This window comes from Chelonia mydas, chromosome 2 (assembly GCF_015237465.2).
Source record: "Chelonia mydas isolate rCheMyd1 chromosome 2, rCheMyd1.pri.v2, whole genome shotgun sequence".
NCBI lineage: Eukaryota > Metazoa > Chordata > Testudines > Cheloniidae > Chelonia > Chelonia mydas.
The window spans coordinates 221382269-221526447 of NC_057850.1; the positions used below are offsets into that span (position 1 = coordinate 221382269).

Here is a 144179-nt window from a genome sequence, read left to right on the forward strand (position 1 = left end):
CAGTTCCATGGATAGAGAGGGTATGCACTACAGCTATTCCCATTTATGTGATCAGGTTCACATGTGAAAAATATTCATGTTCCAATTTGAATCAGATAAATGGACATTTTAAACTTGGGTCCAGATACACGAAAGGCTATTTTTTAAAAAGTTCTCAAATTGTTACTGACCATGAGAAGATAATTTTTCAGGAAAATATAATTCTGCATTATTTTATTGGTTTTTGAAACTGAGATATTCTCAGTGCTGTCAATTTTGCACTCAGGAGCAGTGTTAATTACGGAGTTAAGTATTTGGAATGAATGTGGATGTAGCCAGGAGTAGCACTTCACTGCTGACATTTTCCAGATGTAAATCTAGTAGCTGGTTCTATGCTTATACAGAGGATATAACTGAAAATGCCATGCAGGTAACCTTGTTATTTCTCTCTGCCATTACTAGATAACTTACACTGAAAATATTCCAATATACAGGTGTTTTGTTAGACTCTTTGTTTTGACAATTCAAACAGCACAAGTCTGCTTAATGGGGAAACAAGCTAACTCATGCTGTTATTTATACATAAAAAGAAAGTATCCCCACCTAAACATTGTGGAGAAAATAAATTTCTAAACATGAATTCTCAGCCCTCTTGATATTAATATATGCTATGCATTTATGGTCTGTGAACAGAAAGTTTAAGTGGGTCAACTGCACTAAAGTCATCCTTTAGTTATCTTTAACTTGTGTTTATATCCACAAGAGATCACTCTACTTCAAAAGTTGTCCATTTTTAGCTCCTCTACTCTCCAGTTATTTTTTCAATACAAAGAAATTGAAGAGGAAGTAAACAGGTCAGATTGAAAAAATAAACTTGAAAGTGCTAGGTCATAGTTCAGGGAAAAGTTTTTATTTAGGGCTAACAACTAGATAATAAATAAAGACATATACTCATGTAATAACAGATGTTCTCATGCACTTAACACATACAATAAAGCTGGCTTACATTGTTGTTTGGACAAATTGAGAAGAGGTATTTGGCAATACTATAAATCTGAACAATTTAAAGATTATAGAACAAATTCTTCCTGCTGTTGATTTTTTACATTTCCTTTATACAACTTTGAATAAATATTAACACACTTATTTTTCCTCATACTGTCTTCACTTTTAACATGCCAGATAGCTAAGCCATAGCAATATACAACCGCCTAGAAACGGCTTTTATGGTTTATATTAAGTAGTAGGAGTCTAGAAATTATTCCCAATTTTACCATTTTTGTAAAAGTTTAGTTAGAGCCAAATTTTAAAAAAAACTGCAGAGAGTTTAAGCTCATTTAAACATTCAGTGCAAGGCCAGTCCAGACCACAAATTATGATACTGTAACGTAAGCCAGTATAATTTAAATAATAAAACGTGCCCAAAAGATTCAAGAGGAAGCAAACAGAGAATGACTTTACTGTTGAAAGATTAATTTGATACCTAACATGCAGATACTGCAGTATTAGACATTTTTCAAATCTTTATGAGATGGCAAATTCAGATGGTATAAGTAGGCCTTTTTAAAAGAACAGAACTCACAATACTACCACAATGGCCAAAAAATGACAAACTATTATAAAGAGAAATCAATCTGATTAAAAAAAGTAAATATTTCAATTAACACCGAAAAGTGTTTGTAATCATTATTTACAATTTATCAATGATACCAGTGTACAGTTTCATACAGTCAAGTATACTGCTTTCAGCAAATGCCAATTCTTAATCCCCCAGTAAAGCATTAGACAGTAGTATAGTATTTCTTCTAAACACATCAATTTAATGAAGGAGATCGATCCGTGGTCCAGAGTAATTCTATATATGGCCATTTGGTTTGCAAACAGCGCTTTATTGGAGTATCATCAGTCTGTAGCATTGGATCTTCAAAGCCCATAATAACTGCTGTGCCTTCTACATACATGACCTGTCAAAATAAAACCATCTACTTCAGTGTATTTCCTGAGATACCTTTAAAGATAGACACAGAATGTTGTTTTCACAGTGTAGGAAGCCACTTGTCACAAAGCATGCTTTTCATAACAAAAGGAAAAACTCAAATCAAATTAAAGTTTTACACAAGTGGTTCACATTTATTGAAATATGAGATCCAGAGTATCTAACTGGTAGGTGTTGATGCCTGAAACTTCTATTCAGGTCACAGATTAGTTATGCTGTTCATATACTGACAGTAAAGGCCAAAGCAGAAAAAAAATAAAATTGAAAACTTAAATGATGCAAAAAGTCTGAGGCAATAGGCCATTCATTGAACAAACTCAATTTGCTTTAGATAAGATGAAAAAGCACAACAGGCAAAACATGTACAAATCTTTCCTTATAGTAGAGCACAAGTCTTACAAGAAAGTCAGAAATCATGTTTTGACCAAATTTTCAGATGAGTAATAGCATAGTTTTGAAGCAGAATAGTTTCAGTGCACCAAAGTCTGCGTCTCTATATATGGAAACACTATGAAGTTATGCAGAAAGAAAAGGAGTACTAGTGGTACCTTAGAGACTAACCAATTTATTTGAGCATAAGCTTTCGTGAGCTACAGCTCACTTCATCGGAAATCTCCTCACTGTATTTTCCACTGAATGCATCCGATGAAGTGAGCTGTAGCTCACGAAAGCTTATGCTCAAATAAATTGGTTAGTCTCTAAGGTGCCACTAGTACTCCTTTTCTTTCTGCGAATACAGACTAACACGGCTGCTACTCTGAAACTATGAAGTTAGAGCACTGAAATTTGCTCATATTGGTACATGTTACCATAAACAATCTGATATTTTTCATTCAAATGCAACAGAAAAGAGGGAGGAGTGAATTAACATAACACAGGTGTCAGTAGACAGAACAAATGAAAAGAAATTGACAACCAATACAATTGTACACATGAAAATAAGGGTTAACAATGAGGATGAACAAAATCTTATATTCCGTATTTCATGCTTTCATGAATAAGCGCACACAGAATAAAATTTAAACATCCAACTAAGTGGCCTGATTTTCAGAGGTGACCAGCACCCACAGCTTGCACTGAATTTGAGCTGCAGGTGCTCAGCACCTCTGAAAGACAGGTCACTTCTTTAGGTGCCCAACTTTAGCAAAACATGTTTGAATATTTTGGTCTTAAAGTAAAGTAGACAAAAGTTACAGGAAAATAACTTCTACTGCTACAGCTTACCTGTCCCAAAGTTAAATGTACTCTTATTTTCAAAATATCAGCTAGTCCCCTATTCCCTGGATTCAAGGCAACTAGAGTTAATTAGATTCATACTATGAAGCCCTTGTTGTAGTCAGTTTAATTCATAAAATGGAATAAAGCAGCGATATTGTTTAAAGATAATAGCCAGAATTCTCTAGAAGATCATTGTTACAAATATATGGTGGGTAAGGTTAAACTTTAAAAAACATGTATATGTATACAAAATAACCAGGCAACAGAGTGGATAAAAATAGATTAAAAAAATCAAATACTTTTCATTTCAATAAATATCAGTTTGTTAAAAAAAATTTACAATTAAATTTGAAATTGTCATCCTATGTTAAGGCTCAAACTTATTATAATCCATTAAAATTAAATACTATAATACTAAGCAGTACATGATTGCTGACAATTTTTAAAGAAAGTCAAACCATTAGCCAGTGATTGCCACCAGTTCAAACACCTGACACCAGAGTCTGCTGGAAATGCGAAACCAGCTTTTGACAGCACTAGTCTCTTTTGCAAGGTGCAGAGAGAATGTTTTCTTCACTTCAGTTTATTCAATAATTCAGTTCATTCAGTAAATTCAGTTCAATGACCTAATTCAAACTTAAGAAGCCAATTATGTATTGAAAAAGCAGGAAAGATAGTTATTATTCATAGATTGGAAAAGGAAAACAAAATGTGAAAGAATGAGATCTACTAGTTCTAAAATTTTGAAGGACATGGTAACCAGAAATAATCAGTCAATTCACTAACTACAGAAAATGCTTCCTTTGTTTAATAAATTAGTTTTAAATGGAAAATGAGTTTTAATAAAGGTTGGTAACTTCTCTTGTATGTAATCAGCACATTTAAAATAATTAAAAAAAAATTAAAATGCTATATTTGTGCATTTTAAATTGAATTTCCATTTGAAATTGAAACTTGAAAAAAAGCAAGCAAAAGCTTGTCAATTAGTAAATTAGAACTGCCTCATTCACCATTTTGAAGCATAATAAAAATGTTACAATTAACAATCTGAAGAAATGTAACAACCTATAATTATCAACCTATGATTAAAATCAGATTTAAATCAATCCAACCTGCTAGGCAATCATAATAATCTGAGTACCTTTGCCTACATTTTGGAATATGAGACTGTTGGAAGTTCCATAGCAATTAATTCTAAAGACTTTATAATCCCAAATTACTCTGATTTCAACCAGCATTAAATGGTGATTGAATCAAAATGCATTTTCTGGAAGGACCTCCTCACTGGTAGTTGTCTCTGTCTATTCATTCCTTGTGATCTCTACTCAGACTGGTAGCAAAAGGTGCTAATTAGAACTGGTTGAAAAATGTTTTTTCCTTTGAAGAATAATCTTTGATTTGACAGAAATTTGAATATCAATTTTTTTGGGCCAAGACCAGAAATTTTGATTTTGAAATGCTGCTGTGGTGCTTTATGGGAGTTTAAGTTCATCTGTCTCAAAACCCCATTCTCCCCTCTGGGTCCAACTACATCTCCCATGATGCATTGTCTCCTCTCTGCAAAAGAGTGACTGGTGTATCACAGTAAATATGGTTTGACCAGAGAGCATGGTATATAGAAGAGAACTGGTGTATGAGGTAGATTTCCCAAATTGAAATACTTCTGGTTTTGGGAAACCGGGGGGGAAGGGGAGGGGGAGGGAATCAATTTTCTGTGGAAAGCAGAAAATTTGTGCAAAACAAGTTTCTACTGAAAATTTTTTACTTGGCCAGCTGTTCAGTGTCAAATGTGGTGGCAGTTCTGCAATATGGACACAAGGAATGGCACTGACATCAACTCATTTCACATAAGACAGTGAACTGCTATCACATGGTCATGATTACTGGTTTTTCCTAAGCAGCTCCCAATTCATTTTCTCTCAGATCATCATACCTTTTCATTATAATTGGACTGCTTCAATCCATTGTAGTGATATACAGTGAATGACTCTGGAACCCTGGAGTCCTAGTATAAACAAGACAGTTCATTTTATATCATAAAATCAGTTTAACGTGCACCCTTTTTCTCTTTACAATTACTTTGCTTGATGAAAAAGGGGTAAGTAGGTTGGGGGGAGGGGGGTGGGAGGAGGGGAGGAAGTGAGTTAAGATACAAGATACTGAAGATTTTCCAGGCCCCTCATAGGAGAAAAATACAACACCCAGTCAATCAGTTCCACTACCTGTTAATAGATTAGGCAACCCAAAATGTTCAAGAGACTAATGATTCAGTGCCCAACTGGATATCTGGAAGTGGAATTATTTATTTATTATTATTTTTTTTTTTTAAAGAGTTGAGCATATACACTCTGAGAATTGGGCCTCCGAAGTGTCTCATGTTCAACACCCAAACATACTAGCCACTTAAAACTGTTAAGTCTGATACAGTTAGAATGCTTAAGTACTCAGTAAAAGATTTAATAAATTCTTTCCAAGAAAGAATTCCTTCTTCACTTACCAAAAAGTGCAGAAGAATCATGTCTGTAGTTAAAAAGAGTGGTATTTAAATTTAATAAAATAACTAATTCCACTTTGTCAGTGGTGTATTGCTTCCAGACTTGTCAATAATTGCAACATATCAGTTTTCGTATGAAATAAAATTTAATTCAGAAGACTTTCTAGTGGTTCCACAGCTCTGGAAACTTTCAATCTTAAGAAAATGAACGCTGCAGCCTACATTTTAGAATCACTGTAGTGTTAGCCCTGGTCTACACTACAAGTTTAGGTCGAATTTAGCAGCATTAGATTGATTTAACCCTGCACCCGTCCACACGAAGAAGCCATTTTTGTCGATTTAAAGGGCTCTTAAAATTGATTTCTGTACTCCTCACCAACGAGGGGATCAGTGCTGAAATGGACATCGCTGGGTCGAATTTGGGGTAGTGTGGACGTAATCCGACAGTATTGGCTTCTGGGAGCTATCCCGGAGTGCTCCATTGTGACTGCTCCAGACAGCACTCTGAACTCAGATGCACTAGCCTGGTACACAGGAAAAGCCCCGCGCACTTTTGCATTTCATTTCCTGTTTGGCCAGTGTGGCGAACTCAGCAGCACAGGTGACCATGCAGTCCCCCCAGAATGTTTCTACGCTCCCCCATCATCTCCATCCCTGAGGTCATCACAGATTAGAAGGCAAAAAACCCACACTCGCGATTACATGTTTTCCGAGCTCATGCAGTCCTCCCACACTGATAGGGCACAGCTTAATGCATGGAGGCATTCAGTGGCAGAGTCCAGGAAAGAATTGCTGTGTTTGCTTAACAGCAAAAGTATCATGCCTTGCTAGAGTTCCTGCTCGAGCCAGGTCGCTGTGTCACATGCACATGTGTCAGCCTTGGGCGGGGGCATGACTGCTTTGTGAGCAGGAAGGCCATAGATATAGACATTGCATCAGGTAGCTTCTGTAACTAGAGAAAACATTCCTGTGCATTTGGCAAAGTTTGTGGCAAAAAAAGAGAAGCCCCCTGAGATACCAAACTAATAATACACAACCACACGTTACATAAAGTATAATAGGGCCTACGCGAGGGATACGTTCACGTTGGGTTTCCGTAATGTAGTGGTTATCATATTTACCTAACGTACGAAAGGTCCCCAGTTCCAACCTGGGCGGAAACAGGTCCCTGTTCCTTTTTCTGACTCCCCTCCTGCATTTTTAGTCTTAGAACAGACCGCGCTGTGAAATGTTACTTTGAATTATATCAATTATAAGTTAAATAATATGGAAGCTCTCTCTAAGTTATAGTCCCGGATTTCTTACCCTTTCAGCTGCTCTGATAAATTAACATTTTTGTTAAGGGCAGGGGAAAATTTTCATGAAGCCTTTTATAGGGACTAAGTGCTATCTAGGACTCTGAAATAATCGTAACGTGGCCCATAGAGTACAATCCTCGTTCTGGATTTGTCATTCCACAAGTTGAACTGCTCCTTACTACTGTCCAGGCTCCATGAGCCATGGGAGCAAGGGGCAGGCTGGGGTAGGTGCGACCACGCAGTCCTGCCCACTGGGAGAGCAGTCTGAGGCAGAAGCCTCCAACTCACATGATATTCCAGGCAGGACTGAATCTCCATGAGAAAACTTAAAGAAGAGAATGACCTGGAGTCACTCCCATTCGTGCTCTAACAGGAGGATAGCCACGTCTGTCCAGGCGCCCCTGATCGACCTCACCGAGGACTACCAGGAGCACCCAGGAGACGTATGACGGCTATCAGTCCTACTGTACCATCTGCTGCGAAGGCAAGGGCTGCTGCTGTGTAGCAATGCAGTACCGCGTCTGCCAGCAGCACCCAGGAGATGTACGGTAATGGTGAGCTGAGCGGGCTCCATGCTTGCCGTGGTATGGAAAGCATGGCAGCAGGCTGAGCAGGGCCAGCGGCCAGGACCCCGGCTGGCAGGAGCCAGCGGCTGGAGCCCCAGACTGGCAGCACTGCCGGTCTGGGGCTCCGTCCCCCAGCCCCGTTCAGCCCATGGCCTGCCTGGGGTTCCGATCACCCAGACAGGCAGCGGGCTGAGTGGGGCCGGTGGACAGGACCCTGGAAAAAAGGTGCAAAACGATTGTCTGCCGTTGCTTTCATGGAGGGAGGGGGGCCCGACGATATGTACCCAAAACCACCGCGACAAAGTTTCTGCCCCATCAGGCATTGGGAGCTTAACTCAGTATTCCAATGGGTAGCGGAGACTGCGGGAACTGTGGGATAGCAACCCACAGTGCACTGCTCTGTAAGTCGATGCTAGCCACAGTAGTGAGGACGCAGTCCACCAACTGAATGCGCTTAGTGTGGACATACGCAATCGACTGTATAAAACCGAATTCTATAAAATCAACCTAATTTCGTAGTGTAGACATACCTTAGTGTTACACTTTGCAGTATTGTTTTACTACAGTACATTTTTCTCATCAATATTACATCTTTAAAAGGTGCATTGCCAAGTATACTTTTAAAATAGTTGTGGCTGTTTCACTTTTCCTTAGTAACACTTAGAATCTTTAAAATAAAGTTTCCATAACTTTGACAAATGCTGATTTTCCTGTATTTCAAACATGGCTGAAATTAATAAGGCTATTTTGTTTACTAACTATAGCTTCAAGTTATATAGTGAGAGAGAATATGCCTTGGAGTCTCAGCCTGGTCCCCAGTGTAGAGCCCTGCAAATCCACGGATAACTGCGGATATCCACAGATAATTTTTGTGGATACGGATCGGATGCATCCGTACAGGGCTCTACTTATCTGACACTTGGCAGCTTCAGCGGAGATTGCTTTTTGGTGCGAAGGTTACAAATTAGAACAGTTTTTCATTTAAACATTTTGGAATGCTAAATCACATAGGACAGTTATACTGAACTGAACAGTGCAAAGAGTTACCAGCTGACCCGAAGTAATCAAAGAAATGTAACATTTATTAGACTAAATAATTTTGCAAAAATCCACATTCGAGGTATGAATGTTTAATGCATCACTGAAGAATCCTATTTAGTGAAATACAAAATGTTCTATGGCATAAGAAGGAGAAAAAAAACCCAAACATCTACGTTACCTGCTCAGGGAAGAATTCTTGCAGAAAGGGACCCAGTAATATGATTCCTAGTCCTTCTGGGTCTAATTTGGTCTTCATGAGATTTACACTAAAACAAGAACATTGGATACAAAAATATGAGTTGCACATTTTTATTCTTGCATGACTATGTTATGGGGTACTACAACACTTCTGACTGCCAAATATATTGAGGTTTTTTTTATTTAGACTCTTAAAATGACAAATGCACCAGAACGGCACCAGATTTGAGAAAATGCAGTTATTTTTAAACCAAAGTAATCTGTTATTTAAAATGGAAGTAGTTATAATTTTGAAAGATTGCCTTATTAGGTAAAGTCAGTGGAAAGTCATGCAAACTAAAACCTACACTTTAACTCAGAAGACATTTTGCTGTATGCTGCAAGCATTCCTCATCTTAAACACACAAGCCAGTCATCCTTTGAAGAGTTCTGACCAAACAACCTGCTTTTAAGTGGAGATTTGAAAAGCCACCAATGAATACATTTCAGAGGTTTTTAAAATTAAGTTTGATAAGAATAAATTTCATTGAAATAAGGTCCCATGTTTATCATTGTATATTTACAAAATGCCTTTCATATTAAAGTAGCCCAAACAGCTTAACATTTATTTTGATAGTATACATACAAAAACAGAAAGAATGAGAATATACACTGAGTAGTATAAAAGCTTTATTGGCAGTAGTGCGGGATTTTTGCCAGCCGTTGTAAATGAGTGTCAATAAAACATTTATATTTCTATTTATGCAATATATTTTACAGACTGTTTAGTAGAGCTTTAAAAAGTATTCGTATTTTTCCTAGCTCTCAGTCTAGTTCTAAAAGTTTATCAGGATAGGCTTCTGAATGAGAAATTTTAGAATTCACACAGTATCTAAACTAGCTCTCCTGTAAATCAAGCAGAATTTTAACATTAACTTTAAACCTGTCACTGGTCCATGACAGAATATTTACCATTCTGCTAGTAAGCCACATCTTTGGTGTGTTAGACATTTTAATTTTTTTAAAGCAGTCTGAAAACTGCTCAGTTTTGGAACATTAGAACAGGTTCTAGGCTTGATGGATTAGTGGACAGAATGCACATAAGGCATATTTAGGGCTTGTTTACAGGGAGCAGCAATGTGCAGTGTGAGGGTGTGATTTCTAAAGCGCACTAACATATTGTGCATTAAATTGGCCCATGTAGAGCCTGCTGGTGCACACTACAGTTTCCACAGCTCACTTTAACATAGTACTGTTTCAGACAGAGCTGTGTTAAAGTGCAGCAGGTTACATGGACTTGTCAGCACGCAACACATTAGTGCGCATTAGAAATCACACCCCTGTAAGATGCATTATTCCACTTTGTAGATAAGCCCACAAGTGTATACCACTTTTCAAATGCTCTGCAATTAACTTAATGAATATAGAGAAACCCCTTTACTCAATGAAATACATCTCTAGAAAATAATACAGCAACTGTTTAAAAACCTCTCAGCCACACTAAGTTTGAAGCCTAGTTTTAAGCAGTCATGAGATAAAAGATAGTCCTTTAATGGATCATTAACTGGTTAAAAGATAGGAAACAAAGTATAGGAATAAATGGTCAGTTTTCAGAACAGAGAGAGGTAAATAGCAGTATCTCCCAAATATCAGTACTGGGATCTGTGCTGTTCAACATATTCATAAATGATCTGCAAAAAGAGGTAAACAGTGAGGTGGCAGTTTGCAAATAATACAGAATTACTCAAGATAATTAAGTCCAAAGCTGACTGTGAAGAGTAAGAGGGATCCCACAAAACTGGGTGACTGGGCAAGAAAAAAAATGGCAGATGAAATTCAGTGTTGATAAATGCAAAATAATGCACATTGGAAAACATAATCCCAACTGTACAAACAAAATATTGAGATCTAAATTAGCTGTTATCACTCAAGAAAGATCTTGGAGTCACTGTGGATAGTTCTCTGAAAACATCCGCTCAATATGCGGAAAAAGTCAAATAAGCTATTAGAATGTTAGGAAGAGGATATATAGTAAAATGTAAGTATCATAATGCCACTATATAAATCCATGGTGTGCCCACACGTCAAATACTGAGGGCAGGTCTGGTCACCCCATTTCAAAAGAGATTTTAGAAATGAAAAAAGGTATAGAGAAGGGCAACAAAAATATTTAGGGGTATGGAACAGCTTCCATATGAGGAGAGATTAAAAAGACTGGGACTATTCAGCTTGGAAAAGAGACTACTAAAGGGGGATATTATCGAGGTCTATAAAATCATGAATGATATGGACAACGTGAATGTATTATTTACCCCTTCACCTAACAAGATCTAGGAGTCACCCAATGAAATTAATAGGCAGCAGGTTTGCAACAAACAAAAGAAAAGTACTTCTTCACATAATGCAGTCAACCCGCGGAACTCATTACCAGGGGACGTTGTGAAGAACAAAACTAACTGGATTAAAAAAAGAATTAGCTAAAATGGTAAGGGATGTGACCCCATGCGCTGGGTGTCCCTAAGCCTCTGACTGCTAGATGCTAGGACTCGATGATAGGGAATGGATCACTTGATAATTGCCCTGTTCTGTTAATTCCTTTTGAAGCATCTGGCATTGGCCACTGTCAGAAGACAGGATACTGGGCTACATGGACCACTGGTCTGACTCCAGTATGGCTGTTCTTATGTAGAAAGTAAACGTTAACTAACTGAAAATATAGATGGAAGTTAGGTAAAATGTAACCATCAAATTCTAACCAGGGCTAAACAACACTAATCTTCTAAAGAGTATCATAGGATCTTTAGTAATCACAAATTAGCAAATTAGGGGAATTAGTTAAATTTGAAAAGATGGGGATCAATATGAAAATTGAAAGGTGGATAAGGAATTGGTTAAAAGGGAGACTACAGCGGGTCATACTGAAAGGTGAACTGTCAGACTGGAGAGAGGTTACCAGTGGAGTTCCTCAGGGATCGGTTTTGGGACCAATCTTATTTAATCTTTTTATTACTGACCTCAGCACAAAAAGTGGGTGTGCGCCAATAAAGTTTACGGATGATACAAAGCTGGGAGGTACTGCCAATTTAGAGAAGGACTGGGATATCATACAGGAGGATCTGGATGACCTTGTAAACTGGAGTAATAGTAATAGGATGGAATTTAATAGTGAGAAGTGTAACGTCATGCATTTAGGGATTAATAACAAGAATTTTAGTTATAAGCTGGGGATGCATCAATTAGAAGTAACGGAGGAGGAGAAGGACCTTGGAGTATTAGTTGACCACAGGATGACTATGAGCCGCTAATGTGATATGGCTGTGAAAAAAGCTAATGCGGTCTTGGGATGCATCAGGCGAGGTATTTCCAGTAGAGATAAGGAAGTGTTATTACCGTTATACAAGGCACTGGTGAGACCTCATCTGGAATACTGTGTGCAGTTCTGGTCTCCCATGTTTAAGAAGGATGAATTCAAACTGGAACAGGTACGGAGAAGGGCTACTAGGATGATCCGAGGAATGGAAAATCAGTCTTATGAAAGGAGCTTGGCTTGTTTAGCCTAACCAAAAGAAGGTTGAGGAGAGACATGATTGTTCTCGATAAATACCGGAGAGGGAGAGGAATTATTTAAGATCAGTACCAATGTGGACACAAGAACAAATGGATATAAACTGGCCATTGGGAAGTTTAGACTTGAAATTAGACGAAGGTTTCTAACCATCAGAGGAGTGAAGTTCTGGAACAGCCTTCCAAGGGAAGCAGTGGGGGTAAAAGACCTATCTGGCTTCAAGATTAAACTCGATAAGTTTATGGAGGAGATGGTTTGATGGGATAACATGATTTTGGCAATTAACTGATCTTTAACTATTCATGGTAAATAGGCCCAATGGCCTGTGATGGGATGTTAGATGGGGTGGGATCTGAGTTACTACAGAAAATTCTTTCCTGGGTATCTGGCTGGTGAATCTTGCCCACATGCTCAGGGTTCAGCTGATCGCCATATTTGGGGTCAGGAAGGAATATTCCTCCAGGGCTGATTGCAAGAGGCCCTGGGGGTTTTTCGCCTTCCTCTGCAGCGTGGGGCACGGGTCACTTGCTGGAGGATTCTCTGCATCTTGAGGTCTTTAAACCATGATTTGAGGACTTCAATAGCTCAGACATAGGTTAGTGGTTTATTGCAAGAGTGGGTGGGCGAGATTCTGCGGCCTGCATTGTGCAGGAGGTCAGACTAGATGATCATAATGGTCCCTTCTGACCTTAATATCTATGAGTTTATGAGAATCTCATTTCATCTCTGATTAAAAATGACACCTTCAGCAATAGTGCCCTCAATGCCATGTTGCAGGAATTAGTTCAGAATTGAAATACAATAATTCCATCTACCGAATCACCAGCATAACTATCTGACCACAAATGGTTTTCCTTGCACACCTCCCAAATATTGAGCAGGTCTGAGGGTGGTTAGGTTTTGAGATCTGAAGAGATCACAGCCTGAGGTAGCAGCTTATAGGAAACTACATGTATACTATACATAATTTAGATGTTATTTGCTTCGAAGAACACCACATTTGCAACCGACATATAAGGAATTAAGAATCCAAATACTCTTTACGTTATTTAAGTTTGTTCCATATTTCATGGACTGGAGACCCTAAATACAGAGACTTAGATGTCAGCTGAAAAATGTGGTGAACCTACATAAGTCAGAACCTACTCTATTATACTACTGCTTTAACAGAGAGAAAATACTGCAGACTATGGATATGGAGAAATTCCACAGCATTATCCACAGAAAAGAGTCTTTTTAATATGGTATGCCTTTCTTGTGAATGATTCTTGACCATACAACACCTGATGTTCCATATGCAATAAGAGGTCATGATTATGCCACAAATATCCTAAAACCCAAGCAGCCAATTCTGAAAGAAAGCTGGATTTGGAAGGAAGATTTTCCCCTTTTCTTTGGGAAAGCAAATTTGTTAGAGGCAGTAGAACAAAAGAAGCCTTTCCAAGCTTCCCAAATCAGGCTCTTTCCCTAGAACTTGCAAAATTCTGTTCCCCTCTGGAGGGAGAAAATATGTTTCACACAGAGCTAACATCCCTAATTTGTTTTGGAAGAGTTCACAACTCTTTTGATTAGGATAAAATGGAATTTGGCCTTATAAATGAGCAAAGTTAAAGCCTGGGAGGTGGAAAAACAAGTTCAGACACTGAGATTTGCTCTCTGGATTGGGTATTCAGGAAGCAAAATATGACTACATAAGCAGACCTTGGTGCAGAAGTTATTTGCTACCACCAAGCATTTGGGAAACACTACCGGCAATGCCAGTTCAAATGAGAATTAAATTACCAAGTGAAGAGAGTTTTATCTGAATAGCTACTATTAAAACCTGTACAGTAACTCCTCACTTAACGTTGTAGTTATGTTCCTGGAAAATGCGACTTCAAGCGAAACAATGTTAAGAGAATCCAATTTCCCCATAAGAATTAATGTAAATGGGGGGGGGGTTAGGTTCCAGGGAATTTTTTTTTTGCCGACAAAAAAGATGTGTATATTTTTTTATATAATATACACACACAAAGTATAAGTTTTAAACAAACAATTTAATACCGTACATAGCAATGATGATTGTGAAGCTTGGTTGAGATGGTGAAGTCAGAGGGTGGGATATTTCCCAAGGAATGCCTTACCGCTAAATGATGAACTAGCAATTGGCTGAGGCCTCAAGGGATTAACTCGTTGTTAATCTAGCCTCACACTCTACAAAGCAGCAGGAATGGAGGGAGGGGAGACAGCATGGCAGAGTGTGTGTGTGGGGGGGAGGGGGGTGGGGGAAGAGATGTGCATTTCCCCTTTAAGTATGCTGACCCACTCTTCAGTATACTGCCTTGTTAAGTTAATCAGCAAGCTGAGACCACAGCTGCTGCCAGGAAGCTTCCTCCATCCTAAGCCCTGTCATGTCCCCCACCTTCTCTATGGAGATGGGGTAAGCGGGGTGCAGTAGCTAGGGGGAGGGGGACACCCTGACATTAGCCCCCCACAAGGGAGGAGGCTCGGGGAGCAACTCCAAGGCAGACGGCAGGAGCAGCACATGCCATTGAAGGGAGGGACAGCTGAACTGCAGGCAACTGATAGCCTGCTGGGTGGCTGCTTCACAGGGAACTGATAGGGAGGCTGCCGGTCCACCCTGGTTCCAAGCCCCCACCAGCTAGCTGCAACGGGCTGCTCTTCCTGAAAGCAGAGGACAAAGCAGGCAGCTGCCAAACGACATTATAAGGGAACATTGCACAACTTTAAACGAGCATGTTCCCTAATTGATCAGCAACGAAACAATGTTAACCGGGATGACTTTAAGTGAGGAGTTACTGTACATATCTGGTATTGATGGAAACAAAGTACAACTATATAAAATGCAACCATACAGAAACACAAAATCTGAAAAGCAGTTTGAACTTTGAGCTCTAGGATGGTATTAAATCTTCTTGTAACATGGTGGTCAGCTGTTGAGAGACCCTGTTTTTTCCAGCACACAGATTCGCCTTGCAGTATTGGGCTGTCGTAGGCAAATACATGCACTTACAGAAACGCGAGTCACAAATAGCTAGTAATTGGGAGCTAGGAAAGACGCTCTTCTTTCTAAATCAAAAACGATTTTGAATCTTATCTTTAGGCCTTTTTTCTTTCATTTACAACTGACTCAATATTTTGAGACACGATCCTCAGGACACTACACAGAATTAGATATACTAACAATTCAAGATAAAACCAACCCATAACTAATCTGTTAAATGAAAATTTAGCTACACAAATTATACTTACTATTCAGGATCTGATACAAGGTCCAACGCCTTCATTACATCTTCTAGAAGGGTATCAGGTATAAATCCATTATCTGCAAAAGGGACAAATTTTCTCAGTAGGGGAAAATAAACTGAAAACATTTCAAGATTATGGACTGTACCCAAAATACTGGTAATCAAACCCACATCTTAGAATTTGAGAGTGCACTGTAAAGTTACAAGATGAGGTCTTAGAACACATGATTTCCATACATATTTCCCCCAATTAAAAAACTGCAGGTTTACACATCTTAAAAATGCCATTTTTCTAAAACATTTGAAAATGCGAACCTTATTAAACTTAAAACGATTTTTTACTAATAGACATATAAATGCCACCTTAAAATGGTGAGAGAATGTTTCTAAACTTGTTTCTAATTAAAATAAAATGTGAATATCAGCCAGCTTTGAGTTCTAAAATGAAACTAAGGAATTTTTCAGTACTTGTCAGACCTCTCAGATCACGATGGATCAGGTATGAAAGTTTTACATTTCTGAAAATGTAAGATTAGGGAAAGTGGTGGGTCACATACAAAGAAAGTCCCCAGCATTGAAAAGCTTACAATGAGAACTCTACTTCCTACTATCGCTATATTTGACTTCCTCATGCTCTGTAGTTTTCAAGAGGCGTGTCCATTTTATTATTAGGTTGATTAACCAACAAATCATGAAGTGTTGCTGTTTTATCAGTAGGTAGCACATTTCCCTATGGATATGTCTGTCTACACAAGAGCTGGAAGATGTGAATTCCAGCCTGAGGAGACATACCTGTAACTAGCTCTGATTGTGCTAGCTCATTAAAAACAGCAGTGTAGCCATGGCAGTGCAAGCAATGGGAGGGGCTAGCTGTGCCAAATACATACCTATGGTCTTGAATGAGATCATACACAGGGCAGCCATGTATGATTTATAGCACACTACCTCACTAAATCAGAGCTGGTGCGGGGGTATGTCTCCCCAAGCTGGAATTTACACCCTCCAGCAGTAGTGTACACATACCCTTTGATCAGTATTAAGCCTCATCATGAGCAATGTGCCTTATAATGCAGGGGACTGTACTATTGGAGGTGCAGTGTTTTGCATATATTGTAAAACTGTTGACCTATTTTTCGAGAGAGATTTTTCACACTCAAAACCAGTCAATATAAAGATTTCAGCCCAAAGCTAAACAATGCAGCCTTACCTTCTGGGTCATAGGTTTGAAAAACTCTTCTGGCTTGTTCTGAAGGAGCTTCAGGAGCAACAAGGGCCAAATCCTAAACAAGAAAGTTCCACAAGATTCATTATTTCAGATCAATACATATTGTTTCACGATGGAAATACATGACCATACTGAAACATTTCAAACCTTAAATTAATGAAGAAACAAAGTATAATGGCAGAGGTGAGCATTAGCTTCAAGTTAATTCCACACATTGGTGGTGTTCTTCAAGGTTGTGTTAACAACGTGTTACGGTTTATTTACATGGCTTTCCACACAGCTATCCTGGTATGGATATAGCTTGTCATGCAGATGTCCTAGCATAGAAATAGCAGATTCCAAGAGCAAAGAGTGTTATAATTGGGATGCTTATATTGGCAACTAAATCTTTTTGAATCTAAAAAGGTATACACCTTTAAATCAAAGTTAAATACTCTTCAAAATAAATTTTAAAAGACACGAATAACTAAAGACATGGAAAAAAACCAGAAAAGTTGGTAAAATGCAGATGGGTATATCAGAGATAGATCATGCCAGACTAGCCCAATAACTTTCTTTGAAAAAATAACTGAGTTTTTTAGACAAGGGAAATGCAATGGGTCTAATCTGGACTTTAGTAAAGAATTTGATACAGAGATTAGTTAAAATGGAAAAAAAAGGAATAATTCCTAGAGCAGATCTTTTAGAAAAACATCCAATTTTGATTTAAAAGTTGCCAGTGATGGAGAATCATCATGACCCTTGGTAAATTATTCCAATGATTAATTACCTTCATTTAAAAATGTATACCTTATTTCCTGTCTGAATTTGTCTAGCTTCACCTTCCAGCCATTAGATTATGTTATACGTTTCTCTGCTAGACTGAAGAGCCCATTATCAAACACTCGTTCCCCATGCAGGTACTTAGACTAATCAAGTCTTTGTTAAACTAAACTGAGTATCATGTTTTATAATCCTTCCATCGTTTTCATAGCTGTCCTCTGAACTTTCTCCAGTTAAAGGACTTCTTGAACTGTGGAAACAAGTACTGGACACAGTATTCCAGTAGCAGTCACATCAGTGCCAAACACAGATAAAAATATCTCTACTCTTACTCAAGATTCCTGTTTATGCATCCAAGGATCATATCAGCCCTTTTGGCCAAAGCATGCTGGAAGCTCATGTTCAGGGGATCATCCACCCCCAAATCTTTTTCAGAATCACCGATTACCAGAATAGAGTCCTCCACCTTGAAAGTATGGCCTACATTCCTTGTTCCTAGACATAAGAATTTCTGCCACGAAAGCTTATGCTCAAATAAATCTGTTAGTCTTTAAGGTGCCACCGGACTCCTAGTTGTTTTTGTGGATAGAGACTAACACAGCTACCCCCTGATACCTGCGATAAGCTGGAGTTTATCAGTTGGAAATGACAGAGGAGAAAGACAGACCTAGGTGCATTTGTTGATTACAGGATGACTGAGCCACCAATGTGATGTGGCTGTAAAAAAGGCAAATATAATCCTAGGATGTATCTGGTGAGGTATTTCCAGTAGAGCTAGAGAAGTATTAATATCATCGCACAAGGCACTGGTAAGACCTCATCTGGAATACTGTGTATAATTCTCGTTACCCATGTAACCAGAAAGATGAATTCAAACTGAAACAGATGCAGAGAAGGGATATTAGGACAACCAGAGGACTGAAGAGCCTATCCTACTAGGGAAAAGATCTTGGCTTATTTAGCCTAGCAAAATGAAGGATGCGCGGGGATAAGATTGCTCTCTATAAATGCACTGGGGAGCAAGGGGTAAAACATCAGGGAGGGAGAAGAGCTATTTAAAATAAAGGACAATGTTGGCACAAGAACAAATGGGCATAAACTGGCCATGAATACATTTAGGTTGAAAATTAGAAGATTTCTAATCATAAGAAGAGAGGTTCTGGAACAGCCTTCCAGCAGGTGTAGTGGGGGCAAACAAACTAACTATAGTTTTAAGATCGATCTGGATAAATTTATCAATTGGATTATATGACAGGGTTGACGGCAACAGCAAGAGACTGGACTCAATGACCCAGGAGGTCCCTTCCAGTCTAATGTTTACACTGCACTAAACCTAAATAATTTGTTACAAGTAACAAAAAACAAAAACGTTACCCTACCCAGTTAAAATGACCCACAGAGTACAAAACATTTTTTTTCTTTTTCTTAAAGCATAAACTCAAAGACAACACTTTCAGTCAGCAGATTTCAGTATGTGACAAATGGTTTTAGTCTGGATTGTGCAGGCCTGTATTACTGTTCAATTTAACTGAGTAGACATAAATGGAAGCCATGCATCTACATAAAGATAATAAAGTATGTTGTTTCAGTACAGTGACCCACATCTTAGACTAAGGAAAGAAAAAGCTAGCTCAGGGAAAAACAGAAGTGAAATGCATTCAACCAGAATTTCATTCTTATATTATGTCTCAATTGCAAATGCTCCAAAAGCACAAGATATTTAAAAATATGCTTAACTTTAAGGTTGGCATGTGCTTAAATACCTCCCTGAATGAAAAGGATTTACTTCTTTATTAGCATACAATGACATTTTAGGAATCCCCATATGTGAAACAATTTGTACAATTTCAAATAAATGGCATTCCTATTTAAGGAAAACTAATAAAAAGGCACTGTAATAAGTCTGATAACTAGAACAATGTTATAGAACCTCAATACTTTTAGCAGTACATTCTCATGTTTATTTACTTTATCTGAGTCCCTTTCCCAACTGTACATTTTGCAAAAAAACAAAAAAACTGTTACACTACCAAACGATAGGATTAAAAAAAAGAATTCCTCCAATCAAAGACTGTAACAGAAATTTGATGGAGGGAACAAGATTAGCTCTTTATATTGCACCACCATTACTGCAACGTCCTTAACATAAGAAAAGCCATACTGGGTCAGACCAAAGGTCATTCTAACCCAGTATCCCGTCTTCCAACAGTGGCCCATACCAGGTGCTTCGGAGGGAATAAACAGAACAGATATTCCTCGAGTGATCCATCCCGTCATCCATTCCCAGCTTCTGGAAAACAGAGGCTAGGGACACCATCTCTCCCCATCCTGGCTAATAGTCATTGATCAACCTATCCTCCATGAATTTATCTAGTTCTTTTTTGAACCCTGTTATAGTCTTGACCTTCACAACATCCTTTGACAGAGTTCCACAGACTGACTGAGCATTGCATGAAGAAATACTTCCTTCTGTTTGTTTTAAACCTGTTGCCTATTAATTTCATTTGGTGACCCCTAGTTCTTGTGTTATGAGAAGGAGGAGTAAATAACATTTCCTTATTTACTTTATCCACACCTTCTCTCTAGCCTTGACAAATGCAATCTTGCCCCACTCATATCCAGTCAAAATACTATTGCAAATATCATTTTCCTAGGGCATCGCTTTGATCGCATTATCCCTCTTTGAATCCCTCTACTTGATCCCGATTTATACATCAAACAAGCTGCTCATATTCACTTCCAAGGCCCTTCAGCCAATCCCCACCCTATCATTTCTCATTCACTATTTTGCTGTTGACACTCATCTCCTATTGACCTGTGATGCCAGCCTCCACTGCCCACTTGTTCAATTTTCTAACACACCTTCATTACTTTCTCCCATGCTGACCCATAGGCTTGGAAGGCACTCCCCATAAATGTATACAGAGCTATGTACTTGATTACCCACCTTCAAATCCCTCCTTTGCCACGATGCCTACAAAAAACTTTACAATAGTTAGGCTGCTCATGTGCCTATCATGACCAATATTATTTCATTGTTTACTTGTACGCCCTTGTTTGTCTATATCCATCTGTCGTTTCGTGTCAGGTTATAAGTCCCTTGAGGCAGGGGCTGTCTTTTTGTTCTGTATTTGTAAAGTACCTAGTACAATGGGGTCCTGGTCTATGACTATGGTCGCTAGGCTCTACAGTATAGAAATAAATAAAAATTGACAAAGTTGAAAAAACCCAGTCTTAAGAACTTCAAGTATGAAGATGATGAAACATTGCAGCAATAATGAATATCCAGAATGCTCTGATTAAGTTTAACAGAACTGTATTTGGGGGTGGAGGACACAACACAAAGACACTCAGGCTGGAACCTTTCAAACACAACTGCTTCCTAACTTTATACAGGGCTTGAAAGACTCTTCACTCGGTTAAACAGAAACTTTTGTCAAGGCAAGTGGGCTGAGGAGCTGCTGGCTTCTTTCCTGGCGAATGATAGACTCAAGATTGGAGAGGCTATTTTTAGGTCGCTTAAACCTTGTTTCATATCAGGGCATGTCCAAACATAAGACCATCTTAATGTCTTCATTTCTTTAGTGAAGAGCACACAGATTCCCTTTCCTTGTGACTGGCCAAGTCTCCATTCCGTACAATAAGAGGAGTCAAATTTCAGTTTTATACATGCTACCTTTTAACTTTATCATTATCTTTTTATCACAGAGAACTTCAATCCGCTCTGGCCATTTGCTTCATACAGCTCTGGTATGATGCCAGGCATCAGTCAGGAAGGCACTATTGTCAGCAACCACTGGCCTTTAAAATTTAAATTCTTTCACTCTTGGCTCTCTCCCTGCTATATCCTTTTATGGGGAGTTCTCCTTCCTCAGTTATCAGAGTCTTGGTCTTACCAACAGTCACCCTAAGCCCAGCCTGCTCAAAACTATGTTGCCACTGTTTAAAGTTGGCTTGCAGGATCTCACAATCTTTCACACATCACTAAATCATCAGCAAATAGCATGTTCCAAGGCAGCTCCCTTTGTACATTCTCACTTGTATCCAGGACAATTGCAAACAAAATGAGGCTTGACATTGAGCCCTGATGTAGGCTAGCTTTTACTAAAAGTTCTCTACTGTAGCTCCATTTAGTTTTGGCTGCGGTAGTCACTGCAGCATGCATGTCCTGGAAAAGACTGACACATCATTCTCGCTCACCTCTCCACTGAAAACTCCACCAACTAGTTCTCGTTGTACACAATTGTACACCTTCTCCAGGTCCACAAAGACAATACCCAGTTGTGGTTTCTTTTCTATGAATTACCCCATGAGGATTCACAGTGCAAGTATGGTATCAATTGTGCTCCTTCCTAGCATGAACCCATACTGACTCTTCCAAATCTTAAACATTCCATACAGAAGCTTTTCCAATAATCTTCTCCCCTACTTTTATAACATGTGATGTCAGCTTAATTGGGAACTAATAAAGGAGATGTTAACCCTATGTTAAAGTTTAAAAACGGGCCACAGAGCTTTTATGCCATTCATTTGGCATTTTCCTTTTTAAGAATATCACTGAACAAACTTGTAAGATACTTGATGCCTTTCCTTCCTGATGATTTCACTGCATCCACTTGTACTTCTCCTTTTTTCATATTCCTAAATGCCTCTGCAACCACTTTGTCCTGGAGGTAATCTATTGCATTCCAGTTTGGCTCACATATTCTTAATTCCCCCCTTAGGTTCTCATTCATCACTCTCTCAAAATAATCACTCCAAATTTTGATTGACCCTTTGTTTGCAATATACTATATTCATTTCTAACATAAGCAAACTTGTTCAAATCTCTCATCATTTTCTCTCTTGCCTTGAGTCCATAAATAGTCTTCTCTCCCTCCTGTAATCCTAGTTAGTTATATATGCATCACAGTCCATACTTCTTGCTGTCACATTTCTTTTGGCCTCCTTTTTTGCCCCCATGTATGCCATCTTATCACTCCTCAAACCCCTGGCCTGCTATTTTTTGAAGGTTACTTTTCCCCCCTAATGGATTCTTTAACATGAATATTCCACCCCCAAGTCTCCCTTCTTATCCCTTTCAACAGCGGATTCAATTGTTTCCAGCAAAGGTGACTTAAATTTGAACCAATTGTCCTCCATGCATCAGCCGCGACCAAATCTCACCACGTACATCCCCCAGGTCTTGAACAGGGGAACTCCCTGCAGATATGCAGGGCAGCTGGGAATATTCAATAAGAAGTTTTAAGACCAATTGACGACATCTCTCAGTGGGGCACTCTGGGGTAAGCTGGTGGTACAGCTACCACTATAAATGCTGGTCAGATGAGGATGTCAAGACAAATAAAGACTGCCTTGGTAGGGATCATAAGCCTTGGTAGGGAGTTCCCCTAGTAGAAGAAAAGCTATTTCAAACCAAAGGTATTAGACTTAGTCACCTCTAAATCTCATCCAGTTTATATATATATATATATATACACATACATATATATATATATATATATATATATATATATATACACACACACACACACAAGATAGATGACTACCCAATATAACCAACCCTAAAGCAACTGTTTGAAACCCATGCATGAATGAAAGTTTTTTGTTTCTTGTTTTTTTTAAATTGCAGTATTGAAGAGGTATAACTAGTTCTCTTGGTACATGATTGTATGCCTTCTCCAAGTCCACAAAGACAATACCCTGTTGCTATCTCTTTTCTCTGAACTACTCCATGAGGATTAATAGTGCAAATATGGCATCAACTATGCTCCTTCCTGGTATGAATCCATATAGATGCTTCCAAATTTCAACCATTCCACACAAATGCTTTTAATCAATCTTCTCTCATACTTTCACAGCATGTGACATCAACTTAATTATGGAATTAATTTGTGGAATTAGTTATGGGAGATTGTAGCTAGTGTCACTTTAAGGTAGAACTCATGGCACACCCCCTTTTAAGATTATTTAAAGACCTTTTCTATTTATACATTATAAACATTCATTTTACTTTAAAACTTGATGTAAACTGTGGCTGTGGATAAAGCCATGCCCCCCCTCTCCCCGCCCCCCCAAAGTTACATTGTGTGTGTGACTTTGTACTCCATATGCTTTATGAAAATATGCTTGGAATGTGAATATAAGGTAACTGGAATATGCTTTATGCAAAAGGCCTCATCAGGTATCATTACAAAGCTTATAATCTACTGAATTTCAGAGTAGAAGCCGTGTTAGTCTGTATTAGCAAAAAGAAAAGGAGTACTTGTGGCTAACCAATTTATTTGAGCATAAGCTTTCGTGAGCTACATGCATCCGATGAAGTGAGCTGTAGCTCACGAAAGCTTATGCTCAAATAAATTGGTTAGTCTCTAAGGTGCCACAACTACTCCTTTTCTTTTTGCAATCTACTGAGTGTTCATCCTATTTGTATGTATCATTCTTATATCTAAAACTAGAAATATGAAGTTAACTCTGAGGTCCTATTGTAATTATGCAAAGCATGGGCCATTAATGGTGGTTTAGAATCTTGATGGCTCCCATTGACCAGGTAAATTGGTTGTAAATGGCTCTGTTTACTTGTAAGCCTTCCTGTATTGCTGTGAATCAGGCTGGAAAGAATGAAGGCTTGGGGTCTCACAGGACATGTCACCAGGTAATGGAATCCATCTTAAACCTGGTGCTTTTCCATTTAGAAGGAGGGATGGGGACCCAGAGAGACAAAAGATTCCTGCCTTGTGCCAAAGCCATAAAAGGGAGTGGAAGAGAACAATGGGGGCTGCAGTCACAAGAAATCCCCTAGTTACCACCTGAGCTGGAACTAATAAGAACGGTACCGGGGAAAAGGATTGGGCCCAGACTAGGAAGGAGTCTAATCTGTGAAAGAAGCTTATTGGAACATCTCTGAGGGTGAGATTTACCTGTATTCAGTTTCCTATATGTATTAGGCTTAGACTTGCATGTTGGTTTTATTTTGCTTGGTAAATTACTTTGTTCTGTCTGTGATTACTTAACACTACTTAAATCCTACTTTTTATACTTAATAAAATCACTTTAGTTTATTAATTAACCCAGAGTAAGTGATTAATACCTGGGGGAGCAAACAGCTGCGCATAGCTCTCTATCAATGTTATAGCGGGTGGACAATTTATGAGTTTACCCTGTATAAGCTTTATACAGAGTAAAACAGATTTATGTGGAGTTTGCATCCCACTGGGAGCTGGGTGTCTGGGTGCTGGAGATAGGTGACTTGCTGAGCAGTTTTTGGTTAAAGTCTGCAGCTTTGGGGGCATGGTGCAGACCTGGGTCTGTGTTGCAGCAGACGTAGCATGTCTGGCTCAACAAGGAAGGGTTCTGGAGTCCCAAGCTGGCAGGGAAAACGGGCTCAGAGGTTGTCAAGGTTTCCTCCCCACTCTGAACTTTAGGGTACAGATGTGGGAACCTGCATGAAAGACCCCCTAAGCTTATTTTTACCACCTTAGGTTAAAAACTTTCCCAAGGCACAAATCCTTTTTTGTTCTTGGATGGGTACTGCTGCCACCCCCAAGTGAGTTAGACAAAGATTTAGGAAAAGGACCACTTGGAGTTCCTGTTTCCCTAAAATATCCCCCCAAACCCCTACACCCCCTTTCCTGGGAGGCTTGAAAATAATATACCAACCAAATAGCTTAGGTTAACAAGGTGAGCACAGACCAGCCCCTTGGATTTTTAGGACACTAAAACCCAATCAGGTTCTTAAAAACAGATCTTTATTATAAAAACAAAATAAAAGAAGCACCTTTATAAAATCAGGATGGAAGGTAATTTTACAGGGTAATCAGATTCAAAACAGAGGATTTTCCTCTAGGAAAACTTTAAAGATACAAAAAAAAAAAAAAGAAAAAAAAAAAGGAATAAATCTCCCTCTTAGCACAGGGAAAATTCACAAGCTAAAACAAAAGATAATCTAATGCATTTCCTTCCTATTACTTACAATTTGTAATCTTAGATGCTTAGTTCAGATATGGCTTTAGGAGATGTATTTTCCCTGCCCTAATTCCTCGCTGACCCGGAGAGAACACAAAGAAAAAACAAAACAAAAACCTTCCCCCACAGATCTGAAAGTATCTTCTCCCCTTATTGGTCCTTTTGGTCAGGTGCCAACCAGGTTATTTGAGCTTCTTAACCCTTTTCAGGTAAAGGAGGGAATTTATGCTACCCTTAGCTGTATGTTTATGACCGAGGTAATTTCAGCACATCAGGTGACAGTCCCAAGGGGGTCTCTGTGACTGAACCCATCACAATATGATCTTGTACTTGTTTAACGTTTTCCAATTGCACGGGGTACGGAAGAAGAGTCCCCATTCCCAAAATATCTCCCTGCAAATTCCCATATATATGACTTGATTACTTGTTTAATGGTCTTCCTTTGGTAACAAAACTGAAATAATGTAAATATTCATAATTTGTGTTGGGCAGTGTACATGTCTGTCTTCTCGTTTCAATATGTGTGACCATGGAAGAACACAAGGAATGAGTCTTTCCATTCATTAATTGGCATCTGAAATAAATTGCATGCTTGTACAGTAAATGGCTACAATTTTAAGCCAAATGCTAAACTGGAATAAAGACAGCTATTTGTTGTTATGCATTACATTTTTAAAAGTATGGAATTTGATGTTCTATGTAAGTCATTCAAAAAGAAATTACATAATTTGCTTTACACGAAGCTTTAATTCTACACTACAGTTTTCACTGTTTAAAATAGCAAGATCAGAAAAGCAACAATAGCTACCACAGAGAAGTGTCAAGAAAATAAACTTGTACTTTTTTTTAGAAGTGCAAAAAAACCCTAAACTTCATAGTAACTTTGGACTTCAGATGGAATATTGTGCTATGATAGCAGGTAAAAACAAATTAAAACAACTTCGTACGTATATGACATGCATTCCCTATGGCAGGGATAGTCAATAGGTGGAATGTGGGCCAAGTCCGGACCGCCAAACACTTTTGAACGGACCCCATAATCTTTTTATTTACTTATTATTGTTTGTTTATTATTATTTTCTCTGGAGGCTGGCCCTTGACTATACATTTGACCAAGAAATTTGGACCTTGACAAAAAAATAAACTGACTACCCCTCTCCTATGTTTTTGTAATGAAAATAAATGGAAAATATGAACTTCAGTCAATAAAGCTTAAAAATGTGACAAACAAAAATGTACTTCAACTGCCCAAATTGAAATTCCATCATTTCTGCCAAAATATGAAAAACAAAGCTCCAACCTTGTGAACTGCATTTGATACATTCCACACATTGAAATTTCCATACAAGGAAATCTCATCAACAGTCTATCATAACAATTATTCAACACTTTTAAAGTATCCCATGTCCCAAGAGGCAAGAAAATCATGTTTCACCCTGTGGCTCTGGTGATATACAAATAGCCATTTTTACAACTTTCAAAAAGTTCTCTTCAATAATACCAGTTATTTTAAGATCTCATGTTTATTCTTAAAGGCAAAATATATTCTTAGTAAGTTCTAATGAAAACATTCCAGAAGTTTGTCCTGCAAATCCAAAACAGCTCATAAGAATTGCTATAAATGACTAAGCTGCGCTGACATGCCTGTTTTTACAACACACTTCATTGAAGGACCTATTACCCTTTCAATTCAAACCCACTTGGATATGAAATATTTAGAAGTTCTAAACATACTACAGTAAGTATGGTGTCAAGTATCAGGGGGTAGCCGTGTTAGTCTGTATCCACAAAAACAACAAGAAGTGAAGTGAGGTTTTTACCCACGAAAGCTTATGCTCAAATAAATCTGTTAGTCTTTAAGGTGCCACCGGACTCCTTGTTACAATAAGTATATGACTTACATTAATATTTTATTCCTATTAAAATATCTTGTAAAATATTTTATACATTGTTTGCCTAATTTCAAATTAAAATATCAATACATGTAAGAAGTGCCTAAATTTGATAAAGATTTTTTTATAACTATTCCAAGCTAATATGTAGATTTACATCATTCCTAAAGTATTACAAAGGCCATCTTTTGTGTAGCTCACACCAACTTTCATCTCACTACACTCAAATAAATAGATAGTTGTTAGTTCTAAAATACAATACAGCAAGTCTTCCCACTCGAAGGACACAGATGCGAAGGTTGTTTTAAAAAAATGGATTCCAAAAAGTTAGGCTCCTAAGCAGCCTAATTTTCAAGAGTGCTAAATACCCAGCAAACCACGATGACATCAAGAACAATACGCAAAGCACATTCAGTACAAGCTTACACACAAAATTCTGTCAATTCAGCACAATACTGACCAGTGACACCATGCTACTCCAGTTCGGGGCAACACCATAGTATATATAGAATACCAAGTGTGATAAAAGCATGCAGTGCTTTTGCAATACAGACAAACTAGACAGACTAAAAGTGATCATCATGTGTAACCAAAGGATGATTTTAATTAGATGCACTTGACTTTTCACCTCTAAAGATATAACTCATTGCATCACAAAAACACAAGATCTAGATTTTCTAAGTTTTTGTTTAGTGTCCTTTTATACATCAAGGTATAAATACAAAGTAAATGACATGAAATATTGGTATGCTATACAAAGTATATTTTAGTAGAAACAGTGTTTTAACACCAAACAGAAATACCTGGTAGATCTGCAAGCCCACAAAGCTTGCAGAGATAAGTCTAAACTTAAAGATCGTATTAAAAATTGGCAGTTGAAACTACAACAAGTTAAAGGTCGAAGGTGGCTTTGAGGGAGGATTTCCCACCATGCGTGCATTTTCCTTAAAGGACGTTAGCCAGGCAGACTTGCTTTACAACTATTCAGGAAAGAGTGATTTGTTTTTCAGTATAGTATAGAAGGAAATAGAGTATGTCTTTTCTAGATTGTTCTCATTTCAAGAATTTCTTTCCTTCTCCCAAATCCTTACGGTCTTTCAGCAACTTGCTATAAATCTATATTAAAATGATTGGCTGGGAAATAAGACAATACCCAGTGAAGCCTATCAAGCCGCTACCGAATGGGCTGGATGGATTGCTGTTAATCCCTGCTAGTGCTTCACTGTCTGAGTGCAGTATGAAGCTCAAAAAGAACAGAAGTACTCGTGGCACCTCAGAGAGACTAACAAATTTATTAGAGCATAAGCTTTTGTGGGCTACAGCCCACTTCATCCGATGCATAGAATGGAACATATAGTAAGAAGACACACACACACACACACGCAGATAAGTTGAAAGTTACCATACAAACTGTGAGAGGCTAATTAGTTAAGATGAGCTATTATCAGCAGGAGAAAAAAACTTTAGTAGTGATAATCAAGATGGCCCATTTAGACAGTTGACAAGAAGGTGTGAGGATACTTAAGGAAATAGATTCAATATGTGTAATGACCCAGCCACTCCCAGTCTCTATTCAAACCCAAGTTAATGGTATCTAGTTTGCATATTAATTCAAGCTCAGCAGTTTCTCCTTGGAGTCTGTTTTTGAAGCTTTTCTGTTGCAAAATTGCCACCCTTAAATCTTTTACTGAGTGGCCACAGAGGTTGAAGTGTTCTCCTACCGGTTTTTGAATGTTATGATTCCTGATGTCAGATTTGTGTCCATTTATTCTTTTGCGTAGAGACTGTCGGGTTTGGCCAATGTACACAGCAGAGGGACATTGCTGGCACATATCACATTGGTAGATGTGCAGGTGAACGAGCCCCATAACTGCACGGGCTGAAATTGTGGAAAAGCAACATCACTTGCCCCATAACCTCAGCTGTGTTGAACACAACACCATCAACAGCCTCAGGAACAACTTTGACATCATAATCAAAAAGGCTGACAAAGGAGGTGCTGTCATCGTCATGAATAAGTTGGAATATGAACAAGAGGCTGCTAGGCAGCTCTCTAACTCCACATTCTACAGGCCATTATCCTCTGATTCCACTGAGGATTACCAAAAGAAACTACACCATCTGCTTAAGAAACTCCGTGAAAAAGCACAGGAACAGATCTGTGCAGATACATGCCTAGAACCCCGACCAGGGGTATTCTATCTGCTACCCAAGATCCATAAACCTGGGAATCCTAGATGCCTCATCATCTCAGGCATTGGCACCCTGACAGCAGGACTGTCTGGCTATGTGGACTCTCTCCTCAGGCCCTACGCTACCAGCACTCCCAGCTATCTTCCAGACACGACTGACTTCCTGAGGAAATTACAATCCAACGGTGATCTTCCAGAAAACACCCTCCTGGCCTCTACACCAACATTCCACACAAAGATGGACTACAAGCTATCAGGAACAGTATCGCCAATAATGTCATGGCAAATCTGGTGGCTGACCTTTGTGACTTTGTCCTCACCCACAACTATTTCACATTTGGGGACAATGTATACCTTCAAGTCAGCGCCCCTGCTATGGGTACCCGCATGGCCTCACAGGATGCCAACATTTTTATGGCTGACTTAGAACAACGCTTCCTTAGCTCTCGTCCCCTAACACCTCCACTCTACTTGCGCTACATTGATGACATCTTCATCTTCTGGACCCATGGAAAAGAAGCCCTTGAGGAATTCCACCATGATTTCAACAATTTCCATCTTACCATCAACCTCAGCCCAGATCAATCTACACAAGTGGTCCATTTCCTGGACACTACGGTGCTAATAAGCAATGGTCACATAAACACCGCCCTATACCGGAAACCTTACCTATGCTATACTTACCTACATGCCTCCAGCTTCCATCCAGGACACACCACACAATCCATTGTCTACAGCCAAGCTCTAAGATACAGATTGACAGAGGCAGAAGAGTACCCAGAAGTCACCTACTACAGGACAGGCCCAACAAAAGAAACAACAGAACACCACTAGCTGCAACCTTCAGCCCCCAACTAAAACCTCTCCAGCGCATCATCAAAGATTTACAGCCTATCCTGAAAAATGATCACTCACTCTCACAGATCTTGGGAGACAGACCAGTCCTTGCTTACAGACAGCCCCCCAACCAGAAGCAAGTACTCACCAGCAACCACACACCACACAACAAAAAACACTAACCCAGGAACCTATCCTTGCAACAAAGTGTGATGCCAACTCTGTCCACATATTTAAGTGACACCACCATAGGACCTAATCACATTAGCCACGCCATCAGGGGCTCGTTCACCTGCACATCTACCCATGTGATATGTGCCATCATGTGCCAGCAATGTCCCTCTGCCATGTACATTGGCCAAACCCGACAGTTTCTACGCAAAAGAATAAATGGACACAAATCTGATATCAGGAATCATAACATTCCAAAACCGGTAGGAGAACACTTCAACCTCTGTGGCCACTCAGTAAAAGATTTAAGGGTGGCAATTTTGCAACAGAAAAGCTTCAAAAACAGACTCCAAGGAGAAACTGCTGAGCTTGAATTAATATGCAAACTAGATACCATTAACTTGGGTTTGAATAGAGACTGGGAGTGGCTGGGTCATTACACATATTGAATCTATTTCCTTAAGTTAAAGTATCCTCACACCTTCTTGTCAACTGTCTAAATGGGCCATCTTGATTATCACTACTAAAGTTTTTTTCTCCTGCTGATAATAGCTCATCTTAACTAATTAGCCTCTCACAGTTTATATGGTAACTTCCAACTTATCTTACTTTTTGTTCCATTCTATGCATCCGATGAAGTGGGCTGCAGCCCACTAAAGCTTATGCTCTAATAAATTTGTTAGTCTCGAAGGTGCCGCAAGTACTCCTGTTCTTTTTGCGGATACAGACTAACACGGCTTCTACTCTGAAACCCTCGAAGCTCAAATTGATCACCTTACCTGGTAGCAAGTTACCCTACCATTAAAAGACTGGGTCAGCCAGAAAAGCTTACATGTAATCAGTTCAGTTATGGCACCAATTGCCAATACACAGGAAGTTAAGGCCAATTCCTGTCTACTAGCTGTAGTTCACAGTTGTACCTATAAGAGTTAACGTTATTTTTATGTGGTTAATTTGCATTACATATAGAAGTGTGTTCATCAGTAACAAATCAGTAGCATTCCAACATACACCTTATTTGACGCAGAGAAGCATGTAGTTCAAACATACTTTATATGTTTTTCACTTTCAAAAAAAGTTTATAGCCAATATTATTGTTTCTGTTTAACTAAAGCTCTGAGCCTATTTCTATTTGACCTTATAGTCAATGCTGAATCAATGTCAGCACAACTGTTTCCATAGCAACAGACCAGTGTTAAGAACAGGACTGATTTCACAGAAGGATAAAACAGGAGAAGCTGGACTATGAGAGGAAAAATGTTTATTAAAACACAAAAGTTTAGTAGCATAAAATGCAACACAAACAAGGAGGATTTTTGGTTAAATAATCCTGTTTTCAATTTTGCTTTGGTGTGAAATTCTTCCATTAAAAATAAAGAAAGTAATCTCCATGCAGTGCTATGGCAGCTTTCTAGAGGTTTATTTTTCCAATACCATATTGGTGGTTTGTTTGCAACTCACTGTAAATGCCAACAGGAGCTACAGAAACTCCTTATATTAGTGAAAAAAAGGCGATACTAGCTTGTGAAAGTGTGTACACGGTAAATCTATGTTTTATTTCCGGTAATGAGATCTTGAAACTCAAATGCAACACTCAGTTCCATAATGACAGGTTTCAGAGTAGCAGCCGTGTTAGTCTGTATCCACAAAAAGAAAAGGAGTACTTGTGGAACCTAGAGACTAACAAATTTATTTGAGCATAAGCTTTCATGAGCTACAGCTCATTTCATCGGATGCATTCTGTGGGAAATACAGTGGGGAGATTTATAAGTTCTATAAGATGCTGTTTTACCTTGTTGGCAGAATACTTTAGCAACTGCTCAAGATTTTAAAAAGTAATGTAATGATTAAATATGCTTAATTATACGATTTTTATTTAAAAGCCTGCCTTTTTAAATCTTTAGTGTAAGGCCACCAGGAAGTGATTGATTGTCTCCTAGTCTTAAACCTTTTTGATAAAACATTTTAAGTAGAGAAGTTTCTTACTGACTCGGGAACTTTTTAGACTAACCATGTCATTTCAAATTTGCTTTGGTAAAATTCAAATAAAGACTAATTCACACATTTAAACTAAAATCAGATAGAATTAATTTCCTGTAATCATAAAACTTCTGAAATAAAAACCTCTGCATATGCCCAAGACTTGTAGCTCGATCATCAGTATAAAAGTTTAAAAGCTACCTACACTACACCTTTTTATAAAGTAGCAACATTAGCTGCTCTTAAATAACTACTGATAATACTAGCCTTCAATTCACTGGCTAGATAGATAAGCAATTCACTACCCACGATCTTTCTGCTATACCTTTTATTGCAGATATTCTGCTGTTTATGTGCATCAATACACAATAAAAAACAAAGCAGCTTTTATACACCAGCACAATAGCCAGTATTTTATGATACTACTGTCACACAAAAAAGCAGGCAGAAAAAATATGGATTCTAGACATTTTAAAAACAGGTAAGCTGAAACAGTGTTCTCTATTCTTCAGAAATGTCTGGTAATTTTACTCAATATCTTGGGCCATGTCACAGCTGATCCCAGTTTCAACTACATCTCCATGTCCAATAAAGTTAAATGATCACATTTGATCAATCTTAATACTGAATTCAAAGTTGCTCCATATTGTTGCCCATGAACATGAGTTTTGCTTAAAGGTGGAAGTTGAGTAACTTGATCAAGGTCTGACACAAGGGTATGCTGCTGAAAGAGCTCTAAAGGGGGATCACAGACAGCAGGGAGCCTGCATTTTACTCACTACTTTCTACTAGGTTAACAATCTGTAAAGCAACAAAATCTCTTGCTCTACAATACACAATTGCACTTTCCCGGATATGCCACAGCACAGTTTGAGTGCACAGGCCTGTGATACCGGTTTCAAAATGTTGCTGATGTCACTGGAAAACATACCATGTAGGAGCAGAGGCACTATTACAGAGATGTTGCATTTTCCAGTGAGAAAGTTGCACTCTGGAGGGGACAGAAGAGAGATTCAGAAACAATCTAGAGATCAGTCTTTGGAAAAAAGCTGTACCATACTGTAAAATATTCGCCTATTTTGGGGGTCCTTATTTGAAAAAGATAAGGAAGGGGGGAGACCATCTGCCACAAAGGAAATATAGTAGAACCTCAGAGTTACGAACACAAGAGTTACGATCTGACCAGTCAATACACCTCATTTGGAACAGGAAGTACACAATCAGGCAGCAGCAGAGACCCTCCCCACAAAAAGGCAAATATAGTACAGTACTGTGTTAAATGTAAACTACTACTAAAAACAAAAGGAAAGCATCATTATTCTTCTTCGTAGAAAAGTTTCAAAGCTGTATTAAGTCAATGTTCAGCTGTAAACTTTTGAAAGAACCATAACATTTTGTTCAAAGTTACCAACATTCCAGAGATACAAACAACCTCCATGCCTGAGGTGTTTAACTTTGAGGTTCTACTGTAAAGCACAGTACACACAGGAGAACCAATTCATAAGCAAAACGTAATACGACAGGGTCGGGCCAGAGGGCTACAGGAGAGTGATAGAAGGCAGATATATTAGCCCCAGGTTGAGTAGGTCCCTTTTCCCTGGGTAAGGTAACAGGGAAGGTTCCAGAACAATCAGGAACCTTCTGGAAAAAATTAAGACAGACAGGCTGATTAGAACACCTGCAGCCAATCAAGAAGCTGCTATTAATTAAGAATCAATTAAGGCAGGTTAATCAGGGCACCTGGGTTTAAATAGGAGCTCACTTCAGTTTGTGGTGCACATGTGAGGAGCTGAGAGTGAGAACGTGTACTGTTGGAGGACTGAGGAGTACACGCATACAAGCATCAGACACCAGGAGGAAGGTCCAATGGTGAGGATAAAGAAGGTGTTGGGAGGAGGCCATGGGGAAGTAGCCCAGGGAGTTGTAGGAGGCGCTCTAGACAGCTGCATTCCACAGGGCCCTGGGCTGGAACCCGGAGTAGAGGGCAGGCCCAAGTTCCCACCAAACCTCCCAACTCCTGGTCAGACACAGGAGGAGCTGACCTGGACTGTGGGTTCATGAAAACAGCCAAACAGAGGGCTGCTGTGAATTTCTGAGGTGAGCAAATCCACCAATAAGCGCAAGACCCACCAAGGTAGAGGAGGAGCTTTGTCACATTAAGAAATAAGAAAACATAAGAACCTACCAGGGAAACTAAAGAGAGTGTTAAGAGCAATTGACTGCATTCATATAATTCATTTAATTTGTGTGGGTTCCCCTTTTACGTGCAGTTCTACTCAGAAGTTGCTAAGGTGGCATCCTGGGGTTCTACATCTGTTCAGACTTCCACAAGTCTACTTCAATATGGCAAAACATGCTAATATCCATATCCGATAGTCATATCAAGATGTAAGTGTTCATGCTTTGTACAAACTGATCAGAAACATACACAGGGTTGGCTTTAGTATTTCCTCCTAGCAAAGTCAAAGGCTTCCTAGCCAATTCATTAGTTTTCATCTTTCTTACCTTCACTGAACACGAACATAAGTTACATTTGTAACGATAAAATAATCTGTTCTATAACCAATAAGTGAAACAATGCAAACACCAAACAAGTAAACCAATCCAGTATCACTGTATTTGACAGATTAGCATTGTTGCTTATTGAAAGCACTTTCTGAAAAGCTATGCTTCAACAGTGCCTCTTTATAACTTAACACTAATAATGACATTCAATTTCAGCACTTTTGAATAAAAGGACCACCAAGTAATAGAGATCTACAAAATACATGCATTACTATTATTCCTAATAAAGTCACAAGAACTAGTCACCTTAAGAGGATAAAACAAATCTTAATGCAATTAACTATACTAGTGCTTAAGAAAGGTCAAAACTCTCCACTACAATTATGATTGAGGAGTCATTTATTCAGCTTGGAAGTGAATTTCTGATTCACAAAATTCTTTTCCTTATAGAGCATAAGGAAATTACACTAATTAATATTAGTGCTGTCCTGACTGCAAAGTGCTCTCCCAGAAATGGACCCAGCAGTGCATAATCCTAGGGCTTGTCTATAGAGAAAGTTAGCGCACAGCATGCGAGGATGTGAATTTAGCACACTAGCTACTCCACAGCAACTTCTATATGTAGACAAGCCCTAGACTACTAGTTTTGACTCAGTCCCATAACAGACTACCAGTGTTGAGGGACTCAGGGTGGAACATCAGATGTCAGAGTTAGTTATAGAAGCAGAGGGCCTCTATATGGATCACCAACTTTGGAAGAGTGGATACATAGTCTAATAAAATGGGGGGTGTGTGTGGGGGGGGGGAATTTCCAAATCTCCCCTGCTCCATGTATGAAATGGATCTCTTGAAGCCTCATGAAGGCTCTCCTGCTAAGTTCTGTTGTAATAATTGGGCCTAAAATGAGCTCAACTGTGAAGAGTGAGTGAAAGTTAACAAAATTTCACAATAACCTATAACAAATATTGGTGAGAAAGGTGAAAAAAAAAAAAAAAAAAAAAGGAAGACTGGATTAGCCCAAACAAGGAGGCCTACTGATATAATTCAAGGACTGTATTAAGATCATGCCTAGTAAACAGAACAGTGGGAGACTAGAAATCAATTAACCAAAATTGGTGCATTCGAAATTAAGCCTAATTGAGTGAACAAGCTATTCCATATATCACTTCCCTTTTGGGGTCTTCACAGATTTTGGGAGGAAAAGGTAGCTACCATGAAGCTGGCTGACTGAAAAACAAGAGATGGGGAAAGTGGCCGTTTCACTATCATGGCTGCCACCGCCACCATCTCCTCGGACACTGGACATTCATCATCTTAATCCAGAGAAATGTACTGACCAGACCAGGCCATAGAGAGGGACCCAGTGACATCGCCACCTCTAATGGCTCTGGCTGAATCCCAAACACTGAGATGTGAGACTGTCACTCCCACTCCTTTTTCTTCCTCACATTATTTCTTCTCTTCGCTATCTTTCTCCCCTATTACCTTCCATTTAGTAAGGGTCTGGAATAGACAGTCAAGAATCTATATTTTGCAACACTGCTGTATGGCTGTGATCAAAAGAGGCAGCTAAAAGCAATGTCCTAAACAGCCCAATACTAGTACAAGTTCGCCAGGTCTCAGACTGGCTAAGATTGCGTGCTGTGCCAGCCATAAAGCTGCAAATGGAAGTCAACATCAGAGACAGAAGCTGCATTTTCTAATCTTTGCTGTTCTTTTCTCTTCCTTCTTGTGCACGCCTTGTTTTGTCTTCTAGGAAATGGAATCTGACTTTAGCAACAGCAACAACAGCTCCATCTCATTTCAACTACCTTCTTCTCTTCCCCCCAAATCAGATAGTTATTACACCATCTAAGAGACAGTTACAATATCTAAGAGACTGTCAAATGGCATTTCTTCCTAAAAAATCCCTTCAACTAAAGGGAAAGGAAATGGGAACAAGCTATGTTGCTAAAATGAAAGCTTTACTTAATACTTTACATTACAAATGCTTTAATTGTTTTCCTTCTTTTTTGTATCTTTAATAAAAGGTTAAAAGGATTTTGAATGATGTGTTTGCTATGGTACTAAGCTGAAGTCTCTGTATACCAAACCACAAACCTTGTTTAAACTGTTTAATGTTGGACAGTGACCAGGTTATGTTAATAATTGACTTCAGGTCCATATATGCCATCTAAATACTACTGTCCACTCCTATGGGTTCTTTAGAGGAGAGGCTAACGTGGGTCTTTAGTGACTAAAGCAAGCAAGCAGGACTCAATGGAAACATGGAACAGATCCATTAAGTAAAATACTGTTTGTTTTACATACATAATTTTCAGAATAAAGTACCATTTAAAATGCGAGCACGTTTAAAACTGCTCCCACCAGGGTGCTATACCCTCCTCCCCTTCATACTGGGATTTATTGTACAAAAAGACATTCCTACAGTTCTTTAGTCCTAATAAAGGAAGGACAGAAGTAGTAGCCAGAATCCATTACAACCTACATCCCCGGCCCAAGGAGGAGATGCATGATCCAAAAGGGTGGGTGGGGGGAGGAAAAAAAAAAAAAAAGAGCAAGACTTCGTAACAAAGTAATCTGCAGTGAATAATATGCCTGAGTATCCATCTGGGAAGTAATGTTCTTAACAGACACTCTACACAATTACAGAAACCACAATACATCTGCTATTCCGGAGGGATGGTTTAACTAGAGAGCCAACAAAACATCCACTGGATTGCACAACTTTTGAAGAGACCTAAACTACAATGAATACATCATCAACATTTAACATCTGTGGCCATGTTAAAGTAGTCTAATATTTTATATCCAATCAATACCAAAGGCAACAATTCATTCCCTGGACTGTCAAAAGGATGGCTTTTCATTTCCATATTTCTTTCTTTGGAGGACAGATTACAAAGAGACTTTTAGAAAGTGGGGTAGGGGACGGGTATTGTATTGTTTTAGATTTTGTTTGCCAGCTAAGTAGATGATCTTTATCCACATAGGGAAAGCCTTTGACTTTGAAAGCAAATTTTTGCAAACAAAGAGCTGGAATTGCAGAAGAGGGGCAAGCCTGGTAGTCTCGTTTACTTGATAAATTCAGCATCCCCCTCTGCCTAAAATTTGACCTGAGAGGACACTGTTTTTCCATGTGTTTGTAATCTGCCACACATACAGAATCACTTTTATTTCATGGTATCATAACTCTTAGTCCTAAGAGCCAAACTGAAAGAGTGTTGGGCAGATTTTTTGGTCCCCAGGTTGCAGATACTTGAGGGATACTTCACTCAGAATAAACAGTAGCTTTGATGCCGTGGAAGCGCCTTCACGTGGTTTGAAGATGTAAAGAGTAACAGGATATTAATACCATTTCAACCTATAAAATTGATTACACGACCACACACTATCAAATACACAGTACATGCTGGGTATGATATGTTCATTATTTTGTGAGCTTGCATTAAGCAGGAGGGGATGGAACAAATGTGACAGGAACACGTCATGTGTGAGCAGAGTTCAAAGTAAATGAAAATATATGGCAGAAATCAAAGCCATTTTGAATCCAGCTGTGCCTATGTTACATTATATTTAAGGTTGCAACTCAACTTCCAGCATAACCCAATTTTCCACTTGCTCGTAATTTACAATTAATCTTTTTGAATTAAAAACTCTGCTTTGGTTTCAATCCAGAAAGATGAAAATTTTTTTTGGAAAAAGGACCAAATCTTTTTTGACAGGGTTACTGGCCTATTGCATGGGGGGAAGCAGTAGGTGTGATATAACTATCAAAAACCTCACTAAATAAAAAGTTCCACATGACAGCCTCATAAGCAAAGTAGGGAAATGTGATCTAGATGAAATTATTATAAGGCGCTTGCACAACTGGTTAAGAGACCATACTCAGAGTAGTTATCAATTGTTCGTGTCAAACTGGGAGGGCCTATCTAGTGGGGTCTCATAGGGGTCAGTCCTGTGTCTGGTACTATTCAATATTTTCATTAATGACTTGGATAATGGAGTGCAGAGTATAAAATACGCAGATGACTCCAAGCAGAGAGGGGTTGCAAGTACTTTGGAAGGCAGGATTAGAATTCAACACGACCTTGACAAATTGGTCTGAATTCAACAAGATGAAGTGCAATAAGGACAAGTGCAAAATACTTGATTTAGGAAGGAAAAATCAAATGCACAACTAAAAAATGGGAAATAACTTTGCGAGGTGGTACTACTGCTGAAAAAGATCTGGGGGGTTATAGTGGATCATAAATTGAATGAGAGTCAACAATGGGATGCAGTTGCAAAAAAGGCTAATATCCTTCTGGGATATATTAACAGGAGTATGTTAACTGTCTCACTTGGCAGTCCTGGACCATGAAGTGTATTTAGCTCATCCATATCTTACATTCATGATCTTAACTACACAAAGTATTCAGAGTACGTGTTTTGTAAATTAGCCAATACATATGCTTGCAGAGTTTAGGGACTCTTTCTACTAACAATTTTTTCTGTATTGATAGAATGCATGGTATCAAAATGTCATTGATAAAACTTTTTAACTGAACAGTTTGCAGACTTCATGTATAACATGCAAAATAAATCCATATTTACCATTTAAAATTTTTAAAAAGCTATTTTAATTCAGGAATATAATCTTAGATATGCAGGCACACAAAAATGTTATCCAGGTGTTTGATTAAATGTGACTTCTAATGTTACTCGGAAGGAAGAAATAAAGACATCTGCCATGTAAGGCATCAATACCAATCTGGTCTCAGTAACAGACACCACTGCGTACACTGCCAATTTACCCAGGGAGGGCTAAGAGCTTCCTGCAGCACTAAAGACTGTTTTCTTTACAATTTTTAAAAAAAGCTCAGGCTTTCAATGTGTTCCCTCATGTGCCCTCACCTGAAAGTGAAACTGCTTAATCAGAAGAGGTCAAAGGTGTTATTCTATACACATGAACGTCCCTATCACCATGAAAGGGGACAACGAAGGGAATGTAAAACTCATTTCCCACCACTTCAAAAGAGTCTGAAATGGATTTCCAAGGGTATTAGTCACTGCACTTGTAAAGGATGAAATTGGATGCTGTATACGGGTTTTTGCTAATGTTTCTGTGGATTTAACAGCTGTCACATGCATTACGGTTTTCATGATCAAACAACAGCCAAAAGACGAATTGATTTCTGTCAGGTTCTTGCCATGCATATAATTGCATTAATGTCCATAGTGTTTCTGCATTTCCATTGGATACATGTTTAGGAGTTTATAACTAGGAGAGGATTTGGGACAGAGCATGGCATAAAGTTTCAGCCCAAGCCTACCTCTGTTATGATTTTTAAAAAAGATTGACCCCCAACATGGCAGTATACAATTCGGTGGAAAAAGTTAGTTTTCTGAGCTTATTCCCTTGCTTCTAGTCCAGAAATGTTTGAGTAATGCAGATATAGCAGGCTTAGCCTCAGAGAGGGCAGTCTCGGAACAAAGAATGTCACCTCACACTATGTCCTCCAGCTAACCAAGGAGAAACACTGACCTGCTCAGGAAAAAGTCTACTGCCCTCCTTTGCCAGACGGAAAGATCAAGAAGAGAAAGGACAAAGTAAGGCAATAGGCTAGATATAAAGTATATCAGAACTGTACACAGACATTTGAAAAAGTTCACAGGCACAGTAAGTGGTCATAAGGGCATGTTTACACTGCAAAAAAAAAAAGACCTGCAGCATGGCCACAGCTGGCCTGAGTCAGCTTACTTCGGCTTGCAGGGCTTGGTCTGTGGTGCTAAAAATTGCAGTGTAGATATTCAGGCTCAGACTGGAGTTTGGACTCAGACACTTGCAACAGGTGGGAGGGTTACTGAGCCTGGGTTCCAGCCCAAGCCCAAATGTTTGCACTGCAATTTTTAGCCCTGCAGCCTGAACTCCATAAGCCCAAGTCAGCTGACCTAGGCTCTGAAACTTGGTGCAACCGCGTTTTTTATTGCAGTGTAGACAGACCCTAAAGTTAACTCTTTATATTCTGAAAACCAATAAATTCTCACTTCAAATTACTACTCATGGACATTCAGTAATTATATTCCAAAGGCTTTTATTTTTGGAACTATACACTACACTTATGACTTGCAGCTAAGTGGAGTGAAGACACCTTTGATGGAGGTGTCCCATTTCATTTTGTAATCAAAAAAAGAAAAATAATCTAGGACAATCTTCTACTGATAGTCAGCACTTCCCAACTGAGACTCATTAGCCAACACTCATTTTCTAAATGAAAAGGCAATAAAGAGAGGTTGTGCCATCAGTTCTCAAAGTAGTCCAGGCAGAGTTAGCTGGCCACACTGTGTCGGTTCTCTTCATTTCCAACTGTTAAATAACTTTAAGAGACTGGTAAAAAGCCTCCTAATAGCACTATCACGTAAACAACTGCTGTGGCCATAGGGATCGCAAACAAGAGGGGAGGTGGTGTATGCGATTGGGAACGGAAGGGGTGTCCCCCACACTAGGACAGTTTGAGAACCCATAGTGTATGCATTTTACTTTATATTAAATATGGGAAATGAAAAGAAGTGACATTGTAGTCTATCACACCGTAAGCATCTCATTCTCTCCTGTTAGCAGCAGCAAATATTAAACACACTATTTTGGAGTACAGTGACTTATACTTCTAAGATCTATTGAAAAGAGGGGGAATGTTTGAATAATTCTTACTCTTCTAAAATGTATTTTTGCTAATTTGAAATAATCTAACGAACACAACCAATCACTATACATATAGCAGCATGAGTACTCTCAGTCTAGATGAAGTTTACAGACTACTCATAGTTCAAAAGCTTGTTGAAAGACCATGCATGATAAATAGAGAAAAGGTTAGCAATGGTTGCTGAGATAGCCTCTTCATTGAAACAGACTAACACAGCTTCTCTTTTCTCCCTCTTATCTTTTCACAAGTACGAGGACATTCATTTAGACCTGCCTATCTCTGAAAGATGGAATGTTCCATTGCTCAGATTTAGTAGGTAAAGATGTGATTGTTACATTGTCTTCCTAAAACTTCCTTGCCTTCCACTCACTTAAAACTAGATTAATATTTACAAGAACTAAGGCCTTATCTATGCTTGGTATACAGTGATCTGCAATCAGTGTTGCTGCATTTGTGCACTGAAATTAGGTAAACTCAACTGGTGCAAGTCATGGCTTTTGTACCTTTGCTTGTGGAGGGGGTTGCAGCGATGCTAGCTGCTGCCCACAGATGGAGGCTAATCTCAAGTATAGAAAAAAAATACTGAAGATTAACCGGATTACAGTGATATCATGTTGGCATAATCTATTGATTGTATATGAATTATATTGATTATCTCATCAATCGTCATCTTCCACATCACCAGTGATTGACACCCTGGTTTCTCCCAAGGTACACAGACTGGGATACAGCTTTTATAATGTCTTACATTAACATCATTATGCCTAATGAATATTCCGTAGGTGTTTCACCCCCTTTTCTCTATTTGTATTTGCTCACCCTAAGAATGTTGGAGTGCCCTTCTCCCATCCCATAGGAAACTAATCTGTTTACTTAAAGTTTATTAGCCTATATGTCAATTAGTTACCATGTTATTCTTGTGGTTAGTCTTGTGATACGTTATGATCTATGGTTACTCCTGGTTAGCTGCTTACACTAAGGCTTTGGCCTTATGCCTTGATTAGCTTAGCTAAGCTATGTACAGTAGATCTTGAGGCTTGTAAGCTCATTGTATTACTCCTTTAATTTATATGTATGCCTTGCCTAGCTAATACCGATACCTATAGGCTACAATGAAACTGAAGCAGGCAACAGTTGAGCTAAAGGATTTTGTAGTCTCCCATGAGATCTTAGCTGCCGTTTTAGATTTGCATCTCTGAAGGACAGTCATCAAAGCAGCTTTCAAAGACTGAGTTTCCATTTTGCCTTTAAAAAAAATCATTTTATCCCTATGCACAAGAAAGCTTTTAGGAGTGGAGAAAGCCGTTAACAGAGCTAAGGAGAACCACCAAAAAAAAAAAAAGTATTAAAAACAGAATGCTAGATGAACCCTCTAAGTCATATTTAAAAAAATCAGATTTTTCTTTAAAATACCATACCCTTAGTCATGCACAGAGAAAAACTGAAATGGTAGCTAGAGTAACAACATGGAGTTTTGTAAAATATTCAGAAAGACCCACAAGTCCATAGCACTTAAACTGAAAGTACCACACTGATAATCAAGACTCAGACATACCATTGGGGAAAGGAGCCTTGCAGAAGAGTGGCTTTGCTTTTTCACTTGTGGAGCACAAATGTGCAGAAACAATTGATTTACATTTGTGTGCTGGGTTTCTATAAATATCAATTTTAAGCTAGAACCATCAATTTTCAGTCAACTGGGATGTCTATTCTTTCAACTTTGAAAAGCAAAATATCTACCCGTCATGTGATGAGTCAGGCCCAATGTCTTCTATTGTACCAAACATGGCTGGAACCAACATTGGTTTGACACCTAAAAAAGGATACAGAATGATACAATGATGTTCACGGCCTTCTCTTCTATGTGGTAGGCTAATATACTGTACACAGTGACTTACAAGTAAGAAAGGTATATTTAGCAGTGCATTTGATGTGTTCAGTACTTGCAAGCCATTCTGTGTATTCTACAAAAAAAAAGTGAGAAAGCTGAAATGTTTGTTTTTATAACTCAACATCTCAGATGTCAGGTATATAGAGGAATTGTATGCTGTTCACCCACTAAAAGAGGGCCATGCCAAATACTTCAAATTACATTGGACTCATTCATAAATCATCTTACCTCATTCTCTGCCAAAAAAACCTCAGTTGTCTTATTAAATTTACATTAAAATTAATTTACTAAGACAACTGACTACTTCTGATGTCTTTTGCACAGAATGAGATATGACTTATGAATGAGTCCAATGTAGTAAATCCAAAGATTAATATAAATATTCAATACTGCTTTGCTTACAAATGTGCAGAAACTTCCATTAAAAATTTGGCATCAATAATTTTTAGTCAAATATTCCATTTTATATGGTGGCTAAATTTTTCATGACAAAGTAGTTTTACATATTTCTTATTACTACAACCTATTGAACTTAAAAATTATACCAAACCATAAAATGAGAACAGAATGTGCCAATTAATCTTTTAGTTCTAGTCAGAGAAGACCATAAATTACATTGTGGCGTTCCATTATTTATTCTCAATGTACTTCAATATCAGATTTGCCCATTTCACAAGTCAGAAGATGTATTTTTAACTGGCTACACTGCTAACTGATCTGAAATTAAAGTATGCTCTCCTTCATATATCACCACTAAAAACTCAAATTGAAAATGACTATTTTGTTGCTTTAGAAAATTCAGAATATATTTTTGATTCACTCTTGTATAGACCTTGTAATGACAACAGTTAAGTAGAGAATATGATTTGAAGACAGCACCCATACTGAAAAAAAAAAATTGTAATCACTTTTCCAGCCATATTTTAAATAGACTAAAATGTTCAAGAAACCTCTCAAGCAAATGATTAAATAGTAGGTTACATTTCAGCAAACACTTAATTACATTTTCCCTATAACTTTGGCAAATTTCTGAAGTGCCTCTTAATTATATTTACTTGACTGTTTAGTGGCTCATGGGAAATTATCTTGTTTCATCTATAAAAGGTGTTTATTTGTTTATTTTGGAAAGGGCCTTGTGCAATACAAACTGGAGCAAGAGTTTTAATTAGAATTTTTAAATGAACGTTGTTCCTGTGAAGATCAAATGGGAACAGCTGCGGAAAAAAAATCTGGGATATTTTGACTCTTGATTTACAAGCCTTTCATCTGGGCTTGGAAAGGCTGTGGGAAGATACAGTAAAAGGGATATTCCATCTCTATTCTAGTTAAGTGTGACTGTACTAAGATGTACAGCTTTGAGAGGGAATCAAAGTTGAAAACCAAAAATCTTATTCTTTAAAGGCATCTTGAACTTGCACACATGCATGACAAGTGATTTAATCAAAGTAATACTCTCCCATCCCCCAAAGTAAATGAATGTAATTCATTTCATTTGTAATTAACCACTTCAAGTCATCACATCAACACAGTCTACTGAGGACTTTTGTGCCAACCAGAGTGACCATAGTTGATGGTATCATAGCAGGGTAGTGAAATCCCCAGATCTGGCTCAATCCGTCAAATCAACAAATCTGAGGCAGCCCCACAGGTGGCACCAGGTAGGGACAGTGCATGCACCTCTTCAAGCATCAGTGGAGAGTTTGAGAAGTATGTATTGGGGTGTGTTTTGTCCATCCTGGCAACAAGGCTGAAACGCATGCAACACCACTTTTGACCATAATGAGTGACAGGAGGACAGTCAGATCTCTGAGATGACGACATTCTGCACAAAATCAACCCATTTTATGCACCGGATTTGGTGCTGACAGCAGACATGGAATGTTTCTAGCTGCCAAGTCTGCCTGTAAGAGTGTGTCCAGGTTTCTGATGCCTATTAGCAATACAGGAAGCACACAGGTTTGATAGGTCCTAAATTTTGTCTCAATGTAAAGACATGAACTTAGTGCAGGAGGCGGTGAGAATTATTTCTCAAAGAATGTCTAATTTGCTGAGGCTGTTTGAACTCTGCAAGCAGAGTTGATAGATGAATTTGTCAATAGTCCATGGTACCTGAACCCATACCTGAGCCAATCTGCACCGGGGTTCTGGTGGCCCAGCAACAAGGTTCTGGACATTGGCCTTCTGCCATGAGATGTTCAACCCGATAGCGTGGGCAGACTCTGGAGACCCTGGTTGGCAGGGCTGAAATTCTATAACCTCTCCATAAGCAGGTTAGTGTCGTTGGCATAATCTTGGTCAGTGAACACTTCTTGGGCAACCTGGATTCGGACATGTGGAGTCGCAAACCCTAATATCTAGCTGATACCTTGACAAAATAATGCTGAGGTGAGAATGCATCCCTGCCGCACACCTGAAGTTGTGTAGGAACACAATGTACCAATGCAAACTCTTGCGTCGGTACTGGTGTGAAGATGGCATTCCAGATGTGCACAAAGTCGGCTCTGCATGAGACAAAGTGCTAACCTGTAGACTGATTCAAATACCACTTTGATGTTGCTATATGCCACAGGAAGTGTGTGGTTAAATTCTCAGTGCAGCTCAGCAAGAAGCCAAAGGGTAAGGACAGCTTCACTGTCGACTGCTTAACAATGAAATCAGATTGCTGTGGATAATATTTGTTAAGGAGCAGCTGCATCCTACCAACCAGAACATGAGCAAAAACCTTTCCAGGAACTGATAACAATGAGATCAGCCTGCAGTTGCTACATTCTGTGCAAGATTTTTCCTTCGTACACGGACACCGTAATGCCGTCTTTCCATTCTGCTGGTATTTTGGCTCATGCCCACAATTTTAAAAGCAGCCGATGCAGGCAGATGCGCACTGATTCCAAGGCATCTTTGAACAGCTTGTATGGAATATCATCAGGTCCAGTAGCACATCTATTCCATAACTTTTGGATAGCCTACTTCAGGTTACGGAGTATTAGTGTTTGTCCCAAGTCTGCAGCCACACTGTTTGCTAGATCACATAGCTCTGGACAGTTGTGAGCAGGTGTGTGGGTCAGCACACTTTCATAATGTGTTTTCCCTCTGTCCAGGGCCTTGTCCATTAATGAGCAGGGAGAGCCATCTGGTTTTGGGATGGGTATGTCAGAAGGCTATTTGTGGCTGCCAGCTATGTGCAACGGCTCTGCAAGCAGGAGGCAGATTGTTGTACTTTAAGCTGTCCTCTGCTTCATCAGCCAGGTAGTTGATGTAGATCTCATGGTCATATGTGGCTGTGGCCCAGAAAATGCCTTTCGGTCTTTTACTTTCTTGGACATCATCTTGCTTGCATGCTCCCATCTTCTTTGCTAATATATCAGAGGCCTCTTCAGAAATTCAAGGTTTCTTGCGCAAGTGTCTGCCAATTTTTCCAGCCATGACATGTAATATAGCATTATGTAAACCAATTCCAGGTGATCTCCACATCATCTGATAGGGTACTGAGGTTACATCCTCGATGGCCTTGTGTATTTCGCTGCTTCAACAGGATCCTTGGATAGATGTTGGATATTGTACTGTTGGTGGACACCTGGCTTGTGAGGAGTTGGAAAATGCAGTGAGCTGCACAACTAGTCTATGGTCTGAGTTTGCTGGTGCTTCTGTGCCACCAAAAATCTAGGGAGATTTCCCTATGGAGTGGTTTCTGATGAGGATGTGATTAATTTCCTTCATTGTACATCCATTGTTTGAAAACCAAGGCCAATGATGGTTAAGGTACCTAAACCAGAAACTCGTGATTGTGTGCCCATGAGGGCCTGTCTATGTCAAAAGGTGGATGGTATTGTTATTTGGGGAACCTGAACTGAAGGGAGCTGGCACAGTTTCATACCCATTTAATTTGCAGCCAGTCACAGCACTGAAATCTCCTAGCACTAGCAGAGTTGACTGGCTTTGCTGCCAGCTGGTGGTAAAATGCATCCTTTTCCGCAGGTAATTGATCTTCTGATGGTATGAAGGCCATAATGATTGATAAGTGTCTATGACGATGTTGGAGACAAGCATAGAGTAAGTGTGGAGAGATGGGGTTGTGTGTGCTTAGAGTGGTCAGACAACCTCTAACAAAACGCCACACCCTGAATTCAGTGTTGACCGCTGGAGTGGAGAAAGGTTGATCCTTCCACAGTAACTTAATCACTTTGTGACAGATGGTCCTGTGATGTCAGCAATTTTGATCTCGAAATGGGCGAGTTCTTTGACAAGTGCTGCGTTGTATCCAGCGCCATTCAGTGTTAATGTGTTCCATGTGGCAATATGTAACACACCTCTACGGTCAGGTTTGGACTTCCAGGAAGGTGGATCTTTAAATGTAACAGCTAAAATTCATCTTCAAAAGAAAACAGATGGATAAGAAATCTTTTTGCAAAAATAAATAATTTGCTTATTCTCCTGAGGGTATATACAGTTGCATTTTCATGGTCTACATCAACAGTTTCCAACCAGGGTTCTACGGCTCCCCCCACAGGGCTGAAACCCCGAGCCCTGGCAGGGCTGAAGCCTCAGCATCCTGAGCTCCCCGGCCCTGTGGAGCCCCAAGGCCCACCTCCCTGGTGGGCCCTGGAGTTTCTACAGCATGTTAGGGGGGGCCTCAAAGAAAATGGTTGAGAATCCCGGTCTACATCACCCAACCATGAACAATGACCTTAGAGGTTTATACTTAGAGTGTGCACATTGTGATAAGGTTAGTTAGCAACCTTAGAAAACATACATATATTCACAACAGCTTTGTTTTTGATTTCTGAAACCAGTTAGAAATGTTTTCACCATGCTGACTTGATTCTTTAACTGCAAATGCCACAAAGATTGTTAAATAAAATATGCAGTACCTGTTCAGTTTAATGACCTCTGTGTTGAAGTTTGTAAATCTTGATTCTTAAGAATGCTAGAGACTGTATTTCCTCTTCATATACCTAGACAGTGATCCCTCATGAAGCCATGTCTACTTCTGATCCAAACAGGGGACCTGTAAAGTTTGCAAGAGGCAGCAAGTGCCTCAGCAGTCTGATCCAATTCAAACTTGGTAGTAGTCAGAACTTCTGCTAACAGCTAAACCTCCTCATGATCTTTCTCCAAAACTCCCATGATTCTCTGCCAGTGCTCAACATACCTGTTTGTCACTCAGGCCTAGGATTTCAAGGATCAGCCAATTTTTATCTCTTCTCTCACATCCACTCAGCATCTTAATCCTAACACTTTCACCAGATCTTTTCCTTCTGTCCCTCTCATCTAGATCCTAGATCCTCCTCTCCAGCCTCCTAGACATCCATATATCACCCACTTCAGCCCATACAAAATGAAACTGTGATAGTCGTTTTTGCCTATGGTTCTGTTCCCATCTTCCTGGTCTATAAATCCTTCCAATGACTCTCCTTTTTCTACTGCTTCAGGTTCAAGATTCTTTTTCTTACTTTCAAGGCCTTTCATAAATGTGCATAGGGACTTGGATCACACTACTCTTCTGCTTGTGGTTTCAAGAGTCAAAAAACCTTAAGAGCTACTCAAGTTTTCCCAGTCTCATACCAAGGAGTCAAGACCCCAGTACTGCTAAACCCCAGAGTTCAAAAGTCATCCATCAGACCTTCCAAAAAATCATGGGGTTTTTTTTGGTTTGTTTTTTAAGAGATGTTTGGGTTTGGTCTATCTTGATTTAACTCCCGTGTCAACCCCCAGTGTGCATGCAGCAGTAAGCGGTGCCAGCTCCCCCAAATTTATAGAATAATGTGATTTTGGTCCCCACTGCAGATGCTCTCACTGGCTGCCTGATGGAGTAAAGCTTACAGCTTCTCCCCAAACTCCAAAATAGTTATGTCTCCTTCTGTGCTCACATCTGCCTATCTTAAAGCTCATCAATTAATCATGCGCCCTCCCCCCCCACATCAAGTCTGCCCTATGCCACATAGTGAAACTCTGCTCCTCCTGCAGCTCCAGGGGATTGTCACCTTCACCCCCTTAGGCCTAGGGAGCAGCTACAGCAGGGTTCTCATCTCCTTCTCCAAGGAGTATGACAACAGGAATGAATCCTTGAAGCTGAGAACACCCTTATCCTTCATTACCCCACCTGCCCCCAATCCAGGGGGTCTTCACCACCTTTTCCACACCAAGTGTTACAGGGATGAAGGGGCGGGAGGGGAAGGAGCGCAGAGAAGCAGACTCATTTGTCACAGGAGTGGTGAGGGCAGGAAGGTATAGAGCCAGCCTGGTCCCGCTCCCCAGCACCATAAACTCATCTCAGTCATGGGCAGGGGAAAGAGAGGGACTGCCTGCTTCTTGATTGGCTGCTTTCCCCCCAGGAAACAGAGAAGTGGGGGAAGGCAATCAGCTGTTTTACCACTGGCAGGGCTGAAATTCACATGAAGGCTGAAGTGTCTAGTCTCAACACAGGAATGGCTCCAGCAGGGGCCAAAATTACATTATGATGAAATCACAAGGGCTAGCAACAGACCTCATGAGTGAGAATCCTACACATATATTTTTAGAATAAGTATAACACCTACATTTGCTATGGAAGGTCAACAGGGAAAAAAGGGAGGAGGAGTTGCCTCATATAGCAAAGATTTATAAACTTGCACTGAGGTTGAGACAGAAGTGGGAGGCAGATGTGTTGAAAGGGGTAAAAAAACAGGAATGATGCCATGGTAGGAGGTCTACTATAGACAACTAGGAAGAAGAGATGAATGAGACTTTTTTTAAACAACTAACAAAATCATTCAAAACACAGGACTTGGTGGTGACCGGGGACTTCAATTACCCAGACATCTGTTGGGAAAATAATACAGCAGGGCAACAGATTATCCAACCAGTTCTTGGAATGCACTGGAGACAGCTTTTAATTACAGAAGGTGGAGAAAGCAACTAGAGAAAAGGCTATTCTGGATTTGATCCTGACAAACATGTGGAAACTAGTTAGAATCTGAAGGTGCAAAGCAGTTTCAGTGAAACTGATCATGAAATGATGAGTTCATGATTCTAAGGAACAGTAGGAGTGAAAACAGCAGAATTAAGCCAAAGGACTTTAAGAAGGCAGACTTAAGCAAACTGAATGAATTGGTAAGTAACATCCTGTGGGAAACAAGTCAAAGGAAAAAAGTTTCAGGAGACCTAGCAGTTTTTTAGACAGCTATTATTAGGGAACCAGAGAAAACTATACCAATGTATAGGAAAGATAGAAGAGAAGTTACTCACCTTGTGCAGTAACTGAGGTTCTTTGAGATGGTTGTCCCGGTGGGTGCTCCACTTTAGGTGTCATGATGCCCTGCGCTTGTAATCGGAGATTTGTGGTAGAAGTGCCTGATTGGGCCGCGCATGTGTCGTAGCCATCTCGCACTGCACTGAGTGGTTACATAGCAGTGCGCAGCCAACCAACCCCGTTTCTTCTCAACCTCAGAGAATTGACCTGAAACTCCAAAGTAGAGGGGAGGAGGTAGGGTGGTGGAGCACCCACAAGGGCAACCATCTCGAAGAACCTCAGTTACTGCACAAGGTGAGTAACCTTTTTCAAGTGTCACCTTGGATGCTCCACTTGAGGTGACTGTTGAGCAGTGCCCCTTAGTGGAGGGGAGGGGCTTCAGAGTTGGTCTATTGACTGTGGATAACACCGTAAGTCCAAAGTGATCATTTGATGCGGATTGTTTTTCTAACGCACAACGTTTAGTGAAAGTATGGACTGATGCTCAGGTAGCTGCTCTGCAAATGTCAGTGATAGGTCACAGATGCTGCCAGTGTTCTTGTGGAGCGCATGTGAATTCCTGGTGGAGGTTATAGATTGGTGTTTTGCTAGCACAAATGGATAAATCCAGATATCCATTTGGATAGTCTGTTTTGAGATGGTTTGACCCATTGAGCGTTCTGTTATGGAAACAAATAGTCTAGATGATTTTCTAAATGATTTTGTTCTTTCAAAGTAGAAAACTAATGCTCTATGAACAACGAACATGCGGAGTGAGGCCTCCCTCCCGTCCACATGTGGCTTCGGAAAACATACAGGTAAATAAATAGGTTGATTTAAATGGAAGGGGGAGGCAACCTTGGGTATGAATTTAGGAAGCAATTGCAGGATTACTTTATCTTTAAAGAATGTTGCATAAGGTGAGTGTGCCATTAGGGCACCTAATCTCCCGCTCATCTTGAGGACATGATGTCAATGAGGAAGGCCACCTTCATCAATAAATGCAAGAATGAACAAGTTGTAAGGGGTTCAAATGGTTTTCCCATGAGTCCGCGTAGAACAAGGTTGAGGTCCCCCAGGGGTGTAGGGTTTCTTAGTGTGGGATAAGTGTTTTCAATGCCTTTAAGGAAGCGTTTAATTGTCGGGTGAGCAAATATAGTGACCCCATCCACCTTGTCGTGGAAGGAGGTAATAGCAGCCAAGTGTACTCTGATTGAGCTTGTGGATTGCCCCGATATTTTAAGTCCTAATAAACAGTCGAGGTTCCTCGGTAGGAGGGACAACTGTGCTAAGATGTGTTTATCTTGGCACCAGGTACAGAATCGCTTCCACTTATGGATAGATGTCTTTCTTGTGCTTAGTCTCTGACTATTCAATAATATATCTTTTACTTCTTCAGAACAGGCCCTCTTGACCCCAGTCAGCCATGGAGTAACGAGGTCTTGAAGTGGAGTACTGCAAGGCTGGAGTGACAGACAGGTCCCGCATCTTGTGATAAGGTGAGGTACTAAGGGAAGGGTTCAAGGCAGTTTTGGTAGGTATGGGAACCATGTTTGTCTGGGCCATGTGGGCGCAATAAGAATGACCCTGGACTTGTCCTGCCTCATCTTGTGAATGACTCTGCTTAGGAGCGGAGTTGGAGGAAATGGATACATCAGTGGTGCCTCCCATTTTATGAGGAGAGCGTCGCCTAGGTGTCCCAAGCCTGCTCTGGAGCAATATTGCGGGCATTTGACATTCTGAGCTGTTGCAAATAGACCTATGATGGGGGAACTCCCATAGTATGAATATGGATTTGAAAATTCCAGGATCCATCTTCCATTTTTGGGTTTGTGAAAAATCCCTGCTTAGTAGATCCACTGTTGAATTCTGACATCCTGGCAGATAGGATGCTGATATCTCTATGTTGTTGGTGATGCACCAATTCCAAAGGGGAATTGCCTCCATACATATGGAGTATGATCGTGCTCCCCCTTGGCAGTTTATATAAAATTTGCCTGCTACATTGTCTGTGAGGATCTTGATGGCACTGTTCTTGATTAGAGGGAGAAAGTGGTTGCATGCATTTCGGACTGCCCTTAGCTCCAGTAAGTTTATGTGCAGGTTGGACTACGCTGGGGACCAGCGGCTTTGGATCGTATTGTTGAGCCCAAAAGAAAGCTATCCCCTACTGAAAAATCTGCCCCAGTACAACTTTTTTGTAGCCTTTCTATGAGTAGGCTCCTTGACAGTTGTTGTTGGAGCAGAGCCCATGTCAGAGGCTGCTACTGCTGGCAACCGTTGACCAGGGGGTGGCCTGGACTTGGGATTGGAAGCTGGCCTGAGAGATTTCTCCATCTCTGGTTGAAGATCCCTGGCTTTTCTTGTCCTGGCTGTCAGCTTTCTGCAGTGTGGGCACTTTTGAGTAAAGTGTGTCTCGCTGAGGGAGCAGACACACTGAGCATGGCTGTCAGAAACTGGTATGGAGAGTCTGCAAGTCAGGCATGCCTGAGAGTGTTGGTTTCTTAGAGGAAAAAACAGGGGTAAACCCTGTTTGAGGCTAAGGCTGTATGCCTGCCAGAGAAACAGGGGAGGTAGAAGGAAAAAAAAAATATATTTTTTGATTAAATTAAACAAATTAGAGTAGGGCAAGTGGATAGGGAAGCTAACTACAACTAAGCTAACACTATCACTATGAATTATCTACTATAAATATTATCTGACTCAAGCCAAAAGGTGGTAGAGAAGGAACTGGGGGACGGTTAGCTGTGCACTGCTATGTAACCATTCGGTGCAGCACAAGACAGCTACAGCGTGTGCGCGGCCCAACTGGGCACTGCTACCACAAATCTCCGATTACAAGCACAGGGTGTCAAGACACCTAAAGTGGAACACCCACAGGTACACTCCTTGAAGGAGAAAGTATGGTAACAGGCCACCCTGGCTTAACCAAGAGATTTTCAATCACCTGAAACTCGAAAAAAGTGTCATACAAGAAGTGAAAATTAGGCCTAAATGACAAAGGATGAATATAAAAAACACCATAAGCATATAGGGACAAAATCAGAAAGGCCAAGGCACAAAATGAGATTAAAATAGCTAGGGACATAATGGCTAACAAGAAAGCATTTTACAAATACAAGGGGAGGAAGACAAGGGACATGGTAAGCCCATTACTCAATGAGGAAGAAAAAACAGAAAACGCAGCAATGCCCAAAGTGTTAAATGCCTTTGGTTGCAGTTTTCACCAGAAAAGTTAGCAGTGATCAGACAACTAACAGAACAACAGTGTAAAATGGGTAGGATCTGAAGCTCAAATAGGAAAAGAACATGTTAAGAATTACTCAGACAAGTTAGATGTCTTCAAGTCAGCAGGGCCTGAAGGAACTGACTGAAGAGATCTCTGAGCCATTAGCAATCATCTTTGAGAACTTGTTCAGGATGGGAGAGATACCTGAGGACTGGAAAGGGGCAAATATAGTATCTATAAGAAGGGAAATAAGGACAACCGAGGAAATTATAGACCAGCTAGCTTAACTTCAGTACCCAGGAAGATAATGGAGCAAATAATCAAAAGATCAATTTGCAAGCACCTAGAAGACAATAAGGTGATAGGTAACAGTCAACATGGATTTGTCAAGACGAATCATGTGAAACCAACAGACTTCTTTGACAAGGAAACTAGCCTTGTAGATGGGGGAAGGAGCAGAGGTCATATATCTTGACTTTAGTAAGGCTTTGGATACTTTTTCACATAGCCTTCTCATAAACTAGAGAAATATAGCACAGACAAACCAACTATAAGTTGGGTGTACAACTGGCTGGAAAGCCACACTCAAAGTAGTTATCAATGGCTCACAATTGAGCTGGAAGGGTATAGTGAGTGAGATCCAACAGGCATCTATCCTGAGTTTGGTTCTATTCAGTATCTTCATAAATTATTTGGATAATGGCCTGGAGAGTACACTTAAAGTCAGTGTGAGATACCAAACTGGGAGAAGATGCAAGCACTCTGGAGGCCAGGATTAAAATTCAAAATGATCTTGACAAACTGGAGAAATGGTCTGAATTAAACAAGATAAAATTCAGTAAGGAGAAATGCAAAGTACTACACTTAGGAAAGAATAATCAATGCACCAATACAAAATGGGAAAGGACTACTTTGGAGGGAGTACTGCAGAAGAGGCTCTGAGTGTTACAGCAGATCACAAACTAAATATGGGTCAACAATGTAATACTGTTACAAAAAAGAAAACATCATTCTGGAATGTATTAGCAGGAGTGTTTGAGCAAGACACCAGAAGTAATTCTTCCATTCTACTCAACTCTGATAACGCCCTCAGCTGGAGTACTGTGTCCGGTTCTGGGCACCACACTTCAGGAAAGATGCGAAAATTGGAGAAAATCCAGAGAAGAGCAACAAAAACGATTAAAGGTCTAGAAACTATGAGGGAAGATTGAAAAATTGGGTTTGGAGACGAGAAAACGGGGGCAGGAAAGTAGTCATGGGCTTAAATTGCTGCAAGGGAGATTTAGATTAGACATTAGGAAAAACTTCCTAACTACAAGGGTAGTTAAGCACTGAAACACATTACCTAGAGAGGTTGTAGAATCTCTGTCATTGGAGGTTTTTAAGAACAGGTTAGACCAGTGGTTCCCAAACTTGTTCCGCCGCTTGTGCAGGGAAAGCCTCCGGCGGGCTGGGCCAGACCAGTTTGCATCCGCAGGTTCGGCCAATCATGGCTCCCAGTGGCCACGGTTTGCTGCTCCAGGCCAATGGGAGCTGCTGGAAGCGGCGCGGGCCGAGGGACCTACTGGCCGCCGCTTCCAGCGGCTCCCATTGGCCTGGGGCAGCGAACCACGGCCCCTAGGATCCGCGATCGGCAGAACCTGAGGACACGGCAGGTAAATAAATCGGCCCGGCCCGCCAGGGGCTTTCCCAGCACAAGCGGCGGAACAAGTTTGGGAACCACCGGGTTAGACAAACACCTGTCGGGGATGGTCTAGATCAGTGGTTCTCAAACTGTGGGTTGGAACCCCAAAGTGGGTTGCGACCCCATTTTAATGGGGTTGCCAGGGCTGGTTTAGACTTCCAGGGGCTCGGGGCCAAAGCCGGAGCCCCACTGCCCAGGGCCATGGGGCTCAGGTTACAGGGCCCCTGGCTGAAGATTTTGGGCTTTGGCTTTGACACCTTCTCCACCTGGGGCAGTGGGTCTCAGGCTTTGGCTTTGTCTCGCCCCCCCCGGGCAGTGGGACTCAGGGTGGGCTCAGGCTTCAGTCCTCCCTCCTGGGGTCATGTAATAATTTTTTGTTGTCAGAAGGGGGTCTCAGTGAAATGAAGTTTGAGAACCCCTGGTCAAGATAATACTTAGTTCTGCCTCAGTGCAGGGGACTGGATTAGATGACCTATTGAGGTCCCTTCCAGTCCTGTTTTTATTATTCTAATTTAGGAAAATTTATGGCATTTTAACAGAAGTAGTACTTTTCTGAATGCCCAACAACATGAGACTCCTCATACAAGCAGAGTCCCTGTTTCTACGCTCACAAAAATCACTTGTGTAATGACAAGTGAGGATCAAATAGGGAGCAGATAAAGAGGGAGACCAAAGGCAAGATGGCAAAAAGATCATTTAACTGGTTAGAATGGCATTTCTACATACCTTGATAAACCAGCTTCTTATTTATTGACAAGTTAGCTATTCTGCCCTTCACTTCATGCAGGCTTCATATCACAATTGAGTTTTTAGGAGGATTTGAACACAAAGATTGAACAGAGAGCAGGCAGAAGTCTCCCGGAAACTATAATACAGAGACCATTTTTAATAGCTAAAGAATTCCGTACTTAAACTTTGCCCCTTGTTTCAGGATTACGATCTAAAAGAAGACTTCATTGTAAGATGTTGAATTAGGAATGGGCAAAACTGCAAAAAAGCTTTCCACAAATTAAAAGCCATCATTTCCTAAAATCAAAGATTCACTTATGCAGAAAGCATTTTTTCAGAGAAGGAGGTAAAATGTTAAACTTAAAAGGGACAATGTCTCAACCACAACTATGGAAACACAACATGTCAAGAGAAAATTCAACATACGATTTACGAGTTCATTAGGAACGGTTAACTCAAATGTTTTATACTTTAAGTGTAATGGTTTGTAGTTAAAACTTAAATCCTAAAAGTTAAAGTGTTTCGTGATGTACTAATTCTAAACATTTAGTATGTATACTTGAGCTTACAGTATAGAATTCGGTAGCTCATATGGTTTAAAAATGGGTAAAAGCATTCTCAAACAGGTGGAGTTGCAAAAAGACCCCATACATTTTATTTAAACACTCCTCCCCACAACTATAGCAATTTAAGATCTCAGACGTAACATCTATAGTACTGTAAAGCCTAAAATATATTAGTAGCTAAAACAACCTCTTTTTTTAAAATGCAAGCTTAAGCTTAAAGACACTTTAATACAAAAACTGAATCATTGAACATTTAAAATAAGTTTAACAGTTTCAGTGACATCTTTAAAGGCAGCTGAAAATCACACTGTAGCAAGATCTGAACTTGTATGGTATTTATCTGCCTGGAGTTGTACAACAAAAAACAAAGCGATCATACCTTGGCAAAAAAGACCGTGAGATGTGTTTCACTGCCAAGTATCCAAATAGGGAACTTTGGAGATTTCAGGTAGGAGCCAACCTAGAAGAGATGCAGTAAAAACAAATAAACTAGCTTACAGCTATAGTGAAGCCCCAATACCCTCCCCACCCCCAAAATTTGTAATATTAAAAAATTAATATTCAGTCACAATTTGAAGGTAGTATTTAAAAACTTTACTAAATCTGTTTTTGATTACCATATCCCCTATTTAATAATTGGTGATCTGCGATTTAGCCATGTAAATCCAACCATCAGCGGAAACTAAATGGCACTAAGCCCAATACTGTGAAGTGCCAAGTGCCTTCAATCACCACCAAAGTCAAGAGTGGTGGTATACTGTAACTCTGAGGCCTAAGTCACTGTTTATGCTTGTAATAAAAAGGGGGAGGAGGGATTTGGGGGTTAAAGCAACTGAATAGAGAGCCTTACAACATGAATGCTGTTTATTTATATTGAAAAGATCCTATTTAGCAGGACTATTTTTATTTATTTATTTATTTTTTAAAAAAGCTACAATTACCAACTTGTTTTGAAAAAGGTGGATTAAATGACAAGAAAGGGTTAGGTGTTTAATTTGATTAATGCAAAAGTAATTTGTTTGTAGACATCATAATTCTACATTTTAGGTGGCATATTTAATAAGTTTTTAAACCTTGTCCCCTGAAAGAATGTGTCACATATCACATAATTTGGCCCAATTTAATAGATGTGGCAGTTTCACCTCCAGAGATTGTACTGCTCAAACACCCTACTCCAAACTGTCCAGGAAAAAGTAGTATCGGATACTCAGGATGTTAAAACTCCGCTGTGTAATTTGGAAAACAATATAGCTGCTACTGGCACATCGGGAGGTTTCAATAAGGGAAAGTGTCAGTCGGAGAAGGCAGCAATATCTCATCTTACAATCTTCGAGCCTAATCCTTCACATGTTCATGCAAGTAACTGTACTCTTGTGTTTGTTTGTATATTGAGGCCCTTAAGGTAGAAGTCCATTTGGTTTATGCACTGGGCTATGGATCCTGTGATTATAAACTCATTTATGTTACCTGACAAAAATAAAACAGACCAATCAGGTGCATTTCTTCATCCTCATTAAGCCAACCTAACATTACGGTCCCTCACTTCAGAAGTGAAAGCTCTCCGTACAAAGGCCAAGGGGCTATTGATGAGTTTAAGGCATCATACCACCACATGCAATATGTGGGGTGCACTTACGCTTACCTTAGTCTACCACTGCATCTTTTTAATCTATTTTTATTTGAGTGATTAAACTTTGAAGAGACGTTCATGGTTTGTAGTCAATATTCTTTTAAATATATGCAAATTCTACACAATCCTCTATACAGCATTAATCAAAACAAAAGGATTCAGTGTAGTATGAAAACGAGCCAGCCTTTGACAAATGTTACCATAATAAGAGTGCATGCCAAATAGACAGAACACATTAACAAAGCATCCAAAATATTACAAGTGTAGTGAAAAGCATACTAATGCCCCTTAAATAAAATCTTAGTGTTGAAGACTTATATTCTGCATCACCACATATCAAAACAGCCAGAGTTTGCATTTAAGTAAATTTTGATATACGCAGTGACGCAAACATGAAGTTAGCATCCAGCCCTTTGATATCAATATTTTGGCATAGAGACATAGTAAGTAAATATCCCAGTAATTAAAAAAAAAACAACAACAACTAGAAGTCACAGCACAGACTGGAACAAGAAAGTTACCATACACAAAATCATAAGTCACCTTGGATTTAACTCTAAGTATAAAACAGTGCCAGCTTCTACTTAAATTAAATTTGCTGCAAAGCAAATTTGTAAAAAAGCAAATCTAAGAGTTTCCTACCAATGCACGAATAATGAACAACTCCAATGTAGCTTTAAAATAAATCACTACTAAAAATGCTACACCTGCCAAAATTACACATTTTAGCTATTACATTTTTGTCTTTACTTTCCATATGACTGAAGGTATGGATTTTTTTTAATTTAACAAATGGGGTAGCTAGTATCTACTTTTTTTTTTTTAAATTCTGGTACAAATTAAAGCATTCAAGACTTCATAAAACTCATGCTATTTTTGAGCAAGGTTCGAATCTCACATTTAAACATTCTTTTGGCTGAGAAAAGGGCAAAACATACCTAAATTAGTTATTCTATTAATGGAGAATAAACTATTCATTCTTAATGTTTACTCATCACAAGACATGTATTTAACACTCTCTATCGTTAGACATGTATTTTATTACAGACTTTTAGCCTTGGTTTCATTTGGAGGCTAGAAATACTACAAACCTAATAACTCTTAGACTGTACTCTTCAACAGTTTAGGATGAAGTGCCTACATGCAATATTTTCAGAAGAGGATGATGCCTTAGTGGAATACTGCTAAGGAGCAACTCGCACAAGAAATATCATTTTAAAAATTATGGGGAAAAAAGGCAGCTTACCTTACAGTATCGTAGAGATTCCATTAATGTCAAAAAACCTACAGTTGCCTGCTTACGTATACCAAGTAGTTCTGTTTAAAAACAAAACAGAAACATTTTATTGGATAAATTTTCTATTTTTTCAAAAATGATGTGGCATAAGATACCTTATTTTACAAAGACATACAACTTAAACAAGCGTTGAAAAAGCAATGAAGTCAGGTCAACTGGAAGCTTTAAAAAAAAATTCCAGGATGACTTTAGCCAAATTCCAAATTGTTTATTCCATAAATGAATACAAGTGAAATGAATTATTCATTTTACTAGAAGTCTGCTGTTGACAGTCCTTTTAAAAAAAATGTTTAGATTTACAACGCTAAAGCAAATTCTTGTGAAGTATTCTAGTATGCTCTAGAAAAAGAAAAAAAGAAAAAAACGCCTACATCTGAATGACACTGCCATTTTAGAAAATGAAACGAGCAAAACTTTCCATACTTTTCTTTAATCATATTGACACTGTGGACAATGCAAAAATCAACTGGTTTTGAAATGTTTTATTAATAAATGTCTTTCTCACCATTTCATTTTTCTCTGGAGAACTTCACTGCGAGCAACCACCAGTACCAGCACTCAAGTATCAGCACTACTTCAGCTGATTAGTACTATTTTTAAAGAAAGCCCCACAATAAGAATGAAAAATACTTTGAAGCCGATGAATCTTTGAAAAGTATAATCTATGTAGAACTAAAACTTGGACTTCAACATCTTTAGAAATGTAGTTCAACTCTGAAAAGGACTAAAAATGGCTCTGGACTCCCATGTTTATTGTCTCAATGAACCACACTACATGTGCAAAATTTACAAATAGGAAACTATTTGCCTGAGTTGGACATTCTCTTGGATCTGAAAGTCAAGCGGAGTTCTTTTCTACTCAAGAATAACTACCAGTTATAAACATTCTGCAGCCAAAAATACAGCATCCTTAGGTTTACACAGGTCTATCTGATTAAAATTTAGTAGACAAATCTATCGATCAAAAGGAGTAGAATCCAGCTTTCACTCTAAAATGAACAAAAGCAATAAACATTTGTGACACTAAAGCAAGCATACGTCTGAACATACAGTGAGCAGATCTCTTTGGTAAAGTCTTTAAGGTAACATCTACACAGAAAACAAACATTCGCAGCTGAACTGATTCAGCTGGCTTGGGCTCGGGAGGCTTAGGCTGCAAGGCTGTAAAATTGTGGTGTATGCATTTGGGGTCAGGTTGGAGCCCAAACTCTGGAACCCTGCAAGGGGAGAGGGTCTCAAAGCCCAGGCTCCCATCTAGCACATACATCTGCACTACAATTTTACAGCCCCACAAGCCTGAGTCAGCGGCCAGTTTTTAACTGCTGTGTAGACATTTATCCAAAGTCACTTTTCAGAGAATTACACTGAAGCTACTTTGATTTTGGGAAACTGTAGCTCTTAAATATATATTTGTTAGTAATAGTAACTCATGTTATGATTACAAACTGTGATGCATTTACCTACGGGCCAAGTTCTGGGATAACACTGGGAAATATTCTGAATGAAAAAAAAGTTCATTCTGATGTTTCAATTAGACTCAATCCTGCATTTTGTGACAGCACTGCATGCTCTCTCATTTACTTGGGACAGCATGTGCAATGCATTTTCAAGAACTTGAATTCAACACCTGTGCAGTAAATTTACTACAGGAATTGCATGAAAGAAGTGTTAGTTTTTCCATGCATTTTCTTTATGTATCCATTCTAATAAGTCAAAAAGAAGATATTGAGTAAGTTTGGCATGATGTGTGTTTCATTTATATAATCTGGTTATTGTGCATGATCTCCCTTTCCCAATGTTGCCCATAAACAGACTTCTTTGCTCCGAGTTGCCCAAGAAATGTATTCTGAAGATTCTACACCTTGTAGAATCAAAAGCTTATCACTAAAGGATCTTCCTGATTAACCTCTATTTTGGAGGTACCTTTGGACCACAGGCTGTTAAAATTCTTTCCAGGCTGTCATTCAGCCAGACAGGAAAGAAGTTGCTCATGCATTGGTACATTTTGGAGTTCAGACAACATACTTCTTCACTTACAGCCTCATTGCTATATATGGCAATATACTGAGCAGAATCACACTTTCCTTGGGAAGAAGGTAAAGTGGCAAGTCCAATTCAAAATCTAATAGAAGGTATGTAGCCTCTGTTTAGAGCTAGAGCGCTTCCATCAAGTAATTTTAGCTTAATTAGACCTTAAAACAAACAGAGATGAATATCTAGCCTATCAAAAGGTCATATCAATACAGTAATCCCAGTTAATACCATATATCAAATTCCCTTTGTGAAAAAAAGTCTAATTTACACCGAGGTCAGTCTTAAAACAGTCCATCAGATGAGGGCTTTTTGAAATGCAATATAGTATAGTATCTTGCTTCTCTACTAGTGAGTGATTAAGGGTAACTACATTTTTCAGGCAGAGATTCTTTCCCTTCCAGCTTCAATATAGTATCTAAAGAAGCTGATTTTATAAAGTGAATGTCTGAAACCAGCATTGAGTGAAAGGTCCAGTGCAGAACAGAGAACTGCCTACTATTTTGAGACATTATGTCAGAAAGGAAACAGAAGAGATCCTCTGATAGTTGAGGGCTTTCTCATAACCTGCTATGCTGTCTGGGGCTTCTTGTCAGAAAATTAGTCCTTTTCTAAAAGAATTTTTGCAATTACTTTATTGGGTAACTAGTTTTTAGTGCCTTTATATAAGAGCACTTTTTTCTGGCCTTTATTGTATTATACCTAGTGATACTACTTCAAGCTTAATGTAACTTAAATGCCACCTTGTGTTGATATGAAATAATGCAGAAGTTCTGACATTACACAGATTGTTTTTGAAAAGGCACAGCATTGTATATACGAATAAAATGTATTCTCTGTTTAGAGCTGCTTCATTCAGATGAAAGAGAAGGTTACTCACCTTGTGAACTAACTGAGGTTCTTCAAGATGTGTCCCCCTATGGGTGCTCCACTTTAGGTGTTGGTGCGTCCTGGCACTGCTGATTGGAGACTTTTGGTAGCAGTGCCTGGTCGGGACGTGCATGCGCAGTAGCCGCCTTGTGGAACCATTGGCACTCATGCATCCCGACCCCCTCAATTCCTTCTCTATCATGAAGCTCATATAGCGAACTCCATAGAGGGGAGGAGGGTGGATAGTGGAGCACCCACAGGAACACACATCTTGAAAAATCTCAGTTACCGCACAAGGTGAGTAACCTTCTCTTCTTAGAGTGCTGTCCCTGTGGGTGCTCCACTTTAGGTGACTGTAGAACAGTACCCAGTTATGGAAAGTTGGGTTCCGGAGTACGTTGCACAGTTGATGATAATACCATAAGGCTGAGTATTGCATCATTCTCAGATCTTTTTGTTATTGCATAGTTGTTTGTGAACATGTGTACTGAAGCCCAAGTGGCAGCCTGGCATATTTCTTTGATTGGGACATTATGTAGAAAAGCAGTCGAGGTAGAAACTGCTCTCGTTGAATGGGCTCTGATCCCCTGTTGGGTGTTCTATCTTTTGTTGCTGATAACTCAGGTGGATGTAAGTCAAAATCCATTTTGATAGTCTATTTCGAAATGGCAATGCCTTTCGTTCGTCCAGTTGTGGTGGAGATGAAGAGTCTCAGTGACTTACGGAAAGGTTTTGTTCTTTCTAGGTAGAATGCTAGTGTCTTCTAACATCTAGTGTGTGGAGAACAGATTCCTGGGTAGACCCATGTGGTTTAGGCAGAACGCAGAGAGATATGTAAGTTGATTGATATGGAATGATGAGGGTACCTTTGGTACGAATTTAGGGTGTGGTCGCATAGTCACTTTAAAGACAAAGAATATAGTGTAAGGCAGATGGGCCATGAGGGTCCCGATCTCACCCACTCTATGTGCTGAGGTGATCGTAACTAGGAATGCTACCTTCATTGATAGGTGTAGTAGTGAACAGGTAGCAAGGGGTCAGAAGGTGGCTCTGGTTAGTCCTCTGAGGACTGAGTATAGATCCCATGCTGTTGCAGGAATTCAGAACATGTACCCTGAAGTCTGCAACCCTACAAGAAAGCGTTTTGTAATTGGATGCATGAAGGCTGTGGAAACAGTCACTCTTATGGCAGGTGGTGGTTATGGCCGCGAGGTGTACCTTGAGTGAACTAATGGACAGCCCTGAGTGTTTCAAGTATAGCAAGTACTCCAGGATCTCATGGATTGGTGTTGTAAGTGCAGGTATGTGTTTGTCACGACACCAACAAGTGAACCTCTTCCATTTATGCAGGTAAGTAGTGCGTGTGGTGATTTTCCTGCTGTTTAGGAAAACATTTTTAACCTCTTCTGAACAGGCTAGTTTGTTGCATTGGAGCCATCAAAGAGCTAGGCCTTCAGGTGGAGTTTTGGTAGATTCAGATGAAAGATTAGACCCTCGTCCTGAGACAGGAGATCCCGTTGAATGGGAAAATTGTACGGTGGGCACCATGTTAGGTGGTTCAGGTGTGGGAACCATGTTGGGGCAATCAGTATGATCCTGGCTCCATTGGTCTGTATCTTGTGTATTACTTTCGATAATAGCTGCATTGGTGGGAATGCATACAGAAGGGGAGCATTCCATTGGATGAGGAAGGCATCTTCTAGGGTGTGTGGTCCTAGTCCTATTCGCGAGCAAAAGCTTCGGCATTTGCAGTTTGTGTTGTTGCAAACAGATCTATGACTGGTAGTCCCCACTGTGGGACACGTGGAATATGTGTTGTACTACTTTGTCGTTCAGCTCCCATTCGTGTTCCTGGGAAAACAGTCTGCTCAATGTGTCTGTCATCGTGTTCTGTTGTTCTGGGAGGCAAGACACAGCAATAGTAATATTGTGGGTAAGGCACTAGTTCCATAGTTTCATGGCTTCTGTGCATAGGGAATGAGAACGCGCTCCTCCCAGTCTGCTTATGTAGAACATACAGGCTATGTTGTCTGTTATTATTCTTACCAATTTGTTTCTCATCATCGGTAGGAAATGTTTGCATACATTTTGAACTGCTCGTAGTTCAAGTAGACTGATGTGTAATAATGACTCGGGAGACCACTTCCCTTGGATTTTGTGGGGGTTGAAGTGTGCACCCCATCCTATCAGTGAGGCCTCTGTGGTGATTAGGATGGATGCAGGGACTTGTTGGACAATTACTCGGGATTGTCTACCATTGTAGGGACTGTGTGACTTTCAGGGGTAGCGATAGGATTTTGTTTAGGTTATATCTGCCTGGTATGTATACCATGCTTAGCCACGCCTAGAGAGATACATGACCACACATGCGCTGTCTGACTACAAAAGTAGAGGCAACCATGTGTCATAATAGTTGCAGGCAGGTGTGTGCAGAGATCGTCTGACTGCTTGTGATCATAGATATGAGACGGGTCATTGTGTAAAATCTGGACGTTGGTAGGGAAGCTTTTTCTTGTATTGAGTATGTAAGCTCCGATGAATTCTAGATGTTGCACCGGAAGTAGCGTCAATTTCTTCTCATTTATCGGTAGGCCAAGAGTATAGAAGAGCATTATAGTTCTCTGTGTAAAGTTGGTTGCTTCTGTTCGAGTGAGACCCTTTAACAGGCAGTCATCCAAGCATGGGAATATCACAATTCCCTGTCTGCATAAGTAAACTGCTACTACTGCCAGGGTCAAATGGGAGATCCTTTACTTTGGTTTGCAGTTCCCATGGGATTCCTGAGGTTTGTAGCCAGGAGGCTCTCCTCATGACTATGGCAGTAGCTGTTGTATGGGTTGCTGTGTGTGCTATATCAAGGGAAGCTTGTAGTGCTGTTTGAGCTGCTAGTTGTCCCTCTGTCAAGAGGGCTTGGAACTGCTTCTTTCTTTTCCTCCGGAATATTTGGTAGGAACTCGTTGAGTTTCTGGCAGCTGATGCGGTTGTACTTCACCAGTAGAGTGGTACAGTTTGCCGTGCGGAGTCTTACAGACGAGTATACTTTTTGGCCAAAAAGATCTAATCTCTTGGCGTCTTTGTCTTGAGGTGTGTTCTTAAATTTATCCCCCTGATTTATGGTGTCCACCACCAATTAATTTGGTCATGGGTAGGAGAATAAAAAGTCCATGCCTTTGTTGAGGACATAATATTTTCTGTCAGTTATTTTGCTCGTAGGTGGTATGGTGGCTGGTGTTTGCCATATCGTTTCCGCGGGTTCCATCGATGCATCATTCACCAGTACTGCTATTTTTGTTGTGAATGCTGGGTGTAGAATCTTTAATAGTTGGTGCTGATTCTCAGTTACCTCTTCGTGTGTGATGTTTTGGCTCTGTGCTACCCTTCTAAACAATTCTTGGAATTGTTTTGAGTCATCTGCTACTGTGGGTGGGGGAAGGGAGGGAGCAGGGGAAAGAGACTCATCTGGTGATGAAGAAGAGTTATGTTCTGATGAGAGGTCCTGTGTGGTGTCTTCCAACTCCTCTATTGTGTCCTCAGGTGCCTCCGAGGGTTCTGTGGCCATCTCCGTAGGGGGCTGTATCTGCTTTCTTTTAGATGTGTGAATTCTTTGTAACTGTGATCTGTATGCCGACCATGGGTCCCAGTGTGCCCATCGCATCGGGAATGGAAAGGGTGGGCACATCCATTGGTTAGCCAGTCATGGAGGTATGTCTCTGTGAGGATGGTCCCTGGTACCTGTGTGGGATGGTTGGGGTTCAGTACCAGAAGGGGAAGAGTGTCCGGAGTAGAATACTCCCTCCTCCATGTTGTCCTCATTGCTTGAGAAGTGCAGCACGGACATAGAGTCCTGGTTTCTCGATGTCAGCAGCACCGGGGAGCCATTGGTGCAGAGAATCAGAGACCCTGGTGTGGAGGTTATCGGCATGTGTGGAGCCGAGGTCGTCGGTGCCGAGTAGATACGTTCAGGCACCTGCATCGGTGCCGCTCTCGTGAGTGGCTTTGGTCAGTGCCGATGTTGGCGGTTTACGTCTTGTGGGTGGCATTGTCATTTTCAGTTCTGTGGGCACCATGTCCTTCCTGGGAGTGGCAGGTGCCGTGGAGGAGGAGGCTGTCTTATGCCTGCCACTCGACTCTTTGCCTTTACCATTCATACTCCCGGTGCGGGCGGTGCCAGAGGTGCCCGGAGCATTGAACATGATCACCCTGCTGGCCATCGGCACTGAGGGTAGTGATCTCGCTGGAGACCATTTTCTGTTTAACAGTTCTCCCTGCATTGGTGATGTTTCCCTTTTCCTCTATTTTTTTTGGAGGAAAGGGTACTTGCTCTATCCAGGGAGGAGGTGCCTGGAGAGTACCTTCCTGGGGGCTTTCTAGCATCCAATGGAGAAGTAAGGGATTTTTCCGTCAGGATAATTTTTAGTCTAAGATCCCTGTCTCTCCTCGCTCTGGCTTTGAGGTTGTTGCAGTGGGCGCATTTCTGGGGAATGTGTGCTTCCCCTAACAACGGATGCACTGCAAGTGGCTGTCTGAGACAGGCATCACATCCTTGCAAAAAGTGCATCTTTTGAATCCAGGCGAGCCTGGCACTATCTTTATCTAATTTTCTAATTAAACAGAAATAAAGAAGGAGAGGGATCTCTCAGAGCTTGTTTTTTGGAACTCGAAATAGTTTTAAACTGAAGTTTAAGACTATTTCTACACTATCTACTAACTATAACCAACTAAACTCTAATTGCTATCTAAATTGTTCTATTTCAGTCGTTTTAAGACACCGCTGTTGGAGCTCCGTCTGCAGCCCAGGATGGCTCAGAAGGAACTGAGGGGGTTGGGACGCACAAGCGCCAATGGTACAAGGGGGCTACTGCGCACATGCATCCCAAGCAGGCACTGCTACCAGAAGTCTCCAATCAGTGGTGCCGGGACACACCAACACCTGAAGTGGAGCACCCACAGGAACAGCACTCGAAGAATTACTTCTTTCTATATCACAGCATTTGAGCCAACAAAAAGGAACCGGTATTAAAACTGGTAAAGTCTACCACTAAAATGCTTCATAAAGAAATCAAGCAAGTTCAGATAGTTTATTTTGTAACTACTCTGTGAATCTGAAACTTAGTACTCACAACTGAAAGGCATCTTCCAACCGTGCTGGAATATAGGATGGAAGAGAGAATACTAGAGGAACAGAGCAAGCGTGGGAAGTAAGCGGATAGGAAGTCAAAGAGGTAAAGCGGAACTGGTTCAAACAATTTTAAAACAAAGGGCAATCTGAACTGGCGAGAGATGGGCAGGAAAACAATTACTTAATATTCCCATATGGCACGTGGATGCTTATGGAATTTCACAAGTCAGTACTGTATACCATCTGCAGAACAGTTTTGAATATTGTTATTTGATCTTTTTCAATAACTAAGCAAAAGCATGAATTTGATTAAAATAACGAATCTCTAGTGTTAAGATTTAGGACCTCTGCCTGTTCCCACTGAAACTAATCAAGATACTAGGGGTCAAAAACAGGTTAACAGAAACCAAATCACAATTATATCAGCTGTTAAGATATTTATTTTGTCTGATTTTATACACACTAAATGTCTACAATAAACTAATATTAAACAACACCAGAACACAACCACCTTAGGTTTTTGAATCTTTAAAAGAAGCACACTTTGACAGTATTGCATACAAAAAAAAAATTATTCTAGGATCAGTGGATAGCTTTTATTATCCAGGCTCAACGATATGTTAGAACATAAATACAGGAGGCAGAATCAATGGAAGAGTTCAGAAGAGCTGAGCATTAGAAATGCTATGAAGTTTAAGTTTCTCTGACATTTAATAGGCTGAAGAGACAGATAATCAGTCGACTGGAATAAATTCAACATGCATTGTTTGCATCTGCTTCATCTTACATACTTAAGACCTGTGAGTAGATAATTCTGGTACAAGAGACATTATTTCTAGAGATAAAAAAAATGTACTTTGGTCTTGCCTTTAACGTGTACTCTGGTTACAAATTTTAAAATATAGTAGTAGCAGTCTGTGGCCAGGCAGCTCCTTTTAAAAATTATACCAAACAACTGAACTGGAGATCATTAAAATATCTGCAAAACGTAAATGTGCACTTTTATTCAGAAGCTAATGCAAGTGTCTAATTTAAACAGTATGTGCTTTCAATATTTAATTTATCGTATCTTAGGTAGTCCTTCCACTGATTAATCTCACCACTTGTTGCCCACAGGGCTGGCTTGCCTTTATTATATAAAGATTCCTGTAAGGAATCTATGGGTCTGTATCCTGTAAGACATTAGCTTAAACAAGTTAACATAAGCGTGGTTAAGGAGGCCTGTAACCTTTGGCATAGATAAATGGCCTAATGGTTACCTTCAGATTTTGGGAACTGAGGAAAGCTTGCTCAGTGGAAGAAGTTGGAACTTAACAGTAAATGGTAACTGCAAGGCACTTGGAAGTAACAGCTGCAACTCTGCTTAAGCAAGAAGTGATGGGTATGATAATGAGCTAAAATGGTATTAACACATATCAGTATATGTTAACCTATAGAATAAGTACACCTTAACACTATGTGGGTAAGGAAGTTAGATTTAGCCATACTGGGTTGGATATTAGCTTAGCCCTATAACAGGGCAACCCACCATGTGGCGTTAGTTCTTTCTTCTCGGCTTTTCCCCATTTGACCCTTCAACTCATTCAGGAACCTGGACCATTGGACTCATTGCCATGCCAGAGACAGGGCTGATCCTTTGTCTCTTACCACCCGGTCCTCAAAGCAGGGTGTGCGTATGCAAATTTAAGAGCTTATTCAAAGACTACCACCACAGATATCCCTAATACTGTATTATCTCTATCTTTTTATGTGGCTTGAATCTTTTCTGGCTTTATTCGTTATTTTAATAAAGGTCTCTAAGGTTTTAATTTGCCCTCAGTGTGAATGTCCATGCCATCCATCCTGAGGCTCCCGACAAGATATTGGACTCACTGGTATTAGTTCTGTGTAGCCTGATTTTGGGAGAAGAACCTTATCACTGTCATATCAATTGTCAATCATCACAATGATTATTAACCTATTACAAGGGTCAGGCAACAAACACATGCAACTGGTAAATAGAACTGTTGACATAGCCAGTATTCCTCAACTACTGTGCAAATGCATAGGATGTCCAAAAGGCATTGGATATCAGCTATACGTGGAGTGCCCTGTCCAGCTCTCTCACTGGTAGCTGCTGCTAGGCAACTGGCTAGTAATCACAGTAGGAAAATACCTATGGAGTCAACTTCAAAAAAAGTCACGTTCGACCATACAAAGTCCTTGTATTTTACTTGTGCAGGCCTTCTACATGAGGAAGCTACCACTTGACGGTTGCCAACCCTGAGGAGATTGACTAAAGAAGAAATGTGACAAGATAGCAGAGGAAGACAGTGAACAGACCAAAGGAGGGAAAAAAAAGGTGTAGTGCAAGAAGGAGAGAGGACAAAGATAACGAGGTAGAAGGGAAAAACATAGTTGTTTTCCCAATGCTGTAACTCCGCTTTCTTTACTAAGGCTGTGGAATGTAACCAATCAAAATATGTTTACTACACAATTACAAGCAACTATCCACCCCACATAATCTGAAGAGTTTTGGGATACATGCAAGCACTCCCTTTACTTCCCCCTATACACTTAGGACTTTAGATGATATTTTCTTCCCCAGGAATAGTTGGGTGCAGAGATGTATCACAGAAAATATAATTGAAGAGTTAGACAAGTGATTTTTTAAAAAATTATAAAGGTATAGCCTTTCATCTCTGAGTGCTGTATAAATATTGGCTGATTAAACACCAACCTCACAAGGATTTTGAGGATTAATCAATACTAGCCTCAAAGATTCTAGGGAGGATTAAATATTACTTTCCCTTGATGCCTACACTGAACCTAAGGACAGTGAAATAGCATCTCACCTAGTGAACCAGGAACACTGCACAACTCAAGTTTCTAACACCGAACAGTTATGCTGTGTAAAAACAGATAAAATTATAAATTGGAAGTAACTTACTCATTCCTGAGCATTCTCTATCTCCGTCCCACACATTAGAAACTGCATGCCCCGTCAACAAGAGGTTAATTAAGCTTTGGCTATGTAATGGAAAGATATACCTTATTAAAAAATGACATGCAATTTATTTCTGCAAATCTAATTATTCCTGAACAAAGGAGAAAACTCATATCTTAGCAAGCATTTGCTGTCTGAACACTTTGAATTCAGTTTATATATATATCTCAGTGACACCCAAAATAATTTAAAACTAACATTTTTAACACAAGATTGCCAATTTACCTCCAACTTAAGAGACTGAATACTTTCTCTGGAAGTTCAGTATTAAAAGGGTTTGTTCCAAATTGCAGCAAACTGTGTGAACAAAGGGGTTCCAAAAATTCAAGTAGAAAGTTACTGCAATAGTTGTTGCTTTTATCTACTGTAGAATAGCAACTGAATTCTTTTCAGACTAATCATGCTCAGCAACTATTTCTAAAAGAATACTCACTTGTAGAAACACGGGAAAGTGTGTTAGTCCACTCTACAGAGACCACTGAATAATCTGGCTATTCTAGTGAAAATATAAAAAGGTTGCAAACACATCTCACTAAAATGACTATTTATAACTTACCTGCCATGGCCATAAACAGGATCTATCAATGGCTCTGTGGAATCTTCAATTTCATTTTTTATGTTTTCGATACCCTAGAGAAAAAGCAGAAGCCCTCACTGGAGTATTTATAAAAAAAATGCTGTTAAGGAATGAAGACAAGCTTAAAGCTAGCAGATACAAAACAAAACAACCAGACAATAAAACATCAAGGTTGACTGCCCTAGCAGCCTCGCAACAGAGTGGCATAACTGACAGAAGAGACAATAAGGGCTGTGTATGCTGGTGTTTAAGAGCCAGGGCAAAAGCTCAGGGCCTCCACATGGATTGTGCTGGTGTCTTGGAAGCCCCATGACTCATTCCACAGATTTGATATTGACCTGGGCTGTCAAGCGATTAAAAAAAATTAATTGTAATTAATCGCACTGTTAAACAATAATAGAATACCATTTATTTAAATATTTTTGGGTTTCTCTATATTTTCAAAAATATTTATTTCAATTACAAAACAGAATACAAAGTGTACAGTACTTAATTTATTTTTGATTACAAGTATTTGCACTGTAAAAAAAAAGAAATAGGTGAACTGAAAAATACTAATACAAGTACTGTAGTGCAATCTCTTTATCATGAAAGTTGAACCTAGAAATGTAGAATTATGTAAAAAACCCTGCATTCAAAAATAAAACATTGTAAAACTTTAGAGCCTACAAGTCTACTCAGGCCTACTTCTTGTTAAGCCAATCTCTCAGACAAACAAGTCTGTTTACATTTGCAGGAGATAATGCTGCCCGGTTCTTGTTTACAATGTTACCTGAAAGTGAGAACAGCCAGTCTCATGGCACTGTTGTAGCTGGCGTCACAAGATATTTACGTGCCAGATGAGCTAATGATTCATATGGCCTTTCATGCCATTCGAGGGAACATGCGTCCATGCTGATGACGGGTTCTGTTTGATAATCCAAAGCAGTGCAGACCAACACATGCTCATTTTCATCCTCTGAGTCAGATGCCACCAGCAGATTTTCTTTTTTGGTGGTTCAGGTTCCGTAGTTTCCGCATCTGAGTGTTGCTCTTTTAAGAATTCTGAAAGCATGCTCCCCACCCTGTCCCTCTCAGATTTTGGAAGGCACTTCAGACTTTTAAACCTTGGGTCAAGTGCCGTAGCTATTTTTAGAAATTTCACGTTGGTACCTTCTTTGCGTTTTGTCAAATCTGCAGTGAAAGTGTTCTTAAAATGAACAACATGTGCTGGGACATCATCCAAGACTGCTATAACATGAAATATGGCAGAATGTAGGTAAAAGAGCAGGGGACATATAATTCTCCCCCAAGGAATTCAGTCACAAATGTAATTAACATATTGGTTTTTTTAATGAGTGTCATCAGCATGGAAGCGTGTCCTCTGGAATGGTGGCTGAAGCATGAAGAGGCATACAAATGTTTACCAGATCTGGCACATAAATATACTGCAATGCCAGCTACAAAAGTGCCAAGCAAAATGCCTGTTCTCACTTTCTGGTGACATTGTTAATAAGAAGAGGACAGCATTATCTCCTATAAATGTAAACAAACTTGTTTGTCTTAGCGATTGGCTGAACAAGAAGTAGGACTGAGTGGACTTGTAGGCACTGAGCTTCTACATTGTTTTGTTTTTGAGTGAAGATATGTAACAAAAAAATTCTACATTTGTAAGCTACACTTTCACGACAAAGATTGTACTATAGTATTCGTATGAGGTGAATTGAAAACTACTATTTCTTTTATCATTTTTACAGTGCAAATATTTGTAATCAAAAATATATATTTTGATTTCAATTACAACACAGAATACAATATATATGAAAATGTAGAAGAACATCCAAAATATTAAATAAATTTAAATTGGTATTCTATTAACAGTGCAATTAATACTGCGATTACTCACAATTAATTTTGAGTTAAATCGCATGACTTAACTGCGATTAATGGACAGCCCTAATATTGATACATAGCGAGGACCAAATAAAAGAGCTGGTTACAATGGACAACCTTAGTTCAAGTGACCATGAGCTAATTCAATATAACTAATGGAAGGATATACAAAAACAGATCTGCAACTAGGGTCCTTGATTTCAAAATGGTTAACTTAAAAAAATTAAGGGAAATTAGTTAGGAAAGTGAACTAGACTGAAGAACTCAAAAATCTGAATGTGGAAGAGGCTTGGAATTACTTTAAGTCAAAGTTGTAGAAACTATTTGAAGCCTGCATCCCAAGCAAGGGGAAAAAATTCGTAAGGAAGGGCTGCAGACTAAGCTGGATGAGAAAGCATCTTAAGTAGGTGATTAAGAGAAAGCAGACAGCCTACAAGGAATGGAAGAAGGGAGGGATCAGCAAGGGAAGCTACCTGTTGGAGGTCAGAAAGCGTAGGGATAAAATGAGAACTTCCAAAGGCCAAGCAGAGTTGAACTTTGCAAAGGGAATTAAAACCAACAGTAAAAGGTTCTATAGCCATATAAATAAGAAAACAAGAAAAAAAAGTGGGATCACTAAGCACTGAGGATGGGTGGAGGTTAGATTATCTAGGCATGGCCCAACATCTAAACAAATACTTTGCCTCAGTTTTTAAAGAGGCTAATGAAGAGCTTTGGGTAGTGACAGGTTGACTACTGGGAATGAGGATATGGATGTAGAAATGACCACATCCAAGGTGAAGTCAGACACAAATAGCTTAATGGGACTAAAAGTGGCCCAGGTAACCTCCATCCAAGAATATTAAAGGAACTGGCACATGAAATTGTAAAACCACTAGCAAGGCTTTTTAATGAATCTGTAAATCTTGGGGGTCGTACCCTATGACTGGAGATTTGCTAATACAGTTCCTATTTTTAACAAAGGGGGAAAAAAAGTAATCTTGAAAACTAAAGGCCTGTTAGTTTGACCTCAATTGCACGCAAGGTCTTAGAACAAATTTTGAAAGAGAAAGTAGTTAAGGACCTAGAGGTTAACAATTGGGATAAAATATAACATGGTTTTACAAAAGGTATATTGTGCCAGACCAACTTAATCTTAATTGAGAAGGTAACTGATTTTTTTAGTCAAGAAAATGCAGTAGAGATCTAATCTACCTGAATTTCAATAAAGCATTTCATACAGTTCCACATGGGAAATTATTAATTAAATTAGTGAAGATGGGGATTAATATGAGAATTGCAAGATGGATAAGGAACTGATTAAAGGGGAGACTACAACAGGCCATACTAAAAAGGTGAAATCAAGGCTGGAGGGAGGTTACTTGTGGAGTACTTCAGGGATTAGTCTTGGCACCAATGTTATTTAACATTTTTGTTATTGACATTGGCAAAAAAAGGGTGTGCGGGCTACTAAAATTTGTGGCTGACACAACGTTGGGAGGTATTGCAATATGGAGGACCACCAGACAAGAAGATCTGGACGACCTTATAAACTGGAATAGAAGAAATGGAATGAAATTTAATAGTACAAAGTCATGCATTTAGGGACTAACAAGAATTTTTGCTATAAGCTGGGGACATGTTAGTTGGAAGCAACAGAGGAGGAGAAAGACTAGGACGTATTCGTTGATCACAGGATGACTATGAGCCGCCAATGGGATGTAGCTGTGAAAAAAGGCTAATGCAGTCCTAGCATTCATAAAGCCCGGTATTTCCAGCAGAGAGAGGGAAGTGTTAGTACTGTTACACAAGGCACTGGTGAGACCTCATCTGGAATACTGGGCACAATTCTGGTCTCCATGTTTAAGAAAGATTAAACTAAACTGGAACACGTGCAGAGACGAGCTCCTAGGATGATGTGAGGAATGAAAAACCTACCTTATGAGAGGAGATTCAAAGAGATTGGCTTGTTTAGCCTAACCAAAATAAGGCTGAGGGGAGATGTGATTGCTCTCTATATATCACTAGGAGATAACAAATTAAATAAATACCAGGAGGGAAGAGAAGTTAAGTGCTGATGTGGACAGAAGAACAAATAGACAAACAGGCCATTAACAAGTCTAGGCTTGAAATCAGGCAAAGGTTTCTAACCATCAGAGGAGTGAAGTTCTGGAACAGCCTGCCAAGAGGAGTTGTGGGGAGGACGGACGGACAAAAAAACATAACTGGCTGGGTAAGTTTATGGAAGGGGTGGTATGATGAGACTGCCTACAATGGCATGTAGCTAATCTGTGACTGCTAGCAGTAAATATCACCAATGGTTGGTGATGGAACACTAGATGGGGATGGTTCTGAGTTACTACAGAGAATTCTTTCCCAGGTGTCTGGCTAGTAGGTCTTGCCCACATGCTCTGCTCAGGGTTTAACTGACCCTAAATATAGCAGAGACTCTGGGGTTTTCTCAGCTTTCTCTGCATCATGGGGCATGGGTCACTTGCAGGTTTAAACTAGTGTACATGGTGAATTCTCTATAACTTGAAGTCTTTTAACCATGATTTGAGGACTTTACTCAGCCAGAGGTTAGGGTCTATTACAGGAGTGGATGAGTGAGGTTCTGTGGCCTGCAATGTGCAGGAGGGCAGACTAGATGATCATGATGGTCACTTCTGACCTTAAAGTCTATGGGATAAGGAACAATCACTACACTCACAGTTAATCAGTTGGGGAACGCTGCAAGGAGATCCTCTGACTTTCCCCCTTCCTCAGGATTTTACTGCTACCAGCTGAACTGAAGACTAAAATGAAAATGGAGCTACAGATTTATGGGACTAATGTCCCTACTAAACAGGCAGGAATGGGATGGCAGTCAACACAGAAATACATTTTAACTCTATAAAAAGATTCTTTTCCACCTACTCCCCTGTAAAATACCTTGTGACGTTCAGAAAGGAGTTTTCTTAAAAATAATTTACAAGTTTATTTCTGTGCTGGATGCCCCACTACAACATTAATAAGGAGCCCATCCTACCCATAAATCTGGAATTAACTCAAATTTTAAATTCTGAGCTTGTTGCTCATCTTTAAGTAAAAGGGGTAATAATCAAATCTTTTCTTTTAAGAACAAACCTTTGTCAATATCACAGAATACAGAAAGAGCAATACTCCAAATTTATTTGTCCACACGGAATACTGATCCCACAGTGCATCCTTTAGTTCTGGAAAGCTTTGGAATGATTGCTTGCTGAAGACAGAAAAAAGGAGAAATAATTTAGATGTAGCATTAGAATAGTGTAAAAAGTAAAAAGGATATTAGGTACTAAATTTAAGTTGTTTAAATAAAAAGAGTAACATCCGTGTTACTACACACTGAGACAGTTACACAGCAATCTCTGCAGTTAATACACCTGCGACATAACTATTAGTATTTACTTATCAGAAGAGCAAATAAATGGTTTCTTTAGAGAAGCTGGTTACAGTATTATATTTTTACTGATATGCAAATATTTTAGTATAAATTATGTACACTTGAAATAGTGCAAAGTGGCTAGAATAAATAATTAGTAAGTTTTTCAAATCTGAAGTTGCAGTGGACTGAATAGGTCTGTCGGTACAGTAATTAATAATGAAAGGAAGGGAGAGGGGAAGAGTTATATTTAAAGAAAAACTCTACCCAACCAGGTGAAACTATTTCCCTTCAATGAACAATGTGTAGGACCTATTATAAACCACTTTCTTTGAGGGGCAAGCTGGTCTTTAGAATGAAGCCTCAGAGGAATCATTAAGCCTTTGAAAGGCTACTGTTAAAAGGTCATATCCTCAGTGGGCCACCTCTTAGACAAAGCCTTAGCGAAAGCAAAAAGTCCTCAACTTGTGTGTGAGTGAGTGTAATGGGAAAAACTGGTATGGAGAATAAGGTGGCTAATCTAAATGATGGGAGGCATATCTGGACATGCAGGCAGATCTTAAATGAAAGTCAGAGGTAGGAGAAATCTCTGAATGCAGGTAAGGGAGGTGATTGCTTTCTCTTGGGACAGTATGGAATCACAATCATAGATTTCTTTTAAGAACACGTATTCATTGTTTCTTTTCTGTCACTTAAGCTGAGAAAGCATAACATACATTAGAGGTTAGGCTAAGTGTAAATCTAAATATACTAAACAAGCCATTGTTTTTACTCCACTATTTTCTGTTTTTAATAAATCTTATTTATTGTTAAGAAATGTATATTGCAATGGTGCAAATTTGCTTGTGAGGGGAAGGTTCACCCAAGCCATTCTTGGTAACAAAAGGCATCCTGCAACCTTGAAAAAGAGGTACAGGAGGCACAGAAAGTTCATAAACCTAACCCACCAAATGAACTTGGTCAACAGGGCTTGGGAAAGGATGTCCACTCCCAGTGGGGTGTTTTGTGAGAAGCTGTGCTAGGTAAACATCTGGGGACCTCGGATAGGACCAAGGAAGAGACAAGAGTTGATTATGAGGTCAGGCAACGTTATATTTTTTCCTCCTCTCTCCATCACACAAAAGGATGTTTTGAAAACTTCTTGGCATAGACTATTGTAAGCACTCTTGAAGGTGATAAAAACTTGTAGTGACCTTTAGATTATTACATTAGTGACTTTTATTTTATCCAAAATATTCTTAAACTTCTATTACTGTTCTTGTTTTGTTCCTTACATTTTATTCCTGTAAAGATATAACTTTTTATTTATTTACCTTCAGAGACAAATTCAAAAGCATTTCATCCTTCAACCTGGCATTTAGACAAAAACTAGAAAGGATAGGGCTAGAGCTAAAATAGAGGAACATATATATCTATTTTAGCTTTAACACTATCCTTTCTAGTTTTTGTCTAAATGCCGGGTTGAAGGATGAAATGCTGTTGAATGTGTCTCTGAAGGTAATAAATTAAAAAAAAAAAAAGTTATACTTTGACAGGAATAAAATGTAAGGAACAAAACAAGAACAGTAATAGAAGTTTAAGAATATTTTGGATAAAATAAAAGTCACTAATATAATAATCTAAAGGTCACTACAAGTTTTATATTTATATATAAGACCAAACATTTCTTTTAAAAATTTCCTGGCCTAAGTTATGGAAAGATACCAGGTGAGGCAAACTGTTTCTTGCAGTACAGGTCAAACAAGCATTTTTTAAAAATCAGCATAATCTGTGAAGACCATATCACAACAAATTGAATTATTCATATCCTTTTTACTCAAATTTATTAAATATGCTTTTTAATTAACTGCAAAGAGATGCACATAATCATGTGCAAAGTGTGCTAATCAGATATTTTAGATAAAATCTGGAACAAATTATTGCTTCCTTTTTGAATTATAAATACACAGATAAAAACAAAGTTTTAAACTCCAAATTTGACCTACCCTTACAACACTTTGCCATATATCTGATTCTGAATATTAGTGAGACTGTAAAATAGTGTATTTTAAATGTTCCAACATGTTACTTACTGAATTAATGCATGAAATCGCTCAAAGCCAAGCTCTTCGGCAGCCAAGGCAGCTATACACAAGAGACACTTTTCAGCACTACACATGGCAAAAAATGACACAAGATACACACAGCAAGCTAGTATACTTTCAAGCTTCAGTTATATTTTTAATTTCCCCTCCTTTGGAAATTTTCAATTTTAGTATCTACATGATGTAATCTACTTCACTGTAACAATATGGGTCCTTCACCATACAAATCAGTGAATGCACCACTATTAAGATTACAGAAAAATATCTTAAATTTTAAAAAAAACAAAACCAAAAAAAAATCAAGAGCCCCTAGTTTGTAGTCTTGAAATTCTGTGAAAATATAAACTGTTGATTTTGCAAAAGTGATGATGATTGTTAGTCACCAAGCAGAAGCATGCTACAAATAATTTTGCAAGTCAACTGCAAGTATTATTTTCTAGAGGAAAGCAAGCATAATTATTTGAATAGTTTTAGAGCAGTGTCAATGTAAGAAAGCTGTACTTTTTTTTTTTTTTTTCAAATGTTTAAGTAACATTTGTTTTTGTAAACAAATTAAAATGGTTCCAGATAGTTTTAGGCACACTGTTCCTGCAACAAGATTTCATAGCTCTAAACTAACTAGCCTCAGACATTCCTCAAATATATCTACAGCTAGAGGAAAAAAAAAAAAAAAAAAATACAGCATGCAGTGTCGTCCCAGGTTCAGTGTAGACCTTTGGTCCCTCGTAAAAGCTTTTGAAACAGAGATAAAATGAGCTTTTCTTGACTTTCACTTGCTTTTAAATAAGTAGGCCCTAAAATCTATTTTGATACTTGTAAAAATGTGTAAAACAAGTATTTAAAATTACAAGAGACGCTCAAAAAGCAGCATCATTAACAGGCTTTGACTCCACCAATATTCCTAAATGTTTTATCTTATTCCTTGTGTATAATAGATATAACAGATGTTTCCACTTTCAATTAAAACTGAATATCTATTTGATCCTGAAGGCACAGAAGTCAGTAGCAGTGCTTCCATTTGCTTCAGTGGATGCATGATTGAGCCTTGTATCAGTTACATGTGTACCTGTCATAAGCAACACTACTAATCCAGTATGAAGGTTCACAAAGCATTAAGCATTCCTCAAAGTATCTCATTTATCTGTAGAGAAATAGCTTAATTGAATATCAAACTCGTATTTTGAAGGGTCTTTTTAGTTTTCCTGCAATACACAGTATGCTTCTCTCTCTCTAGTCAAGAGGTGACTTTTGCAATGACTAGTGTCAGATTTATGAATTACAGGAGTTTGGGGACCATGATTTCAGTATCCTCAGCACTGTCACCTATATATTAATGGTTTTAAAAATCACAAGTAGTCAGGAATTGCAAGTTATATTTATAAGAAGAATGTGACCTTTTCGTAAGTCTCATGTCCTACTATATCACTTTGAAGAAGTATGAAGTCAAATACTTGAACTAGAACAGAAGATACTACAAATGTGCAATGTGGACGGATAATAGTTGGAACCTTAAAATCAATCCTGAAATGGCTAAGTTACCTGTGGATCCTCGTCTTAATAGATTTCCTTTTTAATATAAGTAAAAAAATTCAGAGCTATTTGTTTTATGACGTACAAGCTTTTTTCTCTAGTCAGTGGACCACTCACATATCAAGATAGATATCCCCATAAAAAGTGACTTGCTCAGAATATTTTTTTAAAAAGGGAAATGATCATTTAATCCTTCCAACTTAAGGGCTAAAAAGCTTTACACAGTCTAAAAAAAAATTGGGGGGGAGAGGGGGAGCGGCAGAAATCATGCATGTTACATTCCTGCACAAAAACATATTTTGGAAAACACATGAACAGTAGTTCATAATGAAAATTAGCAGTTATGACGACTTCTTTAAAGTTACAATATTGTAGCTAAAGAGACTAAGTTTTTTAAAAACAAAAAAAAAGGAAAAGAAAAAAGTTAGAGAATAAATATACAAATCAACATTTGAACCTGAGAGCTTGCACTATTATAATAAAGTGAAAACTCAACAAGTCATTATCGTACACCACAAAAACAGATTCAACAAATGTGACCATTCTGTATGTGCGTCCACTTTGTTGGCAGTTCTTAGAACAGTATTTTAGACCATTTCACTCTGCACTACTTGGAGTGGAATAGCAGAAACTTAACATTTGGAACAAAAGCAGGAAACAGGCAGATAACAGATGAGAGGCCTAGAAAAGAAGAGGTAGTGCTAAAAAAATAGTGGAGACAGGCATAACTCAGATGAGATCACTCTGAAACAACATTTAGTTGTGAGAAAAAGAGGAGAGGAAAGAACAGATGAAATACAAAAAATCCATATAAGAAAAAAGGTGATTAGAGAAAACCTGAGTTTAAAAAAATACTATATATTTACAATATTTGGAATTTTATAGTATTAATGTATTAAGCCAGAAGTAGAAATGTTTACAACATTATGAATATACTTCAGTTTTTATTCCATTGGAAGTATGTAATTAGACTCCCAAAAGCAGCAGCCTGTCTGTCAAGCTGACTGCCATCTGTGAAACCATCCTGTCCTCTGCAACATCGAAAGTCTTGAAAATTGAAAAGGCAAAGTTTGAACGTTCATTTGGTCACAGCAGCAAAGGCAGAAAATTTCAATTTATGTCTTAACCCTGCCAGTGGTGAAACTTTCCACTGCCATCAGTTCCTTGGAACCCATCTCTTTGTCCAAAGTCTGGCCAGATAAGGACTTGGAAGCCCGCTTTAGCTAAAATAGGAGAAAATGAGGACAGGAGAAAAAAAAAAATCTTGAGACCAGGAGGGAAGTAAAAATCAAAATACTTCTTAAATTCCAGAGTACAAGTAAGAGATGAGCTGTTCAGCGCCAGAGAGAGAGAGAGAGAGAGAGAGAGAGAGATAGAGAGATAGATGAATTCATTGGGACAGATTAGTTCACTACAACAGTTAGCTCATATGTTCCAACTAGCCTAGCTGTAGTGATAGTGATCACACTACTGAACATTTTGAACTAGAATGATTGGATCCCCAGCTGATTAGTTGTAAGTAGAATTGCTGCATCCCCTCTCCATTACTAGCTCCAGCTTTAGCAGCACTCAGCTCCAAACCACCCTCCTTTATGGGCTAGCTCAGTGGAGCTTAAAGTACCACTGAACTTGAGCTAGAGATTTGTGCGTAGGGACAGGTTGTGGTTGGGGCAAAACTTGAGCCTGAGTTGACAATGCAGTGAAGAGAAGCCTAAGTGGCTGGCCTGCCTTTATCAGGCTTGCTGCAGGGGAAAGGAGAGGACTTTTTGTGGCGAGTAAGCCCACTTTCCATGTTTCCATTGTCCTCAGTACAGGTCAGTATTTTAACAAGGAGAGTAAGTTTGGAAAAGCCTTGTGGCAACCAGAATCTGCTCCAATCTCTTACAAGACAAATTTCACAGCACAAAGAAGATGTTCATGACAAACCGGAAACCATACAGAAAATATTTTACTCAGATATTACTATGCCCTTGGTACAATAATCTTTCAAAGAAAGAATTTACCAATCCCTAGAAATAAGTTGCCAATACAACTTTATGAACATTACGTCTTAAGTGGAAAAACGTGTTTGTTGACAAAAATGGGCAGAAATTTCATAAGTGATCCTGTCTGATAGACTTATAATCTTTCTAATAACCACTATATGGTGAGGTTGAACTTTGTTGATTAAGCAGCTTCTAGGAACAAGTATGTTTAACTACTATTATCTGAGCATTCAAAAGCATCCGAGGCACTTAGCAGAAGCTAATAAAGACAACCCTTACCAAAACGAGCTTATGATCCAAACTCTATTCAATACTGTTACCTGACTTATCTATTCTTAAAAGCTTTCTCTTGCAATATTGCCTACAAAAAACAAGTACATGCATGTGCAACAAAAACTGGAATAAATAATGTATGACTATTATCTTGATGGTGCACCCTTCCTCACACCATCTGTCTTTTAAGACTAAGGCTATGTCTACACTAGCATTTAATGCGATATAACTTACATCGCTCAGGGAGTAAAAAAGCCACCCCCTTGAGCGATGTAAGTTACATTGACCTAAGCGCCAGTGTAGACAACACTATGTTGGCAGGAGAGCTTTTTCCACCTTTTTTTTTTTTTTTTTTTTAGCATCCTCTAAAAGAATGAACTATTGCTCAAGAGTTAACACAAATTTAGAGAGAAATACATCTTACAGGGTTGTTCCTCTTGATGACTCGACTCGACCGGACTCTCAGAAATACTAGCAGTCTCTTCAGTTGTTTTTCCTCTTATCCATGTTGCCAAAGAGTAGGATTCAGAATTATCAGAGCAAGCCATCTCTAAAATGTCACATAACGTATGACAAAGGAGGTTCTTCTGTTCTTCCTCTGAAAGATCAGAATCCTGCATGAATTCAATTACTATTTATCACTGTCTTAAGTATGCTATTAGCACTGGATGTATGCACCCACTTATTAACGTTGGCAGCTGTCTTAAAGCACAGAAATTTAAAACCAGCCCTCCAAAGATACATCTCAATAAGATTTGTGTTCCTCACTTTCAGTTTCGTTTATAAGAATTTAAACTAATCCAAGATGAATGTTTCAATCAGTGATGTCCACCACTGTGATCAATAATATTGTAGACTGGCATTGAAGTATGAAAATTAAGAAATTAGTGCCATGTGAAGTATAAGTATAGTTTTTCCCCCACTATGAAGATAGCATGGCAGCACAGTTAACAGGCAAATGTACAAATATTTAACCTCTTTGTAATGCAAATTACTACAATAAAAAAAATATGAAAACAGGTCCTAATTACCTTGACACTCTCTCCAAGCAGACTTCTCACAGGTGAAGAGCTTCTTCAAAAGGAATGCCTTTATGTAATTAAAGCAACAAGCATTAGACTACAAGAGGAAGTAATCAAATTTTACTCTACATCAATTCAATTCTACATTTCACATTATATTTATATTAAAAAGACAGCATTAATATACAGTTGAAATGTCAGATGTTTGAGATCAAACTATGAAAGCATACCAGAACTTCATTTGTTCTCTGGTTTCCCTACTCAATCCTATTACATCAGTGACTTCAGAATAAGTTTCTCTAGTTTTAAGTATAAACCTCAAGTGTGAAGTACACCCATACTGCCTACCAGAGTGCATACCTGTATGCCAAACTGTATACCGAACTAAGGACTACTACCCAATGGGACTCTTGCTTAAGTGAAGGTACACCACCATATCATAATTCTACATCCTAAGTTATGTAGAAGACTACCCTAACCTCCTTCCATGCAGAGACCAAACTTAACATTTTCAGCAATTAACCAGCTCAGCAGCTTGCAAGCTACGTTTTTTTTCTTTTAAAAGGGTGCCCGGGCAATGTTTCCCCATATCAGTCTGAAAACGTATTGCAGTTCTACATATCTGCTAGGTTTTTCTATAAATCCTTGTGATAAGAAAAAAAAAGATCAAATATCAAAACTACCAACTTCAAAAGCAAATATACAAAATGTTCTTTTTGCCACTTACAAAGCAAAAGTAAATACAGATTTATATGCTCCTGCTCTAATTAATATTCATACCATATAGTATTTCAGAGTGTTACAGCACTCCCATAGTCTCCCTTTCCTTGCATCAGGCTCACTTACCCAAGAGATTCTCCTATTGGGGCTATTTAGCCATCCAGTGCTAGCAGCAGCTACTCCAGGTTCTCTCCTTACTCCTCATGTTTGATCCCTTCCTTCCTGCTTCCCCAATTGAAACCCATTTAACTCACCCATACATTTTTTTAAACACAAATTCAGGGACAAGGGGATTGAACCTATATACACTGAAATGAGAACAGTCTCACAGATTTCGAACCATTGGTACACCCCTTCCATTTATTTAGATTTATAGGCAGCTGACTGACCTGTGTTCTTTTCTCCCAAATTAGGAGGACTTAATTGTATTATAATTCCTGTGTCATGGACCAGTGGCTCCCAAACTGTGGACCATAGACTGCAATGGAAGCTACATTAGAAAGAGCTAAAAAAATAGACTAAATACTTTCCTATTACTACTTTGCCATTTAAACAATTGCTTAAATTATCACAGGTATGTTAATTCACATTGGGATTGGCTACAAGATACTAACATGTAACCCACACTATGAAAGCATTGGTGAATTGGAGGTAAAAAGGATTATGAAATTTCAATTTCGTAGCAGTCTTGCTTACATCCTCATCTGTGCTCTCTTTTCACTGGCTACATTGATTGCTCTCTTTTATCCCGCTCAGCCTCTGCTCAATACCTTCTTTTAAGCTACCTACGCTTGAATTTCGTCTCTTACTTGCCAGAAGGAAATCACCACTTTTGCAAAGTCTCTATGTTGATAGACTATTTTTGTCCCTTCTTGTTCCTAGACCAGAAGTGGACAAACTACGGCCTGCAAGACTGTCCTGCCCGGCCCTTGAGCTCCCAGCTGGGGAGGCTAGCCCGGGGCCCCTCCCCTACTTTTTCCCCTCCCCCACAGCTTCAGCTCCCCATGCCGCCAGCGCTCTGGGCGGTGGGACTGCGAGCTCCTGCCAGGCAGGACAGCGGCGTGACTGGATCCGACTGGGCAGCATAGCTGCCAGTCCTGGTGCTCTGAGCAGCATGGTAAGGGGTCGGGAAGCGGGGATGATGGATAAGGGGCAGAGGATCCCAGGGGGCAGTTAGGGGACAGGTGGATTGGATAGGTGTGGGAGTCCTGGGGAGCCTGTCGGAGGCAGGGATGAGGACAGGGGTCGGAGCAGTCAGGGGACAGGGAGCAGGGGTGGTTGGATGGGGGGCAGGGGCCCGGGGGGGCAGTTAGGGGCGTGCGACCCCGGGAGGGTGCAGTCGGGGACAAGGAGCGGGGCGGTGGGGGTTGGATGGTTCTAAGGGGGTCAGTCAAGGGGTGAGAAGTGGGAGGGGACAGCTAAGGGGCGGGGGCCAGGCTGTTTGGTGAGGCACAGCCTTCCCTACCCAGCCCTCCATAGTTTCAGAACCCCGATGTGGCACTCATGCCAAAAAGTTTGCCCACCCCTGTCCTAGACTGTTGTTTCATGTGTTGTAGTTATCAGATGTTGTAAATTCAACTGGCTGGAGATCCCTCTCTATCTTTGGCTTGTTTTTGTTTTTTGTTTTTTTTTTAAATTCAGCTATGGTACCATATAAATTATGTAAAAGCTGGTGAAATGTTGTGCCTGTTAAGTTTGAACCATTTCTGTAACCAGTGCACATTACCTGAACGGGTGCAATCACCGCACAAGGGCCACCTTCAAATTGTTCTAATGCAGTGGATTCAGATTCACTATATACAAACCCTGACAATGAAAAAGACCATGGTTAATGATGTACTTAAACATGCACACGTATTACATATATTCTCCTTGATAGCAATGCCACTCCACTCACCTTATTCACCAAGATCAAGTTAGTTTTGTAGACCAGAAAACACCATTTTCACAGAGCAATCAAGTCTAATTTATGACACATGAAAATCAAAAAATGTATGGAGTACAAGGGGACAGATTACATTCCACAATATTACCTATATCAGCAATGACACATGGCCAAAAAGGGCTAGTCCCTAGAGTTTTAACATAGTAACATGTAAAGTAGCGAACATAATAAAGATGTCTCATCAGAATGTGACTTCCAACACTCTACCGTTTAAATTAGGGTGGACTAGCGTATTCCAAGCACTGAACCATATTCAGCTAATAATCTTTTAGACAATGGACTAAATTTATAGGCCAGTCTAAAAGTATGTAATTTGTGGCACCCTTCACTGTGTAAATTAGACCCTTCCTTCACTAGAAATTAAAATGACATCTTACTTAGTCTGTCAGTCAAACCCAGAGGTGATGCATAATAGTGTGTAACTGACATGTTAGTAACTGGGTGTTAGTTCAAGATGATCTGAGTCTACATTGATATAATTTATATACCAAGAGCCAGCATACGCAAGTTATACCTACTTAGACTCCCTTAATCTGACCCAAAATCTCTATTACTCTGTCCTGCTGCCAAATGTTTCATTCGTGTCATTTCATTCATCTGGTGTAAATGAGACTGATGATATAGATTGTCACCAATGCTATGAGCTAGGAACACCCCATAGCATACTAGCATTCATATGTACAATCTGAGATAGCTTCTGACCTGGATGAGCCAATATAGACTACAATTTTCCTTTAACTTAAAAAAAAAAAAAAAAAAAAAAAAAGAACTATTGCAATGTGCTCAAAAGTACAGGGTAGTATTCAGTTGCGTTGATGATTCAGTAATTGCAACGAAAAAAAAAGTATGGGGTATCATACACAAGAAACCTTGCATTTGTTTTACATTCTTCAGGGGTTTGCTAGAGAGCTTGAATCTTTTTTTGTTTACTACTATACCATTTGTCAACCATGTGACCTAAAAATGTCAGGTCAGATTTGCACAAACTAGTTTGGTCTGCCCTAAGGAGACATACTATACTAAAGGAATATTTGGCAAATGTTTATTTAAGTTGGTAGAGTACAATTATATCATTTTAATTAAAGCCACTGCTGCCATTTAGTTCTGTTGTTGTTGTTAATTATTATTATTGCCTTGCTGGCAATCTTGAGAGTTAACAGCATCATGGTAAACGGATACTGAATCAATACTGTACATGTAATGACATGAAAGTTATTTAACTCCTGGGGGAATTTGGCGACAACAACCACCACCACCACCACCAAATTTTGCACACAATATTTTAAAATTCTGCACATTTGTCAAAACAACACAATATATTCACACCAGTTTCAATTATTTTTGGTAATTTATTTCAAAATACCTGTCACCAAGTATGTCTGTAACAACAAAAAAGATTCAGGAAATGTTTTGACACAAATAGATTCCTTACTAGGTATATTAATACAGAACTCTGAGTAGTTTAAATGAATTATTAAAATACCGAAATCTTATTTCCTGCACCCCTCAGAAGCAGTGCAAAGGTTTGGGGGAGACAGGGGTAACGGAGGAGCTGAGCGAAAGAGAAGTAATTTCTGGAAAGGAGCCTGGGTGTGAAGTTTGGGAGGGTTGTTGGGTTTGGGTGGGAAAAGTATGGAACAGTTTTGTTTTGTTTTTTGTTTTTTGTGGGGGGGGGGGGGGGGGGCGCGGGGGGGAGAATTGTTAGGGAGCTTCCCCCATGCAGACCCTGACTGACCCCTAGACTCTCTCATTCAGTCAGGCACATCTGCCCCTGGCTCCATGTGTCCCTGCACCCCCTCCCCTGGGCCCATATGTCTCTGTGCCCCTACTCAACCACCCCTTTCCCCCATACGGCCTTGCACCCCTCCTCCCTGCTGTGGCCCTGCGCCTCCACTCCCATTCAGCTCCTGCTGCAGTCTGTCCTCCCTCACTAGCCCTTATGAGCCGTTCTGTGATCCCCCCGCAGCCCCATGTTGCTGTCTCCTGACCTGGCCAAACAGGCACTGTGAAGAAGGCAGGCTCTTTGATTTCCCTAGCTGTCCAGAAGCTGCTGCTCTGTTCTATTGTCACAGCACCCTTTGGTGGGCAAAAGGCAGAAATGCAGCAACTTTCAAGCAGAAGCTGTTTTCTGTGCAAAAAATTAAAAATATACATGGCACATTATGCATGTGTGCAGTGGTGCAGAATCATCAACGCTCTCCCACCTTTCCTCACCTAGTTCTATGACCATCCTCCCAATCCAATTCCATTCCTCATTAATCGTTTCCCTTCTGCATTCTCCTTTGTTTCCAGTTATCTGAAAAAAATACTCAGATCTATTTAACTACAATTCAATTCCTTTAGAGAAGCAAAATTCCATTCTTCTGAGTTCTCTCCTTTGAGTCTTTTATATCTGGATTCTGCTCACCTCAGTCTAATACCACCACCCTCACCAAAACCCCTCTTTTTAGTAGTGAAAAAGTATTCTATACTCCTGCTGATTTAGCTGCCTGATGCTTTTCAAAATTCAGTTCTACACATGCACCAACCCCCCCAATTTATGAGCACATTCCTGTGCATCTGCCTAGTTGAGAGATTAGCATTTCTCTTTGTCATATCAGTCATCAAGCCAAATAAATGTTTCAACTTCTTCTCAGTCCTTATTCATTATTTTCACCAAATAAATATCTGGGTCCAACATTGCAATTTTAGTTCCCAGATAAGATTCTCTATACAAAATTATTAACAAGAACTTGCACAAAATCTGCATCTTATTTAATATAGTATAGATCTCAGATTCCATGGTTATCGTTACTTGTTTTACTATGAAGAAGCACGAGTCCTACACAGATGTTTACACCTGATTAAGTCTACCTGATTAACGAAGGGGCTTTAGAGCCTGCAGCCCAGGGTCCCGGGCTAAAGAGGGCCCGCGGGGCACAGCAGGGCTCAGGGAGGCTCCCTGAATACCATGGCCCCATGCCAGTCCCAGAAATGGCTGGCTGCTGGCACACCTCTGCAGCCCCTGGTGGGAGAGATGTGGGAGGCGGCTCCGCGCACTGCCACCACCATACATATTTTTCTGGAGCCCTCTCCCGCACCCAAACTCCCTCCCAAGACTGGTCTACACTACGAGTTTATGTGGGATTTAGCAGCGTTAAATCGAATTAACCCTGCACCCGTCCACACAACAAAACCATTTTTTCAACATAAAGGGCTCTTAAAACCGATTTCTGTACTCCTCCCCAACGAGGGGATTAGCGCTGAAATCAACATCGCCATTTCGAATTAGGATTAGTGTGGACGCAATTCGAAGGTATTGGGCTCCGGGAGCTATCCCACAGTGCACCATTGTGACCGCTCTGGACAGCACTCTGAACTCAGATGAACTGGCCAGGTGTACAGGAAAAGCCCCGGGAATTTTTGAATTTCATTTCCTGTTTGGCCAGGTGAGCTCTCAGCACAGGTAACCATGCAGTCCCAGAATCGAAAAAGAGCTCCAGCATGGACCGAACGGGAGGTACTGGATCTGATCGCTGTATGGGGAGAGGAATCCGTGCTATCAAAACTACGTTCCAAAAGACAAAATGCCAAAACATTTCAAAAAACCTCAGAGGCCATGAGGGACAGAGGCTACAGCAGGGACGCAACACAGTGCCGCGTGAAACTTAAGGAGCTCAGACAAGCGTACCAGAAACCCAAAGAATCAAACGGACGCTCCGGGACAGAGCCCCAGACATGCTGCTTCTACACTGAGCTGCATAGAAGCTGCCGCCAGTACCCCACCCCTGTCCGTGGACTCCGATGATGGGGTACTCTCCACCATGGCTGAGGACTTTGCAGATGGGGAAGATGAGGAGGAGGAGGACGAGCTTGAGGAGAGCACACAGCACACTGTTCTCCCCGACAGCCAGGATCTTTTTATCGCCCTGACTGAAATACCCTCCCAACCCAACCAAGCCAGAGAAGGGACCTCTGGTGAGTGTACCTTTTTAAATATAATACATGTGATAAAAGCAAGTGTTTTTTAATGATTAAGTAGCCCTGAGGACTTGGGATGCATTCCTGGCCAATACTGCTCCTGGAAAACCCTGTTAACGTGTCTGGGGATGGAGCGGAAATCCTCCAGGGACATCTCCATGAAGCTCTCCTGGAGGTACTCTAAAAGCCTTTGCAGAAGGTTTCTGGGGAGAGCAGCCTTATTCCATCCTCCATGGTAGGACACTTTACCACGCCATGCTAGTAGCAAGTAATCTGGTATCATTGCATGACAAAACCTGGCAGCGTATGGTCCCAGTGTTTGCTGGTATTCAAGCAACATCCGTTCTTTATCTCTCTGTGTTATTCTCAGGAGAGTGATATCGTTCATGGTAACCTGGCTGAAATAGGGGAACTTAATTAAGGGGACATTCAGAGGTGGCCATTCCTACTAGGCTGTTTGCCTGTGGCTGAAAAGAAATCCTCCCTGCAGTTAGCCACGCGGTGGCGGGGGGGCATTGGCGCTGAGCTGTTTGCGTTTGGCTAGCAGGGATCTTCCCTGATACCAGCCACGCGGTGGGGTGAGGGGTAAAGCGATCATCCCAGAGAATTGGATGCAGGGGGGTTAGTTTGGTTTCTGCTGCTGCGCGTTAACAGGAAAACTGCAGCACTAAATGGCCAACTCAACGGGCTTTGCTTGGTATGGGAAAGGAGGGGGCTGCTGTTATGAAGGTTGCAGAAGCCGAATTCTGTTGCCCGGCCCTGCGTGTGTGATCTCTAACACCAAAGCCGCAAGCACTCAATATAAGATGCAAAATGCAACTTTGTACCAAAATCTCATGTGCTATGTAATGTGAATAGCGTTGTTCACCGTGAAAGAGTATAGCCATTGTTCTGTAAAATGTATCTTTTTAAAATACTTCACTCCCTTTTTTTCCCCTCCAGCAGCTGCAAATGTTTCAAGCCTCCCTCCTCCGTCCCATAGGCGATCTCAGATAAGGCGGCGAAAAAAACGCACGCGCAATGACATGTTCTCTGAGCTCATGCAGTCGTCCGGCACTGACAGAGCTGTGTGGAGGGACACAATAGCAGAGTACAGGACGGTGGCAGATGAACGTGAGGAGAGGTGGCGGCAGGAAGATCAGAGGAGGCATGAGGAAACGCTGGGGCTACTGCGGGATCAGACAGACATGCTCCGGCATCTGGTGGAGGTTCACGAACGGGAGCAGGATCACAGACTCCCGCTGCAGCCCTTGTTTAACCACCCTCCCTCCTCCCCAAGTTCCATAGCCTCCTTACCCAGACGTCCAAGAATGCGGGGTGGGAGGCTCTGGGCACCCAACCACTCCACCCCAGTGGACAGCCCAATCAAAGGAAGGGTGGCATTCAACAAGTGGCCTTTTCCTTCCCTCCTACCACACCCCACCCAGGCTACCTTGTGAGTTATCTCCCTATTTTTATAATCAATTAATAAATACATGCTTTTTAAACGATAGTGACTTTATTTCCTTTGCAAGCAAGCTGTGATCGAAGGGGGGAGGGAGGGTGGCTTAGAGGAAATTAGAGGCAACCAAGGGGGAGGCTTTTCATCAAGGAGAAACAAACAGAAGTGTCACACAGTACCCTGGCCAGTCATGAAACTGGTTTTCAAAGCTTCTCTGATGCGCAGCACTTCCTGCTGTGCTCTTCTAACCACTCTGGTGTCTGGCTGCACGTATTCAGTGGCCAAGTGATTTGCCTCAACCTCCCACCCCACCATAAACGTCTCCCCCTTACTCTCACAGAGATTGTGGAGCACAAGGCAATAACAATGGGAATACTGGTTTCGCTGAGGCCTGAGCGAGTCAGTAAACTGCGCCAGCGACCCTTTAAACGTCCAAATGTATACTCTACCACCATTCCGCACTTGCTCAGCCTATAGTTGAACAGCTCCTTACTACTGTCCAGGGTGCCTGTGTATGGCTTTATGAGCAAGGGCATTAAGGGGTAGGCTGGGTCCCCAAGGTAACTACAGGCATTTCAACATCCCCAACAGTTATTTTCCGGTCTGGGAAGTAAATCCCTTCCTGCAGCCATTTAAACAGACCAGGGTTCCTGAAGATGCGAGTGTCATGAACCTTTCCCGGCCATCCCACGTTGATGTTGGTGAAACGTCCCTTGTGATCCACCAGTGCTTGCAGCACCATTGAAAAGTACCCCTTGCGGTTTATGTACTGGCTGCCCTGGTGGTCCGGTCCCAAGATAGGGATATACGTTCCATCTATAGCCCCACCACAATTAGGGAATCCCATTGCAGCAAAGCCATCCACTATGACCTGCACATTTCTCAGAGTCGCTACCTTTGATAGCAGCAGCTCAATGATTGTGTTGGCTACTTGTATCACAGCAACCCCCACAGTAGATTTGCCCACTCCAAATTGATTACCGACTGACCGGTAGCTGTCTGGTGTTGCAAGCTTCCACAGGGCTATTGCCACTCTCTTATGAACTGTGAGGGCTGCTCTCATCTTGGTATTCTTGCGCTGCAGGGCAGGGGAAAGCAAGTCACAAAGTTCCATGAAAGTGCCCTTACGCATGTGAAAGTTTCAGAGCCACTGGGAATCATCCCAGACCTGCAACACTATGCAGTCCCACCACTCTCTGCTTGTTTCCCAGGCCCAGAATCGGCGTTCCATGGCATGAGTCTGCCCCATTAATACCATGATCTCCAAATTGCGGAGGAACACGGTTTCAGAGAAAAGTGTGTTCATGTCCTCATCACCACGCTGCCGTCGCCTCCTCGCCTGGTTTTTCAGGTGCTGGTTCTGCATACACTGCACGATAATGCGCGAGGTGTTTACAATGGTCATAACTGCTGTGGTGAGGTGAACAGGCTCCATGCTTGCTGTGCTATGGCGTCTGCTCCTGCTCGGGCAATCCAGGGAAAAGGGTGCAAACGATTGTTTGCCGTTGCTCTGGTGGAGGGAGGGGCAACTGACAACATGGCTTACAGGGAATTAAAATCAACAAAGGGGGTGGCTTTGCGAGAAACAGAATGGCCCCCTCAAGGATAGAACTCAAAACTGGGTTTAGCTGGCCATTGATTTCACGGAGGAAGGGAGGAGAAAATGAATACAAAATAAATCTGGTCTATTTCTTGTTTTGATCCACTTCATCTATCTTTATACATCTTGCTGGCAGCAGACTGTGCACTACGACCGCTAGCCATTGTCATCTCCTGGGTGCTCGGCAGAAGATGGTGCAGTACGACTGCTGGCCATTGTCTTCTGCTGGCTGCCGGTAGGACTGAATCGCCATGAGACGAAACTTAAAAGGGAAATGACCTGGCTGAGTCACTCCCATGTTTTCCCAGGCACCCCGACCTCATCAAGGTCAGTTAAAAAAGCACCCTGGACTAGGTCGATGACGGCTACCAGTCATACTGCACTGTCTGCTGCCAAAAGGCAATAAACTGCTGCTGTGTAGCAATGCAGTACCTCGTCTGCCAGCACCCAGGAGACATATGGTGACGGTGAGCTGAGCGGGCTCCATGCTGGCCATCTGCACGGGTAACCCAAGAAAAAAGGCGCAAAACAATTGTCTGCCGTTGCTTTCACGGATGGAAGGAGGGAGGGAAGGGGGGCCTGACAATATGTACCCAGAACCACCCGCGACAATGTTTTAGCCCCATCAGGCATTGGGATTTCTACCCAGAATTCAAATGGGCAGCGGACACTGCGGGAACTGTGGGATAGCTACCCACAGTGCATCGCTCCAGCAGTCGATGGTTGACTCGGTACTGTGGACACACTCCGCCGACTACATGCACTTAGAGCATTTGTGTGGGGACACACACAATCGACTGTATAAAAACGCTTTCTACAAAACCAATTTCTATAATTCGACCTAATTTCATAGTGTAGACAAGGCCCCAGAACTAATATAATAGATGTTATAAGGTAAGAAGTAGGCTATTCTGAATTAACTTAACTATATTCTACATGTTTTAAGACTGAAATGAAACCACAGAATGGCTTTATGTTAATTAAAAGGCAAGTTTAGTAGTGTTAATAGCCTCGATGCCATAATTGTGATCATTTTGTTTTAAATTAGGAAAGAGACTTGTATACAAGGCCTCACAAAATCTAATAGCCCTGGGCCCACAGGAGAGTTAATCTAGCCCTGTACGCATAAGAGTTTGAAACTGAGCTAGTGCAAAAGTCTACACAAGATTGGGTCCAAGTCTGTACCCAGTTTTGGAAAGACTACTTATGATCCCAGTGCTTCTCTGTAGTCACATAAGAATAAACAGCAAACACTGGAAAATTGATTGTGGAAACAAAAGCCTAGACCATGTAAAACGTTTATATACTGCTGTATGGATGTAGTTTGGTAGGTAAATTTCCTCCATTTCTCTTGTAATTCCCTTTCAGTATCTTAAAAAGAGAGACTGCCAGACAACACAAAAAATATTTTAGCTGTGAAATTGCTTCATCATGTATTCATAGGCCACAAACGATCTAGTAGCAACATAAACCAAGTGCAGATGTGCAAAACACCATTACTGTATATATTGGTTTCATCGGTACCCCCAAGCATGCTGTTTCCCAATTTATCCCCCCCCCCCTTTTTTAGGAGCAACAAAACCCCATGGACTGGTACTGACAAGACAACAAAAGATAAAATAGAGAGTTGATAAAGGGAAGATTTAGCTTTGGGTAAAACTAACCAGGAGGCTGAATTCGGAAGAAGTAAATCAGGGACAGAAGACTAAAGGGAAAAGAACTCATTCAGAAGGAGACAAGTTCCTGATAGGAAGAGGAGAAGGCAAGTGGGGGGGTGGACTTGGCAGAAGGGGTACACAGAGCAAGGAGGTAAGTGAGGCACAGGAGAAGAGAGCAAGGAGCAGTAAAGTGCAGGGGGTGGGGAGGAGGGCAGGGAGGGGCAAATGAATAAGGAGAAGGAGAATGTGGGGCGAGACGGTGGGGAAGAAGAGGCGGGGCACAGAAGAGTAAGGGGCAGCTGAGAGAGGCAAGGAGTGGGGAGGGGCAAAGTGGAGGGTAGCGAGGAGGAAGAGGGGGAGGCGAGAGAAGAGTAAGAGGCAGAGGGATGTGGAGGAGGGAGGGGGGGAAACGATGGGGGCGGAGGAATCAGGGCAGAGCGTGGGGAGAGGGGCAGGTACCTTGCGCCCAGCGGCAGAAGATGGTGTCAGCGAGCCCGCCGGGCCCGGCTTTCTTGCCCCACACCAGGTGGACGAGCTCCTGGCTCAGCTCAGACATGACGGGGCGGCGGCTCTCGGGCCGGGCGGAGGCGGCGGCTCCTGGCGCTGGAACGAGACGGGGCTGCTACCAACCCGCTTTCCCTGAACATAGGAAGGGGCCGGAGCAGAAGCGGCTGCCGGGACCGGGGGAAGGGTCCAGCAAACAGCCGCTCACACAGGAAGGGTGAGGAACCGCCGCAGCCGGCTCTGTTAGGTTTCACTCAGCGGAGTCGCCTCCAGAAGAAGCTTCCGGTTCCTCTCCCTGGTGAACCGGAAGGGAAGCGCCGCTCAGCCCGTGACGCTGCCCCGTCACAGTCCTTCAGTGGGTTTTGTCTCTCGCTGGGCGGTGGCCGCCTCTCGCGCCCTGGATGCCGCAGGCTTCGAGAGCGCGAGGCTGGGAGCAGCCGTTGGGAGTGTTGTGTTCTCCCACGCGGCGCCTCGTTCCTCGCGGACGGGGCGGGGCTGCTGGTGCGGAGTCTATAGTCCGAGGGCCCCGGCGAAGCCGAAGATGCACCTGAGACCCTTCCCCGCGCCTGTGGGCCCTGGCGGCTCGGCCTGTGTGGGCCGAGGAGGGGTTGTGATGCAGCGGATCTAGGTCCCGGGGCAGAGCCCCTCTCCTGGCCAGGCTGAGGCACCCCAGGCATAACCGCTTGTGGGGCTAGTTGCCCAGCATCGGCATCACCCTGCCTCTACCCCTTCCCTGGGTAATCTTCACCACAGATTCTTCACAGGTTTACCTGTGTGTGCCAGACCTGCCTCCTGCCCAAACTCAAATCTCAGCCTGTCTCTTTGACAGCTCCTTGTGGATGTCTAGCTACCAGCTCAAGATCAATGTGGCTGGAACAGCGTTCTTCATCTACCCCACCACCACCACCCAAAAAAACCAAAACCAAAAACAAAACATCTTGCCTCCTCCGTTGATCACTGCAGAGTCCACCAACATCCTGCCGGGCACTCAAGTCCACAGTGTGGGCATCATCTTTGAGTTGACCCTCTTTCCAGGTCCTCATATCCAGGCTATGTCTATCTGAAGAAGTGGGTTTTTTACCCACATCGGAAAGGCTGTATCTCAACAGATGCTATGCAGAAAGCATCTGCAAGATTTAGACCTAGCCTGGATATGAGGACCTAGAGAGAGGGTCACGTCAGAGATGATGTCCATGCTGTGGACTTGAGTACCCGGCAGGATGGATGCATCTGAAGTGGGTTTTTTACCCACGAAAGCGTATGCCCAAATAAATCAGTTAGTCTTTAAGGTGTCACCGGACGCCTCATTTTTGTGGATACAGACTAACACGGCTACACATGACAGCCTTTCCAATGCATCCACACTGCTAAAAGTTTGCCAGGCTCTCATCACCTCTTGCCTTGGTTACTGCAACATCTTTCTCTTTGGCCTTGACAAAAACAATCTTGCCACCCACCCCACATCCATTCTGAATGCTGTTGCAAAGATCGTTGTCCTAGCTTGTCACTTTGGCCACGTCACCCCACTCTTTGCATCCTTTCATGGGCTCCCTCTTCTGTATCATGTCAAACAAGCTATTTGTCTTCATGTTCAAGGCCCTTCACAGACCTGAGATCTTTCATTTAGTGTCAAAAGGTCAATTCCTGCCACCTCAATTCCTTCCACCTCACTTGTTAAATTTCAAACAAACACCTACTATATTGCCCCTCACACTTGGAAGGAGTTCCCCATAAGTGTCCACAAAACTAAATCATAATCCTTCTTTAAACCCCTTCTTAAAATTATCCTTTGCTGTGATGCTTCTGAAAAATTTGACAACGATATGGCTCGTGGTATACTGAGACCACAGCCTAGCTTGCTGAATAATATTGCCCTATTTCCTTGTACTCCCCTATCTGTCTGTATCCATCCATTGTCTCATACTTAAATTGTCTCATACTTAGATTGTTATCTGTTTGGGCAGGTGCTGTCTTTTCTGAGTTTGTATAGCACCTAGTGTCCTAGTCCATGACTGGGGATCCTAGACACTACAATAATAATAAAAACAGTAGTCACTGGGCAGGCTGGGGCCTTGTTCCTCCCGGTACCCAGGCTCCCTGCCCAGGCCTTAGGAGGCAGGACTTACTCCCCAACCATCAGAGCAGAGGGTTCCTGCCAGCGCAGAAGAGCCATGATTGGGTGACAGTGTGCCTTGAAAAGGGCTTGGTTAACAACCCCAGAGATGAGTAGGAGCAGCTTCCATATCACAGAGCTATTGATGCAGGTCGTGTTGCTGTGGCGACTTGTGGCCTACTAGTGTATGTACTCTGGCTGTCTGGGACCAAAGGAGGGAAGAGATGGTAATCTGCCCTTGCTTGTCCCACACCTCACCCCCCAAAAGCGGGACATTTCTACTAAAATAATCAGCAGTGCTATAGTTAATACAGCAGTTCCAATTGTGATAATTGGGCTTCAGTGCTAACTGTGGTATGATAAAAGTGAAAAGCAGACATGGCCTAGACTTGGAGACCTGTCTTGGAGGGATTATGGGAAAGAGCATGGGAAGAGTTGGGCAGCTATGGATAGATAAAGATAAAAGGATAAAAAAGATAAAAGGCTGCCCATTGCTTTCTCTTAGGGTTTGTGTACATTCAAAAGTTATTCCAGAGTAAGATAGGGTGTGAATTTAAAGCAGAGTATCTATTCTGGAATACTTCCCTGTGTGAACACTATTATTCCACAATAAGAGTGCCTTTTTCTGGTTTATCTTGAGGCACTTTCAAAGTGGAGTAAACTAATTTGGAACAAGGCAGCAAAGAGTCCTGTGGCACCTTATAGACTAATAGACGTATTGGAGCATAAGCTTTCGTGGGTGAATACCCACTTCGTCGGATGCATGTAGTGGAAATTTCCAGAGGCAGGTATAAGTATGCAAGCAAGAATCAGGCTAGGGATAACGACGTTAGTTCAATCAGGGAGGATGGGCCCCTCTTCTAGCAGTTGAGGTATGAACACCAAGGAAGGGGAAACTGCTTTTGTAGTTGGCTAGCCGTTCACAGTCTATGTTTAATCCTGAGCTGAAGGTGAATGAACGTCCACCAACGTAATATACGCCATCATGTGCCAGCAATGCCCTTCTGCTATGTACATCGGCCAAACTGGACAGTCCCTACATAAAAGGATAAATGGACACAAATCAGATATTAGGAATGGCAATATACAAAAACCTGTAGGAGAACACTTCAATCTCCCTGGACACACAATAGTAGATTTAAAGGTAGCCATCCTGCAGCAAAAAAACTTCAGGACCAGACTTCAAAGAGAAACTGCTAAGCTTCAGTTCATTTGCAAATTTGACACCATCAGCTCAGGATTAAACAAAGACTGGGAATGGCTAGCCAACTACAAAAGCAGTTTCTCCTCCCTTGGTGTTCATACCTCAACTGCTAGAAGAGGGCCCCATCCTCCCTGATTGAACTAACCTCGTTATCCCTAGCCTGATTCTTGCTTGCATACTTATACCTGCCTCTGGAAATTTCCACTACATGCATCCGACGAAGTGGGTATTCACCCACGAAAGCTTATGCTCCAATACGTCTGTTAGTCTGTAAGGTGCCACAGGACTCTTTGCCGCTTTTACAGATCCAGACTAACACGGCTACCCCTCTGATAATTTGGAACAAGGCACTCTTATTCCAGATTAAGAGTGTCCCCATCTGGATTTATTCTGGAATAGTTTTCCAAAGAGTGAAGGTGACCGTCTTTCCCAATGTGTGGATGAGATTGGGGCAAGACTGCGAGTAAACTGGTTGAGACTCAATTCACCCAAAACTGACATAATGATACTTGGTTGAAGGAAGCAACCAGTGATAAGGTACAGATTATAGTATACCAACCACTGTTTGAGGGAATGTACCCACCATTTGTTATATGAGTGTGTAACTTGCTGGTAGAGCCCAAGATGCTTTTGCAGGATCAAATAAAAGCTGTGGCTAGGAAAGTTTTTTTAAAATTTACATCTAGTCACAAGGTATCGCAAACATGTCCTCTTCATTATTTACCACTCACCCAATCTTTGAGTCATTTAGCAACTTTATCCGGGATGGTATGATGTTTTGTTCCCTATTATTGATAAAACTGTTAAATAGAATAAGGCCATGACCTGATGCAGGACCCCACTAGAAACAAACTTGCTTTATGATGCTGATTCTCCATTTACAATGACATTTTGAGACCAGTTAGCCAGTTTTTAATCCATTTAATGTGTGCCATATTAATCTTGTACTGTTCTAGTTTTTTAATCTAAATGTTGTGTGGTACCAAGTCAAATGCCTTACACAAGTCCAAGTAAAGACATCAACACTATTACTTTTATCAACTAAATTTGGAATCTTATCAAGAAAAGATAGGTTACTTTCACAGAATCTATTTTCCATAAACCCATGTTAATTGACATTAATTATATTACTCTCCTTGAATTCTTTATTAATAAAATCCCATATCAACCACTCCATTATTTTGTCTGGTATCAATGAGAGACTAACAGGTCTATAATTATCTGGATCATTCCCATTGACCCTTTTAAAGTATTGGCACAACATTAGCTTTCTTCTGGTAATCTGGAACTTCCCCAGTGTTTCAAAATTTACTGAAAATGAACATTTATGGTCCAGCCATCTCTTTTAAATGCAAGTTTTCTGGACCTGCTGATTTAAAATTACCTAACTTTAATAGCTGCTGCTTAACATCATCTAGAGATACTAGTGGAATGGAAAGGGTGTCATTATTATATAATAGCACTACATCATCTGTTTTTTCTCCCAACTACAGAACAGAAATATTTATTAAATACTTTTGCCTATTCTGCATTATTATAAATAATTCTTCCATTTCCGTCTAGTAGTATATCAATACCATTGTTAGGATTCTTTTTGTTCCTAATATACTTTTAAAACACCTTCTTATTAGCTTTACCTCTTTTGGCCATATTTCTTTGCGTCCCTTGTTTCCCTTATCAATTTTCTACAGTTCTTAACTTTTGATTTATATTCATGACTATCAACTCCCCTTTCTTCCATTTGTTATATATTATTTTTTTATAGCTGCCTTCACTTCTCCTCTAAACCAGGTCAGTTTTTTAACCAGTATGGCTTTGAGGCTGGACTGGATGACCTTTCAAGGTCCCTTCCAGCCTTACATTTCTATGGTTCTTATAGTGTTTCCATATTCCCTTAGGGCAGAGGTACAGGAACATCTGGGGGGGCGTGGCGAGGCCCAGGCTAGCCCCCATGGGGGCTGTGGAGGGAGCGCCATCCAGCCCTTCCCTGCTCTCAGATCTGCTCCCGTACCACCCCCAGCCACATTCCTGCCCCCATGCCTTGCCCCGCCTCGGCCACTGGCAGCAGCTCCGTTCCTGGCCCGGAGTTGAGCCTGGGGCCAAGGCTGGGAGTGGAGCTGTACCTGGTCACGGCCCCAGCTGCTGGCCCCCACCACAGCCCGGCTGTGGCTCCGCTCCCACCCCCTGCCTCAGCTCCTGGCCGTGGCCCCATTCCAAGTCCCAGACCCACCCCAGCTGTAGCTGCAGCCTTGGCCCCCTTATCCCTGTCCATCCCTGAGCCCTGGCTCTGAAGAGGGGCGGGGAGGGGCGCAGACAGGGGCAAGGGGGGCACAACCCTCAAAAGTTTGGGGACCTCTGCCTTAGGGCTTTAAGGCCTGATCAAAAGCCCACTGAAATCAATGGAAAAACTCCTATTGACTTCAGTGGACTTTGGATCAGACCTTAAAGCCCTAAGGCAGAGGTCCCCAAACGAGGCGTCCGGTGACACCTTAAAGACTAACTGATTTATTTGGGCATACGCTTGTTTATGCTATATATCTCTGTGAGGGGTAAGCAGGGAGTGGACTCTCTGCTTGCTGGAAGACAGCAGGGCCTAGACCCTGTCACAGACCCTTTGTCCGAAACCTACCATTCCACAGAAATTATGGAGCAATCGCTTTAATTTGGGGATAATGTTGTGACTCAGAAAAGCAGTCTTTCATGATAGCTATACTTCTAAAGAGAGGGTTCTCTCCAACAATTTTCAGTCCACTATTACAAGGATCTGTGATGGAATAAAAAAGTGGTATTGATCCAAGTATGCCCACAAAGAATGCACAAAGCTTGGTTGAAGGTACAGGAGGTGCAGCTATGCAGCACTTAATACAAAGTAGGAAATGAAGAATGTGACGAATTTTAGACCTGCAAATACCAGAAAACTAATTACGAAATAAGGAAAAAGTTAACACTCTAATAATCTTGAGAATACTCTGTATATACTGTATCAGCTGATCGGAAAATTTCAAAAAGCCTTCCTAACTACTAGAACCTTAAAGGGCTCAAGCACCGGAATTTCAAAGTGGAATGCTTCTTAACCTGTCTGTGCAGCAGATATTTTAGGGACTGTTGGAGAAATATTTTGGTCTTTCTTAGGTTATTCATATAAACTGTTGAAAATATTTCCAGAACTACTCTTTTGCTGGGAAGCACCCATTTTTGTACTATTATGGGTGCATGAAAAGGAAAAGACCTACATGATTTTATTGAAATTAATAACGGTGTCTCTTCTGTCTGAGACACGTTTTTTAATTGTCTAAATATACCAATATGCTGATTGATTTTATTAAAGAATAGAACTATCTAGTTTTAAACTAGTTTTGTGGTGGAGTCTCCATCACTGGAAATTTTTTAATCAAGACAGATTTTTTTTTCAATAAATGTTCTACGTCAAACAAGAATTAATTCAGGGAAAACCAATGGCCTGTGTCATGCAGAAGATAATGCTATCTTCTGTCTTTACAGTCTGTTAATCTAAATCATTTATATTCCTAGGTAATAATCATCATCACTAACAAAACTGTTCTGATAACGCTGTCTTCCTTCTGTAAAAGCTGAAACTAAAGGGCCTAGTTTTCTAACCATTCTGTGGGTGGACCTACCACAGAAACTTTAATGAAAGTTCTGCTTATAGATGACAGACAAAATGAGGTTGTAATATTTTACTTGTCTAATTTGTCATCACCCAGTACTACTTCTGAATGTTTTATTGATAGTCTAAGTGTGCTTAGCCTATGTGTCTTTTGCAAGCCTGCCAATATTTTGGTTCAGCAGATACCAGTGCAGCAGCCGCTTGCTGGAATTGTTAATCTCTTTTGGGTGCAAGTACTGAGGATTGATCAGCAGGTGGCACTGTTGTACTTCTTTCTGCTATAGTAAGAAGTGTCAGAGTTTTCCAGTACAGTGCCATTTCCACATTCCCATTCACTTCTGATACTGGTTTGGGTACATTAATAAGATATTTCATCAGTGTCTTTCTACACAGAATAACTGCATAAGGTGCTTAACTGAAGCATATTCCCTGTCTGCAATGGCATTGTGCATCTTGATAGTATTGGCCTAATTTTGCGCTTATACTAACGTAAATCAGGAGTAACTCCAGGGAGCTTAATGGAATTAAACTGTTGTAAGATCAGTATAAGAACAGAATCAGACCCCATATTTCTTACAATAATTCGTCTTTTCCTTCTTGTTCTGCAATTTTTTTCCATTTTGAATCAATGATGCATAGTGTATAAGGTGCTTTACAATGTTACACAAAATGGATAATTCCCTGCAATTGTAATGCACTTTCCTTACAATTTTCAAGTGCCTATGGTCATGGAATAACAAATATAACAGACTGTAGGATTAAAAACAGTTCGTTGAGGAGGGGGCAAAGAGTAGGCATAGAGGGAAATGTTTCAAGCTGGACATAAGGGTCAGAGAAGGATGATCACAGGAGCGCTCTCCAGTTTGTCTGATTTAGTGCATGGAATGCTGAGCAAGAAGCCGGTATATGGCAAATAGAGTTCAATGTAGACAAATACAAAATAATTAGTCTGGGAGCAAGAAACCAATCTAGGGAATATGTGCCAAATAGAACAATCAACCAGTACACTGGCCAGGGAAAGCATCAGGGAATTATTGTGGAAACATCATCAGGCCAGTGCACAGTATCAGTAACAACAATGAAAAAAGGCAATCAGTATAGTAGGTTGTATTAACAGCAGCACAGAATACAAAATAAAAGAGGTGAGGCCTTGGCTGTCTAAGTCATTTGAGTTAGCCTGCCTAAGGATTACTGATTCATATCTTAAAAAGTGTGCACTCACAAATTCCAGTGCCATCATAAATGTTATGGGACTGTGTGCACACTTGGTTATGTGTTTGCATAGTCACACGGGGCTAAAATGACACATGCATTTGAGAAGATTTATGCCACTTTATGCAATACAGGTCAAGATACTCAGAAAATGTATTGTTGCCTTTAATAGAGTGGGGCAATAAAGTTGATACCAAGTTCAAAGAATTCAAATATATGCTAAGTGAATGATGTCTTGGTTGTTCATTGACATTTACAACTTAGATGGAGGAGTGAGGGGAGGGGGGATGCGCGCATGCACATTTACTGGAGGGGGTGAGGTTGGACTTGGTGGACAAAGGGATTAGGAGGTGAGTAGGGATCTATTACTCTGTTTTGGAGTTAAGAATGTACCAGTACTTTTATTTTTCCTGTTTGAATACTGATTGGCACTTCTGAAGTCCAGTGGGGAAGCTAATAATTCATTTAATTTTAATATGCCAACTGATCTGCATGTTATAATGATAACTGTGTACTGCTTCACACAAGTAGAACATTCCTGTATATAGTATGAATCTGACCTCTGCTCTGTGTAAAAGGTGTGACTCAGCATGGAAAATATAATTTAAGAAGAGGACAGTTACGTGTGGAAATAAATGCCATTTTGTTACTCTGCAGCATTGCTTGAATATCTCCAAATTAACATGCACATTTAGTCTTCTTAACAAAGGATGGATCTTTATAGTGACAATCTGAGTTGTTTTTGCCTGTTTTTTATATTAAATGCATAGGAGCTCTTTCCCATTTTTTATTCTATGCTGCCATCATGTGGCTGTTTGCCTTGTTAATTTACAATGTACCTGCAGCTTTTCAATACACACAATTTTTCTATTTTCCTTTCTATTGAATACACAAAATTCTATTCAACTTACTTTTTCTTTGCCAGTAAGATACAGTTAATTGCTTTTTAATTCTGTTTTGTTTTCTTAGAAGGACACAGAAACAACCACTCTCCCCCTTCAAATCTCTACTTCAAACTCGCTTTGTTCAGTCTGCTTTTCCCCCATTAACCTCTCTGTATTACTTTATATTTCTGCATTCACCTCCGATCATTTAAAAACCAAAATTTACCTCACAGCAAACAAGAAATGGATGAAAAATATAAACAATTTATACTTCCTGAATGTGTACAAATGCCCTTGTTCATTCTCCTTTCCTCTTCCCTTTGCTTTTTCTGACTAATTAAAAGCCTAATCCTGAAAAGTGCTTGCATTATCTAACGGCCCAGTCCTGTGAACTGCTGAGGGCTGTCAACTCCCAGGGGCGTTGAACAGAGCTGTACCTAGACATTTTAGCACCTGGGATGAGCAAGCATATTTGCACTCCCTGCGGGGTTTTTTGGCATTTCTCTGCCCCATTTTTCCACCCCTGCCACACTTGCCCCATCCTGGTTACTGCCCCGGCATTCAATAGGGTAGTTCGTACCTCACAGGATCAGGTTTCTGAGAGCAAAGATTGTGTTGTCTTATTTGACTTTAAAATGCATTCCCTGGCTCTGGTAATACATAAATAAATATTATCATAAGAAAATGCCAAGCTGCTCATTGCATACAGCAGAGAAGGGAGTCACTCTTGTATAGCCAGCTGCTCTAGTATGGCTGGGGAGCTATAAAGTATTATTATTATTATTTGTTAGACTTTCCAAGGCAAGGTTTCTATGGTTCCCCGTTCCTATTTACTCTCTTCATAGCTTTGGTTATCTAGGGAAAATAAGTAGAAAATGTCCACCAAGTCTATACTGATAATACATTGTTTAGAAGTTCAATGTGGCACAGTAATGTTATTGGGCTAGATTGGGCCTTTGTTCCTAGCCGAGTGAATAGGGTGTAGCTGAGTGTGTAGCTGCACCACCCTAGGAGGAGCCTTGGGAAGGAATGGTGGTTTAGTTGCCAATTCTCCCCCGCTTTACCTTTGCTTCCAGGGGAGTAATCTACACCACCTCTTCACAAGGTGCAGTTTACTTCCTCACTTGCATCAGGTGAATTCTAGTGGCTGCCATGGGAGGGAGAGGCAGAGCCTCCACTCTGTGGACACCCTGCCCCTCTCTACCCACTTGCTCACAGACAGGAGGAGAATAGTAGCCCCATGGAGCCTATCTCCCACACCCTTGGACTTGCAATCCAGACAAGCAATGCAGGGAATGGGGATGTGTAGGGAAAGGGTGGGCCTTAATGTCCTCTGACTCACCTGTGCTGTGGCATTAGGGCCACTGGCTATCTAGACCACTGAAAATATGAAACTAAAAGAATATATAGTGATTTAAGGACTTATTTGTAAAATTGCTGATGGTAAGCATGTGGAAATGAAAGCTACACAAATGTCTCAAAGCTAAGAACAGGACATAGCACTTGGTACATTCATTATTGTGCCAAATACAGTAGGAAGAACATTGCTACAGGAGATAGCTGATGCCATTGGAATATGCTGGGCCTTCTCTTTCAAACTCTGGGGCTATTTTCTGAACTCACCTCGTTTTCTTCTGAACTTACCTCGTTTTCTTCTGAACTCACCTCATGTTCTCATCCCACAATCACCCTGTAGAAATTCCTCCCTACCCTCACCCAGCTATTCCCCTGTAGAGACTATTTAGTAGCATCTGTTTCTGCCTTAGTAATGCCACACACACACATATTACCGTGTTTCCCCTTAATGCAAGACCTCATACAGTTTCAACACTTCCTTTTCAATCACCTCATGTATTGTTCCCACCATTTACCCTTCAAACTCGCTTTGTTCAGTCTGCTTTTCCCCCATTAACCTCTCTGTACTACTTTATATTCCTGCATTCACCTCTGATCATTTAAAAACCAAAATTTACCTCACAGCAAACAAGAAATGGATGAAAAATATAAACAATTTATACTTTCTGTATGTGTACAAGTGCCCTTGTTCATTCTTCTTTCCTCTTCCCCCCTCTTCCCTTTGCTTTTCTGACTAATTAAAAGCCTAATCCTGAAAAGTGCTTGCATAATCTAATGGCCCGGTCCTGTGAACTGCTGAGGGCTGTCAACTCCCATTTTTTGGATCCCAATTCTCTTTTGGACTGCAAGTAATTATCTGATCACTTCTCTTGGTTCCCTGGCTGCAAGATAGATCTTATCTCTCCATCCTCTTAAATTTAAGTAATGTACGTTTAAGAAAAAATAGTATTTCAGGTAAACAACAAGCTCTTTCTAGATGGATTGCGCTTTTGGAAGCTGGAAGAAAAACAAGATAAGAGTGCTCAATATAATGGCAAAGATTTTTTGTGCTACAAATAGATCAGCAATTCTCACACTTGAAAACTTACTGTACCATATCTAAAACCTAAAAAGTACCTGAAGTATCACCTTCATAATTTTAATCAGTGTAATTACAATGGATTCTTACATTGATAAATCCACTCATTTTTCACTGGATTGCACCATTATACGTGTATCACGATTTGATAACTGCTGGTCTAGCGGAAACCAAAGGAGCACAACAGGCAATCTTTTTTTGTGAAAAAATTGTTTTTAATATAGGAAATAGTATAAAATTAGCCATACACCAGCAGTTTAATTATAATTGTGTTACCTATCAAGGAGATAAAACAACCTATTGATTTCCCTTGATGCATGTGTATATTGGCTATTAGCATTAGTGGCAGTCATCCTTCTCACAGAGGGGGGGAAGTACTACTAAATGTTGACATATGATTCATAGCTCAGTTTCTATTAAAGTTAATAATTTTAATTTCAAACCAAGCAGGAATGCCACCTTTTTTTTGCATATTTTCACAACATTGGTTTCGTTTAAACTACAGCACCACTGATTGAAATTGATTCCTACCAAGCTATAGTTTTATCATTTGCAGAAACATTGACAAGAATTAATATCCCTATTTGTACAGTAGCAGTTACATGAAAATCTAGCAGGTATGCTGAGGATTACCAGAGGGAATGATACAAATTGTCTAGCTAGAAAGGGAAAAACATATCGCACTGAAAACAAGAAATTGGACAAACTTGCTTATACATTTTTTTTCAGTTATCAAGCATGGAGTTTTCAGTTCCTTGATTGCTTATGGTTTGGATTTTGTTTTTGTTTCTTAGTGCTGCTTCATCTAGTTTTAAAGTAATAAAATAAAATTATATTGTAGAGTCAGTTTTTATTATAGATTCACATGGTTACTCCGGATGTGACCTGTGGCATATTGCTCTGGGTTATGGACTGCAATTCTTGTGAATGGTAAGAGAAAGAAACTGGCAATATAACTGCCAAAAAAGTAAAGATTTTGATTGTTAAGAATGTCAAGAATTAAATGTATGTATGAGCAATAATATTAATATTGTGTGTTCAGCTTCTTTGACTACAGGTGGCTCAGACAAAGTTTTAGCTCTAGGAGACGTTGAATCAACTAATAACTTCATGTGCATGCAATACTCTTCAGCAAATTGCACCAATTACCTGTAGTAACTCTGCAGTGAAGAAAAAATAAAAAGAACAAGCAATCATGCCAAATTCTCTTGTAAGAAATGAATTATGGATCTTCCAGTTCTATGTATCTTAATGTTACTAGTACTATATAGAGTATTTTATTTGATTTTAATTTTAAAATGAATGTCTGTGTAGCATGAAGTTGAATATCTAAGTGATAACTGATGTTCACCAGGTTTCTCCCAAGATTACTGTTGCTTCACTATACAAATAGAACCGGAGACTTCCTGAAATATAGTTTAACTCATTAAAAATTTCTTGGGGTTTTGGTATTGTTTTCTTCTGAAGCTAAGTGAGAAGTGAATATTTTTGTAATCAAAGTTTTACTTTCCCTTCTTTTTGTGGGATCTAGAAGTCTAGAGAACAGGAGAACATGGGAGCTTATTGAGGATGTGTCACAGGAATGTGTGAAAATCATAGAGGGAGTATTACAGGGGCCTGAGATCATTTGGGGGCACTTATAGGGAGGGAGGACAAGTTGTGGGAACATTGCAGGGAGGCCATGTGAAGTGCTTGGAGGTTTTTGGGGAGCCTGTTGGAGGCGTTTGTCAGAAAGATCAAGAGGAGTGGGAAGTCTGCAAAGGGGGAAAAAAAGCAGGCATGAATAGCCAGGACTCAAGAGCCTATAACTTTAAGGTAGCTCATGTAGTGCTGGAATTCTAACTGTGAAGGTAACAGGGGACTGTATCATGCGGTGCTCGGACTCTTTCAGGGAAGTTCATCAAGAGGGAGGATAACGTGGAAACAGGAGCTTGCGAGGAGGGTGAGAGCAAAGTTATTGGAGTGCCAGAGCATGTGAGCTATGAAAAAGTAGAACTCTGTCAAGGAGAATCAAAGATGTAGAATGGGGCTCTGGAGAGACAGAGGCCTCTGTTAGTGTTTGGAGTGCAGGGAATCTGTTGATTACAGCTGTGCAGGAGTGAGAATTTCTGTATCATGGGAAATTCTGTGATTTCCGCATTTGTTTTAATTACACATCAGCTCTTGTTTTCTCCGACACTTCCTGCACCCCATATGCTTTATATTCTGTGCAATTCTCTCTTCAGGACAATTTTTTTGTCTCCTTCATCACTGTCAGTTTGTACCTATGTCACACTGTTCGCTAACCTTGGAATAGCCTCTGAAATAGTCTTCCTATATGATGGACATCCTACCTTTCCTCCTTCAAATCTATCCTAAAACCCATTTCATTCATCTAACCTTCCCAATGACACCTAAAATGTAAAATAATAATTTATGGGGGAGAAGTCCACAGGGTGGATTATGATTAGGCCCTACCAAATTCACAGCCATGAAAAACGTGTCACGGACCATGAAATCTGGTCTCCCCCCTGTAAAATCTGGTATTTTGTGTGCTTTTACTTTATACTATACAGATTTTACAGAGGAGACCAGTGTTTCTCAAATTGGGGGTCCTAACCCAAAAGGGAGTTCCGGGGGGGGGTCACAAGGTTATTTTAGAGGGGTCATGGTATTGCCACCCTTACTTCTGCAGTGCCTTCAGAGCTAGGCAGCCAGAGAGCAGTGGCTGTTGGCCGGGTGCCCAGCTCTGAAAGCAACACCCTGCCAGCAGCAGCGTAGAAGTAAGGGTGGCAATACCATACCATGCCACCTGTACTTCTGCGCTGCTGCCTTCAGAGCTGTGCAGCCAGAGAGCAGCAGCTGTTGACTGAGGGCCCAGCTCTGCAGGCATCAGCGCAGAAATAAGGGTGGCAATACCATACCATGCCATCCTTACTCCTGTGCTGCTGCTGGCGGTGGCTCTGCCTTTAGAGCTGGGCTCCTGGCCAGCAGCCACTGCTCTCCAGCTGCCCAGCTCTGCCGTCAGCAGCAGCACAGAAGTAAGGGTAACAGTACCACAATCCCCTCCCACAATAACCTTGCAATCCCCCCACAACTCATTTTTGGGTCAGGACCCCTACAATAACAACACTGTGAAATTTCAGATTTAAATAGCTGAAATCATGAAATTTATTATTTTAAAAATCCCATGACTGTGAAATTGACCAAAATGGACCATGAATTTGGTAGGGCCCTAATTATGATGAGAGTTAGAGTGCATTCACAGGAAGCCTCTGTGCAACATTGGGGAAAGGAATCATAAAGTGAGAACCTGTTGTGGAGACGGAGATGATAGCTAAGGGACTGCCACGCAAAAAAGGTTCAGTTTTGGACATTTTTCAGTCAGAACATTTTGATCTTTATCCATCCTGAGCTGAATCACCAAGGGGAATATCATAACCCCACAAGAAAAATAAACTCACTCACAGTATTTTATGAAGATGCATTATCATAGTTTATATGACAGTAATTTTGCCTGTCTCACCTTAAAACTTGACATTTTGAAAACAGTGCAATTAGCAGTAACTTCAGATCATCCAAATTAGCTGAATTTTTTCCTCTTCATGTCAGAATTTTCTGCCCAGTAGAGGGAGTTGTAGTTCTTAGTATAGGTGTCCTTAACAATACTATTTAATTTAGTTCAGGGCAAAAGTATCTCTTAACACAATCTGGTGGCTAAGAAATTAAGGATCGGGAAGCTACGTCAATTTATAGCATCTAAACATCTGATTTGAAATGTACAAATTAAAGAATTTCAAAGTTCTGACTTCCCACAGCAGCTGTGACTTGGCTTCTTTGCACATACTGTTTGCATATATGCTGATAAGTTTTATCCTTCAATATACGTAGCACTGCATGGAAAATGTGACTGCGCTACAGTGACTTTGAATGTCCTCACTTTGGTACTTTTAAATTCCCCTACTATAATGTTATGCTTACATGGTTTTTTTGTCTTTAGTTTTCTTTCTTTAAAAAACCCCACAAAAACCTCCTTCCCTCCTGTGCTCTGCATTAGCTACCTGTCTGTTTGTGGGCATCAAGGTTCTGGTTATGATCTATAAAGCCCTGATTAGACAGGGAGTCACCTTTATTCCTAGGTTGCATTGTGATAGTTAAGATAAAATAAAATAAGGAGTCCCGGAGATAAGATAAGGAGTTCTTCTGCCAGCATAGCTACCCCACCACCCCAAATGACATTAGCTAAGCCAACAAAAGTGCTCTTTTGTTGGCATCAATGCATCTCCAGCAGGGGTTTTGCTGACATAGCTATGTTGGCTGGGTGTGTGTGATTTTTTCATACTCCTAACCAACATAACTATGCCAGCAAAACTTGATAGCATAGACTAAGTCAAAGGCCATGTCTACACTACGAAAGTACTCCAATTTTACAGAAGTCGATTTTTGGGAACAGATTGTATAAAGTTGAGTGCATGCATCCACACTAAGCACATTAATTCGGCGGTGTGCATCCACAGGACCGTGGCAAGCGTCGACATTCCGAGCGGTGCACTGTGGGTAGCTATTCCACAGTTCCCGCAGTCCCTGCTGCCCTTTGGAATTCTGGGCTGAGCTCCCAATGCCTGATGGGGCCAAAAATTTGTCACGGGTGGTTATGGGTAAATGTCATCAGTCAGCCCTCCCTCCCTTCATGAAAGCAATGGCAGACAATCATTTCACGCCCTTTTCCCTGGATTTCCCGAGCAGGCACCATAGCACGGCAAGCATGGAGCCCATTCAGCTCACCGCAGCAGTTATGACCATTGTAAGCACCTCACGCATTATAGTGCAGTTTATGCAGAACCAGCACCTGAAAAACCAGGTGAGGAGGCGACAGCAGAGAGGTGATGAGGACATGAACACAGATTTCTCGAAAACCGCGGTCCCTGGCAATTTGGAGATCATGGTGTTACTGGGGCAGGCTCATGCCGTGGAACGCCAATTCTGGGCCTGGGAAACAAGCAGAGAGTGGTGGGACCACATAATGTTGCAGGTTTGGGATGATTCCCAGTGGTTCTGAAACTTTTGCATGTGTAAGGGCACTTTCATGGAACTTTGTGACTTACTTTCCCCTGCCCTGAAGTGCAAGAATACCAAGCTGAGAGCAGCCCTCACAGTTCACAAGCAAGTTTCAGAGTAGCAGCCATGGTAGTCTGTATTTGCAAAAAGAAAAGGAGTACTTGTGGCACCTTAGAGACTAACAAATTTATTTGAGCGTAAGCTTTCGTGAGCTTGTTTCAAGCCTCCCTCCTCCGTCCCAAAGGCTATCTCAGATAAGGCGGTGAAAAAAATGCACGCGTGATGAAGTGTTCTCTGAGTTCATGCAGTCATCTGGCACTGACAGAGCTCAGCAGAATGTGTGGAGGGACACAATAGCAGAGTACAGGAAAGCGGCCAATGAACATGAGGAGAGGTGGCGGCAGGAAGATCAGAGGAGGCAGGATGCAACGCTGGGGCTACTGCAGGATCAAAAGGACATGCTCCAGCATCTGGTGGACATTCATAAACGACAGCAGGATCACAGACTGCTGCTGCAGCCCTTGTTTAACCGCCCTCCCTCCTCCCCAAGTTCCATAGCCTCTTCACCCAGAAGCCCAAGAACACGGGGTGGGGTGGGGGAGGCTCCGGGCACCCAACCCTTCCACCCCAGTGGACAGCCCAAGCAACAGAAGGCTGTCATTCAACAAGTTTTGAAGTGGCCTTTTCCTTCCCTCCTACCCTCCTCCCACACCCCACCTGGGCTACCTTTTGAGTTATCTCCCTATTTTTATAATCAATTAATAAAGAATACATGTTTTTTAAATGATAGTGACTTTATTTCCTTTGCAAGCAAGCTGTGATTGAAGGGGGGAGGGAAGCTGGCTTAGAGGGAACTTAGAGGCAACGAAGGGGATGGGTTTTCATCAAGGAGAAACAAACAGAAATGTCACACAATACCCTGGCCAGTCATGAAACTGGTTTTCAAAGCTTCTCTGATGCGCAGCACTTCCTGCTGTGCTCTTCTAACCACTCTGGTGTCTGGCTGCACGTATTCAGTGGCCAGGTGATTTGCCTCAACCTCCCACCCCACCATAAATGTCTCCCCCTTACTCTCACAGAGATTGTAGAGCACACAGCAAGCAGCAATAACAATGGGAATATTGGTTTTGCTGAGGTCTGAGCGAGTCAGTAAACTGCGCCAGCGACCCTTTAAACGTCCAAATGCACACTCTACCACCATTCTGCACTTGCTCAGCCTATAGTTGAACAGCTCCTTACTACTGTACAGGGTGCCTGTGTACGGCTTCATGAGCCAGGGCATTAAGGGGTAGGCTGGGTCCCCAAGGATAACTATAGGCATTTCAACATCCCCAACAGTTATTTTCTGGTCTGGGAAGTAAATCCCTTCTTGCAGCCATTTAAACAGACCAGAGTTCCTGAAGACGTGAGTGTCATGAACCTTTCCCGGCCATCCCACGTTGATGTTGGTGAAATGTCCCTTGTGATCCACTAGTGCTTGCAGCACCATTGAAAAGTACCCCTTGCGGTTTATGTACTGGCTGCCCTGGTGGTCCAGTCCCAAGATAGGGATATGCGTTCCGTCTATAACCCCACCACAGTTAGGGAATCCCATTGCAGCAAAGCCATCTACTATGACCTGCACATTTCCCAGAGTCACTACCTTTGATAGCAGCAGCTCAATGATTGCGTTGGCTACTTGTATCACAGCAACCCCCACAGTAGATCTGCCCACTCCAAATTGATTACCGACTGACCGGTAGCTGTCTGGCGTTGCAAGCTTCCACGGGGCTATTGCCATTTGCTCCAACCCCTCAGACAGAGACAAACACCTACAAGATCTCTATCAAGCATTCTTACAACTACAATACCCACCTGCTGAAGTGAAGAAACAAATTGACAGAGCCAGAAGAGTACCCAGAAGTCACCTACTACAGTGCAGGCCCAACAAAGATAATAACAGAACACCACTAGCCATCACCTTCAGCCCCCAACTAAAACCTCTCCAACGCATCATCAAGGATCTACAACCTATCCTGAAGGACGACCCATCACTCTCACAAATCTTGGGAGACAGGCCAGTCCTTGCCTACAGACAGCCCCCAACCTGAAGCAAATACTCACCAGCAACCACACACCACACAACAGAACCACTAACCCAGGAACCTATCCTTGCAACAAAGCCCGTTGCCAACTGTGTCTACATATCTATTCAGGGGACACCATCATATGGCCTAATCACACCAGCCACACTATCAGAGGCTCGTTCACCTGCACATCTACCAATGTGATATATGCCACCATGTGCCAGCAATGCCCCTCTGCCATGTACATTGGTCAAACTGGACAGTCTCTACGTAAAAGAATAAATGGACACAAATCAGACATCAAGAATTATAACATTCAAAAACCAGTCAGAGAACACCTCAATCTCTTTGGTCACTCGATTACAGACCTAAAAGTTGCAATTCTTCAACAAAAATCTTCAAAAACAGACTTCAATGAGAGACTGCTGAATTGGAATAAATTTGCAAACTGGATATAATTAACTTAATAAAGACAGGGAGTGGATGGGTCATTACACAAAGTAAAACTATTTCCCCATGTTTATTCCCTCCCATCCCATTGTTCCTCAGACGTTATTGTCAACTGCTGGAAATGGCCCACCTTGATTATCACTAAAAAAATTCTGCCCCCCCCCACGCTCCTGCTGATAACAGCTCACCTTACCTGATCACTCTTGTTACAGTGTGTATGGTAACACTCATTGTTTCATGTTCTCTGTGTATATAAATCTCCCCACTGTATTTTCCACTGAATGCATCCAATGCAGCTGCTGGAGGAAAAAAAGGGAGTGAAGTATTTAAAAAGATACATTTTACAGAACAATGGCTATACTCTTTCACGGTGAACAATTACATAGCACATGTGTTTTTGGTACAAGGTCGCATTTTGCATCTTATATTGAGTGCCTGCGGCTTTGGTGTTAGAGATCACACACGCAGGGCCGGGCAACAGAATTCGGCTTCACACACGCAGGCGGCCATAGTCTTTCAGCTTCTGCAACCTTCATAACAGCAGCCCCCTCCTTTCCCATACCAAGCAAAGCCCGTTAGGTTGGCCATTTAGTGCTTCAGTTTTCCTGTTAACGCGCAGCAGCAGAAACCAAACTAACCCCCCTGCATCCAATTCTCTGGGATGATCACTTTACCCCTCACCCCACCGCGTGGCTGGTATCAGGGAAGATCCCTGCTAGCCAAACGCAAACAGCTCAGCGCCAATGCCCCCCCGCCACCGCGTGGCTAACTGCAGGGAGGATTTCTTTTCAGCCACAGGCAAACAGCCTAGTAGGAATGGCCATCTCTGTATGTCCCCGTAATTAAATTCAGCCTATTTCAGCCAGGTTACCATGAACGATATCACTCTCCTGAGGATAATACAGAGAGATAAAGAATGGATGTGGCTTGAATGCCAGCAAACACTGGGACCATACGCTGCCAGGCTTTGTCATGCAATGATACCAGATTACTTGCTACTAGCATGGCATGGTAAAGTGTCCTACCATGGAGGATGGAATAAGGCTGCTCTCCCCAGAAACCTTCTGCAAAGGCTTTTAGAGTACTTCCAGGAGAGCTTCATGGAGATGTCCCTGGAGGATTTCCGCTCCATCCCCAGACACGTTAACAGGGTTTTCCAGGAGCAGTATTGGCCAGGAATGCATCCCAAGTCCTCAGGGCTACTTAATCATTAAAAAACACTTGCTTTTATAACATGTATTATATTTAAAAAGGTACACTCACCAAAGGTCCCTTCTCTGGCTTGGTTGGGTTGGGAGGGTATTTCAGTTAGGGCGACAAAAAGATCCTGGCTGTCGGGGAGAACAGTGTGCTGTGTGCTCTCCTCAAGCTCGTCCTCCTCCTCCTCATCTTCCCCATCTGCAAAGTCCTCAGCCATGGTGGAGAGTACCCCATCATCGGAGTCCACGGACAGGGGTGGGGTACTGGCGGCAGCTTCTATGCAGCTCAGTGTAGAAGCGGCATGTCTGGGGCTCTGTCCCGGAGCGTCCGTTTGATTCTTTGGGTTTCTGGTACGCTTATTTGAGCTCCTTAAGTTTCACGCGGCACTGTGTTGCGTCCCTGCTGTAGCCTCTGTCCCTCATGGCCTCTGAGATTTTTTGAAATGTTTTGGCATTTTGTCTTTTGGAACGTAGTTGTGATAGCACGGATTCCTCTCCCCATACAGCGATCAGATCCAGTACCTCCCGTTCGGTCCATGCTGGAGCTCTTTTTCGATTCTGGGACTGCACGGTTACCTGTGCTGATGAGCTCGCCTGGCCAAACAGGAAATGAGATTCAAAAGTTCCCGGAGCTTTTCCTGTACACCTGGCCAGTGCATCTGAGTTCAGAGTGCTGTCCAGAGCGGTCACAATGGTGCACTGTGGGATAGCTCCCGGAGCCCAATACCTTCGAATTGCATCCACACTAATCCTAATTCAAAATGGCGATGTCGATTTCAGCGCTAATCCCCTCGTTGGGGAGGAATACGGAAATCGGTTTTAAGAGCCCTTTATGTTGAAAAAAATGGCTTTGTTGTGTGGACGGGTGCAGGGTTAATTCGATTTAACGCTGCTAAATCTGACAAACTTGTAGTGTAGACCAGGCCAAAGACTAGCATCAGGCCTTTTTAGTGGGGCCCCTCACAGGATGTACTGGAGAGGGGTCTCTTGAGGGGAACATTGTTAAAATTCTGCCATCAGACCAAAAGGAGTGTGATGGTGTCCTTCAATAGAGTTCACGTCTTTGAATACAGAAAAATCATCCCTGCCAGAGATGGCATAGCCATGGGCCTCATGAAAATGCTTCTGAAAGAGATTTTCTTTCTCCCCACTGCTCTCCTGCCATTTGAAATACACTGGCCTTCACAGAGCATCAGGTATTTTTGGGAAAAAGCTTTTCAGGGGAGGATACCCTAGAACTGCAATGAAAGGGGGACACACTTCAATTTACAACCTGAACATTGCTATCCTACTTATATTGCTCCTTTATCTACTCTCTGGCCCTAAGCTCTGCCCAGACCTAGCTGCTTAGTACCCTATACCATTTTCCACTAGACTCTTAGACTCTTTCTCATGGTGCCCACTATGCATGGAACAACTTCTCCTTCAAATGAGTCAATTAGCTCATGTTTTTGCCTAGTTTTCTATACCTATTGACTATAATTCTGTTAGTTTCTATTGTCATGCCTCTTCTTTTAGTTGTCTGTATTGTATCAATCTATCTACAATCTATGTAGATTGTACATTTCTTGTGGGCAGGGACCTCTCTAAGCTATGTATTTTGTAAAGTGCAATAAACACCTATTTGCATTTTATAAAGAAATTAGAATATTAGTTTCAATATTTTCTGTATGTGATTAACTTCTTTCCTTTTCTTCCGTAACTCTAATATGACCAACCTTATTCAGTGTCCAATATACAGCATACCTTGCTTTAAAGACAATATAATAGAGTTTAGCACTAAGGATACCCAGACTCCTGAAACTACAGTTTCCTCATTTGTATCCAGTGTGTTTTCTATTGCCAAATCCATCTTTCAAATGAGACAAAGCTAATCACTTGTGATCATTCAGGCAGAAACTTTCAAAAACTGCATGCAATTTTATGTCTGATTTAGACATGTAGTCACAGCCATCACAATTACTCTGACTGTGTGAGTAAGGACAGTAATACTCTGCCAATTAGACACACAAATGCAAGTTCATTTCTCTGAAAATTTATATAAAAAAATCATATGGCTCTTTTAATACAACTAGGGGTCTTGTGTAAAATTCCATTGTATGGAAAAATAGTCTACCTGCATTTCTCCTGAAGTTTCAACTGAATATGTTGTTCTTCACCTCCTGTTCCAGACTGCTGCTCATTGTTGTTGTGTTATTGTGTTGCTATTAAATAACTATCAGGTTCCACCCTAGTGGCAAGTACGTTTCACTTGTGGGTGAAATGATCCACAGACATCTCACTTTCTACTGAACTCTGGTGTTTTAATTGATGTTTGAAAAACATTCTGACATCTTCAAATAAAGGACACTGTATAAAAGCAAATTCCAGAGTACTTCACTCTTAATCAGGATAAAAGTCTGTCCCCCCAACCAGTTTCTACTATTCTATTATTAATTATTAAAAGGTGAAAAGAATTTATTGAAACATTTCAACTATTTTAAAAAATCAAAGTGATCTTCCAATGTGAAACACCATGTGTCACAACCAAGCAGAGTTTTACCAGGCATTCCAAATGAAATCATCATTGGTTTGAGAGCAAGCATGAGACATTTCAGCCCAAAGGGTAATTTTTTTTCAGAACTGTTGAAGCACCTGGAAACTGAGGCTAATAAGGAAAGCATCTATTCAACTGTAACTACAGAGCTATCACTGCAAACGCTATTCTAAAAGAAAAAGAGTGAAAAGACAAACCTCAGACATTATGGCAATCTTTCCCCGAGATAGCTGTCCTTTGGAGACCAGATGAGAAAGAGCCTGACATTCAGACACTCCGTTGGGTGACTGGAAATAGCTGGAGCTGAAATACCTTCTATTGAATAGTATGAGACTGAGTGGCAGTGAACTGCATCAGAGATTGTATTGCATTTTGACCTATGCATCCTAGAATAGTATTCTACAACACTTAGTATAGAATGGGGAGTTTAGGGATGAATTTCAAACTCCATCTATCTCTCCCTCTTAACCCTTAACTCTAACAAAAACAGAGACGAGGGTGTCGCCCTGATTTCCATTAACATACTTTCAGTGGCATCAGCCTTTTACAAAGTGCCTAGGGTCGGTTCACTGTTGGGCCGCAAAATCTATAAGAAATTCAGCTTCCAGCGACGTCCTCCTTCTTTCCTCTCTCTCGACTACAGAATTTCATTCTGAACAAGGCTAATTGTAGGGGTAAAACAAGTGCTTGCCAATAGCTGCTTGTGGGCATGATTTTATATTACAATATCACTCACTTATGCATGCTCTCTGCATAGCTCCTTCCTCATGTAGTGCTATAAAAAGAATATCTGTTTATAAATTTTGGACATACCAGGTTTACTGCATCATACAAGCCTGATCCTTCTTATTGTAGTTAGTTATAATATTCACCCTAAGTTTTGCATCTTTAAGGTGCTGTGTTTGTAGTAGTTACATAAATGACATACTGACAAAACAAATTAATCTTTTGAGTCTCCTTTGCAGTTCAGCAATATGTCTGCACTGTGTAGCATCTTTTGGAACACGCACTCCCCCGCCCTCCCCCCAAAAAACAGGGCATGTGTGTGGGAATAAATACTCAGGGCCAGATTCTCTGCTGTGCTCAGCAGACAGTAGGACCATCAAGGAACTGGTTACGGCTTCCCAGATCTCTGCCCTGGGGACTGCTCAAATTGTTGCCACCTGGCAACAATCCCCAAGAGACTATTTGCTAGCTGAGTACGGAGAGAGTGCAGTGTGCTCCAGCAACTCCCGCTCACTCTTGACATGCCCTCTTCTTGCCATCAACACATCTCCTGCATTGCAGGTTGTGGGGAGGGGGAGTGTAGGAGCCAACTCTACCCCAGCTAGGGACTGCCATGTGCTGTGAGTGTCCCCAGCAGGAGACATCTAGGTCTAAATACTGCCCCCTTTGCCCTTCTGAAGCTGTACAAAAGGGAAAGAGCAGGTCAGAGAATCTGGCCCTCAAAGCCTACAATATAAAGGTCATGGCATCTAGAGAAATGGAGGAGACTGAAAGGAAATGGATATTATCAGAGCTGTGCAGAGAATGGAAGTTCCAGTTCATGAAGAATTTTGAGATTTTGAAATTTGACTTCATTCCATATCAGAGTGAAAACTGAAATTTTTGAAATTCTCTGTGAAGGAAAATTAAAAAAAAAAAAGTTTGTTTCAGGCCATTCAAGACAGTTTCACAAAAATGAAATGTTTTGTTTTGATTTTGACTTAGAATACAAAGTAAAATTCAAAATGAAAAGTCAAAACATTTCATTCAAAAAATATCAAAATAGGATGTTTTGACATCATTGGAACTCTCCCCCCACCCCACTCCCCACTGTTTGTTTTTTTTTTCTAAATGAAATTCTGGCAAAATTGACCCAGTTCTGTGCAGTGTTTTGATTTTGAGAGAACTGCATATTCCAGTGGAATATGGTTCCATTGAAGTTTCTCTGACCAGCTCTAGATAGTCTCTCAGAACACAGACTTGTCAGCATATGGACAATACATGGTCTCTCAAAATAAGAAAATGTTTTGTTCAGCTCCTTCCTCATGTTCACCTCTCTTCCTCCTCATTATCTGCTGGACATTTCTTTTGACCCTTATTCTGTTTTGTACCTTCCAATACAGATAAATATGGAATCCTTCCTGTTGTCTCACCTGCTCTTAGGTCACTCCAACTATATGTTAATCTCAAGCCTCTTATCTCATTTGGACAATCTAAGCAGAATCATTCAACTGATGCATATGTCTGTAGGGCAGTGTGTGAAAAAGTTATGGATTATGTCAATCATTCTCATTTAATGTTTGGCCTTGTTGGGGCTATATATAGAACTTATGTCAATCCTGTTATTGGTGCCTAGACTGTCTTCCTATACTACTAAGCATATTACTCTACATTCAGCTGTCTCTGGTATCTAATTATTCCCATTACTTAAGAAAGTTTGGTGTCAGTGTTTTTTGAGAGTTTGTCTTCTTTGCAGCATTTAGTTTGAGTTATTCTACTTGAACTAGCCTAGCTCAAATAAGAGTGACCAGCAGCACTTGAGATCCAACCCATACTCCCTGACAGGCTAGCTAGCTCAAGTTTAAAGCACCACTTCACTTCAATTTGAAATAGAGATGTGTATGTGTGGACAGGAGCCTGGTTAGGGGCAACACTCGAGTTATAGTTTGAGCTAACACTACAGTGAAGGCAAGCCCTGAGACAGAAATTTCAGTATGTATCCTCCATGTTAAAGTCTGATTCCAGTCAGGATTATTGCCTCCATAGATAGCAGAGAAGCATTTTAACTTTCTTGTTTTGCCGTTTGGGGAGTTCTCTTTTTCGAGGTTATATATTTCTTTTTTTCATATAATTTTATTCAGAAAGAAATGATAGTTATAAAAAACATTATAGTCTCGCAAGGGGACTACACTCACAAGCATAGTCCCGAGTGAAGATCTATAAATCACAGTGATATACTCCATCAACTTCCATTTATTTTGCCCATAAGATAAGGCATTAAGTAAAATTTTTACCTTGTAAACTAAGAAAAGAGAAAGGATAAGAATTTATTGCAATGAATAAACAAATAGAAAGAAAGGAGAAAAGAATTTCAGAAATAGTATACCATTTCAAAAAAATAAATCAAGAAATGAATATTTTATATAATATATATATAGACAGATAGATTAGATTAGATAGATATTTAAATCATAACATCTAAATTGGTTTCCACTTCCACTTTTGTGTGGTGTGAGATCAAAGCAAGCTATTATTTTTATAAGGAATCGTGGTGCCTATCTATAATAAGAGTCTGAGGGTTAGGGTAGAATCTGTTTGAGGCATTAAAGAAAGGAGGTTACTTGGCAATAAAAGTACTGAAATTTAGCCTGTAGCATCAAAGGTTACAGATGTCATGAAATAAATTGATTTTTTCTTTTGCACAGTTTTCTATTTTGAGCTTCATTTTTGATTTAGGTTCTAAGGCCCCAATTCAGCAGAGCACATGCATGATTCCATCCCTATTCAATAAAGCACTTAAGAACATGCTTAAGTTTAATATGCTTAAGTTCCATTGACTTTGGTGGGACATAAACACAGGCTTAAGTGCTTTGCTGAAGAAAGATGGACCGAAGCACATGCTTAAGTTCTGACATCATCCCAGTTACAAACAAATGTTCTAGACTTCCAAACAGAATTAGAGTCTGATGTAAATTTTTGACTTTGACGGAAACAGGAGCAGGCCAGTAGTAAACTGGAATCATCATCTAATTTAGAAATGATGTACATAGGTGTGACACACTTGGGTACAATCCAGACCAGTGGAGGGCATGGGGGGCGGGGAGGGCTGGGTCACCCCTGCCCTATAATGTAGGATGCCTTGCAATGCCTTGCTGCTGTAGCCTCCAAACTGGACTGCTCAGAGATAGCCATGAGCATGCAGGTCACTCCCAGAGGTGTTTGTGTAACTGCAGTCTGCCCGTCACACCCTGATTCTCACAAGCGTCAGTTATCCTGCAGGGTGACCACAACACACTCCCAGTCCTGGATTTCCCCCCAGAAATGTATGTCCTGTACCTCCATGCCTTCTCCTGGATAGAACATATATAAATACAAATATATTAAGTCCATTATTCCTTTAAGGGAATAATATACTCTCTTTATTACCTAAAATGGAGTTATCTAGACACTTCAATTTAAACATACTGGATTAGATAAAACAAGTTTATTAACTACAAAGATAATAATGTACATTTTAAATGAGTACAAATAATGAGGCATAAAAGTCAGAAATAGCTACAAGAAAAATAAAGATAAAATGCTTTCTAGTGCTTAACTTAACAAACTATATTAGATTCAAGCAATGTTTCTCACCACATGCTCCAGCAGATTACTGACCAAACTTTCAAGTCAGTACCCCTCCCCCAGAGTCCAACAGCTGTTTCCTTTTGCCTTCTCAGGTGCAGAGAATGAGGTGGGCAGGGAGCAAGACAGGGGTACTTTGCGGTGTTTGCTCCTCCTTTGTATAGTTTTAGACTCCCTCTTGAAAAACATTTCCTGCTGAGAACCATGAGGCAAAGCGTGTATGTGGAAAGATATACCCTACTGTTTTTTTCCACCTGATGGAGCTTCTTTTGTTTTCCCTTCCTGCTTGATGACTCTGTTTACTGCTTAAATGCAAATTAAGGCAAGCACACATTCCTTTGTTTGGGACAGAGCTGTTTCCTGACTTCTACTTGGGCAGGGTTGTGGGGTTTGGAACGTGTTAATAACATCATAACATATTATAACTTCACATACAATGTTGCCACACATATTTTAATCAGACAATACTGACCAGCAAATTATGAGTTTTCAAATGATGCCTTAGAAGGCATACCTTGTGCAAAGATTATTACACTAGCATGTAGGGTGTGACCACAGAGGTGTATTCCAGCACACTAGGCTATAGCTCAGAAATGGGTGTGAGCAAACCTGGCCCTTTTCCCTGCATCTGAATTCTTTCCAGCCACGTGCATGTGTGTTTTCGAGCATTTTTCAACTAAAACGCTACTGCTTTTTTTTTTTTTTAAACATTTCCAATAGACACTTCATTAGCTCTTACTGGCCAGTATGGTTCTCATTAATAAGTAAAATATCTTCCTCTCCTGTATTTAACACTGGATGGACATGTGCCAAATACAAATAATAAATAGTTATGAGTCAGGTTAAGCCCAAAGCCTAAGGTTTAAATGGTTTACAATAGTCATTTTAAAGATGTTTTTTCTTATTTACATAGCCCAGCACCTGCCAACAAAACACTGTGTTGTGAAATGGTTTTCAGGAACCAATTGCAAAACATATTTGAGGACTGGGAACTTTTAAATAGTGCACATGGGGTTTTATATATCATTTGCAAATGGTGTCTCAGACAGATATTGGCAGTCTCTCCCTTGTCTGATGAAGAAGGGCTGCTCACTGGATCACTTTAAACTGGTGAGGATGTGGGAAGCTTGGAGTGGACTGAGGAAGGCGCCGCAGACTCTGTGGAGCAAACAGAGAGTGCAGTAGTGCTGCTATGCCACCCCCTGACCTGCCCTCAGGTTGGGACTGTAAATCTTATTCTCCCCAACACCCAGATTGTTGCCTTCCCTTGTAGGTTTTGTGTTTGAATGTTACCTTCTATTTGTTTTTTAACACACTTTGATATTCACCTGGTCCCAGTGTAAAAGGTTTATGATCACAGTTGGAAACACCTGTATAATAAGGATCATGAATAAATTCCTTGTTTTAATGTTATATTTAAAATATATGTTACAATAATACACATACTTTGGAATTAGGTCTTGCTGTTTTGTACTTCTTTTTCTAAAGTTAAGATTCACAAAGAGGACCTGCAGGTATCGTACAGGCCTACCCAAACAATTTTAATCATATAGGAGGACTGGAGACAGTTTCTATTGTTCATAAATCACTTGAGTCCTGAGAAATAAGCCCTTATGAAAACCAGATGCCTTTTAAAAGGATAATTTTTTGTGTGAGAAGAGTTTTTACCATTGTAATTAATAGTACACTATTGCATATCAGATCACAGTGCTCTGTACGTTTTGTGTAATGATAATTTGGAAAGAACCCAACCCATTAAACTAGGAGAAAATGTATAAATTATTTATTCCTTTTATAAGTTTCAAAACTATAAATCATTTTGCATTGCATTCTGGAATTTTGGTACACATTGCAGTATGAATTTGTATGCTCAGTTTGCCAAATGTATTTGTCTTCAATGAAGTTAAACCACAAATAAATTAGCCCAGTTATATTTAGGAGAAGCATTCTCCAAATTAAAAAAAGAGAGAGATTGTTTGTTTGTTTCTTTGTTTGTTATTTAAATGATTGTTAAGTAATCTACACTACAAAAGTTCAGTTTTAAACCTTAAAACCCCCAAACAAATAATTGTTTTTCAACACTTGGAGAATACATACAGCTCCTGGGTTAATTCCATTTTGATGAAACCTGTCATTGATAAAAGAGAGTTCAAGCTTCACTAAACCAATTAAAATGTTTTTGCCTCAGGAGGTAAATAAAAGCACATGATAGAACTAAAGCAGAATGGGAGAGTGGTAATCAGTACAATAGTTCAGTATTGAACAATATTGAACACTGTAACAATAACACATAATAAATCATTTTGAAAGGTACATTGGATATATTTTTTCAAGGACAAATAAAGTATACTCATGAGGATCAAAAGGAGGTCTATGTTATTTTTATGGTCTATTTTAGAAAGTATTGGCAATTCCTTTTAAAGAAACTTTATCCTCAACTGTACAAAATATTCCTGAAAATAATTTCAACTATGACTTTGCATGTGTAAATTTGTCATAGTTAGAGATTTTTTTCATAGAAGTGTTTACACCCCTTCATCTTTCAAAGTCTGAAATGTATTTCAGTGATTTGTGTTAAACAGTTTATATCTTGATCTTATTTACAGAAAAAGTGAGAAGTAGTCCACACTTGTCTAATTAAACAATCTAAACTGGGGGTAGATTTCACTAATGCTTGCATTCCTAGTTCTTTATTTCCAGCACGCAATTTAAACAGTTCAACAAATTTAGATATATCAGAAGTGCTGGCTCCATTGAAATCAATGGCCAAACTCCTGTTGACTTCAGTGGAGCCCAGATTTCACCAATTGTTTTTAAATGGGAATTGAAAAGATGATGTGGAATACTGACTACAGTAAGACAAACAACCCTTTCACTTACTTCAGTAGAAGTTGTTCTTGCGTGCTGTCTGCTAGATCAGTCCACTATAGCTGATCCACCTGCCCAATTAAACAGGAGAGCTAATGAAAGGAATTCTCCAGTTCTAAGAAACTGATTTAATACTACTAAACAAAGAGGTGTACACTGAGGCAGCAGGTTAAATTTACAGTTTGGGTTTTGTGCTTCTATGCCTTCAGATTGCACTTTGTTATTTTAATTCATCTTTTTTCACCAAAAATATGAATGTTTGCATGTTTGAAAAAGTAAGACGCATCTTTTCTTAAAGAATGGACCTCCTCGCTTTTAAAATGACCTAATTTTGGCTTGAAAAATTGAGTGGAAAATGACCTATTTCCGATTGAAAACATTTGCATGCCTTAGTGAAAGGGTTTTCTTAGAAAAGGTTCTGTATTGATTGCAGTTAATAAAATGTAAAAGCCCTTGAGTTGCCTGTATTTTTCAGTTTAGTACAAATATGCTGCACACCTCCAGGTCTAGTACTACAGCCCTTACTCAGTGGTTGATCTCTAAAATTAAAAGTGAAATCCCTATCAACTCTAGCATCTAACCCCTATCTAACCACTATCAGCTGCTTAGGATCTGGCACTTTTATCACTGTGAGGCAGATAGGACTGCATATAAAAACTGAACCCCAAAATTGTGATATCAGGAGGAAAATATTTTTTACTGTGACTGAATTTAAGTCTTAACCTTTCTCCCAGATTGTGTGTGTCAAAAGATACTGTTCAAAGTTGAGCTGCTGAGTACCCAAATATAAAGGGGAAATTATAAGCCTATGCCTCTAAAACAGGCACTGTCCCTTTCTGGGCATAGCTGAGTGAATGTCAGATTGGGGTTTTCTTAAGATTTCAATTCTAGCTTTTTGCTAGCTGTGCATTTTTAATATTATTTTTGAATCTGGACTTTTTAGGGGGTTGGAATAATGACGGAAAAGTGATCCATGACCTCAAATGTCTCCAAATACCTATGGACCGGCTGATTGGGTATATTGTTGGATCCATGGAATTTCTGAGCCCAAAGTTACCAGGATGGCGAAGTTCTTCATTTGCATAAAGGTGACCTAATCGGACCCCAGTTGGTGATGCCAGTGACCTCAGAAGAGGAGAGCCCCATTCTGATTTCACAAGAAGATCACGAGAGGCGTTCCAAATGGGAGGAACTAACCAGGCTCCTATCTTCAAAAACTGAAAGGAAGAAGCTTGCTTCTGGCTTGTTTGCCTGCAGTGGCTGCTCTTATGGCCCTTGGCTGCCGGTCTCTGGCTATACAATGCCAGCATGCCTGACAAAGAAGCCTATGCTTCCTGTACCCTCCTGCTTGGCCACTGAGGTATAGGAATCCAACAACATGTGTCTCTACTTTGATATCTACAAGGAAGTAACCTCTAGCCACTCAGCAAATCTGCAATGTTAAACAGAGCCAATACGTGTTAAACATCAGAGCCAATCACTGGCTTATCTTTTCAACAACATACCAGCTTCCTGAAGCTGAATGAAGCCACAAGCATCACAATAACCATCCTGCATAAGTGTCAACCTTTAGGGTTTTGTTTTCCAATCTCTGTTAGTACAGGGATACCTCTAACCCAGCATTCTTGCACTTATTTTTAACATTTAACAGATGGCTGGTAGCGAGAGCATGCACGTCTGTGTTTGGCTAAAATCCACAGAATTTATCTGAGTATGGCACCTATAGAATTAACAAATTTATTTGGGCATAAGCTTTCGTGGGCTATAACCCACTTCATCAGATGCATGGAGTGAAAAATAAAGTAGGCAGGTATAAATATACAGAACATGAAAAAATGAGTTGAGAATGGGCCACATCCACCCTGATTGAACTGGCCTCGTTAGCACTGACCCCCCTACTTGGTAAGGCAACTCCCATCTTTTCATGTGCTGTATATTTATACCTGCCTACTGTATTTTTCACTCCATGCATCTGATGAAGTGGGTTCTAGCCCACGAAAGCTTGTGCCCAAATAAATTTGTTTGTCTCTAAGGTGCCACAAGGACTCCTCGTTGTTTTTGCTGATACAGACTAACATGGCTACCACTCTGAAACCTATAGAATTGTTTCCCAAATACATAAGACAGCCATAGGTTAAACAAACTTGCTGTCTAAAACATCACATGCATGTATCTGATGGGTTAGGAGTTGTATGTTTGATCCTGAGATGAGAGATCCTATTATTTTCACTTAACTTTTTCATTTCAATATGAAGTGTAAGAAGCCCCATCATCTAGAGCTGTAATGAAATGTTTCATTGTAACCCTATGTTTGGAGAGAAGAGCTTCATTGTCACCAGCAGTTTGGACAAGTTACCTTTCTTAGCATCAGAGCTGTAGTCTCAACATTGGCTTCAACCTGGAAGTGATTTGACCCTCCCTGTATCAGCTGTTTGGCTGGAACCTAAATATATGGGTTAGCACTGAGACTTGAGGCTGATAGCTAAACAAGACTGCTGCCTTCTCAGATTATTACATAGAGTTTATAAGGGACTGTTGGTTTATTTGATATGATTTAGTCAACCAGCTAATTGTATAGTTTTGCTTAATTTTGTTTAGTTAATAAAATATAGAAAATTGAAAGCCTATCGTTTGGATGTTTCCTCATCAGGAAACAGGGTTCCAAACCTGTTAGAACTCAACTTCATGTCCTTGATGACAGTCTAGAAGTCTGTAAGATTAATTAAAAATACAGGATCTGGAACTGAAGAGGGAAGCTCAACAAGCAACTATTATAGTAGCAGAGTAACAGTGGAGTGGATTGTAATTATTTGATTTCCACCAGGGAGAAAACAAGGTATCCTTGGTCATAATCACCACCAGCAGCCAGTCTTTGGTAATCTCCCTGGCATCTCTAAATAATTTAAGAGACCTCCAGAAAATTGTGTGTTGAAATCAGGCCCAAACTTGTCCTGATGCAAGTAAATGGGAGCAAACACCAGCAGTTTTGCTGACAAAAGAACTGTAGGGCTTTCCCCCCTCCTTTTTACACAATGGAAAGCACATAACGATCATTCTTATGCAATAAACAATATCTCTGTTTAAATAGATACTAGGACCATTTAAAAAAATCTTTCCTATTATGGTTGGAAAATTTCCCATTCTGGCAAGTAAGTTGACTTGTAACACTTTGCAACTGAAAAGGTATAATATAATATCAGGCTGTTCAGATTGAAATGTGACTGCGTTTCTTTGCAGACCTGGAGGACCACAGATCAGCTAAAAATTATTTGACATGGACTTCCGCTGGAGCTGAGATTTCAGCACCATCAGAAATTCTATAGGAAATATCCTCGATTTAAATTAAGCTCCCAGTGGACAGCGGACCTCATCATAAGGCAACACACACACTATAACATAAAGTAATAGTGAGTTTGATTAGACTTTGCTGCTGTTTAGAAAAGCTAAAAACAGAATTCTCTCTCTCTCTTCCCTAAGGGAATGTGGAGGTCAAGGACAGTGAATGTACTTTGGCTGGCAAGTTTGAAGATGTTCTCAATGCAGCAGTATGTACTTGAGTTTTACAGGTGTGGCAGATTCCATTTCTATTTTGCCAGTCATTGACCTCCAAAGATATAAATATTTACACTGCAACTTCAAAAAAAAACCCAAACAGAGAAATGATCTTAAATGGAATCATCTGCAGCTGTAAAAAGCTTTTCATGCCACTGCAAAATAATAATAGTATATTTTATTTCTTTTACGGTAGTGCCTAGAAACCCTAATCAAAGATCAGAGTCCCACTAAACAAGTAAAGAAGACATCCTCTGTACCAGAGAGCTGAAAATTTAGGTGTCAGGCTGGATGTAAGAGACAAAACAGGCAAACAGAGTTGTTATTATTTGGCAATTGGGGTAAGTTAACAATAAATGAGCAGAGTTTAACATAAAAGCAGAAGTCTCATCTCACCACATCAGTTTGAATCTGTATGAGTATTTCACATTCAGTTCTTTAGCAGCTGACTTATAGAGGTATTGTTTTATACATCTGTAACATTATCCAGGGTACAATCTAGAGAGATGGACAGCTGTGTCCCCTCAAATCTCCAACCTAGTGTGCCTTTTACACTGCTTCACTGTAACAGCAACCAGTTCTGGTCCTGCTCTCACACAGCCTCTAACATGTAAAATCACTCCCAGATGAATTACATGAATACTCTGGCCAGTCATTCATGAATTAATATACAGGGTGACACCAGCAATCTCCCAGTCACAGACTTATCCCCAGAAATATGTGTCTTGTACTGCCCAGCACCCTCCTGGACAATGCAAGTTCACAGAAAGGTCACCATTTTATCAATGGAAAATGATATGCATAAATCCTGTTATCTCAGGTTCCCAAACACTTCAAACCAAACACACTGGTTTAGGTAAAACAATAAAACAAAAATACAGATAGATAGATTAGATTCTGGGGGGAGGGATAGCTCAGTGGTTTGAGCATTGGCCTGCTAAACCCAGGGTTGTGAGCTCAATCCTTGAGGGGGCCATTTAGGGATTTGGGGCAAAAATTGGGGATTTGTCCTGCTTTGAGCAAGGGGGTTGGACTAGATGACCTTCTGAGGTCCCTTCCAACCCTGATATTCTATGATTTTAAGTGATTACAAGCAATGAGCATAAAAGTCAGAACTGGTTACAAAGAAAAATAAAAAGATAAAAAGCAAATTAATACCCAATTAGCCAGCAAAGGGTTTTCTTACCACATGCTCTTTACTGTGTTTATTGGTTGGAAGCCTCCAGGCCAGGACCACTCCCCACATTCAGTGTTTCTTCACGTGTCGTTGCTCCTGTGAGCAGAGAGGATTGGAGGAGAGAAGGGTAATTTGTCTTGTGTGTCTATTATTATACCATTCTTCCCTCTTTGAAGATTATCCCCAGATGGGTTTCAGGTGACAGCGAGTCTGTTTACACCTCAATACATAAAGTTCTCTCTTACACCCTTCTTCCTGCCAAAGAATGGCAACCCAAGCTCAACGGGGTGTTATAAGTGCATCTCAGTGGGTACACTGTAGGCAGATACAGAGCACCAAGCAATGCTCAGCACGTCCAAATCTCTCTGCATGTTGCTCAGATATATGTAGTCCTTTTGAATTTTTCCTCATCAGTTCCTCCAGAGCTTTAATTATTTTGGTTGCTGAGCAGCTCCCGGCTGCCACAAGTAGTGGGGGCCCCTGGAGTTCCAAGCTCCAAGTTGCTGCAGGCATCGGGAGGACTCTGCAGCTCCAGGCTACCATGGGGAGGTGGGGGACCCCACAGTTGAGCTCCCCATTTTGTCATGGATATTTTTAGTAACAGTCTCCGATAGGTCACAGACTTCTGTTAATTTTTCTTTATTGCCCAAGACCTGTCGGTGACTGTTACTAAAAATATCCATGACAAAATCTTAGCCTCAATAATAATACATTGCATTTGAACAGCTCCTTTTGTCTAAGGATCACAAAGTGGGTGTTATCCTGAGTTTACTGAGTAAGAAACTGAGGCACAGAGAAGTTAAGTGGCCACAAGCTCACACAGTAAATCTGTTTGGCTTCACTGCAGAATTAACTTGAGTTGTAACTTGAGTGCCATCCACACACACAAACCCATCACTCAAGTTGGGGGGGGGGGGGGCTTTTACCTTGAGCTGGCTGGCCTGAGAGTGGGTACAGGCTAAAACTCAAGTCAGCACAATGCATCAGCTGCAAAGAAACCCGCTCCATAATGCGGGTGCAGACTAGAGTGCTACTAGTCCTCCAGTGTGCTTCCCACAACTCACATAATGTGTCCAGAAAGGACAGCTAAGTTCTCCAACAATTCACTGAAGAAGAATTCAGAGAATAGCTCAACTTACTGCAGTGCTAAGAACCATGGGATGTGTCCCAGGACGTTTAGCATTATAGACAAATCATTGCAATACCAATGTGGCTACAGCAGCTCAAGTGTTATTTTGCCATTTGGCTGCTCTCACTTGAGCTCGGCTAACTGAAGAGAAGTAACTTGAATTAACTTTGTAAAGAAGACTTCCCCTGTAGCAGAGTCAGGAATAGAACCCATTGCTCCTGACTCCGTTTCCAGAATTGTAGCCCCTAGACTACGTTGCCACCCTTTCTAGGGCAGGGAAGGCTAACGTTGTTTTTCAGGGAGTGATAAGAAAGGGTGAAAAAGAAAGGGTATAAAATAGAAATGGAAAGTTTTCCCCAACCATTTTTCATACAATTCTCCACATAGAAGTAGAACAATAGCTGTTCCTCCATGGCTATATTTAATACATTTCTAAACTAAATCCTGCTAAATAAGCACAATGCATCAGTGAGAAGAATAATGAGCAACTTCAGCACCCCTGAACCCAAGTACTACTCGCAAGCCCAGGTCAGAAATTCTTGCACAGAAGAAAGACTACAGATACATGGCATTTTGTAATGCTCCAACATTAATAAAAATTGCCTTTTTATCACATGCTAATTTAATCTTTAGAATGATAGAAATATTAGATGTCACAACATTTTAGGAACTAAGAGAATGGATGAAACTCTGGTGTACCTTTTGATAGTGGTTGTAACATATGGTTATACTACTTCCAATTAGTGGTGGAGAAATATTGATATAAACTGTATTAGTACAAAAGGTAAAGGTGCTTCACCACTAATCATAATAAATTGCAGCATTCAACCCAGAAATGTTATAGGTCTTTAAATTGCTTTTGCCTTGCTATATGAATATAGCTGAACATAGTTTAATACATTTTTTACAAGAGGTAATTTTATCTAGCCCATACAATGTCAGGATAATAATAATAATGATATTCTAATATGAATGCAAGCACAAAATATACATATTGATGAGTAATGGTCCTATGGTTTTGGATCTCCTTGCCAAGTCACATTAAAATGACAAATAATTGCCATTGCTTCAGAGACATGGTATAGGCTCTGTAGTCAAAAAGCACATTAGGGACCAACAGTGTCCATTTGTTATCCTTTGTCAGGAAAGCATGGTTCTTAATGAAAGGACACTGATTGAGGACAGTGACACCTTTTTCTCAACAAGAGCCATGACATGGGTATTAATAAGCAGATTGAAAGGTTAAGACTCAGCTTTGGAACTACAGAATCACAAAAGAATCTGAAATAAAAACCCCTCATAATTTGGCAAAACTACAGTGTAAAATAGATTGAGTAAGCCGGCAAGCCACACGAGGTTACAATGGACAGAAAGCAGTCCGCAGCAGCCACTGCAAGAAAAGCATTTAAAATCTGTACCCAAATACTTTTTTTTAAAAGTCTTGTTTCCATTTCTCTGTCTGTCTTGGTAAATTCTCTCTTTCCCTCTCCACCGAGGGCAGTGCTCACCACCTCAGCCAGGGCATTTTCTGAGTGTTACGAGTGTCTAGGAGAGCAGATGGCCTAATTTGTAGCGTGAGTAAATGCAATACAATACATACTGGAACCCGATCTTCAGCTGGTGTAAATTAGTACAGTTCAATTGAGGTCCATGGAGCTATGCCAGTTTACACCAACTGAGGATCTGGACCACTGTTTTCATTGAGAATTCAAGGAAAGCATGTGCTGATTATTTGGGGGAATAAAGAAATACCTTAGCGTATGAAAAACGTTCCTGAATGCACACGTTAGGGGGCTTGTTAGGGGGCTTATTCCTTCACCCACTTACTTCCCTGGTCCTTCTCGCATGAACAGAGAGCAACAATACCCGAAGTCCAAAGGTGCAAACAATTCAATGTTTATTGGGGTGAACTTCCAGCAAGCATGATTCCAGTTTCCTTCCCTAGTGTCCCCCTTCCCAGCTCTGACACCACAGAGCCCTACCTGTGTCCCTGTTCCCATTCCCCCCACCTTAGCAAAACATTATTCCAATTTCCCCACCCCAATTCCCTGTTCCCATTTCCTCCCATCCACTCACTTCTGATTGACTGCAGACTATATAGTAAAACTTGAGTTCTGCTTAGCTATACCTTAACCAATCGTTTTACTGAAATTTAACTAACCAATCCTAACATATTGTAACATGATTATGTAACCAATTATATCCCACCACCTTAATTAGTTTACACCCAGCAAAATTAATTATACAGCAGACAGAAACAATCACAGAACCAGACAGAGACCACACAAATAAACAATAGCAAAGTGGGAACTATAATGGCAAAACAATACAGAAGTGAGGATTTCACATCCCAGCTATTGATAAGTGAGTTCTTGCCAGACAGGTTGCTATCAAACTAAGTTTCCTTTTACATGTTCTAGGCACGTCCCTTTCTCTGGAGGTGATAGGACAGGATTGTATTCCTAACAGCCCAATAGCACCTTCTTTCAATGTGAGTAGTTTGGAATGTAAGGATGTGACTGTTCGCTTCCCAGCTTATGGCTGCCTTTCCTGCTTAGCCAAAGATCTTAGCCTAAGCGCAGGGCCTCAAACTGTCACAGTAAGAGAAGGCTCTTACACCGGCAGGCAGTGATTTTGATTCTTTCTTTTATGCCTCTGTAACTAGCTAAGTGATAAGAATACACCTAAATTCTTAGAGTATAGGCCTTTACAGACAGGCCTGAATATCTATATCCTAACAGCACAATGCATTGAAGAGATTATTTACTAATTACTGCAGTGCGTAGCCTCCTGTCAGAATCATGGACGAGTTTTGGACTGTAGGGCCCTATCCTGCACAGACTTACATTCTAACCTTTACACAAGAGGAGTGCCATTGGAGTCAGTGGAACTGCTCAGAGTGCATGAAGCTAAATACGTGTCCAAGTCTCTGCAGGATGGGGCCTCACTTGCTGTGTCTGCTCTGTTGAGAAGAGGTGGGGACTCTGCATGTTCACAAATGCATTAAGCATATTGAACTACGTGATCTGACTTCCTTTTCTATTCCTAATATTCAATAGAGAGAAAACATGCATTAGGAATTTGACTTATTTGGCTATCAATAATTTGACATTTGGAATTAGTGGCATAGGGAAATTATCTTCACTCATTTCCCGGTGCCAGTGGTAGAGATGGACCCAACCCCCAAAACTTTCCCGGAGTTTGAAAGTGCTTGGGTTGAGAGTTTGCTTCTGTCCATCACAGAAATAGGGGTCAGCCACAAAATTCACAACTGAATTTCAACTTTTTCCAAACGTAAAGGTTTTTAGATCTTGGTCTTTGTTTTGGGCTATCTTTAGCTAAAAGAAAAACATTATAGGCAGAGGCAGCTTCAGACCGAGATATGTAAAGGTCATATCCTAAATTTTCCTTGAACTATTACAGATCCAAATAATAGCATGCTGAACGAGACATAAGCTGAACACCTGAAAGTTCTCTTTAAGAGCTTAACTCTTAAAGACTAGATTTAATAGAAAACCCTTTGCAAATCCTTTGACACATTAGAGAAACGTATTTTCAATGACTGTAATATTCATAAAATGAGTTTGTCAAGTGATTTCACATGTTCATTCCACTTCAGGTGTGTGCACGCGCAGTGCACCAGACTTGGAGATTTTCCTCAATGGTACCAGTTGGGGTGGCGCTGATGCCCTCTGCTGCCTTGTGCTGCTGCATGATGGTATAAAGTGGGGAACTGCCCCAGACCCTCCTCAGGTGCATCTTATCACCTTTGATCAGTAGTTTTGCAGGCTGACTTGCTACTACACGTTCTCCCTCTCCTTAAAGAGAAATGATCTTTGTCACTGTAAATAGTTAGTGGTATTTGTTAGTTTGATTAGTATAGGTTTTCTTTGTTATTTTCTTGTTTCTTTTGAAGAGTCAGTCCCTTTTTATTCTGAGGGTGCTGACACTTGCTACTGGGGTGTGCCTAAGTCTCTGGGCTTCAAGTCTTGTGCCAGCTGCACAAAATCTTTGCCAGTGAGTGACCCTCATTCCATCTGCCTGAAGTGCCTCACTGAGGGTCACATTAGAGACCATTGCCAGATTTGCAGGGACTTCAAGCTCCAGACAAAAAAAAGGACAGAGAGGAGAGACTGCACCACAAACTGAAGGAGGACACCCTGTGTCCACTTTCTCAACTTTCCTATTCAGGGCATGTATATATCTAAGAACAAAGAATGTAGGCCATACTTCAAGGATGGGAATTCTATCCTGGAAAGCAGTTATTCTGAAAGAGATTTGGGGATGAGGGTGGTGCTATGGTGATGAGGTGTGATGCTATGGTGATGAGGTGTGATGCTATGGCCAAAAGAGGTAATGCGATCCTGGGATGCATAAACAGGGGAATCTCAAGTAGGAATAGATAGGATTATTTTACCTCTATATTTGACACTGGTGCAACCACTGCTGGAATACTGTGTCCAGTTCTGGTGCCACAATTTAAGAAGGATGTTCATAAATTGGAAAGGGTTCAAAGAAGAGCCAAGAGAATCATTACAGACTAAGAAAACATGCTTTACAGTGATAGACTCAATCTAATTAGCTTAACAAAGAGAAGGTTAAGGGGTGACTTGACTAGTCTATAAGTATCTACATGGAGAACAAATATTTAATACTGGGGTCTTCAGTCTAGAACAGAAAGAATAACAGAATCTAATGGCTTGAAGTTGAAGCTAGACAAATTCAAACTGGAAATAAAGCATAAATTTTTAACAGTGAGAGTAATTAACCATTGGAACAGTTTACCAAAAGTCATGGTGGATCCTCCATCACTGAACATTTTAAAATCAAGATTGGATATTTTTCTAAAAGATATGCTCTAGGAATTATTTTGGGGGAGTTCTATGGTCTGTGTTATAGACTACATCCGCTAGATGATCACGGTGGTTCCTTCTGGCCTTGGAATCTATCTATCTATGTAATTGGGTCCTATGGCCCTATTGGAATCCATGGGGCATGCCTCCCACTTCCACAGCTTGCATGGGTCTTCAGCTTTCAGACTTCTAAGCAGGCAATGTGCTAGTGCACATGAGGAGGTACAGGAGGTTATTATCAGTATCAAGCAAAACCCTCAAAGCTTGCCTGTTTAGGAACCTCCACTAAACTGCAAGAGAATGAGCCTCAGCATCCTTTGCATTCTTCCTCATCACCTGATGAGACTATAGTTCCCTGGGATTCCTCATCTGTCCAAGATAACTTCAGGGCTTACCAAGATCTTTTTAAAGAGAGTTGCTACTTCTTTGGATATTGCTGTTGAGGTGGTCCACTAGAGTTCTTGTAGATATTCTGGGTTTGGCAGAAACAATGAGGAGTCCTTGTGGCACCTTAGAAACTAACACATTTATTTTGACATACGCTTTCGTGAGCTAGAACCCACTTCATCAGATGCATGGAGTGGAAAATACCTATCAACAATGCCATATTAGAACCTGCAAAATCCTTTTGGCAAACACCACCCTTTCTGCCTCTGACCAGCTAGGAGAATTGAGAGAAGGTACCATGTCCCTTCTCAAGGATACGAACATTTTTATACCCATCCTTCATCAGGTTCTTTACTTGTCTTAGCAGTGAATGAAAGTGTGTGGCAGGGTCAACTCTCTTCTACCGTAAATGACAAGGGTCTAAAGAAACTAGACATTTTTAATAGAAACATTATTTCACATCTGGTTTACAACTTCGTAACGCCTTATTGGCCAGATACAACTTCTCCCTCTGGGACAATATGTCAGATAGGAATTCCAATCACTGTTATATGAGGGCAAGTTGGTGGCTTGCATTTCTCAGGAAGCATCCTTGGATTGGGAAGATTCGATGATCAGAGCCATGGCATCTGCAATATCTATGTGCAGGTGTTCGTGGTTTCAATCATCACGGGGGTCTGTTGCAGGAGGTCCACCAGACTATCTAGGATCTCCCCTTCAAGGTCCTATGCCAGGGATTGGCAACCTTTGGCACACGGCCCATCAGTGTAATCCGCTGGCGGGCCATGGGATATTTTGTTTACATGCAGGCACTGCCCCTTGCAGCTCCCAGTGGCCATGGTTCACAGTTCCCGGCCAATGGGAACTGCGGGAAGCAGTGGTCAGGACGTCCCTGGGGCCCGTGCCACTTCCCACAGCTCCCATTGGCCAGGAATGGTGAACCGTGGCCACTAGGAGCTGTGGGGGGACGTGCCTGTGGATGGAAAATGTAAACAAAATGTCTCACGGCCTGCCAGTGAATTATCCTGATAGACCACATACCAAAGGTTGCCGACCCCTGTCCTATGCTCTTCTCACAGAAGACAAATGAGAAGCTCCACAATCTTAAAGATTCAAGGGCCAAGTTGAAATAGCTGGGAATTTATATGCCTTTCCCTAAAAGAAAGCAATCCTGCCTGTAACAGGGTGGCTTGCTCCATGGGCTGGGGAGCCTGGGGCTAAGGCAGCCCTGATTACAGGATAAACCCCACCTCAGAGGAATCCAATGATTCCAGTACAAAAAGGAGTAGGGATTTTCAGTGAGGGGTGTGGCAGGGAAATCACAGGAAACTGCAGATAAGTCTGTAGACATGGAGAGAGCAAGAAGGTCCTTCAGGGCCCTGAGTCAGCAGAGGAAAAGCCCAAGAGGCAGGAGAGAGTGAAGAAAGCTCTCCAGGCAGGGAGGCTTGGGAGAGACCTTGTCCAAGGGGAAAGACTGCAAAGGCCCAGCTGGAAAGGCATATGGAGAAGGACAAACTCCAGGCAGGAGATGCTGGGATGCAGAAAGACATCCCTCAGGGAGGTGGAGCTGTGCCCAGATGAAACTAGGAAGAAGACTGTGTGAGCTTGTGTTCTATTTTTGAAAGGCTTTTTTGGTATTTTGGATGATCAGGAAAGAAATACTGAACTGGGGTTGGGGTCTAGATGTCCACTATGCATATGAGGACTCATTAAATTAGACCCCAGGAGGGGGTACCTTTGAACTGAGTGAGTTCTTAAAGGGCCAGCAAGGGTGGAAAACAGACAGAGTGCTGCAGAGCTACCCCTTGCCAATAGAGGGCTCTCGGAAGCCAATGTCCTGTGTTATATAGCCCTCAGTCTCTATAAATACTTGCCTTTCCCACTGAGAGAGGCTGACCAGTCTAGGAAATGAGGGAAAGGCACAGGAGGAGACCACCTCCTCCTCAGTTTTCTTCTTTGGTGGATTCTTCCAAGATTGTTTGAGTGCCTTGTCTAGGACAGAGGACCAGTTCATGACATACCAGTTTCTCCCTCCCTGTTTTTTAAAATCAGGTTATCCAACGCCCTATGCGCTTGGTCCCATATTAGCATAGACTCATGGGTCTTAAGTACTGTGGAACAGGGATACACCCTACAGTTTATTTCTATTGCCCCTCCCCTCCTGACCAACTCCCCCATTCTCTTCAGGGACCACTCTCACAAGGATGTCCTCCTCAGAGAAGTGCAGTCTCTTCTCCATTTGGGAACTATAGAAGAGCCCTTTCCACTAATGCAAAAGGTTTTATTCATGTTACTTCCTGATTCCAAAGGCAAAAGGAGGTCCATCCCAGACTTGCAAAATTTGAACAAATATATAAAGAAAAAAGCTTTTTACATGGTCGCACAGGCCTCCATCATCCCCTCCCTGGATCCTGGTGACTGATACTCTGCCCTCAACTTGAAAGATGCATATTTCCACATAGTTATCTAGCAAATCCACAGGAAATCCCTAAGATTTCCGGTCAACAGAACCCATTATCAGTTAACAGTCCTGCCCCTCAGCCTACCTGCAGTCCTGAGAGTATTTACAAAATGCATGGTGGTGGTAGCTGCATTCCTAAGGAAAGTCGGGGTGCAAGTATTTCATACCTGAACAACTGGCTAGCACAAAGTCAATGCAAGCTCTAAGTACAAGTTAGGCTATCCAGGATCCAATCCCTCTTCAGTGTTCTGGGTCAGATGAGGACAAGTCAGCAGTATTGTCCCCACATCAGAGAAAAGACTTTATGTGGGTGCTTCCAGATTCTATAGTAGCCAGGGTGTTCCTGCCTCAAGCCAGATTCCAGACAGTGTTAAACATTTCCATAGATCTCAAAGCCCACCCAATCACAACAGTGACAAACTGCACATGGCCTCCTGCACACATGTGGTTCAGTATGCCAGAGTTAATCTCAGAGTTGCAGGGCTGGTTGAAGTCAGTAGACTCCTTGGCTTGTCACCCATTGGGCAGGCTGAGTCAAATTCCTGCAGGAGTACTTAGCTCCTTGGACAGGAGGATAGATCTGGCAAATGCGTGTATGACAGTTCCCTTCACCCCATCCCTTGCCTACATTGACTCCGGTTACTGACACTTTTTCTCTAAGTTGGAAAGCACACCTAGGAAACCTACAAACTCATGGTCTGTGGTTTCAGCAAGATTTGGCTCTCCACATAAACATGTGGGAGTTGCGGGCTATTATCTGACCTATTCGGCTTTTCTCCCTTTCATCAAGGGAGAGAATCTACAAGTCCTCATGGACAACACTAGGGCAATATTCTACATGAACAGTCAGGGAGGGGCCAGATCAGATTGTCTCTGTCAAGAGTCGATATATCCTATATATATATATAGGAGTTTTGTATCACCCAGTGCAACACATCTCAAAACTTCCCATCTTCCTGGTGTTCAGAAAAGCTTGGCAGATCACCTGAGCAGATCATTCAGCAGAGATTACAAATGGCCTCTCAGGCTGGATACCATGGTACATTTTTCAAAACTAGGGAGTGCCTACATAGCCCTGTTTGCTACTTCTCTCAACAGAAAGTGCAAACTCTTTTGTTCTGGGGCAGGTCACAATCTGATGGATGCTTTCTTGCTATCTTGGTAGGACAAACGGCTGTTTGCCTACCTTCCCATTCCACTCGTTCCCTGGGTGTTACTCAACCACAAGCAGGATCAGGCTTACTTAATCCTCGTAGTGCTGGTGTGGGCTCGCTAGCGTTGGTTCTCCACTCTGCTTACCCTCTAGGCCTGGGCTCCTTTAACACTACCTTCAGAATCTGACAATGGTTGCCTTCTGCATCCCAACCCAGCCACTCTCCATCTTACGTGGATGCTCCCTGGTTAATGCCTCAGAAGGCAGAGCATTCAGGGTATGTTCTCCTGAATACCAGGAAGCCATCTACTAAATATACTTCCCCATTGACATGGATTTGCCTTATGGTAAAAAAAGAAAAGGTGTTTCACCAGTCTAGGCCTCTATCCAGCATGTTTTTGACTACTTGTTCCACCTGAAACAACAAGTCCCATCGATCAGCTGTCAGAGTTCACCTGGCAGCCATCTCCATTTCCACCCACCAATCACAGGTCACTCAGTATTTTCTAATTCGATGTCAGTCAAATTCCTAAATGGTCTGGGCAGATTACATCCCCATGCAATGGATCCCATTCCTCCATGGGACTTAAACCTGATGATGGTAAGATTGATGGGTTTGCCCTTTGAACTGATGGCCATCTTCTCTTTGCTGCAGCTCTCTATGAAACTTTCGTTTTTGGTAGCTATTACCTGGGGAAGAAGGGTGGTGGACAGTAGCGTTGGAAGAATTTTTACAGGGAGGTGCTGAAAGCCATTGAACAAAACTGAAAACGCTGTAGATCAGTGTTTCCCAAACTTGGGACGTACCAGCCGCCGCTTCCCGCAGCCCCCATTGGCCTGCAGTGGCGAACCGCGACCAGTGGGAGCTGCGATCGGCCGAACCTGTGGACGCAGCAGGTAAACAAACCGGTTTCCTGAACAAGCAAGTTTTGGGAAACACTGCTGTAGATGATGGAAATCACTTCAAGCCAGGGGGTGCTGCCACACCCTCAGCACCCCTAGTTTCAGCACCCTTGGTGGCTGAGTTCGGAGCATCAGTAGCTGACCCTCCTTACACAGATTTTTACAAGGACAAGGTATATTTACATCTGCACCCAAGCTTCCTGACTAAAGTAGAATTGGAATTCCATCTCAATCAAGCCACATTCTTTCGTAAACCCCATTCTCACAAGAATGAGGAGAGGCTCCATACCTTGAATGTTAAAAGGGCACTGGCTTTTGTTTTGTACTGGAAGTCTTTTAGGTCATCAGCACAGCTGCTTCTCAGTTGCAGACAGGATGGAAGACCTTTCAATCTGGAAGCAGAGGATTTCGTTCTGGGTTTCATTGTGCATAGTTTTATGCTATAACATCGCCCATGTACCACCTCTAGCCAGAGTAGTAGTGCACTCCATTCAATCTCAGTTAAAAGATATGCTCTCGCTTTTTTGGTGTAAGTATCTATCATAGACATTTGTAATCTTCAAGTTGGTCGTCGGTACCTACTTTTACTACTCATTATGCTACATCTCAGCATTCCAGATATGATGCCAAGTTTGGACAAGAAGTTCTTCAGTCCTTGTTCAGGTAGACTATAAAACTCACCTCCAGTTTGAACCGCTTGTGAATCACCTGAAGCTGAATGAACATGTGCAGTCACTTGCTGAAGAAAAAACGGTTATGAACTTGTTCAGTAACTGTTGCTCTTCAAGATGTGTTCAACAGGCCCATTCCCAGATCCACGCCCCTTCTCCAGTATAAATATGAATCAACAACCCTATTAACACATATGCATGAAAAGATAGTTTAAAGCATATCAACTCTCTACATTTTGGGGGTCTGATCCAGTGTCCACTGAAGTCAATGGGTGTCTTTCCATTGACTTCAGTGCGCTTTGAATTAGGCCCTTTATGCATTGCTCAAAAAACACGTTTTCGTCTTTCAGTTACCTTGTCAATATTATTAATTTAGATACCAATAATACCCAAAATGTATTAGGTACTGCCCACATACCTATGAAGATACAGTTCTTCTGCCAAAGAGCTTCCCATTTAAGAAACATGAAATGATGGTCTATTTTATCCATACATTGTACAAATCCTGCTTGTACCATGTGCTATGACATGACATTTTAAAATACCTATTCTTTTCATTTGTAAGCAATGAATGATTTCCATTTCTCAGAATCATTTACCATTTTTAGATTGAGCCATATATCTATAGCGGTTCAGTCTATAGCTTTACCCAAAATGTGGTCTTAATTGGCTTATCTGGCTAAGTAAACTCGTCCGCCCCATTAAAAAAAAATCAAGGAACTAACACAATGTTTGCTACCATCACATTGTTCACTCTGTTTGTATGCTATACCCTTCCCCTAACCTCTGTTTGTCTTGTCTGTTTACAGTGTAAGGTTTTTGGAACAGGAACTATGTTCTACTTCATATATACAGTGCCTAATAAAATGGGGCCCCATTTTTGTTTGACCTTAGACTGTACTGTAATAAATATGATTTTTTAAATAATAATATTAATGAAATAGCGTAATGCAAGTGCATATAACTACTGAAATTACTAACTGGCCAAGTGCCTGCACAAATGCCTGATTTGTATGTGCACAGTATATTTTCATACATAGCTCGTGTATACACCATTTTGAATTTACCTAATTTTGAAAGTTTCGCCCATAATATTGAGAATTGTGAGTTAAAGTTGCTCCTCCTTGAGGTAATATTTTAGCAAGGCTTTTTTGTTGTTGTTGTTGTTTTTGTGTTCTGCGGTGAAGTTTCTTCTGGCAATGACAGAAGGGACAAATTGTTCATAGATCTATGTGCCATCCCTGATACAGTATATTTTCAGTACTGTAGTTTTCGTGTGCAGTGTTCAATTAGTTGAATGAAGAGACAGACTGCCAATATCTTGGTGAATAATGGACTTATTTTTCTTGCTTATAGTCTGATCTTTCTGGAACTCCCTCCTAGAATCTCTGGTCCTACTGGGACTTATCTGGATAATCCAGGAAATGGGTTTGGGTTATGACTAGCTATATTTCCTCGTGGAGGAAGTCACTTGTGAGGAAATTTTAAAAATGTAAGTAGTCGATAAGGACATGAGTATACATAGGGGCCAGTATATTCTGCGATTGAATGGTAGTAGAATTTGCTGAAAAATGAATCCTTTGCTGCATTGTCGTACTACAGAACCTTAAGTTTTCCTTTAAAAACAAAGAACAGTTTTACTCCTTATAGTTGTAAAGAAAACTTCCATATGAGACCTGAATATATGCAATGTAGTCTGGGTCTGGACGCAGCCTTTAACAAAAGCTCTATCTAGAGCTGCTTTTGATTTTTTCCCCACAAAAAAGAGATACTTTTTTGAAATTTGTTCATGAAAAAAATCCCCATTTTGACCAGCTCTAACTACTAAAAGAGATATGAAGTGCCACCGTACATCTCAATGAGCTAATCCTGAAGCCTAGTGATGTCAATTTAAATAAATGTCAACTGTTAACTATTGTACTGCTCATCATTATAGCAGAAACATCCATCTAGTGTGCATATTCCACAGTCCCAAACTGCCTCCTACATCTTAACTGGTACCAACCCCACATCTGGACTTTCAACTTCCCTGCCAAATTCTAAATACAGGTATGCATTATCTTTACAATAATCCATGGCCCACAGACAATTTAGAGTCATCATAAAATAAATGAAGGGGTCAGTGGGGTGCCAAGTGTCCTTCAGACCCCATTTCAGTTCCTTTATAATGCTTTTCTCTCCCTCCTCAGCAAATGCCCAGGGGGTTCTTAGAGCAAACAAAAAAAGAAAAGTCCTCTCTCGCTCTTACTTCCCATATAGGAGAGGGGAGTCCATAGGAAAATCAAGAGAGGTAAGGGTGACCTGGATACCAGGCAGGCTTGCTGGGTCAGCTCTTTGGACTTAG

At 40.8% G+C, this 144179-nt stretch overlaps 1 protein-coding gene across 2 annotated transcripts; it reads right to left on the bottom strand.

Annotated features, from left to right (window-relative positions):
- Positions 1-867: 867 nt before the first annotated feature.
- MINDY3 (MINDY lysine 48 deubiquitinase 3) lies at positions 868-96062 on the bottom strand. 2 transcript variants are annotated; one of them, XM_037890768.2, is made up of 15 exons: positions 95545-96062; positions 86208-86287; positions 83771-83828; positions 83164-83337; positions 78940-78991; positions 76591-76705; positions 71593-71666; positions 70980-71059; positions 59980-60050; positions 57483-57563; positions 16790-16862; positions 15587-15659; positions 8771-8858; positions 5127-5198; positions 868-1943 (listed from the first exon to the last, which is right to left on the bottom strand). In XM_037890768.2, the coding sequence occupies exons 1-15, from the start codon at positions 95639-95641 to the stop codon at positions 1794-1796; spliced, it is 1338 nt and encodes a 445-aa protein (XP_037746696.1). In that variant the 5' UTR covers positions 95642-96062; the 3' UTR covers positions 868-1793. The 2 variants fall into 2 exon arrangements, with proteins under 2 accessions (XP_037746696.1, XP_027676775.2); XM_027820974.2 differs by lacking the exon at positions 95545-96062 and having other exon boundaries at positions 83164-83353; positions 86208-86288.
- Positions 96063-144179: the final 48117 nt, after the last annotated feature.

Coding starts and splice junctions, on each gene's coding strand:
- MINDY3 (XM_037890768.2), bottom strand. CDS start 95,641: ATGTCTGAGCTGAGCCAGGAGCTCGTCCACCTGGTGTGGGGCAAGAAA. Junction 60,051..70,979: donor TAGAGAATGCTCAGGAATGA/GTAAGTTACTTC, acceptor GTTTTTAAACAG/AACTACTTGGTATACGTAAG. Junction 15,660..16,789: donor TCAAACCTATGACCCAGAAG/GTAAGGCTGCAT, acceptor TCCCTTTTGCAG/ATAATGGATTTATACCTGAT.